General features: G+C 40.6%; 8 protein-coding genes across 13 annotated transcripts; all 8 read left to right on the top strand.

Annotated features, from left to right (window-relative positions):
* Positions 1–2,482: 2,482 nt before the first annotated feature.
* Positions 2,483–6,954, top strand: nfkbil1 (nuclear factor of kappa light polypeptide gene enhancer in B-cells inhibitor-like 1). Its single transcript, XM_079658708.1, has 4 exons — positions 2,483–2,880; positions 4,512–4,624; positions 5,009–5,108; positions 5,203–6,954. The coding sequence occupies exons 1-4, from the start codon at positions 2,607–2,609 to the stop codon at positions 5,793–5,795; spliced, it is 1,080 nt and encodes a 359-aa protein (XP_079514834.1). The 5' UTR covers positions 2,483–2,606; the 3' UTR covers positions 5,796–6,954.
* A 2,461-nt stretch (positions 6,955–9,415) lies between these two features.
* Positions 9,416–21,099, top strand: atp6v0a2a (ATPase H+ transporting V0 subunit a2a). Its single transcript, XM_079658354.1, has 20 exons — positions 9,416–10,074; positions 10,657–10,735; positions 10,922–11,019; positions 11,847–11,984; positions 12,814–12,911; positions 13,022–13,148; positions 14,093–14,175; positions 14,271–14,364; positions 14,448–14,660; positions 15,455–15,605; positions 15,709–15,848; positions 15,925–16,082; positions 16,752–16,842; positions 16,935–17,053; positions 17,661–17,871; positions 17,944–18,063; positions 18,153–18,272; positions 19,148–19,265; positions 19,367–19,538; positions 20,128–21,099. The coding sequence occupies exons 1-20, from the start codon at positions 9,964–9,966 to the stop codon at positions 20,228–20,230; spliced, it is 2,544 nt and encodes an 847-aa protein (XP_079514480.1). The 5' UTR covers positions 9,416–9,963; the 3' UTR covers positions 20,231–21,099.
* Positions 21,100–21,933: 834 nt separating this feature from the next.
* osbp2a (oxysterol binding protein 2a) lies at positions 21,934–36,209 on the top strand. The gene is made up of 14 exons (XM_079657977.1): positions 21,934–22,410; positions 23,546–23,751; positions 27,677–27,927; positions 28,025–28,193; positions 29,077–29,194; positions 29,293–29,359; positions 29,445–29,582; positions 29,669–29,914; positions 30,410–30,530; positions 30,860–30,963; positions 31,191–31,286; positions 31,859–32,043; positions 32,119–32,339; positions 33,943–36,209. Exons 1-14 carry the CDS (start codon positions 22,244–22,246, stop codon positions 34,080–34,082), a joined length of 2,229 nt encoding a protein of 742 aa, XP_079514103.1. The 5' UTR covers positions 21,934–22,243; the 3' UTR covers positions 34,083–36,209.
* A 755-nt stretch (positions 36,210–36,964) lies between these two features.
* On the top strand, positions 36,965–47,483 carry slc35e4 (solute carrier family 35 member E4). Of its 3 annotated transcripts, none has more exons than XM_079657757.1 (3): positions 36,965–37,102; positions 38,540–39,150; positions 44,628–47,483. In XM_079657757.1, exons 2-3 carry the CDS (start codon positions 38,559–38,561, stop codon positions 45,158–45,160), a joined length of 1,125 nt encoding a protein of 374 aa, XP_079513883.1. In that variant the 5' UTR covers positions 36,965–37,102; positions 38,540–38,558; the 3' UTR covers positions 45,161–47,483. The 3 variants fall into 3 exon arrangements, with proteins under 3 accessions (XP_079513883.1, XP_079513884.1, XP_079513882.1); XM_079657758.1 differs by lacking the exon at positions 36,965–37,102 and adding an exon at positions 37,629–37,781; XM_079657756.1 differs by lacking the exon at positions 36,965–37,102 and adding an exon at positions 38,158–38,327.
* A 144-nt stretch (positions 47,484–47,627) lies between these two features.
* Positions 47,628–51,948, top strand: smtna (smoothelin a). 2 transcript variants are annotated; one of them, XM_079657760.1, is made up of 8 exons: positions 47,628–48,535; positions 49,003–49,102; positions 49,308–49,383; positions 49,478–49,606; positions 49,701–49,734; positions 50,909–51,029; positions 51,145–51,296; positions 51,431–51,948. In XM_079657760.1, the coding sequence occupies exons 2-8, from the start codon at positions 49,022–49,024 to the stop codon at positions 51,570–51,572; spliced, it is 735 nt and encodes a 244-aa protein (XP_079513886.1). In that variant the 5' UTR covers positions 47,628–48,535; positions 49,003–49,021; the 3' UTR covers positions 51,573–51,948. The 2 variants fall into 2 exon arrangements, with proteins under 2 accessions (XP_079513886.1, XP_079513885.1); XM_079657759.1 differs by having other exon boundaries at positions 48,983–49,102.
* A 1,604-nt stretch (positions 51,949–53,552) lies between these two features.
* On the top strand, positions 53,553–68,347 carry inpp5ja (inositol polyphosphate-5-phosphatase Ja). The gene is made up of 13 exons (XM_079657294.1): positions 53,553–54,180; positions 55,860–56,435; positions 58,718–58,825; positions 58,986–59,094; positions 59,450–59,566; positions 59,945–60,120; positions 61,785–61,896; positions 62,043–62,152; positions 62,260–62,470; positions 63,340–63,477; positions 63,584–63,649; positions 63,737–63,841; positions 64,839–68,347. Exons 2-13 carry the CDS (start codon positions 55,867–55,869, stop codon positions 65,298–65,300), a joined length of 2,283 nt encoding a protein of 760 aa, XP_079513420.1. The 5' UTR covers positions 53,553–54,180; positions 55,860–55,866; the 3' UTR covers positions 65,301–68,347.
* A 171-nt stretch (positions 68,348–68,518) lies between these two features.
* mat2aa (methionine adenosyltransferase 2Aa) lies at positions 68,519–75,678 on the top strand. Its single transcript, XM_079657295.1, has 9 exons — positions 68,519–68,831; positions 70,397–70,474; positions 70,579–70,701; positions 71,390–71,502; positions 71,638–71,781; positions 72,177–72,395; positions 72,482–72,664; positions 73,019–73,152; positions 73,245–75,678. Exons 1-9 carry the CDS (start codon positions 68,738–68,740, stop codon positions 73,345–73,347), a joined length of 1,191 nt encoding a protein of 396 aa, XP_079513421.1. The 5' UTR covers positions 68,519–68,737; the 3' UTR covers positions 73,348–75,678.
* A 5,807-nt stretch (positions 75,679–81,485) lies between these two features.
* LOC307025644 (hibernation-associated plasma protein HP-25-like) lies at positions 81,486–92,913 on the top strand. 3 transcript variants are annotated; one of them, XR_013804221.1, is made up of 5 exons: positions 81,486–84,811; positions 84,910–84,997; positions 90,037–90,054; positions 90,199–90,340; positions 90,472–92,913. XR_013804221.1 is itself a non-coding variant. In XM_079660472.1 (4 exons), exons 2-4 carry the CDS (start codon positions 90,040–90,042, stop codon positions 90,885–90,887), a joined length of 573 nt encoding a protein of 190 aa, XP_079516598.1. In that variant the 5' UTR covers positions 81,528–84,997; positions 90,037–90,039; the 3' UTR covers positions 90,888–92,913. The 3 variants fall into 3 exon arrangements, 2 of the variants coding, with proteins under 2 accessions (XP_079516598.1, XP_079516599.1); XM_079660472.1 differs by having other exon boundaries at positions 81,528–84,997; XM_079660473.1 differs by lacking the exon at positions 90,037–90,054 and having other exon boundaries at positions 81,530–84,997.
* The last annotated feature ends 16,301 nt before the right edge of the window (positions 92,914–109,214 follow it).

Raw genomic sequence — 109,214 nt, 5'->3', positions numbered from 1 at the left:
AAGGCCGAGTTTCTATAGGAGTGCCCACCTTATCTCATTCATTGTCTGTCAATGGAAAATCAGACAGCCTTTGTCTTGTTTTAAATCGGGCTTGCAGCCATGCCTCCTGTGTGTTAGCAGCACATAATTCAGAACCCAATAAACAGGCAGAAAATAGACACAGGAAGTATGCACACATTTCATCTCCGTTCTAACAATGGAGGCTGCGCAGCACGGCCATCAGACCGGACCTTGAGGCTGGTCAAGCATAGTGTGGTAGGATGAGGTGTTGACCCCCGGAGCGTCTTGAAGGACCCTCAGCTTCCTGCCGCCCGCTCTCGCCGCGCTCCTCCCTGCATCGTCCCAGGAGGACGACAGACCACACGGACAGGATAGGACTCCGCAGGCCAGGCAGGAAAGGAAAAGTATAGGGATATCCTGTCTTTCAGAGGCTTCTCCCTGCATTTAGGGGCCCTCTGCGACATAGATAGAGACGCCTGCTCCTCCTGAGGTCTTGCAGGACATGGAGGCTCACTTCTGTGCGACAAAGGGGAGCAATAAGGAATGTTTGACAAATAACACCAGAGCTTGAAGCAGACATAGTGGCAAACAGGTGACTCAAACACCTGAGGTGACAAGTCAGATGTCTCTTTTTCTCTCCTCACTCTCTCTCTCCTGAGATGGCAAACATTTCAAAGGCGTTCACACAAGACGGCCATCGTTAGTGGAGACACGTCGTTTCCGACAGTAGAAAGGAGCGGAAGTGCCCAAGCTTTTAGGGTGACTCCGGATCTTGGGTTTTGTGAGTCTCGGAGAAGATCATCCTCTTCACAGAGCACAGAGTGTCCCTTTATTCCCTCCTCTATCCTCTCCATTGTGCATCCTTCCCTCCCTCGAGCCTAAATGGATGCCCTGTCAACTGGAGCAGGAGCGAGCCAGTTCAGAAGCTCAGCTGCACTCACTTAAGCATCACAGGTAGAGATAGCTGCACAGAGGAGCACACATGCAAGAGATTACGCAAGAACACGACCATGGGAGGCTGTGTGGCGCATGATGCATTGATTTAGACAATCACTGTAGTGAAGAGCGTTAAAGAGTAGCTTTCATCTTAAAGTGATCATTTAGGGTTGAGCAGACTTTCTAGAAACTGTGAATAATGCAAATGTGGGATGTTTGATGCAGCAATTTCCCTGAATTCAAGACAATAAAGTAAAATGATTTTTGCCAAGTCTCCTCTGTTATTGCAGCCACATCTTAAAGGTCTCTAACAACAACAACAACAACCTGCAGCCACACACAGACTCTCTCTGTGTTTCTGTGTCTTTTAATCACATCATGTTGATGTGTTGATGGTGCTGGATTCTGAAATGTGTAACCTCAATTTCCCCTCTAGACACGTTGTCAGACATTAAGAATTTGTTTTCAAAGACAAACGAATGTCATGTAATCTCTACTTAGTTGAGCTTTAAAATAAAGGCCCTTTATGAATATTTTAACTCTGTTCTATAGTACAGGACATCTTTACATTTTTGATTACAGACAGCTGTCATTCACTACACCCCCACAAAGTGTCACAACAACACATGGAATTGTTAAAAAAAAAAAAATGTAATGACCCAACATTTTTTTGAAATGTACAAGATGACATAACTGTGAGTAACTGGAATGCATTTTTGGAGTTAAAAAAGTGAACAATTTTAACCCCTGATGTATAAACCCACACACAGAAGCACACAGATGACTCTTTTTATGACATCCTCCTGACAGGTGGCATGTTGAAAGGAGGCCCAGAAACCCAGAGACAGGCTTATGAATACTGAGTAAGCTATGTACAACCCTTTGCAAACCTTTGAGCACGATTGCTTTACTGTTTCAATATATTGTTGTGGTTTTATATAGTGCATTTACCTGTGTCAATACTTCTGATTTATTGAACCTTTGTTCAGCTTTTTGTCCTCATGTTTAGCTTAATTTAACTTAATTTATTTGCCTCATTTTTATTTCTGTTTATGTAGTATTAATTGAAATAAACAAACGCTGGGTAAAATACCTTAAATTAGAACAAATAGCCATTAAATCTGATTCTGGCTGATGTCAACAGAGTCCTGAAATAATGAAGAACGTCACTCACAAAATACATACTGTGAATGGTGGCTTTGTTTTGACCAGCTTTAAGAGACAGAAATAGTATTTTAGGGCATAATGTTCAGGTACAGTGGCCTACTAAGTCAATAAACACAGGTTATTTAATTTAAAAATAAAATATACAATATACTCAACATACTACCCTATTTTGAATTGTGTTATTAGCTATAAGAGAAAAGGTTATACAGTTAAGTCTGTTGTGTTTTTAAATGTGTGCTTAATAAGATCGGCTTATGCTTTTAGAAAACGTATGTATACAATTAATTAAGAAAAATAATTCCTGATTTAGAAAGATAGTAAATGCTGACACCTAGTGACAAAAACAGAACCATTCTGTCCCCGGAACCTAAGTGTCCTAGCTGAGGCGATCTTCGGAGTTATTTATGAGACGGACCCCACTAGCCAATGCTAAGCGATGCTAGGCCTTCAGAAGCTAACACGTCTAATTAAACTCCTTTATTTCAGTCTGCTCTGAAGTACTCATGTTATCTCGCAAGCAGAAACGCGTGTGGAGGTACGTGGAGGAGGGCAGCGTGCTGAAGCTGAAGTCGTACCTCCGGAGGCACCGGGACCTGGATGTGAACTTCTCCCACGGCCGGAGGGAGAGGAGCCCGCTGCACCTCGCCTGCTGCCTGGGAGACGACGCTGCGCTGCGGCTGCTGCTCAGACACGGAGCCGATGTCCTCCAGAAGAACCGCAAAGGAGACACGGTGTTACACGTAGCCGTCAACAAGGCTCTGAAAAACAACAATACAGGTGAGGAAGACTCGGTGAAGAAGCTGTGATTGACTTATATGATATTTATAACTGTATCTGTTACCTCTATATTTAGTGCTTATAGGACATATAGCCTACCTTTACTACGTTCTGTTAACATACATCTATGATTTCTTATTGTTGGATGTAACCAAATTCATTTGTTATTTTTATTAATACTGTTACTACATGGTGTTACTTCTTCTTATTGTTTTTTTTCTTTTAATTATCCCTGTGTATGAGGCTGTAGCTTCACCCCAAATTGCTCCTGTGGCAATTTCGCACAATATTGAGTGTAGGCCTATGTCAGTAACTTTGGGTAAAAGTGTCTAACAAGTGACATGTAATGTAATGTGTACTATCTGTGTTTCTCTCTCATTCTTTTACTGCTATAACACCTGCATTTCCATACAGTGATCAATAAAGGTATATCTTATCTTATTTACTTGAGAAAAGAAGATCCAATGTACTTAATTAACATTTAGAGGTGAGCCTATTTTAACTTAACTACATTTATTTCACAGCTTTAGTTACTAGTTTATTTGCAGATGTAGTGTATTCAACGGCTATATTATGACGTGTGTGTATATATAGCTTAAGCTACACTGCAGTCTGTAAAGTAATAATAATACTAATGCATTTTATTTATATAGGCACCTTTCAAGGCTCTCAAGGTCGCCGACTCGCTGTACAAGATACAAAAACACAAAACAAAAACAAAACACTAGCAGAAAATCAAGACAATATAATCAATAAGAACAGAGGTGCCATGAGTAGTGATCAGGGTGATATGCCAGTGTGAAGAGATATATTTTTAAACGTGATTTGAAAATCGAGAGAGTCAATATTCCGGATGTCCAGTGGAGAGGGAGTTCCAGAGGCGGGGTGCAGAGCGGCTGAAGGCTCTGGACCCCATGGTGGTTAAGCAGAAGGGTGGTGCAGTGAGGTGGATGGAAGCAGAAGACCTAAGAGTGCAGGAGGGTGTGTTGATGTGCAGGAGGTCGGAGAGGTACAGAGGAGTGAAGTTGTGGATAGCCTTAAAGGTGAGGAGCGGTCTCTTAAAATCGTTACGGTATTCGCCAGGCAGCCGTTGAAGTTGCTGAAGAACAGGAGTGATGTGGTTATTGGAGGGGATTCTGGTGATGATGTGACGACAGAGTTTTGGACAAGTTGAAGGTTGTAGATGGACTTGAGAGGGAGACCAAAGGGAAGAGAGTTGCTGTAGTCGATGCGTGGAGGACGGGCGGAGGAGGTTAATGTTACGTATATGGAAATAAGCAGACCGAATGACATTACTGATGTGAGTTTTTAAGGAAAGTCTGACAGCCAGACTCTTAACCTGAGGGGAGGGTGAGACTGAGGAGTTGTCGATGGAAATGGAGAAACTGTCAGGTTTGTGAGGGTGGATTTGGTTCCAATGAGGAGAACCTCAGATTTATCACTGTTACGTTTGAGGAAGTTGTAGGAGAACCAGGATTTGACTTCCTGTGTGATTTAAAAAAAAAAAAAAATTTATTAACATAATTATGCATTGTTGGAGCCTAACATTCTGAAACTAATGCTTTCATGTAATTCTTGTGTATATGATGATTAAGAATGTCAACCTAAATATCTTACATGTTTCCCTGCAGCGTATAATGACCTAGTAGAGCCTCTCCAAAACAGTTGTCCAGAAGCTTTGGATACTCCCAACAATGCTGGAGTCACACCTCAAGACCTGCTGGACTGGAGGAAACAAACAAAGGTAAATTAGACATTTGGAAACATTTGATAGTGCTGTGTTTTTATAGTTGCTATGAAAAGTTGTCACAGTGCCAGATTTTTAAATGGCTTGTTTTTCCTGATCAAATCCCCAAAATGCAAAGGTATCTTTATTGATGCTTTCTATAACGCTCATGTGATTAATCTATTTTGGTTAGCAATTTATTCTTACATCATTTTCCCATGAAAATTCAGTTTATTTGACAAAAATATATTCTCTGTTTATTTTCATAATATACACCAATGTATCTAATTGGTAATAAAGACAATTCAATTAAGCTGTATTAAATGTGTTATCCGATGTCTAAAGAGCAAAATGTTTGTTAGTTAAGGATCAGTTTTACATATATGACCTTATATTCTTCAGGCTGCTGAAAACATGAGTCGTCCATCTGAAAAAGACCCCCAGAAGGAGTGGATCGAAAAGCTGTTTGGGGAATGCGTGGATGAGTTCCATGAAACCTTTGGTGTGTATGATGGTACATTCATGTCTTTCTTTAAGGCTGGATTTTATTCTAGCAGTTTTGACTTGATCATAACACAGCTGTTCTTGATTCACAGCTGATGATTATCTTCCTGTCGATGATGATGAGGAAGACTTTGGGGACTGGGCTGACCGTATTAGAAGAGATTATTATGATAAGAAGATCGCTGAAACTCAGAGACTGGCAGCTTCGTCTTCTGGGTGGAAAAAGAAAAAGAAGAGTGATCAAGAGAGAGAGCAGGAGGCGCAGAGCCACAAGGAGCTGCACGAGAAGCTGCAGAGGGAACACGAAGAGTACCTGGCACGAGCCAAACGTAAAGAGGAAGAGACTAAACTGGGTAAAAAGCGCACGTACGATGAAAAGTGCGCGGCTACTTTTGATGGTGGCTCTTCATCTAAAGACACAAAGCTGAGCTACAGCGACATCCCCTGGCCGGCTCCACGAGGCACGGTGCAGGATATGCTGGATGTGATGCTGCACGGCGTGGACAGGAACGACGTGCCGGTGTTCCGTAAAATGCTCCTGAAGCAGCAAGTGCTGTGGCATCCTGACAAGTTTGCCCAGCGCTGTGAAGCTCGTTTAGAGGAGAAGGACAAACAGCGGATCCTGGATACAGTCACAGCGCTGTCGCAGGAGCTCAACAGTCTGGCACAGAGCCTCAAGTCTTAAAATGTTAACTTTATATATAATAAGCGTATTTTCTGGACAATAGAACTGTTGCATTAAAGCAGTGGTTCCCAAAGTGGGGGGCGCAGAGAGGCATGACAGGGGGTGCGAGAGACCAGGAGGAAAAATGGTTATTAAAAAATAAAAATAAATCATAATTGGAAAAATTATTGATTTGAAAAGTGTGTGTGTGTGTGTGTGTGTGTGTGTGTGTGTGTGTGTGTGTGTGTGTGTGTGTGTGTGTGTGTGTGTGTGTGTGTGTGTGTGTGTGTGTGTGTGTGTGTGTGTGTGTGTGTGTGTGTGTGTGTGTGTGTGTGTGTGTGTGTGTGTGTGTGTGTGTGTGTGTGTGTGTGTGTTTCTGGTACTAGCGAGCTACGCTAACGGATATAAAGAGTTTTTTCAACCACAAAGTGGAGGAGAGTCCTCTCCTGTCAGACTGAGAGGCTCAGTGAACTAAAGGGCTCTGAGTGTTTAGTTAACTTCAGTCTAAGTTATCTCAGTGGGTCTCAAACGTTTTGGTCACCATTAATGTAAACAATTATTTCCGAGGCACATGTTTATATGATCATTATAGTTATAAATGAAAAACAGGTAGGAAATACTATATGACAGTAAAAAAAAACAAAGTTTAAAAGGGTGATGTGTAAAATATCCATAAAGAAAAAGTAAATCTGCTTACAGTTCTGTTTAATATGGGTGTTATGAGATGTATCCATAGATCTCTTCATTTTGCTCTCAAAGTGCACCAGATTGATGCTTTTAACTTCAATATTTAAAAATAAATCGCCCCAGGGGAGCACGCACCCGGACCCTCCTATGTGAGGTCCACACACCACCTATACAAATAACACTTTATCCCTGCTTACACCTATATGCCTCGAGCCTTCATTGTAACTGTCACACTGTGTATATGCGTGGGAAGTGTTGCAGTTGGAAATTCCACTGTAGCGACCGGTACATTAATGGGAAACCCTAAATGTTTGAGCACCCTTCATCAAATGTCAAGCTACCCCACAGCACCCCCAAAATAAATATCTGGCGCCGCCACTGAGCCTGACTATTTGTGTTGGGAGGGCCCGATTAATTTTTTTCTCCAAAGGGGGGGCCTGACAGAAAAAGTTTGAGAACCACTGCATTAAAGGGGTTTCATTCCCTTCCCCTAGGTTGTGTTGTGGCATTATTTGTTGTTGGCATGGCACTGCTGTTCCAAAGACCACCAGATCACTTTCCATTTTTCTCACAGACTCAACTTTCCCCGTCGGGTTGATGATAACACTTTTGTAACTGATTTCATATGAAGCCACATTCCGGAACAGACCCAAGTTTCATTATGTGTTTCCTTTGACACAGAAGCCCCCACATGACTTCTTATTTGGCATTGTGGTTGCCTCGTCTGTTCTGATGCGATGGTTCGAGATTAATTTAAATCCCATTGTCATATTTCTCATTACTAATGCAATACAAGTTGGATTTTCTTCTGAACCACTGACCTTTATGCAAATGAATGATTATGTGATGATTCCGAATATGCGTGTCCGACGTTAGCCTCTTTCTTTGAAAAGAGTTGGGGACACTGCACAGGACACACTGCAGTTTTGCTTTCCACTGTTGCAAGTGAAACGGTCTTTTCCCTGCAGGGACGCGGGAAGTCAGTCAGAGTTGGGTGTGCTAGTGGTGCCTCGCAGCGGCGAAACTGTAGCGCGCTACACTGTACAGTAGGGCGCCGCGTTTGCGCTTCAGAGGAGGCTCCCTCCGCATAATGAGGCCGCATCCGCGTGTAGAGACTAGGGAGGGGCGGCCCTGTATAATAACTTCATATTAAATGCAGTCATTTGGTCTTTAGTTTGTGAGAGTAGTGCATTAATCGGTGTTCATTTTAATGCTGCCAATTTGCTGACGGCCTGTGTGTTGATGGGACTCATGCTCCCTAAATGTTTCCCCTGCCTTTCGCCAGTTGTTAACAAAACTCCCATCCCTGATCTTGTCTGCACTGACGAGCTTCTTTTTTCTATAGCACAGCAACAGAAGAAGCACACCGCATTATCACTTTCTCTTATATTTTGAAGCTTTTTATAGACTGCTTACACTAAAATGCTAACTCAAAAATAGTAAGTCAAAATAAAACTTGTATTGATTTGTTTAGTGAACTTTTTGGCGTTGCAGTTACAACTCGCCGCCAACAGATAGAGGTGCAGCAGCACCCCCCCTTCCCGCATCCCTGTTTCCCTGAGACCGGACCCAGCATCATAGGCATAGAGGAAGCAAACTCTAAACTCAGATGGTGTTATTTTTCTATTGATGTTTCATTGTGCTAACATCAATTACTTCATATGGTTTGGCAAAGCACAAGCGTGTGTATTGCTACTTTAATGTAAAAGAACCAAAACATTCCTAAAACAATGTTTTGGTCATCAGACATTGATCTGGTGAACGTCATACAGATATACAGCGCCATTATGTAAATGTCGCCCGGGGGAAAAACCCAAAACAGCGGGAGCTTGTTAGCATTAATGCAAATGAAAGATAATAATTCAGGAGGCTTCAGGTTTTACACACCTGTTCAATACAATCCCAGACTGACAGGGAGCAGTTGAGGGCTATGGGCCTTGCTCAAGGGCAAACTAATGGGGGGAAAAATGCTCTGATTTTGCCAGCCTGGAGATCGAACTGGCAACCTTCTGGTTCCAAGATTTCTCCTTGCACCTTTAGCTGACTAAACACAGCTGTGAACCCCCTGGATTAAATAATCTGAGATGCTCCTCCCATTTGAATACTGAGAAATAACATCCCATTGTTAAATGCCTGATTTAAAAAAATTAACCATATCCAGATTTATCTAATCCCAAGTAACATTTGTGTTGAGTCATGGTGGTTTATAGTAGCTATGTAACGGCATGTAGCCAGAGTCTCATCAATAATAATATAATTTAATAACTTTATGTAATTATTCATTACATCGTAAGATTTGTTGTATTGACACCAAAAGAAACAAATAATAATAAAACACCATAAAGGATTTCACACACAAAGAAGTGCAGATGGTCGGCCCTCTTTCAGTGACGGAACAGAGTAAGAACATGCGGTGGTTGCCAGGTTTGCGAGATAACCCCCCTTTTAAAAAAATTCCATTTCGAGACAAAGGGATTAACTAAATTGTTTAAAAGAAATATGAAAATAGACCTTTATTTATAACTATTGAAAATGGAAGATATAATGGCAAAAGTGCTAGCTATTAAGTTCCAATAAAACTTTTGAGACATTGAACATTTCAATGATACAAAAGTTAGGATAATTACAATTAAATGTTATTGTTCATCATTTGTTGACTACAGTCTCCTCGTCCCAAAAGCCTTTCGTGCAGGCTTTAAATGTATTCTTGAGCTGCATTTTCCTAAGGAAATATATATTTTAGTAAAGCAAATAAACGCTGTTGATACAGCAGGGTGTTAAATAGCCTACCTGCAGTTTTAATGTCAACACAAGGCAAACGTAAGTAAAATAACATTTACAAGCAGAAATTATATTCTTCTTCTACATGGAACCTGTTTCGCCTCTTTTAATCATACAATTTAAGAAACAACGATTATTTCAGAGGATGCGACCCTACCTGGCAACCCGGCGACGCAATCTGTGTCAAATTGCCGGGCGACGTAGTGGGAATAAAGGCCGGAGCCTATTTCTGACTTTGGCTTCTATTATTAACGCGTGATGCTGGCTTCAGCCGCGTTTGTTATCATGGCGGGTTAAACATTTATCTTTTTGTCTGCCTGTTGCTCGTTTCTGTGCAGCCAGCGTTGCGTCGTCTCCGTGTTTTAGCGCCCGAACAATGACAGGTGTCGGAGGTAAAACGCTCGCGGGATGACGCCTTTCTCCGCGAGCCTGTGCATCAGGGAGGTTTCTGTCTTTGTTTTCATATTCTTTATTAAATAGACACCAGGCGATGATAACACTGTCTACAGACTCGGAATGAGAAACAAAGCCTCATCTGGAATGGGACTTTTTTATTTGACGATAATTAATCCTCGAGAGGGTGTTAATTGATTAAATGCACTCGCCGACTCGTTACGTGTTGTGATGTCCTGTGTTGGCGGGTGGTGAAAGGCTCGGTGTGCAGCTTCATTGGGCTACAGACAGATTACTAAACGGCGCAGCAGGTCTGAGGCAGATAAAGATGGTGTTTCGGAGTGAGGAGATGTGTCTGGCGCAACTGTTCCTGCAGTCCGGCTCAGAATATGACTGCATCAGTGAGCTGGGGGAGCTGGGGCTGGTCGAGTTTCGAGATGTAAGTATAGAGAGGATGCAAAAACAGTCGTATAGAAGTAGTCTTTATGCTTATTCATATGCGTTATCCTATGTTTAATGTAGAATAAACTAATACCTTACTTCTGTCTTTCTCTTGGTAAACATGGATACATATGAGGGATGGTGTATGGGGGAACCTCCTGCTATTATCTATCTATCTATCTGTCTGTCTGTCTGTCTGTCTGTCTGTCTGTCTGTCTGTCTGTCTGTCTGTCTGTCTGTCTGAATTATGACTGACTTTTAATGTAAAATGTATTTATTTTGTCAAGGTTTTAGGTCAAATTATTCCACATTGTGCTTTACTTAAATTAACAATATTTAAATCATGGGTTTTTTGTAAAGTACAGCATATGTTGAAGGACTTTTCCCTTGTTATGGTACATACAAAAAACATTAATAAATCATTAAAATTGAAAAGAATAAAGTCTACCATTACAAAGATATAACAAATATGTATTAACAACAATAAATCATTTAAAATATTAGGGACAGTGTAAAGCTGTGATGGTTTTAGCACCTGCACAGAATGATGCAGTAACCTGTGCTTCTCCTCTGGTTTCAGCTCAACCCGAGTGTCAGCTCGTTCCAGCGGCGCTTCGTCAGCGAAATCAAGAGATGTGAGGAGATGGAGAGGATTCTGGGTAAGAGAGAGAGCACCTGGGGTGGTTCATGTGGGTGTAGTCTTTAGTGTACACCTCAATGATATATCATCAGGGTTATGTAAGCAACTCACGGCTGATTTATTAAAGCGGTCCCTCTGGGATTTAGCTCCAACACTCCTGGAATAATTACCTCGAAACAAACGATCAGCATTTTTTCCTGGACAGGTTACCTTCTGAGGGAGATTCAGAAGACTCACATCGCTGTTCCAGAGGAGGATGAGAGCCCGCTCGCTCCTCCGCCCAGACAGGTGCTCGAGATCATGGTAAGATTCACTTCAACAGCCACATTTTACTGCAAAATTAACAATTTTTTACACTTTTATAGTGTTGATCTTTGTCTGTTTACACATAACACTAGTGTCCTGGTTCTGATCACTTCTGGATAAACTATTTATATACAACATAGATATCCTGGCTGTTCATTTATATGAACAATATACTGTAATATTATACAAGTTTTTTTGATTGAGCATGTCCTTCCACCTTCAGGTCTACAAACCTACAGTTTGAATTTCCCCACAGGGATTAATAAAGTTCCATCTTATCTTATCTTTTCCATATGTTCAGTATCGACATGGTTACAAAAAGCATCAAGGTCCACCATGTCTAATGGTATCATGCTTAGTTTCCCTTTATGGAGGGTTGACAAAATAGTGTAAAAATATCATATAATGGTAATTACTCAATGCTGTTTTCAGCCTTTCAAATATTGACATTTCCTGCTTTCCTCATTTTAATATCCTATTAAACCAAATGTTTTGGGTTTTAGACTGACACAACAAGAGAATTAAAGACATTGCTTTGGACTTTGAGAAACATAATTACACATGTTTTACTTTTTTCAGACATTTCATAGACCAAATGATTAAATGTTTATTGAATATTAGTATTTAGCCAGTGATAGTTCATGGAATTAGTTAAATTTGCAGGCTTTTTTTTGTCTACCTGCTATCGGTCAATGTATCTTTTACAGTTTAATGTTTTAAATGTGTGGACTTGTGGCGTTGTTGCTTTATTTTCCCAGTTGCTCCTCTTCGTAAGTTAACTAAATGCAAACTTAAGGTGGTGTTGGATGTGTGTTGGTGTGCAGGAGCAGCTTCAGAGGCTGGAGATGGAGCTGAGCGAGGTGGCTCGGAACAAAGAGAAGCTGCAGAGGAACCTCCTGGAGCTCACCGAGTACACACACATGCTGAAGATCACACGCACCTTCATCCACAGCCGCTCCAGAGTGAGTGTGCTTCCTAATGTTCTGCTTTGTCCTCCTCCCACTCTGTTTACATCTCAGGTGAAACGCTTCCCTTAACCTCGTCCGCTTGTTCTCTTGTCACGTACGTGTTTAGTTTCCCGTGGTGACAGAGGCTCAGATTAAAGACACGGTCTCAGTGCAGTCGCTAAAAAATGACTCATCCAGACTGCTAAAAAGAGACACGGCAAAGAGCAACGATGGTATCAATGTGAGAATCTGTAAACACCACAAAGTATAGGATAGTGGTGAAATATAACTAAGTGCATTTACTCAAGTACTGTACATTCACATGTGTACTAATCTATAATGACTTGTCCCTACATCTAATAGGAAATCAATTGGTTTTTATCCCACGACATAAGTCTGACAGTCATTTCTCAGCCTCTTCCTGTCCAGTTAACTCCATATAACTCCATATTATCTGATTTTGAAATTGAATTTTTTTAATAAACTGCAGCATAAAGTATTTCTTTATGGGCTGGATAACCTGGAAAATGCATTATCCCAAAGAAGAAAAAAGCTGAATATACAATATATAAAATATTTAATATGACCATAAACATCTACAGCAGTCACATACAAAAAAGCACAATGATACAGCGCTCCTATCAATACTTACAACATTGTTATTATACTAAAACACTGTCAGGGGATATTTTAATAGAAAAGGACTTTTACTTTTGAATTCTCAATAAATATTTTTGCAGATAATGCTTACATTATTTTAATTAAATATGGTTTTCAAAGCAGACTTTGACAAGTAGTGGATTTTTGAATGTCAATACTTTTACATGTTTCCTTTTATAATTAGCACGAGGCTCTTGGTCCTCAGTATGAAGAGTTCCCCACCATGGAGACGGACTCGGTGTCAGGGTGCACCGGCATGCAGAGACTCGGAGCCAAGCTGGGGTGAGCGGCGCGGCAATACTTGTCACTAACATCCACACAACACAACATCTTAATGTGTGCTATCATAAAGAAATGAACGTCTAACCTCTGCTGATCTCTCCTGGCTGAAGGTTTGTCTCCGGTCTCATCCAGCGGGTGAAGGTGGAGGCCTTCGAGCGCATGCTGTGGAGAGTGTGTAAGGGCTACACCATCCTCAGCTACGCAGAGGTGGACGAGAACCTCACTGACCTCGACACTGTGAGTTACTGCATGGTGCATGGGAGAGATGTTGTATCATTCATTCTGCCAGGTCAACACAAACGGGGGTTGCTGTTTTTTTTGTTTTAAGGCCCATGAAAAGCTGTTATCTCTATCGGCTCCTTATTATGAGCAACAGGGTCTAACATGAACACAATGTCTAGCTTCCCTTTATTTCACTTTTCTGTGTTTCTTCTTGTGTTTCCTATTTGATTATGGCTTGGCAAAGCTCAGTTGGAGGTGATTTTGTATTTCCAGGGTTAGGAAGGTTGCTTTTGAAATGCAATAGGTTACAGATTACAAGTTACCCTGTTAACATTTTAACCATTGTTGTGCACCAATCAGAGGTTATAAACATTGGATTTCAAATGTGATGTATTATTGGTGTGTTGGCTTATATTGCTTCTGTAAATCTGATTCAACCACATTTAAACAAGGGATATGTTGGAGCCGGTTCCATTTTGGCCTAATGAAGCAAACACATTAAGCGAAGTCTTTAACCGAAGAGCCATGGCAAACATAAAGATATTGACAGATATTTCAAGCCGATTGTCACTACTCACCTGGACAAACATCACAGGTAAATGTAACAGCTAAACTAAAAATGTGTCTGCTATTCCCTGGTTAGTGTGCTCTATGCAGCTGGCTTGAATTTAGCCAAAGATTGTTTGTGAATTAGAGTAGAAGACACATCGCTCTTCTAAGCTTATGAATATTTAGATGTATTTAGAAACAGAGGTCATTTAACATTTTTGGGTTCTTAAATTAAAACTTCATGACTGGGATTTAGGCATGTCAAAAAAAGGACACTATGACACAATGATGACATTTTAAATCCTACTTGTCTACAAACTCAAATAAAAAGTGCTGTACAGTATTAGGTGCAAAAGTTTTTTTTTTTTTAAAGCTGTGATAAAAACTTGCCTTGATCTTTGTTGTTTCAGGGAGAGATCAGCAAAAGTGTTGTGTTTCTCATCTCTTTCTGGGGAGACCAGATCGGACAGAAAGTACAAAAGATCTGCGATTGGTAAGAATACCATCATCACATGATTACATCTTTCAGTGTATCTTTGTATTCTCCTTCATTAATCAGCGTACATGTCCTGTCTCTGTCCTCTCTAGTTACCACTGCCACCTTTACCCGCACCCTGAGAACGATGAGGAGCGAGCGGATGTGCTGGACAGTTTACGGACACGCATCCAAGACCTGAACAACGTAGGATCAATGAAGGAAGACGGAAACATGAAACACGTACACACACTCTCAGTGAGTTTGTAGTAACTGTTGTCTTCCCCCAGGTGCTGCACCGCACTGAGGAGTACCTGAGGCAGGTTCTGCAGAAGGCCTCTGAGTCGGCCTTCGGCTGGGTGGTGCAGGTGAAGAAGATGAAGGCCATCTACCACATCCTGAACCTCTGCAGCTTCGACGTCACCAACAAGTGTCTGATCGCCGAGGTGTGGTGTCCCGTCAGCGACCTGGCCAACCTGCGGGGGGCGCTGGAAGAAGGAGCGGTGAGGGGAAATAATTATTAGGGCTGGGTTTTTGTTTATCGGAACAGAAAACTGCCATCATGCTCAATAAACTTTCAAATGACACGCTTAAAAAATGCCCAAAAGCCTCTCGAACAATACAATACTTTTTAACAAAAGTGGAGAAAAAAAGCTGTGTTTAAAATAATAATAATGTACATACTTACTAACATTTAATAAAACAGCCTCAATAAACACCAAGTATTGATATTCATATTAAGAAGTTATCATTACTTAAGAATCTTTGTGTAAGCCAAAATACAGTTTACACTGAGTATTTAGCTAAGGGTAAAAGCAAAGATTGATTTATTTTATCTTTTGAGCTGGTTTAAAAATAAATGTTGACCTATTAATTCAGGTGTATCACAATGAGTCTTTTAAAAATGCTTTTCATATTAACACTGTCAGCAGAATAACTTCAGTTTCTGAACGGCTGTTTCTAATGTTTTCATTGTTTTCTAGTATTATTGTTGGTTGTTTAATTTCCTGTTTGTTGTCGGTTAGCATTTCCTGTGTTTGCGGTGCAGTAAGTGCCAGTAAGTCCTACTGCTCCAGGCTGCATTTATGTTTCAATGTTTATTTTTTATTTATGTTAAGATTACATTTCCCACCAAGAATGCTTTAGTGGTAAACTTACAGGTCTGAGAATCACTCAAACCTGTAAATATTTAACACAACACTGGGAGCTCCAAACATCATCAATGTGTCTTGTTCTGTGAATATATAACTCCGATTCCAGAATTCTCCTTTACATTTTTGTCTTTGTTTCTTCACAGCGGAAAGGTGATGCCACTGTTCCGTCCTTTGTGAACCGCATCCCGAGTTCCGACACCCCGCCCACGCTGCTGAGAACCAACAAATTCACGTCTGGCTTTCAGAGCATCGTGGAGGCGTACGGGGTGGGGGATTATCGCGAGGTAAGCCCAGGTAAGAACCCACTCTTTGCTCATTAAGAACCAACTTTAAAGTGTCTTATTGTTTGCTTTGGAGAGTACACAAACATAATGAAGGGCGTTTCTCTCACTGGCAGCTCCCTACACCATCATCACATTCCCCTTCCTGTTCGCCGTGATGTTTGGCGACCTCGGGCACGGCATAGTAATGAGTCTCTTCGCCCTGTGGATGGTGCTGACAGAAAAACAGCAGAAGAAGAAGCGATCCAGCAATGAGGTAGGAATGAGTCTCATCCATAATGCAGTGATTGTAAGTGAGTTTCATCTGACAGCTGTGTGTCTGTCGATCTCAGATATGGGAGACGTTCTTCAGCGGACGTTACATCATCCTGATGATGGGGATCTTCTCCATCTACACCGGGCTGATTTACAACGACTGTTTCTCCAAGTCTCTGAATATATTCGGCTCAGCCTGGAGCGTCAAGGCCATGTTCACAAATCAGCAGTGGACGTGAGCTAGCATTAAATACACACCACTTCATCTGTCAGTTTAATTTAGTTAAACTGACACTAAATTGAGTGTCAGTTTTTTATATTTTTATATTTTTCAACATTTTCCACTCAAATACTCACTTAGAAAATACTAAACACATTACTTTGAAATAGGGACAAATCAAATGTATACAGACTAAATGGTTCCTACCTTTTTACAATTTCTATTATCCTCAATTCTCATTAAAAGGATACATTTGAAATGAAATAAAGAAACCAAATAAAATCTATGTTCCTCACATCAAATCATTTATTGTTCACCCCGGTTGTATATTTCTTAATCACCTTATTTTCATGGTTCTTTTCAAATCTATCAAATGTATTACACCTTGTATTTAAACACTATAAATAATATATTTGTTGTTTACAATTCTCCTTACTCTCCTTTGTAGCATCAAAACCATAGTTGTGATTGTAATGAATGTATTTCCCCAAATGTATAAAACTATGAAAGAAAGGTGCAACATATGTAATGAATTTATATTGCGGAAGTCTTTTGTTTTGTGCAATATTGACATTTAATGTGTTTTCCAGCTCAGTTTATGGTCTCTAACCAAAGCTGTCAGTATACAGCGCGTGGTGTTTCATGGGTTTTGTATTTGATGCATTTCTTCTTTTTACATTGCAGAAATAAAACCCTCCAAACAAATTCTCTGCTCACATTAGACCCCAACGTCACCGGCGTTTTCACTGGACCGTACCCATTTGGCATCGATCCTGTGAGTAAATGCACTCAGGCATTACCGTCAGAACATAATTGACTCATATCTCCAAGTCATTTTCACTGAGATGCTTTTTAATATCCTATCAGATATGGAACTTGGCAGTGAACCGGCTGTCCTTCCTCAACTCCTACAAGATGAAGATGTCAGTGGTTATTGGTGTTATCCACATGAGCTTTGGCGTGGTGCTGAGCATCTTCAATCACCTGTGAGTGGCTCCAGTCCCTGACGGGAACCGTACATCCATTTTATTTATGTATCCGTACAGCAATGCAATCCATCAATTCAAAAATACAGCGCCCGTAGCTTTTCTATCATAGGTGTACCAGCAGCTTCTCATAAATGTCACAAATAAAACTGGAATATGAAACAATAACACACCACAGAACTTCATGTTTATTTCACGCATATGTTTACAGCTCACATATTTCTTTCTTTATTTTTAAGTAGCAATATTTCGTTCCACTGTACAGAATCTCATTGTACACCCTTTATATAATCTTAATGTATTTTACACGTTTATAGTTTACCTTCTTCTGAATTTACTTTTATATTCGTTACTTGCACCATTTTTTCCATTTTTTTTCTTGCGCTATTTTTCTTGTTATGTTATGCACATGTATGTTGAATTGTTGGAGGAGCTTGGGACTGAAACTAGCTGTTGGGCAGATGACAGTAAAGCCTTTAAATCCTGAATCTTTCTCTACTATCGCCGACAAAAACAATATGTTGTTTTGAAGAGCATTTAAAGGGTGCAATCATTAAAACCACTCTTATCATTTCCTCTATTCCCATACTCTGTTCTCTCCCCTCAGGCACTTCCGGCAGAAGTTTAACGTCTACCTGCTGTTTCTTCCTGAGCTGCTCTTCCTGCTCTGTCTCTTTGGCTACCTGGTGTTCATGATTGTCTACAAGTGGTTGGCGTTCGGGGCTCGAGACTCCAGCCAGGCTCCCAGCATCCTCATTCACTTCATTAACATGTTCGTCATGCAGGGGAAGGACCTCGCTCCTCTCTACCCAGGACAGGTAACAACCTCAAACACTCTTAGCTCTGGCTGTATTTGATCCTGTGCTAAAGCATTTTCTTTTATTCCACAGACTGGGCTGCAAATCTTCTTAATTGTCATAGCTATGCTGTCAGTTCCCGTGATGCTGTTAGGAAAACCGCTCTACTTGTATTGGCTGTACCGAGGAGGCAAAGGCCTGCGCAGACGCAGAGTATGTCTGATCCAAAACATTTAAAATAAATATTTATACTCTACATGAGTAATCGTTCATTCAACTATAATGGTGTTGTCTCACCTCAGGGTTATGAGAGGGTGAGGCGTGTAAGTGAGGACGACACCTCAGCAGCAGCATCCTATGAAGATGATGATGAAGAGGAGGGACTTGATGAAGCGCCGGGCAGAGAAGCTCTTCCCAAAGAGGTCAGAGATCCACAAGTACCATGCCTTTTTAAATCTTGCATTTAAATGTATTTTATTTCATGCAAATAAGATAATGAAACTGATGTGCTGCACAGAGTTTAAAGCTATTGCACATGTTCTAATCTTATACCTAGTAAGGCTTTTCCATTCACATTGAAGTCAAATATATACAGCTTTCAATATCATAGAAACAAGATGCACCACACATTTTGAAAGAAGCTATAAAACAAGTGCAATATGCCTTTAGTTATACAGTGTGATTTGCAGCTCTTGTTTGATTATAGCCAGCACTTCCCTTTTTTGTAATAGCTAGTATATCCTAGTTTAATTTAATTTTAATTTGTTTGTGGATTGACAGCCCTTAAAAAGAAAAAGCTGATATTCAGATTTCTTTCAGTTGCCATTCATCATGACAATGGTCATGCTCCCAGCTACTTTTCATCTGGAAAGCTGTAATATGTCACTTTTTAAATGACCTGACATTGTACACTGTCTGGCTGCCTCTGTCGGTCATCCTGTGTATGCATGGCTAGATTTAGCATTGTGCCTGAAATTGTCTTTGAGCTGTATTTAGTTACAGCCTTTTGAAAAAGTGTGTAGTTGTCTTGTGTGTTTTAGGGGCGACAGCTTATGAATCTTAAAATCGTCCATTAATAAATTAAATGTTGATTATTTATTGGTCTATGAAATATCAGACATTTATGAAAAATGTTGCTTATGTTTCCCAAAGCATGAGAGGACTTGTATTTCCCAGAACTAAAAGATGTTCTCTCAAAATAAATATGTAATGTATTAAACAGGAGAACCGCAGACATCATTCCCCTCAGTATAACATCATCAGGGCTGTAATATGTATTATTTGAACTGTTTTGCAGTTTGACTTTGGAGATGTGCTCCTGTACCAGTCCATTCACACCATAGAGTTCTGCCTGGGCTGCATCTCCAACACTGCATCATACCTGCGTCTGTGGGCGCTCAGCTTGGCCCATGCCCGTGAGTGCAGTCACAATAACTACTACTTTATTTCCCTCAGATATTAATTCATTTTCTGTGTCTTAGTGCATCCCCATGGACGTATTCTGTTTTGTTTTCAGAGCTGTCAGAGGTGTTGTGGGGCATGGTGATGCGTCTGGGCCTGAGGATGACCACGAGGGTGGGGGTGGTGTTTTTAGTTCCCGTGTTCGGCCTCTTCGCTGTCCTCACCGTGTCCATCCTGCTGGTGATGGAGGGTTTATCAGCTTTCCTCCACGCTCTGAGATTGCACTGGTGAGTCTTCCTGTACCGACTGATCTGAATATTCACAATCATTCTTCAGTTAAGGAATTCAAAATGAATAGTGTGATATGAGACATTGGTTTGGATTTTAGCTGTTGTAATTAGCCAATTGTTTTCTTAGTTTATAAAAATTGTTTTGCACAGAAAATAGTGGAAAAGACTTGTTGTCTTGAAGAAACATCTCAAAATAATTTCAATGTACAGTACTAGCAAATTAGGCTAAAAAACTGTCTGTAAACATAGGATTTTGTGTATTGTATCTTTAAATCATAAATCAAACAATTGATTTTCCAAACAACACAACATCTATTCATCGTACACATTAGCTATATTATTAATATCATGGTATTATTAATGATACTTGATTTGATGATGACTTGTTCAACTTGACCAAAAAGACATTTAATGAGAGCTTGAAAAAGATATCTTTAAAATAAAGTAACAGTATTAAGACGTGATTGATTTTCTTCTCTTTTCACTATTTGTTTTGGTGGTGTGACTTAGCTCTCACAGTTTGCAATTACCTCCCTTATCGTTTATTAAAAGTTCCCTCATTGCTCACTTGGCCATTTGATTTCAGGGTGGAGTTTCAGAATAAGTTCTACCATGGGACCGGTGTAAAGTTTTTGCCCTTCGACTTCTCCCTCCTGCCCTCCGTTTTTGAACAAGATGGCCTGCTTTAGAAACAAATGGACTCTTGACGTTTTGCATATGATTGGAGGCAGACTTCAGAATTGGGAAGGATACTGGAAACAATTTACACTGTGATGACGACAATAAACCTTCAACACAACGGACTGAAACTCACTCTTGTAGCAACGTTTTTCACCATGACGATTTTTTAAATGTTATCGGCTGTGCTGACTGCCTTACTAATGTACCCAGCAAACCCCTGAGCATACAGAGGTTGGAAAATATTCTTCTGATAATTATTTAATTTTGTAGATGAGCTCTACACTACTTGCTACACCAGTTGGGTGAGTTTTCAACTTTAATTTGCATTGTGCTGTGTAAACTGCTTTTGTATTATTTACAACATGGTATTTAAAAACAGTTAAACAGTGCAATGTAAAGTTACAAGACCACATCAAGCATCCTCGTGTAGTGCCATAGAGGTTTATTTCTGATGATAAGGGGATGCTTTGAGGTCTTTTAGAACTGCTTTCTACATGAGGAGAGAAACCCTGTAGGTATTGAAATCTAAAGAAAAAACACACATTGTGAGGCATATTGTCACAAAGCACTTTGCATAAATGATTGTACAATTAAAACGTTTCACTGACGACTGTGATGATGCCAAATGGAAATAATATTCAACTGCTAGCTGTTTGCTTATTTACTTATTAATACATTTATTTAAGCGTATAACTTCCCCTGTAATCGATAGAAAAAGACTCCTGAAGAAGTCTAGAAGCTTTAGGCCTCTCTGACGATACTGCTTGTTGCGTTTGTTAATGATAATTAATCTTGGTATTTATTTAAATTATTGTCTGTACAAGAGTCCAATATTTTACCATTTTGATGTGTTGAATAAAGGTTTCAAGAAATGCAAGCAAGTAAAGCATTCATGTGTCTTTTGCTCCCTTATTCATTGATTTTGGTGGCCAGTTACAACCTACGACTTAAGCAATCATTAATCCATCCTCTTCACTTACAGGCTGGTTTGTCAGAATCTCAATTGGGTGAATGAGCAAGTGTGCAAAGTTTGTCACAGAGTCTAATTTTGATAAGGCATCAAACTAAGCCTCAGTCTATTTTTCGGTATGAAATTAAACCATTGGTAGTTGTGTGTTTTCACTTATATCTCATTTATCAGAGACATTTTGAAAAGGAAGGTCAGACATTAAATAAAAAAAGATGTTACTTTTTGTGAGCAAGTTGTTAGATCAATCTTAAAACCTCCAAGATAAAATCTCGATCTCTAGGCATCCAACGGTCTTAACATTTCAAAACTAGTATTTAATGTATTTTTAATGTGATATCTATTAGCCCTCTATGGAGATGCCCTCTGGTGGCTTTTACCTCAGTAAAACTTGACTTATATAACAAATGATGTGTTAAATCTGAGAACATCATTTTAGAACATTCTGAAATACATTTCTTTAACTGTTTTAATACGGACATTCTTAATAAAATCACATTTCTTTTATATCAGAACGTTTTTTCTCAAATTTAAAGACAAGATTTATCAAATATTTGTATTAATGTATTTTCTTTTCTTATGATTATTTTTGGTCATGACCTCATTGTTAAAATTAAAAGAAAAGCCTTGTATTCGATTCAGCACTTTTTTCAGAATCCTGCAATGATGTGGGAAACTGCAGTGAATGTCATGTGTGATATATAAAGACACACATACACACACACGCGCACAAACAGACCTGCACCCATATGCTACAGTGAGTCCTGTGATGATAGGGACGTCATCATGATCTCCCCTTCTCTCTCACTCTCATCCACAGGCTTTATTAATAACCGTAGTGCAGTTCATGTATTTTATGTAATAATGTGCTTGTTGTGTATTTAGCTGACACGTTTAGCACATCTACGTAGTTATTTTTAAACTATCTCAGGGTAAAGAGCCAACAGCTGCAAGCTAACATTAGCTTTAGCTGAGGTGCAGTGCAGCTAGCTAACGGTACAGCTGTTGACTCCACCGACTCTCCGTCCATCCCGCTGCCGAAGAAGTGGAGCAAATGAACGAGCTGGTGAAGAGTCTGCCGTCCCCGACTCTCCCGGGGCTGCACCTGACCTGTCTGGACAGCGGGACCTACAAAGGCTGGCTCTTTAAATGGACCAACTACCTGAAGGGTTACCAGCGGCGGTGGTTCGTCCTTAGCAACGGCCTGCTGTCCTACTACAGGTAACGGTAACTAACGGTTACTGCAGCGACCGTTCGTTGGTGTACACCTGTCCCAACAGATGGGAGTACTCAGATATTGTACTTAAGTAAAAGTACTATAGTGTAGGAATACTCTGTTATATGTAAAAGTCCTGCATTCAAAATGTTAATCAAGTAAAAGTACCAACGCATTAGCATCAAATTATACTTAAAATGACCAAAAGTAGGCCTGCCCTACTCATTATGCAGATTGGCCCATTTCAGAATGATATTACGTGTTGATTATAATTACTGATACATTCATATGTTTACCATAACTGGTAAAGCCTAAAGGTGTTATTGCTGGAGTTTGTGAATTTAGGCAGGTATAAATAAAGTCTTTGTTGATTATATTTCACGTCGTTAATCTAAATCTTCAAAGTGACAGGTATTATATTAATGTAGTGGAGTAAAAGTACAATATTTGTATTAAGAACTTACTTACTTGGAGTAGTACCTCAAAGTTATACTTAAGTGCAGTACTTGAGTAAATGTACCTTAGTTACTGTCGCTTTAAATAGCCTGTATTGATTCGATAAATGTCAACATTTTGTAATTGTTAAACAGCAGGTTGGCAAATACAACTTTTTAACATTTAAGGTTATGTTGATTATGTAGCCAAATAGCTGTGCCCTGACTGATGCCAGTTTAGCTCCAAAAATCACCTGAGTCATATTCATAAGATGGATATTGAAGATTCAGGAGTTGTCAATATTTAACCAGTTATCAGCTATCCTTAGTTACATACGGTGTTCTTACTACACTGTATTTTCATTTCAGCAGTTTCTTTATTGGATATTCTATTTTCTTTTTCATAGATTCCATTTGTGTTTATGCAGCATTGAAGCACTACGCTGGAAATATAAGAAACAATTCTGATTATTGGATTTTAGTCCACCCTCTAATTGAAACAAATATTATGGGGTGAAACAATTCTATAGTAAAACTTCTGAATCGGCATATATTCATATAAGAAGGTAGACCAAAACAAAATGTGTCCAGTGTATAAATAAAATTCTGTATTGATTTGGGTGTGTTATTTCAACAGTCAACTTCAATTGAAAAAGGAGCTGCATAATTTGCTCACATTTCCTTCTATTGTTCTCTTTCCCTTCAGGACTCAGGCTGAAATGGGACACACCTGCCGGGGCACCATTCCTTTGGCAACAACACACATCGAGGTGGGGGACACCTGCCACTTGGTGTTAACTAGCAGGGGGCGAAGCTACCACATGAAGGCGACCTCTGAGGGGGAGTGTCAGCGCTGGGTCACCGCCCTGCAGCAGGCCAAGGCTAGCTCCTCTCTGCTGATGCATCACTCAGGTGAGATGGATATTTGGTATGGTGTGTGTGTGTGACCTGTTTAAATGTCAATGGTAACTTCCCTCTTTCAAAATGTGTGATGATTCATGTTCACACATAATACTGTTCTGGTGCTGAGAAATAATGTGACTTCTTAAAATTGGCAGTCCTTTCATGTAGGCAAACAAACCTATCTCTTTTTTCATTTTTGGATTAACTGAATGTGTTGTTGCTTTTAAGCTCAATTCAAAGGGCTTTAACAAAAAGCATATAACATTTAAGCACTGACACAATTAAATGTGCAAAAGACATTATAGGACTTTAGCTTCAGATTAAAAAAGTCATTAAAATGCCAAGAAAAACAAGCTAAAACAGAATAAGAAAGGTTTTAAAATACAAGAATAAAAGTTCAAATTGCTGCGTATAATTGAATAACTACATGACTGAATAAAAGGCAAACAGGAAAGTCTGCGGCTTGATTTTAAATGTCTAAAAGTTGCAGCAGACCTGCAGTTAGTTCTGAAAAAACAACTTGGTTTACCTGAGAGAGTCCAAGGTAGGTCAAACTCATTTTAGCTGTATCTTGAATGCAGGCTCATACCAAAATGCACATTTGATCAGTTTGCAGCATTTAATGTAATGCCAACAACAAACCACAAGAGGGCAGTGTTGTACCATAGGATGGGATGGCCATATGGTACAATATTGATGCAAAATCTGCGTTTAATCATTTAATTTAAAATAACCTATTCCTTAACCCTTTCACACTATATGTTGTATTCTATGGGTCTGGGAGACATTTTGCTGTCCATCCTTATTTGTCTATTAAAACACCTGCAAAGATGCACCGTGGATTTTTCTCCCCCTCTATTTCTCCCTCTTCTGCACAAATGTGCACAAACACACATGCAGCAGCTTGGCCTCCCTCCCACTCCGTCTCCTCTCTCCCTCCCTGTCTCCTTCAGTATGACGACAGTGAGAGCTGAATGAGATGACCTTCCTTCAGACTCCTCCCGCTCTGGTAGCAGGAGGGGTACAAAAAGAGAGAGGGTGTGAGGATTTTCATTGAAAATATTTTCCACCATACACTCTGTGGACAATAGAGAGACACGAGTGTAGCCTCATCTATGAGTGTCACCTTGTAAGTAACCTTTAATTATTTTACCGAGAGCAGAACTGAGATAAAAAATAGAAGGGGTGTGCTCGCGTGCCTGCATGCATGTGTGGGTTTGTGAATGTTGCCGATGGGATCTGTTTATGGAGTGTGTGTAAATATGGCAATTGGATTTTTTTATTGGACAGAATTTGATTTCAAGTTAACAAAATGGCTGTGGAACCTTATTTCATTGCAGAACAACAGCGCGGTATTTATTTGTATCCTCATTCTCGGGATTATAACTGTAAATGCAACACCTTGAATTGTCATTAACTCACATGTGTGCACCTTTAGGCAGCATGAACTGCTGAGTAAAAGGTTCGACCTGCAGTAAATCAATGTTTTCTGTTCATCTGGATTCTGGACCATTAACATATGGAGTCCATAAAGTCACGTGTCAAGGTGTTGATGCTCTATCTCTGCATCTACCATTGTAGAACAAAGGACTTTGCCACACTGGGAGTTATAACAGCCAAAATACTAAACCAGATTTTAGAAGGGGTTTTCTTCTACTTTGTTTCTGAATTTTCCCATGTTTCAGGTTTTATTTTGTATTGTTTTCATTCATTTTCATCATATATTTTTTATTATCCTACTTATCTACTGTCTATTTCTTGTACTACTGTCTGTTGTTGCCACTTTGGGTGAGTGCTTTGCCGGTATGTAATATTGCTGTTGCTAGGTCACCACCTCAGGGTAACAACACCGGCGGTCACGTTACGTATTTACATAGCGGACTCTCTGGTGAACAGCTGTGAGAACTTATTTTTAACAGTGTGTTATATGTCGTTATTATTCGTTGGTAAATTGGATTTCAACTAGCTCATTAATTCCCACTCAATTATTGCACCCGGTTTTTTTATTTGTTTTGAATCCTGCATTTATTTGGATATTCCATTTGGGACCTCATTTATTTCACCTCAACGCTTTCCCTTCAATTTCCTAAAGAGGCGTTTATTGTTGTTTGATTGCCATTACGCTGTCTGCTACACACTATTATAAACAGAATAACAAATGTGTTTTCATCTACGTGCAAACACACGCGCACAAGTCCTCATGTGTTCTGCTGTGTGGGATTTGATTACAGGTTATTATATCATGAGCCTTGGGTTATTGGCTCAGTTGCAGTAATATCCGGGCAGATGAAGTGGTGGGAAGTGGATTAGAAACAAAGTAATTGAGTGGACCTTTTGCGGAAGTTATCCATCACCTACACAGTATCTTGTAACAGCTATCATAGAGGCACCACATGCCTATCCTGTGACTTAACATGTAGATCAATACATCCATAGTGATAGTTTGAGTGTTCACAAGGAAGAACAGTGGAGCTCATGTTGTGCCACAGAGAGCTCTCAGACTTCATCTATATTTCAGAAGCTTCCAGTGCATCCCCATGATCTTTAAATGTGATTCTCACGTCCCACACTGTGTCCATACCAGTGCTCTCTCTGTCACCTGTGGGTGTGTTATCGTGATTCAACGATGAGTCACCGATATGTCTCAGACCCTCTGGTGTCCTGCATTTAAAACAAAAAACAAAAAAAAACATTTATACACACCAGCGAGCCTCCCACCTTCATGTATGTTATTACTCCCACTGACGTGTTCTATGGCTATAAAAAGAACACTTTCTATATGAACAGCTGGTAGATCTTATTCAAATGTGTTGACACCTCAAACACAAGTGAGACCCTTTTCTCTCGACTGTATGTAGGTCATGAAACCATTAACAGATGCGCGCAGGATTTCTTGTAGCCTTTCATTTTCAATCTTCTCCTTCTGAGAGTTAGTCTTTCCAGTTTGCCCCGATTATTTGTATTCCTTTTCCCCTCTCATAGTGTTCCTTTGTCTTCCTGTGCTTTACTCACACTGGCCTAGGTTCAGTTAACATGGTCAGTCATAGTTTTTCTTTTAGACTACACACACAATCTGTTTCTTTAAGCAGAGAAGACATGTTTTGACCCAGAAAATGTTTATTTCTGCATAGGAGGCAATCATTTGCATTTAATAGATGGGTTTTTTGTGTCGGCATATCAGTCTAGTGATCGATAAACAAGCCGCCGTTCATCTCTACTAAAAGAAAACCTTTTTAGGTGTCTAGAATAAAGCCTCATCTTTAAACCAGTCTTTTTCACTATGTAACACACACTTTGGCATTGGTCCATTATGACAAATATCTTGTGTGAACAAGCACTAAACAAAGTTGCTGTTTATTTAAAAGTACTTTTAAACCCTAAGGCTTTGTACCAAATATGTCAGGAGGAATTACAAGAAGATGTCCTTATTTCATTTCAAGTTGCTACCAAAACTGTTTTTAATTGCTCGCTATAGGGAATTAGCTTCAATAGAAAAAGGGCGCAGTACATTTGAAAAAAGATTGTAAGCCAAAAGAGAGCCAATATAAAGGCATACCTGTAGGGTTCAATTAGTAAAGGATTTTAAATGTTCCTTTATGATGCTAGAAAATCAGTCCAGTCTAAAATCCATGAGACTGATGGAGCTCATGACGACAAGGGGAAGAGAGAGATAGAAAGGAGGAAACGGGGTAGTGCGTCATCCTTTTTCTCCCTTTTATTCTAAAAATAGCTAAGCCTCCTGATTGCACAGGCCTACGTTTCCAGGGCAACGGTTTTCATTCACAGCTTCCTGATCTTGTAGAGGAAGGGGTTTTGGTGGAACGGGGTGTGAAGTTTAATTACCTACCACCATCCTCAAACACTTTCTCATAATAACCTGCAAATGATGTCGTTCTTGCAATGACCTTATTTGTCTCTGTGTGTGTGTGTGAAGATGACTCGGGAGATGAAGGCCCTGTACCTCAGGAGTATCGAGCCCTAACCCAAGGGGTGCTCAAGACTCTGGCCAGCAAGCTAGACGACCTGAGCACCTGTAATGAGCTGATAGGAAAGCACGGCGCCGCCCTCCAGCGCTCACTCAGCGAGCTCGAAGAACTACGTGGATCCTCTGAGAGCTCGGACAAAGTGAAAGCCGTTAACGAGCGAGCCACGCTTTTCCGCATCACCTCCAATGCTATGATCAATGTGAGTGTAGACAGGACACTTGTCAGATGTCTCTTTTCAATGAGCAGTCTAAAGACTCGGCCTGCATGTTTTCATGTGCGTTGTGTTCACACCTCAGGCTTGTCGTGACTTCCTGGACGTAGCTGAATCTCAGAGCCGGAGATGGCAGAAGACCCTGCAGTATGAGAGAGAGCAGCGTCACCACCTGGAGGAGACCATCGAACAGTTAGCCAAACAGCACAACAGCCTGGAGAGAGCCTGGAAGGAGAACCCCGCCTCATACACAGGTGAGACTCCTCCCTCTCATCCACTCTCTTTCGTTTGGTATGCACACTTCTGTTGAGTCTCACTGAATGAGAATATGGCCCTCTTCTGGCCAGTGGTAGAGATGCATGTGTATAACAGAAATGTGGCTCAGACAGACTGACACCTTACTACAAAGAAGCCCTCCCAAACTACCTATTTACTGACAGATATGTTTTGTTTACATTGTGCTATGTATGAATTAAAGAAGGTCATCGGTATAAGAGTGTGAAGTAAATATTGTATTAAATATCTTCCAATAAGGAATTTTTCTGATAAATGTCCCCCTTTGTCAGCAAAGGTTTTTTGTTTGGTACATATTCTAATAATGTATCATTTATTTAGCTTAACAATATTTTACAAAGTTTGCAAAGGATAGCTATAATCTTTACATCTACTGTACATCAAGCTGAATTGTATATTAGGAGATATTCTCAAATGTTTGTTTTTATGGCAACATGAAGCAGTTTACAGAACTTAAAATGGTCTGGAATATAGTCAAGGCTTTTTTTAAGTTACTGTGTATTATGACTTTCTATTAGATGGGCTAATTATTTGGAATGTTAAATAACAGAGGCTTATTCAAAAACATCTTTATGGGCAAGCCTTTTAATAGATATCCTTCCCTGTCATATGTTTTAGTTCCATCTAGCTTGATCTGTGTCATGTTTTGTGTTTCATGTTGCCATTTATTTTAACTTTAATAATTGTTTGTGTTAGGGTTAGGTGATGCCCTTTGTGACTGTTGGTTTGAAAACACAGTATCATGTAAATGTTATTTGGCCATACTGTACCTTGTAAAGCAGCACAAAACATGCATGATTTTTAGAATGATGAAATAAATAATCCATCCCCTTGCCACTGTAGGTGTAGAGCGGCCTCAGGAGGGGGACGCGAGTGATGAGAATGACGACGCAGAGTTCTTCGATGCCATGGAGGACTCCCGTGCATTCATAACTGTGACTACTGGCAGCATACAGCACAAGTGAGAAATGGCCTCTAATAGCTAATAATAGTCTGGGAATTGTGTTATCCATCAGCCATCACTTTAAACTGTATTATAACGGTGTTGCTTCCTCTCAGGCGCTCAGGGAGTAATCAGAGTATGATGAGTGGAAGAATGTCCAATGACTGGACTCACAATGAGAATGTAAGTCCTGAGCATTGCTCTCTTCTTGCGATACCGACTCTTAAAACTCTGACATTCAAATCAAAAGAATGTGGTTTCTTTTCAGGACACCTCAGGCACAAACCACATCCAGCTACGAAGAACAAGACGCAGTCGTATTCCTGACAAACCAAATTACTCCCTTAACCTGTGGAGCATCATGAAGAACTGCATTGGCAAAGACCTGTCCAAGATACCCATGCCTGTAAATGAAAAACATACAGTACACATTAGCTGTTATATAACGTTTAAGCTTGAGTGACTTAGGAGAAACCTTTCCTGTGATTTCAGGTCAACTTCAACGAGCCGCTGTCGATGCTGCAGCGCCTGACGGAGGATCTGGAGTACAGCGAGCTCCTGGACCGAGCGGCCCGCTGCGACTCGTCTCTGGAGCAGATGTGCCTGGTGGCGGCCTTCTCCGTGTCCTCGTACTCCACCACAGTCCATCGCACAGCCAAGCCCTTCAACCCTCTGCTGGGGGAGACCTACGAGCTGGACCGGCTGGAGGAGTATGGGTATCGCTCCATCTCTGAGCAGGTAAGACCAACACAGACACATGACCCTACAGGTATCATTTACACCAGGGGTGTCAAACTCAAGGCCCGGGGGCCAAATCCGGCCCGCAACTTCATTTTATGTGGCCCGCAAGAGCTTGCAAAGATTATAATACGTTTATTATACGGTTACATGCCACTTTACAAAAGCACATAGCCCATAAACTACATGTCCCGCAAATGCGTCTCATTTTGTGACATGCGCACTGAGGAGACTTGCAATTATTTGCCCTGGACTTCTGCTTTCAGACGTAGTTAATTACGAAGTTATTACCCTTTCCGATAATAATCCAATTCAGAGGCAATAATGTAATATGATACATTATTTGATATATATTATATATTTATATATGTATATTTATATAGTTACAACCGGCCCTTTGAGTGCAACCATAATGCTAATGTGGCCCGCGATGAAATTGAGTTTGACACCCCTGATTTACACACATTGCCTCCAGCTGATACCCTTCCTCCTCAGGTCAGTCATCACCCACCAGCTGCTGCCCACCATGTGACCTCACAGCGGGGGTGGACCCTCTGGCAGCATATCACTATTGATAGCAAGTTCCGCGGGAAATATATCTCTGTCATGCCATTAGGTAAGAGACAAGGACCTTCACTCAGTTCATGATGGCAACTACAATCCCATAAAAACACATTCATATACACAACAATTCACAATTTTGTATTTGTTGCATCATTTTCATTTTCAAAAACTCAAGAACACTCTTAAAGAAGAAAAATAAACTAATGATACAAAAATAATAATAATAATAATAAATCAAGGTGAAAACAATTTAAATGAAAATAAAATAAATAATAATACTAGATAATTTAATAAAACGTATTTTTTACAATAACAATAATGCTATTACTTGTTATTCAACTGTTTTATTAAGTTTGTGTTTCTCCCTTCTCTTCACTATAGGTAACATTCACCTGCATTTCCACTCAAGCGGAAATCACTACGCGTGGAGCAAAGTGACCTCAACGGTTCACAACATTATTGTCGGGAAACTTTGGATAGATCAGGTTTGCCCCTCTCTACTTTAATTATCAGATTAAGAATAAAATTTCATGTGTGAATTTGCGCTTATCTTTAAACCAAGAGTGAAAGTATTAACGTAATGTAACGTAAAGCAACCTTCTAAAAACAGTTAATTCCCAAGAAAAGAACAAATGAGCTAACGTAGACAGATAAATAAACGGATATACACGTCTGTTTTTCTTCCTGTTTTCCTGTCTGTTGGCGTTGGCAGTCTGGGGACATTGACGTTGTAAACAACACCACCAAGGACACCTGCCGTCTCAAATTCTCCCCCTACAGCTACTTCTCCAGAGATGTCCCACGAAAAGTAAGTACCTTTCTATTCTGTCAGAGTTCACTTTAGACTGACAGCAGCTAGAACAGAAAAAGTAGAATGAAACGGTACTGAAATGTTTGTTATCCTGTTTGTAAACTTTGTCAAAATCTATCTACCCTGACTTCACGAAGTAGCAGTGGTCAATATATCGCAATGGCAGCACATTTTTAAATAAATGATCACAGTGATTGTATAGATTATCATATAGACTACTACACCCTGTTCTGGATGTATATTCATGTAAAAAAAAAGTGCTTCAATGTAAGCATTAGTAAAGAATGTGTTGAAAATGGTCATAAGGCTGCAGTGCTGAGAGTTCAACTGTGTTTACACTTGCCAAAGAAACACCAGTTTGTCACTGTCAGCAAATGGTTCCTGTTTACCCTAGGCATGCTGCAGCTGCAAGGCTTTTAGGTCGGAATTGGAAATATTAACTGGGAGAAATCCTACCTCAGCATAAGTGAAGTAGTACCCAGCTGTGAATATGTCAGCAGTATAGCAGTCTGTCGGAGCACACATGTAACTGATCTCTTCCTGTGTGTCTTCTTCTGTGGTGCCTGCAGGTGACAGGAGTGGTGGAGGACAGAGAAGGCACAGCCAATTACATCCTGTCAGGAACCTGGGACGACAAGATGGAGAGCGCCAAAATAGTGGACAGCAGCCAAGGATGTGGAGGCTCTGAAGGCAAACAGAAGACCGTTTATCAGACTCTTCAGCCCAAACTGCTGTGGAAAAAATACCCTCTCCCGTAAGTTTAGCTTTCTTTATTTAATTGAAACAGACTCCCCTTTGACTTCTCTTAATTCTCTCTTTCACGTTCCAGAGATAATGCGGAGAACATGCACTATTTCTCCTCCTTGGCTCTGACCCTCAATGAGCAGGAAGATGGAATAGCGCCCACCGATAGTCGTCTGAGGCCGGACCAGCGGCTGATGGAGGCGGGGGTGTGGGACGAAGCAAACATCCAGAAGCAGCGTCTGGAGGAATGTCAGAGGCTGGAGAGGAAGAAGAGCGAGGCGCAAGCCAACCAGGCTCTGGAGGAAGGTGAGAAACAGGAAACAAGACAACAACTTGCTGTGACTTCACACAGATGTTTGAGTTCGACCATGTTATCTATACGCAGTTCGACGCTAGTGTTCATTTCATATTAGCTGTTCCATTTAATAATGAATAGAATCAAATCAAACTCAAATATATAAATAATGAATGAAAATCTGCAATAAAAGATCATATAAGATATATTAACAAAATAAATAAAAGTGATATAACCATTAAGATAAATTAAGATAAAAAGTTTTTAAAGTGGACCTATCATGCTATATTTGAATAATATAGTGTAGGACCATACCTATATAAGGCATATTTATACTTTTTTATTTTTCAAAATACCAAACAGATCATGCTTTTTAGCCATTCCTCATTTCGCTCAATTTAACACTGTCTTTTCATGGGCTGATTCTGTGAGAACAGCACCATCTACAGGCCTGGCATATGTACTACAGCGTCTCCAGCTCTTTCAAACAGTAATGTCCGTGGCTGTCTCCTCCTGATTGGTGGAGTTGGCCCAATAGCCGTAGCGCCACTTCTGTGACGTCACAGAAGTGTTTAAATCTGGATCGGTCTGTATCGGATCCGTTGCAGCCCCTTTTTAAGAGATTTGGGTATGGAGGAAAATAGAGAGGGTTGTGTTTTCTGACACTTGGTGAGTTCCCTGGAACACCGGGGACACATATTCATGTATAAAAGACGTACAAAAGTGCATTTTGCATGATCGGTCACTTTTAAAGATGTTTTAACCGTTATATTTTACTTTTTTTTCTGTCAGACACAAATCAATAATTGTTTTGTTATCAGGTCTGGAGTTGATCTTCATGATAATATTCTTTCTTTTACCTCTAACATGACATTCAAACTACTGAGACACAGATGTGGGTTAAACCACTTTTTAAACGTGTTTTTGGCTGTGGGCAAAGGCCGAAACTTAATTTGTATTTTAGAAGAATAGATGTTACTAATCTTCAAACATAATTTTACTATAACCTTGAACTGTACTTGTTTTCCATTGACAGTTCAAAGTGAAACTGCTTCTAAACTGCAGAATAGGTAATAATAGACAAAGTCACATTACAGATTCAATGGCTGTCTACAGGGTGTGCGCAGAGATTGTTAAAACTGCAAAGTCTCGTCGCATTAGAAGAAACGCCTTTCTGAAATACCTTTTTGCATTCTGCCCTGAAGGGACATGTTGCTGTCTAACATAAACATTAACTCAGGTGGAATGAGATGTGGATATTGCTGGCAGGGCCTGTATGCCGCTCTTCTTTTACTTCTTTCCTTTTACTTATATGAATGTACGATGTGTTTTAATGGTTTTATGTGAAACTGCGGGTGCTGCCATCTGGACCAGGACTCTGTGGAAGGAGAGATGTTTTATATCTCAATATGCTCAATAAATGATGGATAATAAAAGGGTTGTGCATATAATGTTGCTCTTTCTGAAAAGTAAGGTCCATTCATTTGTATTCAGCTGTCCTCTGAGCACAGTCAACTGAAGCAGAGCAAAATACACAAGAAAAGACATTGTGGTGATCTGAAAAATAGTAAATATTAAAGCTTTGCTTTAAAAATATGTTTTCTGTGTCATTAGGGCAAGACATCGAGGGTTACCAGCCGCTGTGGTTCGAGAAGAAGGCGGAACATTCGGGGGAAAGCACCTACATCTACAGGGGAGGCTACTGGGAGGCCAAAGACAGACAGGACTGGAGCATATGCCCTGATATCTTCTAAGAGGTTCCCCTTAAAGCATGGCATCAGGAAAGCTGAGAGGTTCCTCCGTATAGGTTACTCCATGACTTATGGACAGCTGTGTGTATGTGGATACGTGTGTGTGTGAGTTAGTGAATGAACAAAGTACTGAAAGCAGCCGTCACTCCCAGAATTTCAAGCACAAAACAAGCTCCTACTTCCTTCTCTCTTCTGATATACTCTAACTTATCTTTTCAGAACGCATGGCTTCAGTGTGTGTGAGTTGTATGTGTATGCTTATTCAGCACCTCAAAGAACTGATTTATGGGAGTACATAGAGTTCTCATGTGTGTCTGTGTGTGTTGAGGGGGATCGTGCCAGGGAATTTTTGGTGCGGAATGTCTTGTTCTCCTCAAAGCTGGAACAACATGTTCTTCATGCTGGGCTCTGACAGAGGCACCGGGATTTAAAGGAGAGTAGCAGGACTACGCTTTCTTCATAACTTAAAGACTTTTTCACAGCAGACCATTTATTGATCCCGCTGATTCTTGGGAATTTTTATTTAAATGCCCAAACTGTATTTTGAAGAGTTTACTGCCCAGTCTGACTGACAGCTGACAAGCAGCTACTGGACCTCTAAACCAAAGTAGAAGTCATTCTCTTTGGACGGACAAATGACTGAATACACTGATGTTTTACAGACACTGCTGCTTCCCACATCTTGAAATCAAGCTTCTGTTTGACTACATTAAAGGAGCACCTCCCCTATTAGCTATGAAGATTACTACACATCCTGTGGAAACAGTTGTACAGTTGGATGTTTTCACAGGCTCTGCAGAAAATGTGTCGAGTCAGAGAAAATCACTTAAGTGACGTCACTTGAGTACTCTCTGAGAACACTATTAGGTTGCATTATGGGAAATGAAGGCTGCAGCATTGAGCTCGACCAGTGAGAGTCAGGATATCTATACCTTTGTTGCTTATATTTGGATCACTTTCTTTTAAATGTGTCTTTAAGACTTAATGCAAGCGCAACAGTAATTAGCTGCAGGAACACAATGCGAACGTTAAACCGGTGTAGCCTGGGGGATTTTTTTCAGCAAAGAATTATATTGGTGCTTAATGGTAATTTTAGCCTTATTTATGTAATGAAGTAGTAATTCCCAAGTAGTTACTGCAATCTGAGATTGTGTACAGATTATAGAAATCCGTCAAGCTATTTTTTGTTTGAGGGGATTAACATTCAGGGTGATTTATTTTAAGAAAAATGTACACAAATAACTGGATTTATCATACTTTAAAGTAGCAACAAACTTCTTTCCCAATAGTTTAAAGTGTAGAAGATGCTAGCTTTGAATTGGTGTCAATCCTAAAATGGCTTTATTTGGACATGGCAGCTATAACATAACTGCACGGTAACATAAGAAGAAAATACTCCCAGGTCAGAGGCGTGTTTTAGGCAGCACAAAAGTATGTTTTGGCATTCAATTAGCTGAAGGATCATTATGTTAAGGAATCAGATTCAAACACATCAGTCAGGACCAGAAAACCTTATTAAAGTAGGCTTGGCAATAGTTTTTTGTGTGTACATTAGTAGTAAATATATATACTATAACCAATATTAACCTCTGTATTTATAGTTTTCATCAAATGGTGTACTATAATAGGGCATGATGCACATGTACATTTAGCCGGTTGCTTTTGGCCTTTATATAGCGAGAATATAATAGAAATAGAATAGCCTAATGTAGAATCACTGTAAGGAAATATTGTTTCACATTACTTGAACATTTTCATTTTGGGCACTTCTTAAAATCTATCTGTGTATCTTAAATGGAGTCAGGATTGTATACCAGTTATACTGAGATGTTGGAGGAATTCAATGATAATTATAATATATATAATAAGATGATAGAAATAAGTTGTTGTTTAAATAAAGCACAATGTTATGTTTCCTTGCAGGTAATTATCATGGTAATTACACATATTACATCATCTCAACATATAGCCATGCATGGTTTTAGAGTGCTTAAGCATTTCTGTAGTGGAAGCCTCTTCACCTAGCTAATTGTTTGGACTCTTTACTGAAACATGATGTGAACTCACCTTTTGTGCCCAATGACCTGAAAAATGTTATATTTTTTAGCTCAATAAAAACATAAAGCTGTGCTGTTGTTATACTGTCACACCACTGTTGTTCATGTGCATGTAAATGAAGCTTTCCAGAGAAACTGTGTCTGTCATGATGCATCAAGAACAACAACCCATTTATCTTGGGATAGTGTCACTATTCTGGGATGAGGTCAAATGTCAGACAACAAAAAAAGAAACGAGACACCAGAAATGTATGTTAACGATATGCTAAAATATAAGGATATCTAAACATCCCATAAATGTTAACTCAGGTTAGTTCTCCATTATGTTACAGACATACTTAGGTTTCTGTGAACTTTTGCAATAGCTGTTTCTTTTATAATTAATCATCTGGTGAATTTTAGCAAGAAAAAGTAAACACATTTTGCATTCATCGTGGTTTATGTGATGATTTATACTTTCACTTGACTGAACTGGTATCATAAACGACATGAACATTTGAATTGTGAACATATATTTGCATTAAGCTTTACTCAACGCCCTGAACAGTATGATTAACAAACCTGTTTCCTCAACAAACTATGTCCTAAAAGTCATTACACTGTGTAAAGTTGAGGGAATATTGAATTGGATGGTGTGGTAATGCACTAATATCTCTCATTTGTTTAGGTAATTAACACTATCTGTTATAGGTCATTATTAGCATTATGTAAATTAAACCCAGATGTTGCTAGCTACTGTATGTTTTCATATTCTGTTGTGATTATTTGCATTTTGCGGTTGAGGTTGCATTCAGCTTGCACCATGCCCTGAACTGGCATTGCCCTTTAAAACGAACATCCAATGACACTGAAGCGCGTCCGCTGCCTCGAACAGCCTGACGTGCTGTCAGGCTGTGACCCACAGCCGGAGGTTTATGAGGGATGCTGCTGCTGACAGTGTTGTGGAGGTACTCGTCGAAGAACAAGGTAAAAACCTCATATTTTCTAAGAAAATGTCAGTGAGCGCAGTTGTAGTTTTGCTAATGTTGACTATACAAATGTAAGCCAACACCGTGTCAGGTAGCCAGAGTGAAGGTTGGTGTTGTTTTGAGGTAGCAACCTACTGCTAGCTGTTAGCTTGAGCCGCAGTCATACATCTGCCTTCAGAAGTGCACTGATCGTTGAAGCCGATCTTTGGAATAGTCATTGTGGCACAACGGTGATACTACAACTAACGTGACGTCATGTTAGCCCAAAAAGACTTTCCCATTGTCTAACATTTATTTTTAAGCCAATTAAACTTCATGCATGAACACTTTCATGGCCCTTATTTAAAATATTAGGGTTTAAAATGCGCCAAAAGCTGAATCCATGATTATTTTACCTCTCCATTCATTTGACTCATGGGTATATAAATAAGAACTGAGCCGAGAGCATAGACCGAGAGCGGGAGATCGGAGGAGGGGTTTAAGGAAAACTGAAGTGAGCATGCTCTGTAAACAAAAGTACCCGGATTATCCGGGTACTTTCTGAATCTACAGTCGTTCCGACGTTAGGCTTCATGCGCCACTGAGCGACTCTCATAGGAATTAACAGAGCCTGTCTCCGACTCAGTATCCAGTTGTCTTCATACATGTTTGGAGTTCAGTGACAGTCTGTAGCAGAGGTGAGCTAACCTAATCTACCTTGTTTATCTTATTATGTCTCAAAAAGAAAAGGTTGTGCTCTTGTGTTAACGGTTACCGAGGCGCCAAACAGGAAACCGATAGCTAGCTACATGTTATGCTGTGTCAAAATAAACCCCGAGCTGGTCTGTGTTTATGAACAACAACAGTGAGTTGTCAGGGTTTCCCTCTGCTACAGTCAGTGCTGGGAAATAAATCACACGATCTCCTTGGGCAATGAAGTAAGCTGCTATTTAAAGCCTTAACCATCACCTCTGTCAGCTGCGGCGGCGGGGCACTGTCTGGTATTTATTACATTTCCTACATTTATTACACTAGTTTGCCTATGGTGTTTACTTCAGTGCTGGGTCTTTTGGTGCAACACTGTGAAATCGTCCGCGTCAGTCCATTGCTGAATGTCAGGATAGTAACCAATCCCTCGGTCCTCTTATGGGGAGACGGGACGTACTGTTTTCCAGCCCGCCCTCCTCAGTCCTCCCCCCCTGTCTGTCTTGCTGGTCCGGCATATGTCATTTTGCCTGCGCGGGGTAAGTTACACAACCAGCCCGTCATGCAAAATAGAAACACGTGTCTATAGGCGGTGCTGAAAAATACAGGTTCACTGAATAACAAAGACCGGCTAACACCCGAGAGGATGGACAGATAGCTGTGTCGCATGTTATTTAACCGGTTTTACTGCCACAACAATGCCGGTTTGATCATGAATTTTAATTGGATATGACATGTGTTTTCCTTCCAGGGAGGACAATGATAAGAACATGATCAGCGCCGATGGCTTCTCAAAATGCGAGGCGACTCTGCCAGAGGGAGCAAGGAGGAGGCCACCCGCAGAGACTCTCCATCTGCTGTCAGCTGTTATTGTTTGGCTTGTGACCGGAACCACCATCTCCAGCCTCAACAAATGGATATTTGCCGTGTACAACTTCAGGTACCCTCTACTGCTGTCAGCGCTGCACATGCTGACAGCTATAGTGGTGGACTATGGGCTGATCAAACTGCAAGTGATCCGCCATAAAGAGTCTGCAGTGCAGGTGCTGACCCACAGTGCAAAATGTAAGGTGTTCCTGTTGAGTCTGACTTTCTGTGCGAGTATCGCTTTTGGGAACATGGGTTTGAACTATGTCCAGCTGTCGTTTGCGCAAATGATCTACACCACCACCCCGATCTTTACTTTGGCCATCTCTACGCTGATCCTGGGCAAGCAACACCATTTCCTCAAGTACACAGCCATGATGCCCATCTGCCTGGGGGCCTCGTTCAGCATCATGGGAGAGGTCCAGTACGACCGGACCGGCTGCTTCTTTGTGTTTGCAGCCACCATGTTGAGGGGCGTCAAGACCATTCAGCAGAGTAAGTACAACTGAGCCTCTTCATTCTCCTGCCTCAGACTGTTAACATTTAGTTATCTGTTTTTTTCCTGTCACTATAGAAAGTTTCCTTTTTCAGCTTTTAATACTCTTTTTATACTGGAAAATTCATCTCATGCCACAGACATCAGAGGTTATTTTTAGTGCCTCACCCTCTCCTACATGGTCCTGGAACTTTTTTGATTCTCTTCTCAGTTCAGTAACACGCCCTTACATTAAAGTGGAGAGTCACACTGGCATAATTTCTGGTTACTTAGGGAACGTTATACAAACATCAATAGACAGACTGTACATGCTGATCCGTGGTCTGACCGGCATAGCTGGTTTATGAAAGAAATGGAAGAACCTTTTCAGTCATCATCAGCTCAGTTAAGCTTAGATAGAGTTTCCTTTTATTTGTCCCCTACGCTTCTGGGGCCGTATTCACAAAGGATCTTAGGGCTAAAAGTAGCTCCTAACTGGCGAATTTAGGAGAAACTCCTAAACATAATGGGCGTGTCAGTCTTAAATTTAGGACTCCTAATTTTATTCACTAAGAGCAATTCACAAAGTATGTTAGGCCTAAAAGTAGCACCTAAGTTTAGGAGAGCTTAAAAGTCCTCGAGAGGACTCCTAACTCAGTAAGACCTATTCACAAATAATCTGAAAATGGCTGCGAGACGAAATGTTTTGGAGACAATGGAAGACTGTGAATTGATCAAGAGATATAGGCTAAATCGTGAGGGTATCAAACTTGTTGTGGAATTAGTGCAGGATGCAATAACATCCCCGACTAACAGGAATAACCCAATTAGTCCGGAAATAAAATGTTTGGCAACACTACGATATTTAGCAACAGGGAAAATGCAACTTTGCAATGCCGACGATTTAGGAATATCGCAACCATCAGTCAGCCGTGCCATAAACCAAACCATCAGCGCTCTCTCTAGACCACATATCATCCAACAGTTTATCCGGTTTCCTTTGGACAATCAACTACACAGGATCAAAGCCAACTTCATGGCAATTGCAGGTATGCCCGGTGCGGTCGGTGCTATTGACGGGACGCACATAAAAATAATTGCGCCATCAAAAGATGAGGACGTGTTCGTCAATAGAAAGAAAGTACATTCCATCAACACGCAGATTGTTTTCATTCATCATGATAGGGGGACTTGAACGGGGGTATGGGCTGTTATTGAAAGTGTTTAAGTGCTGGAAATATGCTCATTGGATAATAGTTTGCAGGGTGTTTTTAATTGCCCCCTTGATTTAATGCAATTTACGTATTTGTATTGTTTGCTCTCTCTCTCTTTAACGTGCATATACAACGTCATTATCGTGGTCTGCACAAACTTGTCATCATGCGTGTATTCTGCTAACTGCACTGTCCATAACTATTTGATAGGAATACATTTCTAGCCTAGGCTATTTCCTTGTTTTTCGGTGATTTAGTGGGCTCGTTTGTGGGATGTTGCGGATGAGTTTCACCGAGACCGCCTGCTTTGAACAACCAATCACCGTACTGACCGCTTCTAAACTCATGCACGAGAATCAACGTAATCCATAGCAACGGCGCGTCACTCTTAGTGATTTATCCTTAGTATGAGTAGGTCTCAGCGGCTTTGTGAATAACTTTTAAGAAAAAACTCCTACGTAAAATGTTTTAGCGCGAGTTAGGAGCACTCCTATCGGTAAGATAAAATGCTTTGTGAATACGGCCCCTGGACACTATTTGTTGTTACATACTGCATTTGGTGAAGAGACGCACAGAATCACTGTAAAGTATAGGATCTGGTAACATTTGAACATTTCGCGACAATTTATTCATTGTCAATTAATAATCTTTTTTTTGTTTAATTTGTACTTGCTGGATAATCCTGGTAAAAACAAAGAGGATGTTGATTACTAAACAAACATTTTGACCTTGCATGTATGTCAATAGTTTAGGTGATTTCTTGAAAAAGAAAAGGATTCCTTTCTTGAACGAATGTTATTAAGGCTGAGTATTGCCAATTATCCAATGTACTCATTTATCTAATGTTCTGTGTTCTCAGGAAAGCCTTTGTAGCAGGATTTGCCTTCAAGTTATTTTGTAGAGGATAAGGTTTTCTCATGTAATTACTCTCCATAACATTGTAGTTACCAGAGAAAAAAAAAGCAAGTAATGAGTTTCTCAACATACATCAAGGTGTGTATATATAGAGCTCCTGTATTAAATGGTTATGTAACACTAAAGCAGTTATTCAGTTTTTCCCAGAAGGTTGGAAGGCTACATACTTGGTACCTCGAGGAGCCGGGGGGGGGGAACCTCGCGTCACAATTACTGAGGCAGGCTTGTGACTATCGGGTCATTAGTTCAAATAATCCAGTGTAGCTGCTCAGTGACACACAGCACAAGACTTTAAACATGTGCTTCACTAACAGGCAATGTAACTTCTGCCTTCAAAAAAAGTTAAAAAAGGAGGTCCTGCTTTTGGATTTGGAGGCAGAATGTGTAAACAAGGTCCAGCAGGTTGAAGCTGCTGCACATTACCTTTGATTTGAATTGCCAAACTATCTAGAGCAGCAGTTTTCAAAGTGTGAGGCGCCCCACACTTTGGGGGGGGGGGGGGGGGGGCGGCGCCAGAGAGCTTCAGGGGAGACGCAGCGTGAGAAAAAAATAATGAGAAAAAGATGAGTAAAGTGACGCTTGCACACATTTGGCTGTCTGTGGAGACCGAGTTCCCCCAACTCGCCAAAAAGGCTGTAAAAGTGCTAATTCCCTTCACCTCCATGTGTGTGTTCTAGAGAATCACAGAACGCCCGGCCGACAGCGGTCCGTCAGCGGTCCGTCAGCGGTCCGTCGTCGGCCAGCTCGGTTCGCTGACGGCCGGGACCGCCCTTTATTTTTTATGTTTTTAAACGGCATCATTTGAGTTGCGCTGACAGGCGACAGAGTGTCCCCCCCCGTTGACAGCACACTACCGTGCTCTACCAATTGGTGTGGGCTGGGCTGGGTGAAATTCCAGGGCTGATTTTTACTCCCAGTCCGCCCCTGCCTCCACCTACCTGTGTGAGTGCGGGTTTCCCACTAAAGTAGGGGTGAGTGTAATAAGGAGTCAATGTTGACGTTCAGTGTGTTGCCGGGAGCATTATAAGGATTTATCCACGAGGTTGAAAATGTTTAAAACAGGTTTTAAAAAAGTGATTGTTTAATGTTTTAAGGAGGTAACGCTACTCAGCCAATCAAATGGGTGCAGTCAGTGAGTCAGCACGATAGATTCAAACACACACAGAGACGAGACAAGAAGAGAGAAACTCTCTGAGTCATTTCAAATGGCGTGCTCAAAAAAGAGAAAGGTAGACAGCGAAAACAGAGCATTTAATGACATGTTCTCTTACTGGACCTCTTTGAAATGCAATTGAATACACCTGCATTATAGCAACAACAACAATTATAATAATAATAATAATAATAGCAATAATGTTCTGTTCTTATGTTCTCTGGGGGGAGGCTCACCTTCCCACACTTTGAAAACCCCTGATCTAGAGGTTGTCTCAAGTTTCCAAAATCTATTTCCATCTCCACATGTTGTTGTTGTTGTAACTCTGATTCCCTTATAAGTTTACCTCTGACGCACTTTGGTAGTGCTCATGTTTTTGTTTAACGCAATTCCCCAGGTTTGCCACTAGCTGTGAACACTTCGAAGTGTTAACAGTGACGTGAGTTCTTACTAAAACATAAAGATGTTGTATAGATGTGCTACTTGTCCAGACCCATGATACATGTAAGGTTCCAAACTGGATTTGCATAATTTCCTGCTTATCAGACAACTTCATAGCTTTGGCTTGAGTTCACAGAGAAGAGTCTGTCCTTGTTGTTTTGACTAGAAGCATGCTGGAACCCTCTGTAATTATTCTACTAAAATATAGGTATTTCGGGTATTTTACAGGCTTTTGAGTGGCTTAACAATTTCTTCAAAGTAGGAAATGCAGTTTAAGAAAAAATACTTTTGTCTTTGACATTTTCTGTGTCTTTTGGATCCTTTTTGTAACTGCTGCGTATGTTTTTGTGTTTACCTAAGGTTGTGTAAAAGACGTTTTGTTCTTACATTATATTTTAGTTCTCTTGAGCACACTTTGTAGTGCACGCTTTGTAGTGCACGCTTTGTAGTGCACGCAGGGAATATAAGATAAGATGGGCCTTTATTTATCCCCGTAGGGAAATCACCTGTCATGGCAGAAACAGAAACACAGATATTACACATGGAATATCAATATACACAAGAATACAAAGAATACAAGTAAAATAACATTTATTAACCTATAATATAAGAATATAATCAGCACTTGTACATTTTGACTGTGTCAGGTCACCTTCCACAATGGCTGATATTTTATCCTTAAATTACAAATGTCATTTTTTAAAGAAACATTAAAAACTTAAGTCATAATGTGTATAAAGAACAAAAACCTTCAACATTGATTTTGGAAGCGCCAGATGAAAAACAAGAAATGGCCAGTAGAAATGTTCAGTTCAAAGTCAAGTGAACTTTATTGTGAATCTTTCAATTAGTGTGTGAAGACAGAGAGATCCAAATACTGTTTCCCCCAATCATGAAGATAAAAAGAATACAAATATATATATATATAATTAAATAACAAGATATACATATTTGTGTATATATATATCTATATATCTATACACAAATATATATATATATATATATATATATATATATATATATATATATATATATATATATATATATATATATATATATATATATATATATATATATATATATATATATATATATATATATATATATATATATATATATATATATATATATATACATACACACACACCTGTACACCCGTTACCTCCACAGTGGCAGTGGAGGTAAAACTTAAGTTCAGACCCCGAGTGAATGACGGACACCTTACAGTCAGACTTGATCTACACATGACACTGTCCATGTCAATAAACACGTTCATGTTTTTAACCGCCACAGATATTTCTGTGTTACCTAAGGTTGTGAAAATGGCATATTAGCAATCCTCTTTCACACTTGTTGTTACAGCTTACCTTATTAGTTAACTACTCTTTGTAAAGGAATGACACAAGTGCCTCTCATCTGCCAAATACAGTTTACATTTAACTCTGTCGGGTAAATAGGTCACCTGCAACCACAGCAGATAGGTTTTCTTTATATATCAATTTTATAAGACAATGCCTTGGATAATAAAACGTTCATTAAATACATGTATTACCTATTTCTACTGTATGTTACCACTGACTGTGTCCAATCAAACGCTTTCTACATAGATTTTAGAAGTAACAGGGCCCAGTAGAAATGTAAAGTAACCCTCACAATAGCATATGAGGAACAAATAACAGACCTTGAGTTGTTCAAAGTCTACACATGACACTATCAAAGTCAATCAACACCATCATGTTTTGTAATGGCTGAAAACATGTGTCTGTCTCCTCAGGCATCTTACTCCAGGAGGAGAAGATCAACTCTGTGTTCCTGCTCTACCTGATGTCCATTCCCAGCTTCTGCATCCTGGCGGTGGCCGCTCTGGCCTTAGAGAACTGGGCAGTGCTGGAGTCCCCGTTTCACTACGACTGCCACCTGTGGGTCTTCATCCTGCTCAGCTGCCTGGGCTCAGTCATGTACAACCTGGCCAGCTGCTGCGTCATCACGCTCACCTCCGCCGTCACTCTGCATATCCTGGGCAACCTGAGCGTGGTGGGCAACCTGCTGCTGTCTCAGCTGCTTTTCGGCAGCGAGCTCTCCGCCCTGAGCTGCGCCGGCGCCGTGCTCACGTTATCCGGCATGCTCATCTATCAGAACTCAGAGTACATCGTAAGCTTCATGGACGCACGCAAAGCCAAAGCTGAAAAGTCTGAACATGTGGATTCTCACACTACAAGCGGAGAGGACGTGGACAAAACAAGTGAATCTGAACCGACACACCCTCAGCCGAGAGCAGACGGGAAACGGGAGGATAAGATAGACTGAACAGAGAGGATGAAGGAGAGAATAAAAAAAGTTGAAGGATGAAATGAAAAGCCTCTTCCTGTAGTTGTCTACCGTTTGTGTCGAGCAGCAGCAGAGGGAGTGTGACCTTATAAGGCCATAATCACTTATGATGTTATTCTATTTGACTTAACATCCTCCTTAATTTCTTCTCTGGTCACACTGAAGACGAGTGCTTAGAGAGGAAGAGCTTGCCTTTACTTGTCATGGTGATGGTTGAATTCTCTCCTTCATCTGTAGGCCACCCAACCATAGCCTGTAGCGGTATATGCATGCATGAGCACACCAAACGGTCTGATACCTCATGAGGTATTCACACTGTCACTCATACTCCTCCACTGTGAACATGTTCTCATTGACAGAGGGCTCTGAGCGTGTTTTGGGCGGCGGTCGTGGATCCTGCAGAGAGCCTGGTGTGTATCACTCCGTCAAAATCTGAACGGCACAATTTGTACTAAAAATATATCTGAATGGTACTGTGACCTGACATTCACCTGGCCCTGCCACGTGAGGGACTGGGGTTTTGGCAGCTTTTCTTTTTTCTTTGTATTGTTATGTGAAGCAGGCAGCTTGTTAGATAAGGACACTAAACGTTATATTCAGAGGCAGAAGCTACAACGATGAACAAAGCCAACGTAATTGTGCAATGAGACAACTCTTTCAACTCTTTTCCTCTACTGAAGCACATTTGAACTGAAAGAGGTCTGCATGGTTTGTCCTCACATATCGCCCTCAGTGTGGCTGCAGTTGAGGCCTAGATTTTTTTCTCAGGCAGTCTCTGTAGAATAAATCCAATTATTTCCATCAGTGCGCTCCTCCTCCTCGCTGTAGCTTTCCTCAATAATTAGGTTCACGAGTTCTCTAAGGAGTGTCACTCAACTTTAGCTGCCGTGTCCCAGTGGAAGAGATAAGGGGAAATACAATTAAGATGTCCTTTTTAAGGTTGCTTCTTAAATCCAATCTTCTGTTAGGTTTGATGTTCCCCTCTCTGCCGGGGACATCTTCTTAAAGTTGGGAACACTTCCTGAAAAACTGACCTCTGCTGAACAGTGTTATCTTTTTGTTTTTTTCAGTATTTGAAAATCATTTTACTGACATTATTTTATTTTGTGACAAAACACATTTTATCCCGCTTTTAATATTTCTTTGGTTGGTCCTGATGTGTCTTGCACATGCATACGTTTTAACATTACAGTAAAGTCTGTTACGATCCCTCCGACATGTACGTTGTGCCAAATGTCTCCATAAAATTTCTGGTACCACTGTGCGAAATATTTGTTCTGTCATCAATCAAACACGTTCATTGCTCACTGGCAGTTTGATTTCTCACAAGACGACGACAACAACTAAGCCATACGTCAAGGTTTCTTTAATTTATGACACCCGCCACGTTTTCTCTATAGTTTGCCATAAAAATAACTGCAGGCAGCATTGTTTGCTTACATATTTGACTATTCCATATTTAAAATATCAAGGATGCCATTCATGCAATTACATAACATCATATGTACACTTTTTCCTCAGTCAGTTATTGGGAGAATACTTACGAAAATATTTTATTTTGCAGTTTGATAAATAGTTTTGTGGGTGTAATATTTCAAAACTAGTTAAAAGATTGTGTACAGCAGATCATTTCACTGGTTTTACATGATTGAATACCTCAGATGTTAAATAGGAATTGTTATGCCCTGTGTTCTTTTATTATGAACTACTAGACTGAGATCAAGCAGCTTGACACCCACCACAATAGAACTGCAGCATGTGAATGATTTCACTGTGTCCAGTAGGCCACAGAACATATTTCAAAACACTCTCATGTTGTGTCCAAGGACTCCATCTTTTAGTTTTTACCTCTTTTAACAATCACTAACTTGTGGGAGTGTGGCTGCTTGCCTTCATGTACATCATGTTGAGTAGATTATGAGTGTGGGGCAAAGAAACTGTTGCACTTAAAGAGGTTACGAAGACGCTGCCTTCAAAGCCTACGGTTCCTGTGTAAATACTGGTTTAAACTGTTTGAAAAGCTAGTCTGGTGTACATAGTTATTTTATGATAGTAGTGTATTTTATAGTCATATATGGCTGGTTTAACTGATTCAAGAATGAAGCGTTTGCCTCATGCCTTATTTGGACATTCTGTAGATAAGACAGAAGTTATTTGATTTGTCCTTTTGTCCATTTCTTTGATCCATACTTTGAATGCCATAAGCGGCTGGTGCTTCTGTTGAGGGGTAAAGAAATGGCCGTTTCATAAACACTGCAGATGCTTGAAATAAAAAATACAATAACAATTACCAAACCAACAACCTCTTTGACTCAAATGTTTTACAGTTAAAGTTTAAATTCATATTTCTATCCTAGTTTTTCAAAAATGTCAATGAAATATCTAACTTCTAAATACATGTTTATGGCCTGATGGTGTTAAATGCTATTTTACCTTTTAATGATTTCTTTTTTTTTTTTTGCCATTTACAAGTGAAACTATGAAATTACATACATTTACCACATTGAGTTGATGAAATCTGTACAAATTACGGCTGCAATTTAAGGGTATTTTCATTACAGATTAAACTTTCAATCTTTATAACGTGAACAAATCTCCTGCAGTTCAACCTAACAGTTGTCATAGTACTTTTTCTTTGTTAAATACATTTTGTTGTTAGGCATCCAAATGTTATTTTTAAGCAGCTCTGCATGTTCACCACTAGGTGGAGCAATTTGTCTAATTCCGATTTATTAGATTGTTCTCTAAATCTGCATGAATTTAAATACTAAATACTGACTGGTGTCGTTAAAAAGTGTCACTTGCTAACTGTGTTTCTTTAAGTGTGTGTGTTAGTGTGTGTACGCCCCCTGTCCTCAGATTCCTCTGTTTCTGTAAACAGAGTGGTCACTGCTCAGACTTTTGCCTGAATAAGGCAGTGCTCCTCACTTTTTTTTTTCAACCTTTTTAACCCGTTGTTTCCCAGTCACAGGAGTTTCACGCTGCAGCCTCCAGATGAAGCGTTAAAAAGTGTGAAGAAAAAAAAAAGGTTTTGCCCCACAACATTTCACATGACATCATCGAGGATGCAGGGACTAGAGGAGGAGAGACTGCTGAGGGGGACAGAATCATCTCCCCTCCTCCTCCTCCTCCTCCTCCTCCTCCTCCTCCTCCTCCTCCTCGTTCTCCTTCCCATCTTGGGTGGTTCATGTAAGCAGCCTCCACTCGCTCCCCAAACATGCATCCTTATGAAGCGCTGCGGTGTGAGGTGTGATGTCAGGGCTGAGATCTCACAGCTCTCCAGTAAACTCTGAAGGACCCAGGACAGGCTGGACACTTTCTAAGGAGCCGCAAGAGTTTGCACCCTGGAAACAGGTGGGTGACACTGCACCTCATCACACACATCATCAGGGTCTATTTCTCACACTTGTATTGCTTTATTCTTCCCATGTTGTGCTTTACGCTTCCTGCCACTCCTTTTCCCCCTGTGTCTGAGCACATAGTTGTACGCTGCTATCAGATTCTTCTACGGTCTTTTTCCGCCACATTACTATATTTGTACGTGTTTTTGGCCCTTCTCTGGTGCACTCGGGGCCTGAGATGCACTGAGAGGTTCTCCAGTAAGACAAACATTTCCTTCCAAGGCTACTCACTTTGTGACTCACACAACTGTTTATATTTGAATGATCACAGTGTGATTGTATGCTCCGCTCGTGACATTTGCACGCAACAATACAAAGTATCTCGTCTGTTCAAACCTTGTCAATAGTTATTCAGACCAAGTTTTTGCATTAATGTTTTTTTCCTTCTCAAAACCCTAAGTGTGTTTTTGCACCAACTAGTTGATTTGCTTCTCAAGAAATGGAATCAAAAACTGATGATGGATCAGTGGCCACGGGAGAACTGTCTGCTATTGAAGATGAAGAAGTTCTCAACAAGATGGTGAGCCGATGTGTGACTTTGAATTAAATATGTCTCTAACCACAGTGCTTGAAGAAAAAGGAGAGTTATCTTTGTGTAAAGGGGAACAAAACTCACAGAAAACCTTGCATGTTTAATTCAATGAATCACCCCTTGGTATTTGCTGCGCTGATGATATTTATTCACCCCTCTGACACTCTGAACATTTCTCAAATGGTCTTTTAAGCTGGATAATGCAAAAGATTTTGAAGAGAGAAAGATCTTACGTGCTGCATTAAGGGACCTGCTCAAGAAAAAGAGAGGTAAAATCTGATGCAAATTACCATGATAGAATCTGCAATGAACTGCTGATGTTTTGCTCTATTACTAAATGTCCCACCACTCCTCTCTCCTCAGATAAGCGAGAGCAGGATCGAGGGTCAAGGCAGCAGGACTTGAGGCAGCAGGGGCTGAGTAAAGGAGGGACCACCGGGGGGGCTGATAGCATCGGCAGAGCATCCATGAACCAGCAGCCTCCAACAAACAGTGAGCTTATAAAGATGTCGGACACTCTGTGATACTGCTATGTTTTTTTTTTACAATGAAGATTCTTGACTTTTGATTCTCTGCATCTTGTTAGAGACGTCAGGCCAGGCCTCTCCATCAGCAGGCAGGTGAGTCAAATGTGTTCTTAGTTTGACATGTTTGGTGTCTTTAACTGTAATGTCTGGGAACAGTTATAGCGCTTATTTAATCCCAGATATGCCCACACACACACACACACACACACATACACATACACATACACATACACATACACACACACATACACACACACACGTGAACTATGATACCATCTATGCTTCTGGTCAAGGGTCCTTATTTTCACAAAGGACTGTTTACATGGATCCATATTAGAGCTGCAAAGATTAAATGAAATGCCAACTGTTAGGAAAATCAATTTATTTGGTTTTAGAAGATTTTTAAGGAAACATAATTCCGGTTTATTTATCAGTTGCGGACAGAATAAGACATTTGAAGACGTCATTTTGGGCTTTGGAAAACACTCATTAACGTTTTTCACTGTTTTTGGACATTTAATAGAATAAACAATTATTTGATTTATCAAGAAAATAATCTACAAATTAACAAGCAATAAAAAATAATATCTAGTTGCAGCCCCAAACCGTATTGCAAACTCACGAGGCCACTAAATCCAACCACTGTACCTTTAAGTACCCAGATCCACAAAAAGTTACTTGATGTTTTGGAAATAATCATAAAAGGAACCACATCTTTTCTAGCCTGACCTTAATTATTTATTTAGTTGTTATTTGATGCCTTTTTTTTCAGTCCTTTTTTAAATACTTTAAGTATTGGCTTATTTCATTAACAGATGCACTTTGCTCAGAATATAAACTCATATTTACATGGAGTATAGGTAAATCACAACAAAAAACTCAACTGAAATTGTATTTTAATTAACTAAACAATTTGTATCCCTTGCTTTTATTTATTCTAGTGTCTTTTTTATATCTTACATTGTCTTATTAAATGTTGCAATTTTTAGTCTTGCTTGCTTGATACATTTTTTTGTTGTAATTTTTGCATTCGTTACTTATTTTCTGTGCTGTTTTAATGTTGCATTGTGAAGAGCTACATGCTTGTATGAAAAGTGCTGAATAAATAAAGTTGAGTTGAATGTTAACTGTGAGGTAAATCCTAATGATATTTCTAATAGGAGCCTGATGGTTGCAAAGCAGAGTCTTCATATGTTTAGTCTTTCACCCAAAAAAGGACAAAATTAAATGTATCAAGCAAAGCATTTGTTGTTTTATTTCTCCTTAGCAAGGCCAGTCCCGCTTTAGCCTCAGCCCAGAAATGTCCTTCTCCTGCTGCAGCACCCAACATTAAAAATGTCAAACAGATGCTTCTGGACTGGTGCAGGGCCAAAACAGAGCCATATGAGGTAAACATGCCCTACGTCTTTTTGTCTGTAAATGATTGCCCAGTGGAGCTAAATATAGCTCTGCCCCTTACGTTTCATTCTCTGTCACTATTTCTCCTAAACTGAAACAACTCAGGGAGTGAACATCCGAAACTTCTCCTCAAGTTGGAAGGACGGCATAGCCTTCTGCGCCTTGGTGCACCGCTTCTTCCCCGATGCGTTCGAGTACTACACCCTAAACCCCACCAAGCCCAAGGAAAACTTTGAGTTGGCCTTCAGCACCGCAGAGTGAGCCGTCTTCCCTTATATGAAGAAGCAGGAGCATCTTGTCTGATACACAGTCCAGCCCTGTCTTGCAGTTCAAAACAAAGTTATTTATCTAAGTTTGTCTCAAGTGGTTTTGTCTCTGTGTCTGTCTGCAGGAGGCTGGCTGGCTGCCCCCCCCTGCTGGACCCTGATGACTTAATCCGGATGAAAGAGCCTGACTGGAAGTGTGTGTACACGTACATCCAGGAGTTTTACCGCTGCCTGGTGGAGAAAGGCCTGGTCAAAACCAAAAAGTGACTGTAGACTCAGAAAGGCTTTGATAATCAGCTGTGATTTTATAATTAACACAATCAACACGCACAAGCTGAGATCAAAAAGATAATACCAAGCACCTTTTTACATTTTGTCTGAGTTGATATTACGTATTTAATGTGTCTGGCTTATGTAAATGCACAGTGCCTTATGTGAAGCCTTTGTGTGGTTGTATTAGAAAGGACTCTTGCTCTCAGTGGACAGCTGGCGCTTGGGATAAGTGCATTCCTCTGAGATTACACATCTGCATTAATCCCAGTCACAGCTATGGAGACTCTGGGAACACATTTTATCATGATGCTGTTGAGGGCCTGAGGGTGTGAGTATTAAAAATGCATTTAATAAAAATCCATCAATTATTCACTTTGTTCTTTTTTTTTAAATAACTGATGGCTGAACTTAATTGTACTGTAGATACTAAGGGTTTTATTTGCCGTGAGACGTTATTCAGCGAGTACGCATGTATTATTTAAGACTCTTCTAATTTGTATTAGATAGCTTTGATATATGTTTGGCTTGGGCTTCAGACTTTACATTTATAATGGTAAACCTGTTAGAAATGTCTATTAGTTTAAAAGAGGCGTTCAATAACAAGAAATGTGATTTGTAGGATCCAGTGTTTTATGAGCTTGACAAACACTATCTAGAGACTATCTCACTTCTTCTTCTATCCTCTGCCTTTTGTGAGGCCCCTGATACTAAAATGGCAGGAATACTCCTTTTTAATACAACAATAATTCTTAATCTAACTATTATGTGAGGAATCTGTGTGTTTGTAGGTGCATCACATTCATCCGTTTCACTTCACACTTGGTTGCCGGGGCCCCAAGGGAGTGCATTGCCAGATGTGGTGTTTTTTGGCCAGATGGTAAAATTATAACAAAAAAATTGGCCTGAAACTTTTGGACCGTAAGTTTCAAAAACAAAATCTGTCCATCAAGTTGAATCTATCCGTGAAAGCCTCGCCTGAACCTATTGCCACCTAGATTTTCTTCTTTAAATCTTGAGCAATGGTCACCAGTTTTGATACAGGACATCTTTTGACCAAACCAGGAAAAGTCACCGTTTCGTGTTTTTGATGTTCCTGACTGTTTTGCTAGCTGGCCCTTATAACCATAAACGTCATATATCCTGTTTTTTTGCGCTACTGCAACCATTTTTATGAGACGAGTGTAGATACAGTATGTTGTCTGAGCGACTATGACCAATTTTGTGTCATTTTGTCAACACGTGGCGCTGTAGCAGCATCATATAAATATAAAATAAGGAATCTCTTTCTCCAGATGTGCACTCTATATGTATCACTGTTCCTGGCGTTTTTCAAAAAACGATGATCCAATCAACATGTTTAATGCTGATTACCCAAGGGAGTGCAGTGTTGAGTGCCAACTCGATTGGATAAATGGTTAATGACAACTTGTCAAGTACTTCCGGGGTCCAAACAATAGGCTCAACTCAAAATGGGCACGGTCTCCAAACATACCACCTCCTGAAGAGGCACTGCACTAGTAATCATAATTGCAACGGGTATTTGGACAAATTGCACAGTTCGTGTGCTAAATAATGTTTATTTTACATTGGAACTTCCAAGGGAGATGTTCTGTTTCAAAATTGGAAAAAATTGCTCAAAATTTAAAGATGTAGCGGGGAAAAAGAGACAAAAAAATACATCTGGGTAAATAGGTCCAGTCTTTTACGGACAATTTCGCCTTGATGGTCATATTCTGTTTAAAATGTGATGGTATTTCAGTGTAAATATATATTTTTATAAATCAGGACAATATTAAGAAAAACTCAATGAAATTAAAAAAAAACACCACATCGAATCAAAAAATATGTCTTTACAGAAATGTCCCTTTATAAACACCAAGATCAAAAGTAGTTTTAATTGCAGAATACATTTGATTGCATACCAAAGAGAGCACAGACTGAAATGTAGATATTGGCATGCTGATCAATTCCCCGCTCGAGTGACGCACTGGTGCCAGATTAATGCGTGCGTCAGTGAAAGGACAGATGCTCAATCATTTCTGGCCTGATGCCCTTTTTGGCGTCTGATTTTTGTTTTGCCTTTGATGCTCTGCCCGCCCCCTCAGGTGCCTTCATATTTTACCCAGAGTGCACAGAGCGAGGGAGGGAGGGAGAGAGATGGGTGGCAGAACGGCCGGTGTGCTGGAGGTGGACGACCAAGAAGTGCTCATCTGCTCCGGCCAGCTGTAGACGGTAGAGACAGTGATTAGTAGGATGAGTTATAACCAGCCATCGTGTCGTTGTTTATAGGCTACATAAAGATGAAACACACCGGAAACATCAACCGTGACCGCCTCCCCCTGTCCTGACAGCCGGAGTCCTCTGCACCGACACGGACACGCTCGCTGCCCGCGGTACCGACGGGGAGCCTCGGTCCTGCAGGCGGGCTGCTGCTGGGTCTCCGGACCGAACATCTAAAAATCCCAAACCTTTTTATGTGACAGCTCTGTCGCGTTGATAGACGTGTGAAAAAACAAAGGAGACTGATGCTGATCCCCTCTGTGAAATCACCTTCGCGGTTCACCTTGGAAATAAGAAAGTAAAAAAGGAAAACGCATGAAAGGTAAGACTGAGGTTTTCATGAGGATGTTTTTATTGCAGCTGCGCTGTGTGTTGATTTTGAATGAGACATTTTGCTAGGTGGTGTTTTCCATGAGTCCAGCCTGGTGTTATGAAGCTGTCATTCCCTTGAATTGCAGGATCATGGACTATGATGTGAAACTGGATCACTGAGGGGGCACTTCATCTATCAAAGTTTCTACTTTTAAACTGAATTCATTACAACCCCTTCTGACCACCATTAATCAGAGCTCTGTTTTCCAGGTTACTACTGTGGTCACATGAGATCCTCTGTTATACTCATTTGCATGTCATGAATGATTTACAGAGGTGTATCATTTCTGAGGGCACACACACAAAATGGTGGGAGTCTTCCTCCTCCTTGTGACCTACAGAGAGTGTTGACATTGTCTGATGTGCTCCGGTATCAGCTGCTGTGGCGCGATGTACACTCCCATGGCATCCCATAATGAGCAGTCTATTGCTCTGTAAAAGGGTCAGGAGGCTAATTAATGTTGCCAGGCAACAAGGATATAATCCAGGTCGGAGGTACAAAGTTATTTCCTCAGATCAGGGGTCGGTAATAACTAAGTGCATTTCATTCACTATAATTATCTGACAGCTGTGGCTACCAGTTCCTTACAGATTCAAAATATAACATATAATCAATCATGATTTAATAAAGCATTATATAAAGTGGTTAGAAATAGCCACACCTTAACAGATTATAATTGAAATGCTTGCACATTTTTGTACATTTTCATTTTAATCCAGTGCCATCAATATGATGCTTATACGTGTTGTGTACTTTACCTTGAGAATACATAGAAGTATTCACCTACTCACAGATGATTTATACGCTGATAATTATTCACACTTTCACTTTATTATTATATCCGAGCACTTCTTCTGTCACCGCCTCAGACCGAGTGCTTACTCATGATAACGTCATCGGTGATGTCTGGGCAGCTTGATGTGGAGAGGACAGCTGCTCAATATGATGTGATACATTTACGCCACTTCCGCTCTGCTGTTACACCTGTTTCCCAATAACGACTCACTGATTGATGTTAAGGAGCTTTTTGCTAGCCACACTATCTAATTTGAATGTCAAATGTGTCTTTTCCTTACAACCCTTTGGAGAAGAATGTGTGTAATCAGCAGTGTCAAGTGACATTTAATACTATAGTAGATTTTTGGAGGTACTTGTATTTGACAATTTAAATATAACCTTATGCTCTACGACATCTCAGAGGCAAATATTGTACTTTTTTGTCCTTTACAGTTTCTCATATAATGTGTAACATGTTACTTTAATGATAATAATCAACAAATCAACTCTGATCTATTATTTTAGCTTAAGGTAAGACTTTATTCATCCCCTGTTGACAAAATCAACAAGCTACCCATCTGTATTTAAATAAGACCTTTACCAGCTGCAAAATCAAAAACATTAATGCATCAGTCATTAATAATAATGGGCTATTCAGTATAATGAATGATTTTACCTTTGGAACCTTAAGTAAATCTTGATGCCCTTTTCTTTGTAACATTTTGAATGCAGGACTTTTACTTTTATTTAATTACATTTCTGTTCTGTAGTATTGCTACTTTTAATTAATTGTAAAATCTGAGTACTTCTTCCACCTCTTGTTATAATTATTCTCATACTTCCTGTTGCAGGTTGATCATGCAGCAGCAACCAATCAGCACCGACCATTTTGGGCCCAACATGCAGCCTGGACCCTGTGCGTTGATCGGATTCGGTCCTGGTTTACTTCCACAGCTCACAACCCAGGAACCAATGCTGTTCAGCCAATCAGAGGAGCCCAAGAAACAGTCTTTATTGAGCCCCATGCAGGCTGTCAGAGTGACTAACGAAATGCAGTCAGGGTACCCAAAGTCTGGGTCCAATGCAGCGACACTGATGAGCATAAGCCGCCCGAGACCCACCGCTTTGGGAACAAAACCTGCTTATAAGTCTCCCAGAATCTTAGAGGACCTCTCCAAGAAAATAGATTTGATCCCGGTTTGTATCCCAGGACCTCAGAGTGCCAACCACACGTCACATTCGCAGACTGAGGCCTCCCTCTGCCGCCTCAGTCCCCAGAGCCCCCGCAGCCCTCAGCCTTTCACCAGCCAGCCTTACCTGAGCTCCTCCAACACCCTCAGCCCTCAGCCACAGAGAACCCCCTCACCTGGGGGCTCCTCACCGAGCCAAGAGCAGCCCAAGAAGCCAGGAGAGAACAATGACTTCAGGTAGACATGTCTTCATCCATTGGTTAGAAAGGATTGAGTACTGTGAATGTTCCCTGTTGTGTCTAAATGCAGCTGCAGTCAGCGGCTGGAAGGAAACTGATGTGTCCCAGACCATGTCACATGCATCAAGGCTGCCAAGAGCTTTGTGACAGAGTGACACAGCCACATTTTATTGGCAGGCTTCCCAGAGGCATATTTTAGTTGTGATGCCCGCTCACTCACATGCCCATTTCACACCAACGCGGTTCCCGTTCTAGCTCTGTGCTAGTGCTCTTCTGGTTCGGAATCGGTTTTGTTCACACCGCCCAGAGCCCGACTGGTGCTGCCGCTGCTGCGTCATGACGTCACCGTTTACGTCGCTGATTTTCTCCCCAACGGCGCTCACAACAACAACAACGGGGGACTGCGTCGGGTCGATGATCGAGTTACTTTTAATCATACGAAGCCAGATTAAATTAAATAACGACTTCTCCAACCTTATACTTTTGCAGATTGCCGTGGTTCATTGTTTATTAATGTGTTTCAGCGGCATTTACCGAACGCTGCAGTGCTGCTCTTCCACCAGAGTTTATTCTCCCGTTAACTCACACGGCAAAGGCCACTGTAAAGTATTCACTGTCACTTTGCTCAGCGCTACTGCTTGTTACAACTCTTATTTGCCGTACTCGCCATAAACTGTTAGCTCAGGTTAATCTCGCCCTCCTCCGACGTAAGCGTGATGTATGCGGTTCTTGCTTCTAGACTGACAATTTGTTGGTGCTTAGAGCCGGCTCCGCTGTGGTGTGAACAGGAAAAAACGATGCTTATCAGGCTCTAGCTCCGAACCGGCCCTGGAACCGCGTTGGTGTGAAAGGGGCAACAGTTGCTGCCTGTGTAAACTCAGCTTACCTTTGTCCAAATTGTGTTAATATGAAAGAGAAAATACATATTTAGTATTCAGATTCAGCCAGTCATTCTGTCTTAAAACATGTATCATTATATAGAAATACACAAGTGCATTACATTCAAGTGCATGTTAGCAGTTATTAGGGATGTAAGTAGGGACAGTTTTTACTTGAATAGACAGAATGTCAAGATTTGAGAGTTTTCTGCTGAAAAGCATATCTATGATTTATGTTGTGTGTTTGTTAGCAAACAAGGACAAAACAAAGACATTTTAAAAAAAGTAAAAGCCAAAATTAGGCAATTTTCGACATTAAATGTTGTTCTAGAGCCAACACTCAGATCTAAATATCAACAGGGAGAGTTTTTAAAGCAGCCTGTATTCAGAAATAAAACATGATGATGATAACATTGATGAAAACTAATAACAAAAACAACAACAAATTAAGATAATTACACACCTTTTCATGTGTTTTCAGTTTTTAAACCAAGGCCACACAATATTCCACAAGATATAAATGCATGAAATACAACGCTAAAAACATTTGAGAGTAAGAACGGTACATTTTGCCTCCGATAGTTTCAGTCTAAAACAAATGTCCTTTTACTGTACAATATATTAACTTTCGTGTTATAGACTACTGAAATCAATGGGAAAAATCTTAGATGTTATATGCCTTTGAACATTTTATTTAGGTAAAACATCCCAAAACACCAATGTTGTCCTGTTTAAAAGAACTATATATATCTTTATCTTGCACTGTTTTCATGTCACTGCAGAAATCATAAATCTGGATAGAGAATAGCACAATTTTAAGGCTTGATTTAAGGATAATATAGTTGATTAATTGTTTAGCGAATCAGAAGAAAATAAACTGGCAACTATTTGAATACTAATTAAACGTTTGAGTCATACTTCAAGTGAATATGCCAGATATTAAATGTCACAGTGTGTTGTTTTTCTTCTACAATAATTAACTGAATCTGTGCAGGATTTGAACTTTAGACATTAGTAGACACCACCAGGTATTTTGGGAACCTGTGTTTGACATCTTTCATAATTTTTTGACATTTTTAAATCAATTAATATAAATGTCAGTACAACCATAGTGAGATGTTTGTTTATTTGATAAAAAAGTGTTGCTGGTGATTCTGAAGGACAGTTAGTTCCATCTCTTTCTCTTTTCCAACACACACGCATACACACACACCTTAGTTATCTTCAAGGTACAAGGGGTGCTTAATTGTGCAGATCTTTTTTCTAAATACAGCAACACCGATGGAAGCTATTTCTCTGAGGATTATAGCACGGATGATGTCCTCTTACACCCTACATTATATAATATATATATAGTACTTGGATCTAATGCGGCATTTCCCATGCTTCTATCCTCTGAAAGGGTGTACATCATCACGTGGAATGTGGGGTCAGCTGTCCCGCCAGATGACATCACTTCTCTGTTTGGACCAAATGTTTCAGATGGGAGCGTTGACATGTTTATCATCGGGTAAGCAAGTTTTTCCGACAGGCTCAGCGCTCCCAGAGAGACAGACTGTGCCCACTCAGTCATCTGTGTTCATCTTGATGTGCCCATCACTCTCCTTTTTATTATTGCTGTTGTATTCCACTTGTTAATGACATTTCTCTACTTTTCTGGCACCGCACAGATTCCAGGAAGTCAACTCCATGATAAACAAGCGTCTAAAGGAGGCTCTTTTTTCAGACCAGTGGAGTGAGCGTTGCATGGATACACTCAGTCCTTTTGGATATGTTTTGGTCAGTAAATATGCTCATAATAAGACAAGATAATCCTTTATTAGTCCCACAGTGCAGACATTTGTAATACAACAGCAGCAAAGTGGACAGTGCAACAGGAGGCATCATTCAAAAAAATCAAGATACAATTAATAAAAAACAGTATAGATATAATAAAGTAAACGGTAAATATTCAAAATAAGAAAGTGAACCAACTTGAAGCTTGAATTCACATGACTTCACCTATGAAATACTGATATTACACAGAATATTGTTATTGATATGAGTTAAACTGTATATTTTTTAACTCTTCTCCTCTTTTGGCCATTATAGAATGCAGTTCACCGTATTGATATATTATTTTTCATCCGTTTAGGTGGCGTCCCAGCGTATGCAGGGAGTGCTGCTGCTGGTTTTTTCCAAATGGGGCCATCTTCCCTTCCTCAGAGGTGTTCAGAAAGAGAGTACGCGCACAGGTCTTGGAGGATATTGGGTACGTGCTTCAAATGGCGCTGCTGTGAATTCTGAGATTTATTACATTGAAACGTTGGTGGGGGATTTCTATCAAAGGGGGGGGGGTAGGATGTTAAAAGGTGGTGTGTGTGGTCCCTCCTCTGCGTGGATGCATGTGTGACCTTCCTGTGTGTTGATGTCAGCATCACCCCTGTGTGCTGCAGTCTCCTTCTCTTTGAGGTCAGTGCAGCAGCAGCAGCAGGCTGTCTGGCTGTCTGGTGCTTTGATTCGGGGGCAGAAAAACATCCTGACTTTGTCCCTGAACACAGATACAATCCAGGGAAGAATAAAAATGTAATACATAAGGGATCCATTTCTCATTGTGTCCTCTCTCTGCCCTTTTTTTCCTCCCTCTAAGGGGAATAAAGGGGGCGTCAGTGCGAGGATGACGATGTTCGGCCACCCGGTGTGCTTCCTCAACTGTCACCTGCCTGCTCACATGAGGAACCTGGAGCAGCGCATGGAGGACTTTGAAAGCATCCTGCAGCAGCAGCAGTTTGAAGGAGGCACTGCCACGGGGGTGCTGGACCACGAGTGGGTGACATTTGAGTTTAATTAATGTAGCTCAAGATTGATTATCCATAAAACAAATGTGCACTTTCATTCACAAAATAGATTTATCTGCACCAAATGTGCTCACCAATAATAAATACATATTCGGGGCGGCATATTACATGATAGAGCAGGGGTGGGGAACCTTTTTCCTCTCAAGGGCCATTTATATTTTTACAACATCCTCCGAGGGCCGTACAAATTATTGAACTCAACCTCTGCTTAAAAAAACAAAAATCACAGCCCATTCATTTGGCCTTTCTTTCATGCTGTGCAAAGAAAAAGCAACCTCTTAATCCAGATATCCATGACTCGCGCATGCATGCACGTGCACGGTTGTGGCATGACCACCAAAACAGAAAGATATGGACACAAGATGTGTGCAAATGTATTTAGTATCCTATCCATGTGAACATGATTTAAGTGGAGGATTGGCCTAACCTCCTCTAGGGGGGTGCGGGTGCTACTCCCCCGGGAAGATTTGTTTTTAAATATTGAAGTTAAAAGCATCAATCTGGTGCACTTTGAGAGCAACATTAAGAGATCTATGGATACATCTCTCAACACCCATATGAAACAGAACTGTAAACAGATTTTCTTTTTCTTTATGGATATTTTACAAATCACTCTCCTTTTAAACTGTATTCTTGTTACAGTATTAGTAACAACTTTTTTTTACTGTCATATAGTATGTTACCTGTTTTTCATCTATTCTCTTATTTTTTTTATACCTATAATGATCATATAAAGGTGTGCCTTTACCTCGCTGAGCTGAGGTTATTTGAGCCTCTCAGGAGAGAGCTCTCTTTCACCTGGTTATAGAAAAGCTACTTATATTCGTTAGCATAGCTAGCTAACCAGATGCTAACCATCCCCGGTACCGCTCTCTCTCTCTCTCTCTCTCTCTCTCTCTCTCTCTCTCTCTCTCTCTCTCTCTCTCTCGCTCAAACAAAATGCGCTCGTGCCACACACACACACACACACACACACACACACACACACACACACACAGCCGAGCTTGAATGACACACAAAGACAGAAGTACTTGTACTGTAATATATCCTATTATTTTCTATGGCGTTATTGACTGTATGATCAGTATGTCAGATGAACAGATCGCCACTGGGCTTACAACTAAAGACACAGCCCCGCAAAAACTGCGGCATGTGTACAGCTTTTCAAAGTGCCGGAGCACTTCAAAAGCACTGCTCTCCGTCAGCACTACACCCCTGTCTGACGAGATACATACCACGAGACGACACGTTAGGCTTGTGTTGTGTTCAAGGAACTTGACCTTGGCTAGGAAAAACAGAAACTCGCTTGTTTAATTATTTTGCGGTCTAGATTTCTTTAAAAAAAAGATTGCGTGTGTTTATAAATTACCTCGAGGGCCAAATGGTCTTGCGGACCATATACGGCCCATATACGGCTCCTGATGGAGCTTTAAAGTCTCATTATTTGACCTTGAATGTGTCTTTGGTTTCAAGTTAGACCATTTATTTGACAAACAATAATACAGCTTTCTTGGGATATTATCTAATATAAAATCAATTAGATATTCAATTGAACCTTTACATTTTCCTTTTAGAGTAAAATAAACAACTGCTGAAATGAAAATGTATTTTCTGTGTTTTTTCTGTCCCCAGTGTCGTTTTTTGGTTTGGGGATTTAAATTTCCGTATTGAGGACTATGACATCCATGTGGTGAAATGTGCCATCGAGAGCAGTAAGCTTCCTCTTCTGTTGGAGCGAGATCAGGTGAGGCATTTTATATAATATTTCGCCCCACACATATGAATTATTTTAGAAGGCTTTACACCACCTGTTTGTCTCCAAATAACCAACGACAACCAATAGAGGGCACTGCTCTGCTCTGATTCTCTCCTCATTTGTCTTCTCTAAAGCTGAACATGGCTAAAAACACAGAGTCTGTCCTTGAAGGCTTCCTTGAGGGACCTTTACATTTCCCTCCTACTTATAAGTTTGATGTGGGCACTCACACGTACGACACCAGGTTGGTCCAGTCGCCAAACTTACTCCATACATTTTATTTTCTATAAGCAGTGTCCTGTAAAAACTCCACTCTGACATTCAGCCCCTCTTTGACTCTTGTTTTTTCAGTGCGAAGAAGAGGAAACCGGCCTGGACAGATCGCATCCTCTGGCGCACTCGTCGCACCGGCTCCCCAGCTCCTACCCACAATGCAGCACTGCAGCGGGGTCTGACCTCCTGGCTGGGTGGAGCGACTAAAGTGACACAGCATGTGTACAGAAGTCACATGGGCTACACCATCAGCGACCACAAGCCTGTTTCTGCTGTGTTTTCACTGCATGTAAGACGATATTCCCTCAAATGTTATCTTATCTTAAATACAGCAATACAAATGCATTAATGATATCTTTGAATAGCTTATTTTTTTACTTAGAAGGATCGTTCAGTCAGAATGATGGGTACCAGAGCAAAGCAATGTATTGGTATGGACAGGGGTAGCAGCAAAACACCCTAAAAATAATATCAGTTGAGGTTTAAGCTATACCTACAGTTTTTCACAGCTTGATCTTGCCGTCAGACAGCCCTTTTCCCAATCTTACGGTAACATGACTTAAAATCCATCAATGCTCTTTTCAAAGCCACCATTGTCAAAACCATTCATTTTAACTCGCAGAACGTGTGTGTGTGTGTGTGTGTGTGTGTGTGTGTGTGTGTGTGTGTGTGTGTGTGTGTGTGTGTGTGTGTGTGTGTGTGTGTGTGTGTGTGTGTGTGTGTGTGTGTGTGTGTGTGTGTGTGTGTGTGTGTGTGTGTGTGTGTGTGTGTGTGTGTGTGTGTGTGTGTGTGTGTGTGTGTGTGTGTGTGTGTGTGTGTGTGTGTGTGTGTGTGTGTGTGTGTGTGTGTGTGTGTGTGTGTGTGTGTGTGTGTGTGTGTGAACCTAACCTGTTTCAAACACTAAAGTTAACAATAATATACAAATAATTAAATTATCAACCTAGCCCTTTACCCATGAAGAGGTTAAACAATTCTAAAAATATAGATTCAACTAAAACTGATATGGTTACTTCAATGCTACTGGTTCTGCTGTCTATTTCTTTAAACTTGGGGCGTGCCAACGTTCATTCGCTTCCTGAGGATGAGTAACTAATTCGACCCCACTAGTTCAAAACAACCCAAACTGTCCCTTTCACGTCTATGTTCTCGTTCTCCTAGTTCCCATTCAAGGTGGATATGCCCCTGGTGGAGCTGCAGGTAAACAAGGAGTGGTGCAAAGTCTCAGAAGCTACAGTTCGATTCACAGTTGCATCGACTTATCAGCGCAGCTCGTGGGACTGGGTAGCAATATACAAGGTAACACGCAGTTTGATTTTGGTCAAAAGCTCATGAAAAAAAATCTATTTGATTTAATGCCCAGTTTCAGCATCTGAAATGATGCCCATTTGTTATTCTGCAACAGGTTGGATTCAGACATCACAAAGATTACCAGGCATACATATGGGCCAAGGGAGAGCATACAACACAGGTTTTTGTCAGACACTCAAATGCCATTTACTTTGAGCTGCAGCTGAATTTAAATTGTAACTGTATTTCTGTTCTTTTTATTCCCCAGGTGACATTTTCGGATGAGGATTTGCCGAGAGATGATGGTGAATACATCCTGGGCTACTACAGTAACAACATGAACAGCATTGTTGGACTGTCAATGCCAATTCAGGTAACAAAAGTCAGAGGACAAAAGGTTAGCCACTCACGGCTTGGTATGATGTGTTTATTAATGAATATGCCCATATAGAGTATAAGGCCATAAGTATGTGTACTCCCAGGCACGCAGCCATGTTACTACTACTACTACTACTACTACTGGATGCATCATCCTGTTTAAACAGGACGGGGCCTTCTCAAAACTCAAACAAAGTTAGTCAATCGACACAAAATAATTCAGCAACTAGATTGACAAATGTATTGTTTTCAATCATTTCATTTAATAACAATATATTTATTTTCCTAAAATGCTTATATTACATTTTCCCTTCTCAAAACGAAGTTACAATTGGGGTCCCTTAGCAATCAATGAACATAAACACATAAAAACAAAGCACTAAAAGAATACAATTATGCAAACCACTTCAGAGTTCTTAAAACGGCAAACCAAAACTAACTTGAATCAGTTAAAATACAGTTAAAAGTATGTTATCTAATAATAAGCTTGGATTGAAATGACTCAGCATGATACTTTCCTGTACTTTAGTGTTTCTGCTTATATATGTTTTTATTACACTGTATAAGGAAATAATGTACCTCTTACTGCTTTATCTAACATCCATTGCTACTTGTTGCAAATAAATATTGTTTATTGGTTTTTTTATGTGCTATGTGTACAAAATGTGATGCATTGCTATAGAATAATAGTACATTAAGTAAATTAACTACATCTAAACGATATAAAAAATTAAAATGTGGCTCCAAAATGAAAAACAAATTATTCAATAACACTGAAAGGGCGTGCAATTAGTACTTCGTAAGATCTGTTTTCTATACTCTGAATTCAATAAAGGTTTGAATGAAGTACTTTTACTTATTGTGGAGTATTTTTATAATGTAGGTTTTTTTTCTTTTACTTAGGAAATTATATGTAGATGTGTTCCCACATTCTTCAGGGCTATATCTCATTACTGCAACCTATTGAACGCCCTTTTCCCTTACCTGCACAGATCAGGATCCCCATCCACAGCCCCACCGCGCGACGCTCCAGCAGCTCGGAGGTCAGCTCAGAAGACGACAGCACTCTGGTCCTGCTGGCTCCGTGCTCCCGCAGCCCCAGCCCCAAAAACGGCAAACACCACCACCGCCATCGCCGCAGCCGCAGCCCCGCTCCCCCTGCTCTCACCTCCAACCCCCTCCCCTCCCTGCAGGGCCTCAGCCTCTGTCCTCGCTCCAAAGAAGGACAGACTCTCTCCCCATCATCTGCTGCTAAGAAGGAGCGACTGGTCTCGCCCGACACTGTGTTGTCCCCCACCATCAGCCCGCTCACCCCCCGCAGCCCGGTGTCTCCGGGCAGGGGGGTGACTGCACCCGAGGCTCTGATAGCTGCCATCCTAGGTGAACACAGACCAGCTCAGGTTAGCCCCACAGGGGTCAAGCACATAGGAAAGACAGGGAAAACAGACACATAGAATATGAACATCTATTTTTAAAGGGATACTTCACACAAAAAAAGGCCATTTGTTTATCAATAATTCACCCTATGTTATTTTGAATTATTAAAGACAATGTTTCTCTTCCATGCCTTTACATTAACCTCAAAAACGTTTTTTAGTCATGAAGAAAACTGATTTCAATGTTTAAAACACAGCAAAACGATATCAACATTTACATTGACGAAAACACTTAAAGGTGGGGTAGGTACTTTTGGAGAAACCAGCTCGAGTGTGCTAGAATTTGAAAATACACAGCTGGAAAAAATCTGCCACTTCCTTACAGAGCCCCTCCTCCAACACACACGAACGCGCACACGACCAATGAGGGCACGAGTTAAGTTTGTGCACAGATGGAAAGCTGACAGGCAGGTAGGTCATCCAGTTATTTTAGCCGGGCCGGCTAAAATCATTGGTCGTGCTTTTTACAGTAGTACTGCTTCCACAGATGACATTTTTTTATGGATTTTTTGTCAAAGCACTTAAGATATTCATTGCTATCGGGATGTTAAGAGTATTCCATGGAATATAACAAAAAGTGTATCTCGAGCCGGTTTCTCAAACTTACATACCCCGCCTTTAAACAACTTGTGCAGTATAATCTAATTATTATTTATCCTGTATGATCACTACTTCCCAAGCGCATGCATTTTAACTAAACCTTATTATTTAAAACACTCTAGACACGAACGGATAAAAGCTGTTTATAGAGGAAGCTTTTAAATAGTAAGGTTTGAGCGAAAATGCATGTTTGCATGAATTGAGTCAGTTTGTAAAGATATTATTTTTTCATATAGTTGTGCATACCTCTTATTCACTTCAATTAATTGAGAATGTTCTCAGTTATAAGATTCTTGGTTCCTCGTGGAGGCATGAGAGAAAAACAAAGTTTTATTCAAGAACCCAAAGTAACACATTGTTAGTTATTTATGTACAAATGGTAATTTTTTTGGGAAAGTATTCCTTTTAAAAGGAGGTGATGTACAAAGAAAACAATGGCAATATTCATGCATTCAGGGTCCGATCATATCCCGCAAAGTGGCAGTGCTCATAGAAGCAGCACATTCGGTGACTCCTAATGTAGTTTGCAAACATTCCCGTTGTAGCACTGCAGTACTCTGTCTCTGAATCTACCATCACCTCTTACACTATGTGTATCCTGGAGTGAAAGATGTGCCCTTACTCCTCAAGACAAGTGCTTTTATTTATAGATTCATAAGCTATATCATACGTTAACAAACATATTGAATGTGAAACCAAAGTCAGAGTAAACCTGTGATGAATGTGACCGGGTTTTAATTACAGCAATACGGTTTGGGGCTGCAACTAGATATTATTTTTTATTGCTTGTTAATTTGTAGATTATTTTCTTGATCAATCAAATAGTTGTTTATTCTATTAAATGTCCGAAAACAGTGAAAAACGTAAATGAGTGTTTTCCAAAGCCCAAGATGACGTCTTCAAATGTCTTATTCTGTCCGCAACTGATAAACAAACCGGAATTATGTTTCCTTAGAAATCTTCTAAAAACCAAATAATTGATTTTCCTAATAGTTGGCATTTCATTTAATCTTTGCAGCTCAAATATGGATCCATGTAAACAGTCCTTTGTAAAAATAAGGACCCTTGACCAGAAGCATAGGTGTGTGTGTGTGTGTGTGTGTGTGTGTGTGTGTGTGTGTGTGTGTGTGTGTGTGTGTGTGTGTGTGTGTGTGTGTGTGTGTGTGTGTGTGTGTGTGTGTGTGTGTGTGTGTGTGTGTGTGTGTGTGTGTGTGTGTGTGTGTGTGTGTGTGTGTGTGTGTGTGTGTGTGTGTGTGTGTGTGTGTGTGTGTGTGTGTGTGTGTGTGTGTGTGTGTGTGTGTGTGTGTGTGTGTGTGTGTGTGTGTGTGTGTGTGTAAAACACGCATTTTTTTGGACCAGATGTTTTAAACTTTTAACTCTGTAGTTCTTGGTCTGTATTCTTGACATTTTAAAAGTAAACTAAAAAGGAGCATTTTACGTCCTCAGAGTAATGAAATGTAAACGTGCCCTTGTGACTTGAACAGTAATCTTAGATCAATGCTCTTTTTCCTCGCAGCCTTGTGAATACAGCCCCTGTTCTACGGAGTCAGTGAGTGGGTGTACTCATTTGTTTGTTTTGCTTAATGGAAATGACATTTAATTGTGTGCAAATAAAACCAGAACAAAAAGAGTAAACGGAGCCAACACTGTTTATTGGACAAATACTCCAACAAGATGTGTATTTGTGTTTAAACATGGACTCACTGTATTGATTGACTTTAAGACCTTTAAGTTAATCTCTTCAGCTTAACCTTTAAACCTTTTCAAATTATTTACCTCTTTATTTATGTATAGTAACTTTGCTTTTAATTCGTCTCTTTGTCCCAAATACATTTTTATAAGCTTATACCGATACAATGATTAAAACACTTTAACAGCTAAACTATTTCAACATTTTCGTTGACAAAAATACTCAAACAACAAATCTAATTCTTATTTATCCTGTATGTATGATCATTACTTCCCAAGCACATGCATTTGAACTAAGACCTTATTATTTAATACAATTTAGACGAGCATGGATGAAAAGGTGTTTATAGAGGACGCTTTTAAGGTTTGAGCGAAAATGCATATGTTTGCATTCATTGAGTCAGATATAGATTTGTATTTAAATTCGTCCCTTATTCACTTCAATTAATTGGGACTTTTCTAAGATTATTGGTTCCTCATGGAGGCATGTTAGAAAAACAACGTTTTATTGAACAAGATAACACAGTGTTAGTTATTTATTGTTGTTGGGAAAGTATAAAACGAGGTGATGTACAAAGAAAACAACGGCAATATTCATGCATTCGGGGTCCGATCGTATCCCATAAAGACGATTGGTCGTGCTCTTTATAGCGCCACGGTTTCCACAGATGAATTTTTGTTGTGTATTTATTGTCAAAGCATTTAATGTATTGCTATCGGGATGTTAAGAGCATTGCATGGAATATAACAAGTGTTTCTGAAGTGAATTACCCATCCTACCTTTAAGCAAAAGTACAAATATTAAACACCACTGTCAAGGTAGAAGGCATGGTAGAAGGATGCTTAAACGTCACTTCCCGGATTTTTTTTACTCCGAGGGACTTTCAATTTATTAAATTAGAGCACGCCCATTTGCACCACATGGTGTGTGCTCAACAACAACATTGGCTGCAGAGAAATGACTAGAAGGGCCTGAAGAAGTTGTTTAGGCAACAGTCTGACTCAATCTGCACTACACCCTGCTGAGGATACACGTGAAGCAGCGTGCTCACTGAGTGTTTGACAGCAGCAGATCCAGGTAAAGGCTCTAACAACCCTGCACGGCTTCACTAAAACTGCTAACTGAACGGCTAGCTTGTTAGCTTCCCGCCTGCTTATTGGGTAAAATGAACGGCTATCAGAACGGTTTCCATAACAACTCGCACATTGATGAAGACTGCTTCCTCTTCACGTCTGAATCAGTCGGAGAGGGACACCCCGGTAAGTTTTTAATGTATATTAACTGCATTCCTGGAAGTAGTTTTCCTTTATTCTATAATAATTAGCTTGATAGCACCCTGTTAGCCTCTCAAACAAGGTCACGTTGCTTGTTACTCTTAACGTAGCTCAGCGTGTTATTGTGTGTCAGCTCTCCAATAAGTACCCTGCGCATCATCTCTGTTCCTCTATGTCGTCACCGTTAACAAGTGTATATGAAGTGGCCCAGCTGCATGTAATTGAGGCATGAAGTTACAACATACTTCATAAATACTGGGGCAATGTTGCCAGCTTATGGAATGAAGTTGGAGCGTCGTAGCTGAATGCTAACCAAACGGTGGCTAACTGTTTAAGCTAACACGCTGAAGTTTCGTTCAGATTCCCAGCTTCTGGTTCTCCTGCGTGTGTAAACTTTACTTACTGAATGAGAAGTTACATTGTGTCGCATACTGTTGTGAAAGCATGTTAGAAAGGCAGGTAAAGCCTTTATGCTGTCTGAAACCCACTTACAACTTTGTCAAACCTATATTCTGTTATGAATAATACTAAAAAGGAAAGACTTCAGTACGTGGTTTTTATTTTGCCAAAACATGGACCACATTGAACGAGGTCTCCTGCAAAAATGTCCATACTTTCACTGAACTAGATTATCACAGATAGCAAGAGATACATATTCCACTTGTGAAGTCTTTGTCGTATTTGTGAACATGCAAAAAAAAAAGAGGAGATTTCACTGCTTTTTAAAGGCCTACATTTAGATTAAATTGAACCAGGTCCACATCAAAACCCACAAAACGTACGTGAACAATGTTCTCTATGATGAAGCCTTTTTTTAGAACTCGATTAAGCATTATGGTAATTCGGAAACCTTTAAGTATGTGGTTCTGTGCTGTCAGTGAGGCTGAACTATACACATTTCGGCCTCCAAAGTATCCATTAAACTTCAAAACTGTTCATAAAAACTAAACAAATAACAGTAGGCCTACTGTTCATCTTCAGCATACTGCGTTTCAATTTGAGAACATTTTACAGCAGCTTGTACAATATGCTGCAGTTTCCGTCCTAAGTTGGGCACGCTTCATTGTTAATAGGCTTACCAGTAGTCCTAATTATAGGCAGTGCAGGCGCTTCTGGTCATCTGTGGATGTAACACAGTCACATACACATTGTTTATAGTTGCAGGAACATAGAAGCACCGAAAGATATTTCTACTAAAGTTGTGTTTAAGTGTACATTTACTCTGCTTACTTATTTGGAATAAATTCAAACTGCTTCGATCCTCTTAGAAATGCTGTCACACTAGTCCCGAATTGGGGTTTAGGGGGTTTATTGCAGTACATGTCAGAGAGGGAAGGCCAAAAAGGGTTTAGGAATTAAGAAGCTGTGGAAGGAAAAAGGCAAACATTCCTTATACAGCTGTAGCAATTATTTTATCAGTCTTTTCACTGAAGCATAATTGGCTAACTGGCTTGATAAGGAAATAACAAAGTATCTTTCAGGCAAAAACAAGTTTCCTGCTTTACTGTTTTGTATCATATAAAACTGAATGTCCTTGTGTTTATTTACAGATAAGATTTGTGACCAAATCAGTGATGCTGTGTTGGACGCACACCTCAGACAAGACCCTGATGCCAAAGTAGCATGTGGTACGAAAGTGAAATCTTTGTTGGCTTTGACAACCTTCACCACCTTGTCCTTAATGATCTGTTTTACTTAGACTCTCATCCACTGTATGTCATTGTGTCCTCAGAGACTGTTGCTAAGACGGGGATGATCCTGCTGGCTGGGGAGATCACCTCCAGAGCCAGCGTTGACTACCAGAAGATTGTCAGGGAAACAATCAAACACATTGGGTATGACGACTCCTCCAAAGGTATGGTTTTAAAGTAACAGTTAAAACCTCTTTCCTAAACTATAGCAGTTATTTAAAATATGTGAGTATTTAGATTTACACATAGGATTGTATCAAATTACCCTAAAAATGTCCTCGTTTCGTATTGTAGCAGTATTGTCAGAATATGTAGCGAGAATTAAAGTTATTTTGGACTGCGATCATCCCACAAAATGAATGTTTTTCGGTATTGTACAAAAAATCCAGATCTACTTAAAGTATAAATACTACAGTCTATAAATACTTTCCAACAAGTAAAAGTCCCTGACAAATATCCATACTTAAGTGAAAAGTCAACAATTATAAGCTGCACAATTGTAAAACTACAACAAAATAGTATTTAGGTACAGTACTTGATTTAGTGTACTTAGTTATTGTCCACTACCGGTGATATTATATACTAAACTATAATTTTGCATCGTGAAAACTGAAAAAGGGTACATTGAGCGAATGACTTCTGAATTTGAATATAGCAGCTAAGAAGACACTGATAGTCTTAAACAGGTTTGGTTACCTGACATTACACCTTTTTGAATAAACAAACATACACAATTATATGGTCAACATGATGAGTGATCAGAGTTTTTAAATAAAAGTAAACATTTAAAAGGGTCTTGGTGAGGATTGTCATGTGAAACAGTTTACTGAGGCTCACGGTCTTGTTCTACAGGTTTTGACTATAAGACCTGCAATGTGCTGGTGGCTTTGGAGCAGCAGTCCCCCGACATTGCTCAGGGCGTTCACATGGATCGCAAAGAGGAGGACGTGGGAGCCGGTGACCAGGTCAGAGGGTTTTTAGATTTATGTTTGAGCATGATCCACAACCGGGTAACTGTAGCCATAAATGTGGTGTTACAAAGTTTATGATGTTTTTCTGACCTCTATTAATGCTGTGGTTTGTGACTGCACCTCTCACAGGGTCTGATGTTCGGATATGCCACTGATGAGACTGAGGAGTGTATGCCGCTCACTATCGTCCTGGCTCACAAACTAAATGCCAAGATGGCTGAGCTGCGCCGAGATGGGACGCTGCCGTGGCTCCGGCCTGATTCCAAAACTCAGGTAGGACAAAGAAATAACACATCATTTACAATGGTGTGTTTACATCACTTATGGCAAACTTATGTAAATGTGGTATAGACTTAATATATGCATTTGCAGTGCGTACCCTAGGTTTGCTTTGGTGGGATAAGATGGGCTGCTGGAAGTAAAAGGGCTGCTTTATGGCACTTCATAAATGATCCCAATGGCTCTAATTGGTTTTAAGCACTGCGTCTCCTGAAAAAACACCTTGGTTGAATTTTGCCCTCCATGCAAGTTTTTACAGCCTAACATTTTTGTAACAGCAAACATATTTGATCATTTACTTTGCAGATTGAGATTGACAATAAAATAGTAAACCAATAAATGTATTATTATCTAATCTTATTCTTTATTGTGTTTGTTGTTCCCCTCAGGTGACTGTTCAGTACAGACAGGATCGAGGCGCCATGCAGCCGCTGCGTGTTCACACCGTTGTGGTGTCTGTGCAGCACGATGAGGCTATCGCTTTGGAAGAGATGCGCAGATGTCTGAAGGAGCAGGTGGTGAAAGCGGTCATTCCTAGTGGCTACCTGGACGAGGAAACGGTTTACCACATGCAGCCCAGCGGACGCTTTGTCATCGGAGGACCACAGGTGAGACAAGAGCACTTTAAAAGTGAATAAAACATGAAAGTTGTGTTTGTCATAAATGTTCATAACTCCTGTTTTTCTTCCCACAGGGTGATGCTGGTCTTACTGGCCGTAAAATCATTGTGGATACTTACGGGGGCTGGGGTGCCCATGGAGGAGGAGCCTTTTCTGGGAAGGACTACACCAAAGTAGATCGCTCTGCAGCCTATGCTGCCCGCTGGGTGGCCAAATCTCTGGTGAAATCAGGGCTCTGCAAGCGGGTGTTGGTCCAGGTGAGTGTACAGCAAAGTAAAGTGACATCTTGCCCCAAATCGATTTATTACAGAATCATAAATGTAGGCTTATAGATGCTTCCAAAAATGCAATAAAAGTAATCCCACCCAAAAAACTGTCTTATGGCATGTGGAATAAAATACGTAATGGTTTACTCAGTTTACTCCAATTACCCCATCACAGAGTTCCTGTTAGTACTAGTAATGCTAATGCATAAAGAATGTAATAAAAAGTGAGAAACCTTGTTGTGTAAAAACGTATTGTATATGCATCTAATCTAAAGTATTATCTAGTAGTATCTAAAATGTCTCTCCAGCTTCACAAAAACATCTTAATGGGTTCATCTGTTTTAGGTAGCATATGCCATTGGGATTGCCCATCCACTCTCCGTCTCCATCTTCCACTATGGGACGTCCGAGAAGAGCGAGAAGGAGCTGCTGGAAATTGTGATGAAGAACTTTGATCTTCGTCCAGGAGTTATCGTGAGGTATCCTGTGGTGTCTCATTTCTCGTTTAGTTAAGATCCCATTTCACACATACTTTTGGTCTCTAAAAAAACTGTTTTCATTTCTGCCTTAGGGATCTTGATCTGAAGATGCCGATCTACCAGCGCACAGCAGCTTACGGGCACTTTGGTCGAGACCTCTTTACATGGGAGGTGCCAAAGGCTCTGAAATACTGAACCCCTTCCTCTAATCTTTAAGCGGGCACGAGGTGTACTACAGATAAACCTGTGCCCGTCTACTCCCTCCTTCATCCTCCTTTATCATCCTCCTCCCTCTTTCTCCTCACACACACAGCCACATCAGCGTAGCTTCTACGTCATGAAGACCATTCCCTTTCTCCACCTGTTAGTATTGTACACATCTCTATTAAACATAGAGTATTTGAGTTGCATGTATGAAGTTGAACAACCATGCTGGAAGAATTGCGCGTACAGATTCGAGCAGTGCTGCCAGCTTTTGTTTATCTTTTATTCTGGCAGCTCGCCACATTTTGAATCAATAATGGCCATCTATATCCCTGATAATGCTAGTTAAGAATAGAATAACTTAATCTCTGCGGTATGTATTTAAACTTTATTTCTAGAAGATTTCCATAGTGATCCATATGGGCATTTGCTAGTATTCATGGTAATGCAGGATATTTCTTTTACTACTAGCTTTTATCTGGATCTATTCAAACTGGATCTCACTGTAGTGATCAGTGGCAGTTGGCGTGCTCAGTTTTTTTCTTCATGTAATTTCCCCTTACTGTGTTTGGTAACAAGCAGTCAAGTATTGCAAACAATCTCTGCTCTGTTCCCCTCATAACCTCACCCTTTGTTTGTGTAATTCTGCTGGCACAAACAGGATCAATCACATGACTTGATTTGATATAAAATCAGATCATTTTCTCATTCGTGCTGTCCCTTCAGGCCATTTTCTTTCTGATGTTTTACAGAGAAGTCAGAAGCTGCTTTTGGTTTTGTTGGACTGCACCATAAAATCGCTACATTTTTAAAAATGTATTTTCTTGGTTTGAATCTCATGTGAATGTTACACATTTTTTTTTTAACTGTGTCAATGTTTTCAAGATAAAGGCGTGGTACACTACACACCCTGCCTGAGCCGACTCTGGGTGTAGCTACAGAGAAACCCAGCTCAGTCGCCTCCAGGCAGGAGCTGCCTTTACTCCAGGGCAGCATCTTGTTTTATAAAATGGCTTTGACTACTGTGGGAAAAGTAAGGATGGACAGCAGATTAATGTGTGCCACAATATTTCTTTATCTAAATAGTGGCTCCCTGACACCTTTTAGTCTCACTTGCACACAATGTGAAAGGTAGATTTGTATGGCGGAAGATGAGGCCACAGACACACAGTGCACAGTCTGCTAAGTGAATGTAAGACATTACATTACTGCTCTGGTCTTCCCAGCAGTTGGTGTTGTACTCATGCTGACGGGGGTCAGAATATGCTACTGTTCAGTTTAACTTGAATTACTCAGCACATTGGTTCTTAGAGTTACCAAAAGTGGAAAAGGTCTCTATTTCAATGTTGTGTGTACTGTAGAGTAGTTCCTAAATTAATATTCAGCTTTTCTTTTTCTTTATTTATGTTTTTAAAACGGCATTCTTATACCAACCCGTAATGGATGGCACAAGTCTTTTTTTAAAGTTATTAGTTAGTAGCTAACTAATAAGTCCTGGCTTTATTGAGGGTTTAGGACAGAAATGCAGATAAAGTTGGGTGCTGTGTGCCAGAGACCCTGGCCAGATTGACCCCGAATACGTTGTGTATACACTGTATATGCATTTCAATGCGTCCCTTTGACTTTACTCTCGGGTGAGTATCTTCACAATATATTTGCTAATGCTAAGCCAGCTGCAAGCCCGAGTGAAGTCGGTTTTCAACTTTAGATCATCACGTTTGGTATTTTGTCTGAGCTGCGTGTAGTCTGTAGCCAGGTGGCAATGTTTCCTCATATAATACTGACATTAAGATTTGTTTTCTGCTCTGATGTCACTGATTCAGTTTGGCTCCTCGAGCATCACCTTGTGGATCTTCGAGTGTACTGCAACACAGAAAGGGCTGAGAGCATTTCTAATTAAGCTTGTAACCAAGTGATCATTCACTATAATAACTTTACCTCTCAAATATTTTTTAACAATATGTTTGCATCCTGTTGCTCCTCCACAGACGAGACAAATGCTTGGTTGGTGTTGTACAGAGAAACCAGCCTGTTTACATTCTCTCCTGTGGTTGGGTAACATTATTTACTGTTCAATAATTTGTATAACTTGATGAAGTTTCAGTGTGGTTGCTGAATGTGTAAAAGTGCCTTTTCTCTTTTGCTGCAATGCCCTTATCCCCCAAATATCCTACTCCTTGCCTAATTAAATCTGGCCTGATCCTCTAAACTGATGTGGTAAAATCTCCTGCTTCAACAATTCACACTGATGAGTCTGAGTTGTTGTTGAGTTCCTCTTTCAATGCCATTTAAAAATAAACTGCACTCTTCTTTATGCTCCTATAGCTGTCCTTTTGGCTTTTTATTTTGTATCATGAAACGGATGCTGGTCATTTAATTTTAAGAACATACTCTACACACAGACTTCACCTTTGAGATTATGCGGTGCATAGTGTTGCGCGGCACGGTTGCGAGGCTCCACTAGCGAGAGGGTTTAGATATTTAACTTAGTCTAAGTTATCTCAGTGGGTCTCAAACTGTTTGACCACCATTTATGTAAACACATATTTCCATTTGAGGGGGGAATGATTAGTAAAATATGCATGAATAAAAAGAAAACATTTTAAATAGGTGAAAAAAGGTAAACTTTTAAAACTTTTTGAGAGCTAATACTAGTCTTTGCTGCTGCCTCAAAGAGGAGCAGGGGGGAGAGGGGGTAGACAGGTGAGGCTGGTTCAGGAGCACAGACACACTCACAACTATAAATGAACCAAAAATAAATAAACAACTTTCAAAAAAAATGTATAGATCTGTTTCATCATTGATCTAGTCTCTTTATTTCCCCCTCAAAGTGCACCAGATTGATGCATTTAACTCCAAAATGTAAAAAACAAATCTTGCACATTTTTTAAAATAGTAACCCATGTCCATATGATTATTATTGGGTAGATTTAAACTATAGGGCTTTCACTATGGGCAGCAACGCTGTAAATATTCACAAATAAATCCAGCAAAATGGCACAAAAAAAGCAGGTAGTGGCCGGCTGGGTGTATAATTCCCGGCCTGACTTATTGTACCAGTCCGGCCCTGCTTTACACTCAGTAAAATAATTTGTGTTGTATGAAAAAATTCACTTCACTTTGCAGTACTTACATTTGGTTTCATGTATCAGTTATTGATTTCCACCAAACAGCTGCCCATACAATCACACACTGACAAAAATAATATTTTTAAGCTGTTTATTGGCAGAAGAGGAGAAGAATGAAGTGATTAGTATGTATATAAGTGTGTTATATATAGTGTTGTATAATAAACATTTATTCAGATAATTCTCCTGCGATCATCTGACTGTATGAAGGATTACGAAAATAAACTAAACAGCAGACAAAGCAATGAAACTGTATGTACATAACAAAGATTGGTACAAAAATCTTGTCAAGTAAACAGAATATTTGTGAAGACCTTTCATTTTTATATCCTAATCATTCAACTTTCTCTTCCTAGAGTTGAGCTTTGTATCTGTTTGTTCGTACTTCTAATCCCATTACAATTCAAATCACCTTCTTGTTTATGATATTTGTTCAAGCTAGGTCTGGCAGGCGATGCAAAATCTAAAAATGCACAAGATATCCGCCGCAACCTCCGTTCCCTCTCCCCCTCTACCTTTGCCTCATCGGGGCTCTCAGCCCTCCCTTCCTCTGATTCGTTCCAACTCCTGCCTCCAAACTCTGCTGCAGAAACTCTCCTCTCTACTCTCTCATCCTCTCTGGACTCTCTCTGTCCTCTCACATCTCGGCCAGCTCGTCAGTCCCCTCCTGCTCCCTGGCTAAATGACGCACTGCGTGCTAATAGAACCATCCTTCGGGCAGCAGAGCGGAAATGGTGGAAATCCAAACACCATGACGACCTCCTAACCTATCAGGCTCTCCTCTCCTCTTTCTCTGCTTCCATCGCTCAGGCAAAAAGCACTTTCTTTCAAGATAAGATCCAATCTTCCTATTCCAATCCCCAAAAACTATTTTCTATCTTCTCCACCCTCTTGGACCCCCCCAAAGCCCCTCCCACCTCCTGTCAAGCAACTTTGTTAACCACTTTGAAAAAAAGGTTGATGATATTCGCTCTTCTTTTTCTGACTCACCTTTACTCACCGCTGGGTCAGCAGACCCACCTTTCACCCACACACTGACCCTCTCTCTCCAAGTGAGGTTCTTACCCTCATTACCTCTGCCCGTCCTACCACCTGTCCTCTGGACCCTATCCCCTCAAACCTCCTTCAGACTATCGCTCCTGATATTCTACCGTTTCTCACCCATTTCATCAACACTTCTCTAGCTTCTGGTCACTTTCCAAACAGTCTCAAGGAGACAAGAGTAAACCCTCTCCTAAAGAAACCCACTCTCAACCCGTCTGATGTTAGAAACTACAGGCCTGTCTTTCTCCTCCCGTTCCTGTCTAAAACACTTGAACGCGCTGTCTTTAAACAACTCTCCTGTTTGCTCCATCAGAACAACCTTCTGAATCCGCACCAGTCTGGTTTCAAGGCAGGTCACTCCACAGAAACTGCTCTCCTTGCTGTCTCTGAAGAAATGCACAGTGCTAAAGCAGCCTCCCTCTCCTCTGTCATCATCCTTCTGGACCTGTCTGCTGCATTCGACACGGTGAACCATCAGATCCTCCTTCGCACTCTCCAAGAACTTGGAGTTTCAGGCTCTGCACTTTCCCTCCTCACCTCATACCTCAAAGACCGCACCTACAGGGTAACTTGGAGATGGTCCGAGTCCGACCCTTGTCAATTAACTACAGGGGTCCCTCAGGGCTCTGTTCTCGGTCCCCTCCTCTTCTCCCTGTACACAAACTCGCTCGGATCTGTCATTAGCCCGCATGGTTTTTCATACCATTGCTACGCTGACGACACCCAATTAATTCTGTCCTTTCCCCGCTCAGAGACCCAGGTCGTCGCACGCATCTCTGCTTGCCTAGCAGACATCTCTCGGTGGATGTCTGCTCACCACCTCAAGCTCAACCTTGACAAGACTGAACTGCTTTTCCTTCCGGGAAAAGATTGTCCCACTCTTGACCTAACAATCAACATCGGCACCTCTGTTTTTTCCCCGACTCAGACTGCAAGGAATCTGGGTGTGACCCTAGATAACAAACTCCTTCACTGCAAATATAGCTGCTACAACCCGCTGCTGCAGATACACGCTTTACAACATCAGGAGGATACGTCCCCAGCTGACCCAGAAATCGACGCAGGTTCTGGCCCGGGCTCTCGTCATCTCACGCCTAGACTACTGCAACTCCCTCCTGGCTGGTCTACCTGCATGTGCCATCCGACCTCTGCAGCTCATCCAGAATGCAGCTGCTCGTCTGGTCTTCAACCTTCCTAAATGTTACCACACCACGCCGCTCCTCCGCTCCCTTCGCTGGCTTCCGGTAACTGCTAGAATCCACTTCAAGACACTGGTACTTGCGTACCATGCTGCGAATGGATCTGGCCCTTCCTACATCCAGGACATGGTTAAACCGTACACCCCAGCACGTGCACTTCGCTCTGCATCAGCCAAACAGCTCGCTGCACCCGCACTGCGAGGGGGACCCAAGTTCCCATCAGCAAAAACACGTGGGTTTGCTATCCTCGCTCCAAAATGGTGGAATGAGCTCCCCATTGAAATCAGGACAGCAGATAGCTTGCACATCTTCCGGCGCAGACTGAAAACTCATCTCTTTCGACTCCACTTCGAGCGATATAATTACTAACAAAGCACTTATATACTAATAAAGGACTGAGCCAGTTGAGTAGCACTTGAAATGTTTTAGCTCTATGAAACCTTCTGTTTTCTTCAAGTTTGTATCTTGTTGGTCGAATGCACTTATTGTAAGTCGCTTTGGATAAAAGCGTCAGCTAAATGCAATGTATATGTATATATATATATATATATATATATATCGATCAGTGTCTGGAAAGGTTATTTATCATAGAGAATGGCACAGGGGCCGAGCAATAAGGGAAATATTTGCAGCTTGCTGGTGAAAGATCTTGGTCGTCCATGGGAACATTGAAATCAGTCCAATCCTGAAAAGGGAGAAATGTTTCTGCTGCTTTTTTTCTATTTTTAATAACACAAATGTAAGTGTTGTAATGATTCCAGGCAAATTTCTGACAGAACAAAACAGTTTGTGTGGTGTAGAGAAAGCAGAGGTAATCACTACTTAGCATTCAAAAGTTAACCTTGTTTAGAGAGGAGAGGTTTTTTTTGTTTTACTTACTCCACATTTGAAGGCAGTCTCCATGTCTCTGCACCTGTATGTTGCCAAAGTGCATGGGTCTGAGAGGGACAACAAAAACGGACATGTGAAGGTGATGTTTGAATTATCTGTTGATAGAAAATCTTTTAATTTTGATCATTGATTAGTCATCCTTTATCAAGTTTTTTTTTTTTTCTTTCCCTGCTTTCCCACTGGTAAGATTTAATACTGGGACAACTTAAAGATATAATATGTGCAATCTCTACATAAGTAGACATGTGTTGTATTTGTTCTTGAGTTGTGTGCTTACGTCTACCAAATGTGTCCAAAGATGGTCAAACATGGGAAATCGGAAACTTAAGTCAAGTAATGGTGTGTTTCATTTGGCCACCTGAAACTCCCTTTGCATGTGTTTTGGTTTCCTGCAAGGTGTCATAATTTGACATTTTCACGTTTTATCCACATTTTTATGATACACTTTTAGGATGTTGGTCGTTTTTTACATTACATTGAAAATCAGATAAGGCATTCAGGCCCTACTTTTTGATATTAAGTTTTCCAAAATCAAGCTTGTACTGTATGTGGTTGATTTATAGAACCCTTGTTAAAATAAGTAGTTTGAAGATGAAGCCTTGCACACATCCCTGGGGGGGAAGTGCTGCCTAGAGTTATCTGCATGTCTGTGTGGGTGTGCAGAACAAAGGGATATTGTTTGTGTTTGTTCCTTGACTGCATGAGCGTGACTCACCTCAGTCCTGTCTTTTGGCAGCATTTTGATGAGTAGAATGCAGAAGGGGCATGAGACTGTGGGCTGCACCTGACACAAACAGCAGAGGGAGTAAAGCCCAAAGAGCCTGTCAACACCTATGGTCCACATATGATATTATCTTAATGTGTCCATTCTAGCAGAATTAGGATATTTGCAAAGTAGGTTTACACATTTAAGGTATTATCTTTGTTGTATAATGGTGCAGACATAATACAGTAAAAGGGATTTAGTTGGAGAATTGTTACAAAAACTATTTAAAAATCTAAAACGAGATAAAATATGAAAAAATTGTCAAAAAAATATACAATTTAAATGTAGCAGGGCTGTGCTGTTTTAAAGATTGTGCAGACATGTGCAAGGTTCAGACTATTGTATTTAAGTAATGGCTCACAAGATGTGACAAGATGTGTGTTAATGTAAGGTATAGTGTCTATTAATTAGAGGAGTACTTGCTGTACTTTACTGACATTTTAGTTTGTCAGAGCCAACTGAAGGAGTTCCTTGACCAAAAAGCTGCGCATCTTCTCCTGCTTGTCACCGGAGCCACAGAGACCGATCGCATTGCAGACATCTGCTGGTTTCTACAAAAGATGTGATCAAGATATAAACCTCTCTTTAGCATCAGACACACTAAAGGCAAACTACAGACTATTTGACACACGTTTACTTACCACAAAACCAACAATGAAGTTGAGGGCCACTGGGAGCAGCTTCTCCACCTCGTCTTTGCAGACTTTGGCAGTGCTGGCCCAGGCAGGAGGTCACACACATGTTCAATGCCATCCATCATCTTTTTCTGAAATACAGTTCTGCGTTAGGTGTGTGGTCTTTAAAAGGGGTGGAGAGTAACTAGTATATTTACTCAACCTTACTTCAGTTAAACCTTGATGTAACTTACAGTACTTGAGTATCTCTATTATTTACTACTTCTACTCCACTTCATTTCAGAGGATTTAAATAAACTTTTTACACCACCACATTTTTTCTGTTGTCATTTGCATATCATCTTTAAGGTGGTGCAATACAGGCCCAGTTGCATTATTATGACTTCTAAATACCACCCCTTTGGCAATCTGCCTTTGAACTACAAGCAATCAATGTAATATAAATTAACCAACAAATAGTTGAATAAATGTGATTGATACCTTGATATGTATTTACTTTGGACATTCAACAAAGTTTATTTTTTAATTTATGAATTGTATGAAATGTGTCATGACCATGAAGCTATCACCAGTCGGCGCCCCCTCCTCTGTCAGCCAATCATGTTCCTCCTAGCAGGCTCATTAACGGCTAGATAGCTAGCTATAGCCAGAGCCCTAGAGAGATAAGATTTAGAGAGAGAGAGATTTCTCTCTATGACTCTGGCTATAGCTAGATCCAAAGAAATAGTAATGCGAAACTGTCTTTTCTTGGTTTCACATTGTTGTATCTTTTCAAGAAGAACTTCTTTGGACTCATTACGCTGCAGAGGTAACTGAATTTAAAAGTTAGCCTTTGACGTTATCAACAGCCTTAATTTAATGCCAAATAAAAGTCAAAGCCAGCAATAATTTGCTTATTTAATTAGGCTACTTTGGTATTTACGGTGGCCCTGAAGTGCAAGACACCACAGCATTTCACAAAACACAACAGCATTTCACAAAACACCACAGCATTTCAGAAAACACAACAGCATTTCACAAAACCCCACAGCGTTTCACCTTGGACAGAAAGGGTATTCCTTTAGGGAGAACACTTCTTGTTTGTGATTGGAGAGAGCCAGCCAGAGAAGCACTGCTGTGATGTTTTTGCTGCCAGTCAAGAAATGACGCTTCGTGATTGGTCAGCACCCGATAACTGATCCAGATTTGAACACTGTCCTGACGTCAGGACGGTGGCGCTACGGCTATTGGGCCAACTCACCACCTATCAGGGGAATGTGGGGCTGGGCCACGGCCGGCCATTGCCGCTCGAAAGCGCTGGAGACGCTGTAGTGCATATGCCAGACCTGTAAGTGGCGCTGTAGTCTGCACAAAAGCAGCAAAGAATACTTCCCACGCATGGTTGCCATGGTTGCCCTTCTGTTTATTCTCCGCTGTGGCTCTTTTTCTCCCTCCCCGAGGCAAGCGTTTGCTCCCGCTGCTGTAATTCAATGCAATCCCTCCCCGTCAAGGCAAGCACTGTAATTCTCTCCGGTTAGTCAACCAGCAGATGACAAACACCCAGCTCTCCGCCCTTTCCAAGGAACGGTTCTTATCTTTATAATAGAATTGTTTGAATACTTTTGAAAAATATGTATAAAAATGTATTGTCTAAAAAAAGACAATCCATTTATAAGTAAGAACGGCTCTTGTGGAATAACCACAGAATGCCTGCCTTCAATTAAAACAATCATTAGTAAAGTAAAGTAACTTACGGGAGACGTTTCCGCAGCCATATTTCATCACGTTGGAGAGGGACAAAAAGTACTTTTTGGTTTAAATCCAGACAACGGCCAATCATAAAAGAGGAGGGGTGTAACCAATTAGATTTGGCGTTATTGGGACACGGTACGCCCACTTCCTAAAAAGACAGCCATATGCCATACCATTTTGCATACATTCACAGTAAATATTTATTCAGTATGATAGCTGTCTAACAGAAGTTAAATGAATTTCTCACTTATTCTGACAATGTGCTTAACCCCAAATAACAATAACTCATCTCTCTCCAATATGGCGGACCATCTCGCACATGCGCAGTACAGGTCGGGTAGTGACATGCTGCACATGCTCAAGGCATGTTTCTCCCCTGCAGGCTTCAATATTGCTCTCGCGCGAGTGCCGTTTTAGTGCTTGCGAAAATAATATACGTCTGCGGCTGCTTGACTTGTGCTCGCGTGGATCTCATATGTCCTCGCGATTTATGACAGAGATTTGCCACCATACAGTAGGCCATCCAGTTATTTTAGCCGGGCCGGCAAGGTTAAGCATACATCTAGTAAAAATATCTACGGAGCCCCCTAGGGGACATGGAGTTGAAAACAAAATAAATAAATAAAAGTTTTGCGAGATCTCGCAAAACCTTTGCGAGATATCGCCAAACCTTTGCGAGATCTCGCAATACTTTTGCGAGATCTCGCAAAACTTTTCATTTAGTTCAATGTACTTCCTGGTCAGTTCGGCTGCTACGGCAACACAGAAACCACAACACATACGTATATATAAAGGGTTTCACATAAGTGAAGACACCTCAAGAGAACACTCAGAGCGAGGGGACATGCACGTCCCTCTGAGCTGAGTTATTGACAGATTTCGCGGATCAATAACTCATGAACATAACGTTGTAAAAATACAAACAACATGACTTTACAATCATAGCAAGATAGACAACGAGCTACAGAGTCGTTTTTATCAGAACAGTTCGATACGCGCCGTCATCCGAGCTAAACATCAAGAATTGGTCACAATCTGCAGCTGGAGGAGGGAGAGGAGTGCTTAGGGACCGTCTACAAACTGCAACGGGGTTTTGCGATATTTCGCAAAACTATTTTATTTTTTTCAACATTTATTTTTTTCTTCTCCATGTCCCCTAGGGAGCTCCGTATTAATCAGCGCGGGGGCGAGGCATCGAGGCCTTCGCTGAGTATAACGGCCCGTCTACACTACAGGCATCGAAAAATACTTTCAACGCTTCGCCCATTCACTTGAATGGGGTGACGTAGAAGATTTGTAATCTTCGCCGAACTGCATTGTGGGGAGCATGGCATGGCTTTGCAAGCATCACGAGCATCTATCGGCATCAAAAGTTGAACAATGTTCAACTTTTGAGGCTCGATGCTTGGCATCAGCCAATCAAATCCCGTTTATGCAAATCCCGCCAGTGCAAGCGCTAGCCAATCAAACCGCGTGCAAGCTGGGAGAGCCAGTTCATTTCCTCATATTCCAAACGAGATATTACGGTAGCAAATCACCCGGTTCTTTACGACCAGAACTATTTACCGGGATACAAACCGGAGGAACCAGGCATGGAGGGAGGTGGCAGAGACAGTGGGTGAAACTGGTAGGTGTTTCGCCTGTTTGGAGAGTTTATATCCAGTTTACTTCGTTTTAACATTGCTATTGCTTTGTATGTCGGGGGCGGGAGATTCATGTGATTGGTTGTTGGTCGCGTTGCTCGCAAAACATCGCCAAGCTTCAGACACGCCCAGCTTAGAGATTTTTTTATGCCTGTAGTGTAGACGGGCCGTAAGAAGGAGCCAGTATCACACACTCCACATTTTCAAGAGCAACTCAAATCTTCACAGGAGTCTTCACAGACACAGGTAAGAACATTTGTGTTTTATTGGGAAGTTTTGATATTTTGGGGTAACATTATGCTAAAACATAGCTTTTCACAATCACCTTTAGATTTAGTTTTTGTATTGACTTTTTCTTATTTTTTATTAGAGATGCTTCTCTCTGCTCACTCCAAACCTGCTCACTCCAAACCAGCAGGTAAGCTACATCGTATTCACTGTTTCATTTCTCCATTTGTGTAACATTACTGGTTAATTCCAAATTATTGTGATATTTGACAAATTTGTTCTTCGCAGGGGAACAACTCGGCAGTCCTCTTCTTCAAACCTGTTTTGAGGAGGCAAAGAAAATTGTTGACGATGCTTACAAGTACTCAAGAGAAGAGTGAGTTCATTTTAAAATAGTCATTTATATTTTAATATAATTCTGCGATCATGTACACTAGTGACTAGGGTGCATTCACACCTAATAGTCCGCTTCTCTGGTGCACACCAGACCACAGTTTGTTACATTGTTTCATTTTTCAGAAGGTTCGATTTGCATTCACACGGGAAAAACTCAAACGGACTATAAACTTTAAACACAAGTCATGTGCCAAGAAATGTTGTTCAACCATTGGTCAGACATTAAGTGGGTAAAAACGCAAATCCCGGCAATTTCTACCGGAGCCTCCGCCATGGGGCATCGGCACTTTCGGCAGGTTATTTAAATGCTGCTGTTAATCTGGAGATCAACAGACTCTAGCGCCCCGCGCATATGATTATATAATCAGACAACGTCCGTAAAAAAATATTATAACACATATAGAGAGACGTTCTGCAGTAAGGGGGGGCGTTTCACCAATGACAGGTGTTCTTAATTGTATGTAGTTGACGGAGCATTTTTACTTTACACGACACTGTTCAACACTTAATTCTGCTTCACTCTTTAAAAGGTAGGGTAGTACGTTTGAGAAACCGGCTCGAGATACACTTTTTGTTATATTCCATGGAATGCTCTTAACATCCCGATAGCAATGAATATCTTAAGTGCTTTGACAAAAAATCCATAAAATCATTTTAGCCGGCCCTGCTAAAATAACTGGATGGCCTACCTGCCTGTCAGCCTTCCATCTGTTCAAAAACTTATCTCGTGCCCTCATTGGTCATGTGCGCGTTTGTGTGTGTTGGAGGAGGGGCTCTGTAAGGAAGTGGCAGATTTTCTCCGGTCGTGTATTTTCAAATTCTAGCGATCTCGAGCCGGTTTCTCAAACTTACATACCCTACCTTTAACCAGTTTAATCGAACCCTGGTGCGTTTAGCCGCTTGGTGCAGCTCATTTGGGTCGGTGTGAAGACAATCCGAGACCTCTTAAGTGAACTACACAACCGGACTCTGGTCCGCTAAAATAGGTGGTCTCGGAACGCTTGCTTGCGAACTCTGGAGCGGTTCATTGCTGGTGTGAATGCAGTCTGCACCAAAACATAGGAAGCGTAGTATTTACGTGTCACAAGAACGCAGACGTCTTCAAAATCTCTTTAGCGAAAGATTCTTTCAAGACATCCGCGGTTGTTTAGTTAAGCTGTTTTTTTGCACATTTTCTATTTTAAGTGCATTTCTACCTCTATTGAAACAAGTTTAAGTCTTATAGGGTACATTTAAGTCCCACTTACATTTGAGTAAGTGTTGAAAGTTCATTAAAAGGTTTAACTGCATTTTGCTGTTTATAAAAGTGAGTCACTTTAAAGTAGTGATTACTAATGTCTAAGTCTAGTGAGCCTACAATTCAGGTTAGGGAAAGTGCAGAGTCCCAAGACAAAGCTGTGGATAACACTGAAGCACAGCAGCTAAGAAGAGGTCAAAGAACTAAAACTCCTACAGAAAAGGGTAGAGAAATGCAAGAAGAACAAATTAAAACGCTCCTACAGAAGTTCAACTACAATTATGAGAAATGGAGAACACAAGTGAAAACAGCTAAGCGGCCATTATCTCAAACAAGTCTTTATCTGATGATTTGCTTCATGACATAATTCATGATGTCACAAGTTTGTCAGAAGATGTCCAACATGTTTATGAGGATCTGCGTACAATCTCAACTCCAGACCAGGACACGCGTCGAAGAGTGGATCTGTGTGCAGAGATTTCTAAGTTTGTCATCATCAGAGCCTCAAGTCTCCTGGATGGAAAGGTTCCAGAAGGAGAAAATAAAGATTGGCCTGAAGCAGGTTCTCTCTTTAACTCAAGCCCCTGCACTTCTTCTTCGAAAAGCAACTCCAAGCAATCAAACCAGTCTTCTGTGAAACGACAAGAAGCTGCTGCTGAGGCTGCTGCAAGCCAAGCTTTTCTGAAAGTGTTACAAGAACAAGAAAGAGAGCATTTGGAAATTCAGCGCCTGGAGGTAGAAGCTAAAAGAAAGATAGCTGATCAAGAGACTGCAGCCATGAGGCGTCGTTTAGAAAGAGAAGCAGAAGAGTTAAGACATTGTTTAGAAAGAGAAGCAGAAGAGTTAAGAAGTCGTTTAGAAAGAGAATCAGAAGAGTTAAGACATTGTTTAGAAAGAGAATCAGAAGAGTTAAGACATCGTTCAGAAAGAGAGGAAGAGGAAGCTAAAATTAAAGCTCGTCTAGAAGAAGAGCATGTAGCTCTACAACAGACTCTGGATGACAAACGGAGAAAAATACAGCATTTGGAAGCAGTAAAAGGTTTCAATGCAGCACAAGCAATAATGCAAGTGTATGACCAAGAAGAGTCCATTAAAGAAGAATGGAAAGACGTGCTAGAGAGGGATCTGGTAAGTAACCCAGTGCCTGCTCCCACAAGTCCTCAACGACAGGTTGTCGCTACTTCCTCAAGTGAAAGTACAGCAGAGCTTGTTAAGGTGCTAGCTGGTGCCTACAGAATTCCAGTTCTTGAACCTTAAGTATTCAGTGGGATGCATTGAAATACAATGACTGGAAACTCTCATTTGAAATACTGATTGATCAGAAGAACATCCAAGACAAAGAAAATATATACTACTTAAGGAGATATGTTAGTGGACAAGCTAAGAAAGCACTTGATGGTTATTTCCTGCTCGGAACCAAATCTGCCTATGTTGCAGCATGGGAGATTTTGGAGGAGAGATATGGGAATCAATTTACAATTGCAAAAGCCTATAGAGACAAGCTTCAATCATGGCCCAAGGTAGGATCTAAGGACAGCTTTGAGCTCAGAGATTTTGCAGACTTTCTCCGTAGTTGCGAGGCTGCCATGGTCCACATCAAGGCATTAGAAATCTTGAATGACTGTAATGAAAACAGGCAAATATTTTCAAAGTTACCAGATTGGCTAACTGCAAGCTGAATCGGAAGGTTACTGAAGTTCAAGAAGACAGTAAACAATTTCCCTCCTTCAGCCAATTTGTAAAGTTTTTGACAAGAGAAGCAAAGATTACCTGTAAGTTAACCCTGTCACATCATTGCAATCACTGAAGCAAGGCGAAGCTGAAAACACTAAATCTCAAAGACAACAAAGCTTTGCTGCAAAGACACTGACCACAAGTTCAGACGAAAAAACTGTCTTAACATGTATTCTCTGTAAGAAGAATTGGCATTCCTTGCACAATTGCAGGAATTTCTTGGAGCAAGCTGTTCCAGACAGAATTAAGTACATTCAAGCTCAGAAGCTATGCTTTGGATGTCCCGAGACTGGCCATCAGTCAAGGAGCTGCCACAGTAGGAGTGTATGTGAAGTGTGCAAGAAGCAACATCCTACCTGTCTGCATGAAGTGCGTACAAATCAAGAAAGATACAAAGAAAGACCTCAACCAACACAACAAGAAGAAAGAACCACAGCGGCTATTTCCAACAGAGTAATACTTGGTGAAGGTAATACACAAACAGCTGCTATAATTTCAGTCTGGCTTTCATCCACATTTCAACCAGCAAAATAAATCCTTGTATACGCTCTGTTTGATTCTCAAAGTGACACAACATTTGTGCTAAGTGAAGTAGCTGAGGCTTTGGAAGCAAGTAAACAACAAGTCAAGCTCAAGCTATCTACTATGACCTCAAGAACCACAGTTATAAGTGCTCAAAGAGTGAACAATCTACAAGTCAGAGGCTTTTACTCCGGTAAAAAGATTCCCTTACCACCAGTCTATACACGTGACTTCATTCCAGCCAACAGAACTCACATACCAACAGATGAAACTGCAAAAGCTTGGTCTCATCTAGAGCACCTCCAAGGAGAGATTGCACCTCTGCAAGACTGTGAAGTGGGTCTGCTCATAGGGTACAACTGCTCACAAGCTTTACTTCCAAGAGAAGTTGTGTCTGGCAAAGAAAATCAACCTTATGCACAACGTACAGACCTTGGGTGGAGTATTGTTGGAAACATGAATCCCTGTCTAGATTATGGAGAGCCCATTGGTGTTAGCCATCGCATAGTAGTAAGACAAGTGACACCAGGTGTTGAACCTTCTCAGTCTCAAAACTGAAGTATACCATGTGAGCCGAACCAAAGTCAAAGACAATCCAGCAGATCATGCCTCTCGAGGTTTAACTGCAGAGCGACTGAAGACTTCAAACTGAAAAAAGGCAAAAAGGACCTACCTGTAAGAGAACGCAAGGTGGGAGAAATCAATGAGGATGATCCTGAACTTCGCAAGGCTATTGTGTGCAACACAAAGGCATAAAAAGACAGGTCATTATTGGATCGCTTACAGAAATGCTCTGATTGGTCAAGAGCAGTTGCACACACACTGAAACGACATGCCAAAGAACACCAAGGTGTGAAACAAAGAACAAATTAATGTACAACCATTCAAAGGCGAAATACCAAAGTTACTTGACAACAAGACGTCTGAAAAAGGATTTCACCGCCTAAATTGTCTTGAAAGATAACTTTAAAATCACAAGTCTTTCCAGGGTCAGATAGTAGGGTCAGAAAACTTAAATTACTGGTTAGCCAAACCACATTTGACACACATTAGGACTGTTCCTTGAAAGACCTGTACTCAAGGTTGTTACTCTGCTTGAGGCAGAATAAGGTGTTAATGTGTTGCCTGAGATTCCATGTTAAGTTTTTTATCTACAGGTAATGTTTATTTAAGGGTAAAGCGTGTACTTTGTACAAACAATCCTTTGTGTGAAATCTCACGAGTAATGTGTGATTTGGTGGGAGTGTATGTGTAGCCTTTACATGTTCATAATTTAACTGTAATGTGTATTTTCTAAGTGTACTAATTATTATTGTTGTAATGTTTCATGCGTGCAATATTTCGTCTTTTATTTTGAAGTCCAAGCTCACGTCTCGTTATGCTGTTCTTGCGTGAGTTAGAGAGCGAGAACATGAGAAGCACCCTCAGAGTGCAGAGATGCACGGATACTTACAGCTCCGTTAGTTTTGTATTCTTATCCATATAAGTTGTGAAGGGAACTGAAGAATACTTCCCTCTGTTTACAGAGCATGCAGCCCAACGAGGTATGTTGTTGTGCTTGTATAACTTTTATGTTTATTACCTTTCTAGTCATCTCACATGCTGTGCATGTTATTGTGTGTCTAACACAAAACTATGTTTGTCCTTTATACTGTTTGTTTGTGTCGTTTTCACGGTGGATTCTGAAGAATAAACCCGTAATGAGAAAGCCACTTGTGTCTGCCTGTGCTTCGAGGGAATTACACCCAGGTTTCCCAGGAACCTCAAATACCCGAGTCTGCCCGGACACATCAGGAACCTTAGGATGTGAGGGGACTCCGGGACAACGAGGTAGTCCTATTTTGTTTATTTTTACTTTGTAATACTCATCAACTCATGGTGGATAGTTCAAAACATAGCAGCAGATCATACATGTATTTCATCAAGGAAGCAGAGTAATCTATACTTTTGTTCCTCTGCAGATCCATTAGCATCAAACATAAAAAAAGACCAGCTGCCAACTCTTCCCAGCAATGCTTCACTGTCAAACTCTGCCTTCTCCGTCCGCCTGGGCGAGTACAGCCCTTCCTCAGAGAGAATCATCCATTTCCAAGAGTTCATCTACAACAAACGGGGCCACTACAGCACAGAGACGGGCCAGTTCACCTGCGTCATCCCCGGTGCTTATCAATTCAGCTTTCTCTGCAAATCCTTCCTCAGTTCAGGAAATGTAGACCTGATTCGTAACAATAAGGTGGCGCTGCGCAGCTTCAAGATTTATCTGGGAGGTCTGCACATGTCAGCAGGGGACATGCTGCTCTGGCTCGGGGCGGGGGACAAAGTGTGGCTGGAGACGAGTGGCGGGACGGTCACAGTGGCGGAGCTGGGGGGTGGCTGAAAGTGGCCACGGCCACCCCCAGCTGAATCCTGGCCACCCTATTGGCCACCCCAAACACCCTTTCCACGGGCCCCAAACTATTTTAGAACATTAAGAAAAAAATGTTTAAGTAACCTTTCATCATTCATCAAGAATGAGCATTAATAGGATGTTATATTGATAATGTACTCACTAAACTTACAATTCATTTAACTTATTTTCTTCCAAAAGTAAATTATCCAAAGCCTCTGTACACCCCCTTCTATTTACATGTAATGGTTTGGTCCTGCCTCCAAACGCGGTGCAGCACCGCCAGCACTTTCTAGCAGAGAGTGAGAGCATGTTAGGAGCACGGATGCTAGTACTTACGTGTGAACCATGTCTCAACGACAAACAAAGTCAAGCTTTCAAAAGAGAAAAGAAAGGAGAGAAAGACAAGAGAGAGGGACTAAAGGGCGACAGTATGTCACCCATTTTTTCAAAGAAAAGGTGGGTGTGGTCTATGAGTGGTGGAAATGTGTCTGTTAGCTACGCGTAGTCCATTGTAAATAATAATTATGTTTTTTTTGTACTAAGCTGACATTAATTACTGTTAATATCTATACAGGTTTTTAATTTCACTCCTCTTTCAGCTGACATTTAGTAAATGCAGGTACATTTTTAGCAGCTATTCATACTAAATCAGTTGTCCCTCCCCCATGGTGCCAGGACCAACAGATCCATCTCTAGACTTAGCAGCCCTGTCCCCCCATAGGTATTATATTTTCACAGCTCAGTATCAGTAAATATTATGCAGTTAGTATTTGGTATATTTTATAAATGTTCCTCCATACCCAAATCTCTAAAAACGGGGCTGCAACGGACCTGATACAGAATGATCCAGATTTGAACACTTCTCTGACGTCACAGAAGTGGCGCTACGGCTATCGGGCCAACTCCACCAATCAGGAGGAGACAGCCACGGACATTGCCGTTCGAAAGCGCTGGAGACGCTGTAGTACATATGCCAGGCCTGTAGATGGTGCTGTTCTCACATAATCAGCCCATGCAAAGACAGTGTTAAATTGAGCGAAATGAGGAATGGCTAAAATGCATGATCTGTTTGGTATTTTGAAAAATAAAAAGTATAAATATGCCTTATATAGGTATGGTCCTACACTATATTATTCAAATATAGCATGATAGGTCCACTTTAAGATGTTTATTCTTATCATTTAATTTAAAAACTCTTATTTAAATGATGTGTGTGTGTCTCTGTATTCCTGATGATACACTGAGAGAATGAGCTCATAGGGCTGCTGATCACCAAACAGTCTGTATATTGCACTACATTTGTATAATGTAAGCTTTGTTGATACTTTGCCTGCGGGAATACGAAAAAAATAGTATACTGAATATTATTTGATCTATTCTACCACTTAATCCCTAATAATTTAGGGGTGTGTTGTAGGTGCCTTAAATAGCCCCTTATTTTATAGTGAGATGTATTTTTATGTTCATATAATAGTGATTTCAATGCCACCCCAAAATGATCACTGGTTCCATCCTGGCCACCCCACTGAAAATGTCCTGGCTCCGCCACTGGACGGTCGTCCTGAGCACCGAGACACGAGACACCGGTCACTGGCTTTACGCTGCGTGACTCAAACGCTTCTCCTTAGAGCCGCCCTATTAAACTCATGGTCTGTCTGTCAAGATCTGCATTCCTCTCTGCACTGAGCTTCACTTTCCATGAATCACATCTTAAAACATATCTATGATTTATTATTTACTTTTTTTGTTATCAGTAATATGAACAAATATTGGATAGTTTAAAGCAGCCTTACCAACATGAAATGTTTTGCCTCAAATCTGTTCAGATCTGTTACAGCATGCAGTCTATTGGAACAAAAATAAATCAGTAGCCGACTTTTATGATGTGATTTAAAAGTGTTTTTTATTAATATTTATGACTGATACAATGTAAGACACTGTTGTGCTTTGTCTTTGAGGCTTACTTACTGTAAATGTTCCTGTTTCGTTTCACTTTCTATAAATAAACTAAAGAGACTAGCAAAAATCGTTGTGTCCATGTGGTCTTATTTGTCTTATTTCTGAGACATCAGTAATTATATAATAGACATTATGTGAATTGCAAAAAAAGATAATACTACCTGTGTCTAGCTTTAATATTCAATTTATAAATCTAGACTTACTGCAAGAACAAAGGCCAGAGTGCAGTGATTATTTTTAATGTTCTGTGTGCGTCCTCCAGAGGGAGCCATCGCAAAAATAAATGTCTGATTAATGTGGTGACATAACCACTTCATTCTGACAGCCAGGACTTAAGAGCAGTGCATCTGAAAAATAGTATATCCATCAAAGTCACAGTTGTTTCTATTTCTGTCTCATAGTTCATTCTCAAGCACCTTTCCTACATCCAGTCACAAAGTTGTAAGTCAAGAGACAATTTGGCACAAAGAAATATAGTTTTCCCTCAGTCTCTTTTGTATTGTGAAACCTTCATGTCACATTATTTCCCCTTTTGTTACCTCACTTTACTCGCTAATTATTGTTTTCACTTTTATACCCGTGTTAAAGTAATTAAGGGTCACTTGTGACCGGATCTCACCCACTTTGAACTGCATATGGAGGAAGAAGGACAAACTAACATTTAAAGCTGAGGTTAGTTTATTCCAGCCCGCCTGAGCGGCACTGGAGCATGGTGAGGACACTGGAGGTGAACTTGCACAATTACAATACAGCTCTTACTGAGAGGTGACAGTTTTAACCAGTGAGCTTCTGTATTTGAAGCAAATGTACAATGTGGGGAAGTAGTATGATTTGCTTTCTGCCAGTTAGATAAGACCATTGATCATGCGGGCCAGGCCCTCCCATTTGACATTCCTGCCCTCCCCCAATAAACACGTTTTTTATTATTTATAACATTTAAATAATTATAAATAAACTGTGAAATGTTATGCTACGATGTATGTGATATCAGATAGTAACAAAAAAAAAATCGCAGGCTACGTCAAATAAATTCATGTGTCTGTTGTGATTTGTGATTCGTCCACATTTAGACCAATCACAGCGTCACACTCTGCCGCCTATTCTGGATTTGTTTATTGTGCATTCTCTAGACTCCCATTTCTGTTGGAATTACAAAATGGACATCAGAAATTGGCTTAAAAGGTCTAAGGATTTATTAAAACGAAATTTCGATGAAAGAACAGCAGCCGATGGTGCTGCATGGCGACCCTGCACCTGCCGTTGTAGCAACACGTCTTAATGTATGGAAAGCGCACGCCCCGGTTACGTATATTGTTGTTGTTAGCATCTGGTGCTAGCTAGCTGCGCTAACGGATATAAGGAGCTGTTTCAACAACAAGGTGGAGGGAGAGTCCTCTGCTGTAAATGGTAAATGGACTGTACTTATATAGCGCTTTATCCAGTCTTTAAGACCCCTCAAAGCGCTTTACATACTACATGTCATTCACCCATTCACACCCATTCATACAGAGCAGTGTACCTTACTCTATAGGACCTAACATTGACACACATTCACACACCGTTGGCCATGCCATCGGGAGCAACTCAGGGTTAAGTATCTTGCCCAAGGATACATCGACATGTTGACTGCATGGGCTGGGATCGAACCCACAACCTTCTGGTTGAAAGACGACCACACTCCCTCACAGCCACAGTCGCCCTGCTGTCAGACTGAAAGGCTGATAACTACAGCTCAGGTGAGGTAAATTACTCTGAGTGTTTAGAATAGATAGTTAACTTAGTCTAAGTTCTCTGTGGGTCTCAAACGGTTTGGTTACCATTTATGTAAACACATATTTCCATTTGAAGGGGGAGTGTTTAGTAAAATATGCATGAATAATAATAAAAAAACGTTAACTAGGTGAAAAAAGGTAAGATAAACTTTTAAAACTTGTTGAGAGCCAAAACAAGTCTTTGCTTCTGCCTCAAAGAGGAGCAGGGGGAGAGGAGGGAGACAGGAGAGGCTGATTCAGGAGCCCGGACACATATCTAAATGAACCAAAAACAAATAAATAAACCCGTTTCAAACTTTCAATGGTTTTTCATATTGTATATGGTATGTTATTGGTTATGGCCATGTTATTATGATTTTATGATTATTTAAATGTATACACTTCTGGTGTAGTCTCTCTCTTTATTTTCCCCTCAAAGTGCACCATATTGATGCATTTAAGTCCAACATTTAAAAACAAATCTTACCGGGGGAGCATGCCCACAGTACCCCCCTATAGGATTTGAGGTCCACCCCCACTTAAAATATGTTCACATGAATAGGTTCCTAAATAGATTTCCACATTTGTTTAAATAGTAAACCATCTCCATATGTTTATTTTTGGGTAGTAGATTTAGATGGCCAACACTATGGGCAGCAACGCCGTAAATATTGACAAATAAATCCAGCAAAATGTCACAAACAACTGGTAGTGGCCTGGCTGGGGGTATAATTCCCGGCCTGACTTATTGTCCCAGTCCGGCCCTGCCATAGAGCTCCTGCGGTCACGTGACTTTTGGTTATCAGCCACCATTTTGGCAGTAAACATGACGACCGGCGCCAGCGTTTTCCTACCGTGCGAGTATACATCTCATTTTAATTCAAGTGAAATTCGGCTTTATAGTACAAAATTAGAAAGATTAAATATAAGCGACCCATAGAATGCACCCGGTGTGCTTTTCAAGAGCATAACCTCCTGCTCTGAAGACGATGTACCCGACTTGCGCTACGCGGACATCCACAGCTATCTTGTAAGCTTTCCATCAGTGTACTCAGGAGACTCCCTCAGAGCTTACAAAAGCTTGGAGGCTTACAAATGGTGTCAGTCCGGCTTCGTAAACAACATTCAACTGTGGAGTCTTACATCCAAAAACTTCGGCATCATCACTGCAAGGGTAAGTATTAAATTATTCCAGTTTGATAGGCAGTGTCACGTTAGCATTGTTTGTTTATTAGCTTGTCTAGCTACGGCAGTGTCACGTTAGCATGTTTGTTTATTAGCTTGGATAGCTACTGCAGTGCGTCTGAAACTAGTTTGTATTTTTGCTTTTTGAAAACTTTTTGTAGCATTGTACTGTATTCCTTCACCCACCTGATATGAAGTGATCACTGCATAAGCGAAAGCAAACGGCCGGGGGGTCCCATCTTTCAGTCTTGTTCAGACGGCTCCTGGCTCTTTTAATCGCTGCGATCCACTTTTCCCTCCTCTCCGCGTCTTTTGGAATGCGATAATAAGATACACCTTTCTTCTTCCCACGCCTATTTGTGCAACCTGGTGCACAGCAGTTATCCACCATCCTCGACAGTCTGCCAGTGCCTGCCAATGAATTTACTGACGCGATTACTGCCAAAATGGCTGCCCCCTTCGTTTCTCGTCACGTGACCAGCATATGTGACATCATCCGCAGGAGCTCTATAGGGGCACTGAGCTGCCATCCCCACCATACGTCATCTCACATAATTCAGAGCTGATTGGCTGTAAGTACGTGTGCCGCGAAAAGTGTGGTGTGTGAAGAGGAGACGCGTCCTAAAACCCGGAAGTAAACTGCGCATGGGTTCCTTCCACAAAAAAGCAATGAGATTTCTCCATAGGATTTTAGAAAATAGCTCAAAATAAGATCTGTGGGAAACGTGCCTGTTAGATAAATGCACATTTTGTTCAGCCGGATAATAGCCACATGTCTACCCAGTGCATGACATTAAGGATTTTGGGAGAAATTAATGTTATTTCTCCCAAATTAATTTTAATTAATGGGAGAAATTAGCATAGATGGCCCTTTTACAGATGGCCCTGAGCCCAATAGAGATTGCCCTGAAAAATGCGCGTGGACGAAATGACGCACGAAGGGTTTGGGGGGCCTCCCCCTAGAATATTTAGATTTTTGCAGGTCTTAGATGCTGTCTGGTGCATTCTCTAGACTGAATTATAAGATGAACCACCACAATATTACAATTTCAATTGTATTCTTCATTTCACTTGTTTGTGTTTGCTCGCTTGCATGCCCTGCATAGCTATAATAAATACTTAAGTTGTTTGTCAAGACACTTTCCATCTGATGAAGGCAAATGCCTTCCCAGATGTAAAAAAGTAGAAAACATTACATGCAGCTATAACTGCCAAAACAAACATTATTTACGCTATTATGGCCCCTGTTAAAAATGTTTGTAATGTTATCTACTGTAAGTTGGTCGAAGGAATGCCTCCTCATCCAGAAGCTGACCGAGCAGACCCGAGCAGCCGAGTGCATCCACGAAGTACACACAATGGCGACGTCAGAATTCCCGTTAGCAAGCAAATCTAAATCTCTTCGGTCAAAATGTCCGGTCAAAATAATTTCCCTTTACCGCAATACCGCTTCAGTTGCGCCACTTATGTGACAGACAAGAAGAGTATGTGACAGACAAGAGTAGTCCATTCTAATGTGTAACACTTAATGTGGAGAAAGAGATGTGCTGTGTGGGTTGATTGTGCGTTGATCTGTTGGTAATGCCTCGGGGTTCCGGTAGGCATGTAAACAAATGCATAATGCTGCGCTATACTTTGTGGCCTCACCCGGTTGCATAGCGACACTTATTGTTTAGGTCACGGTGTCTTTTAATAAGCAGGTAGTCATATCTTTAGCTAGAACTAGCTGGATCTGATCGATATGGACATAAACGCGAGTGAAGTCTAATCTGACGGGAGAGAGAGATCAGCTGCTGCTGACGAGTCGACACGCAGCTCTGCATGATCACATGCAGCGGTGAGCGGACAAAACACACACTTCAGGTTAGAATATCACACGTAGCTATTTTAATCACCTCTCAAACTACCTAAACTAGTTATAGATATGTTTAGTTTTACTGTCGGGTCACTCATTACTGGATCCGCAAGCTGCATGATACTGGTATAATAGATTGCCCGATCGGGCAACCAGCAGGTGAGGCTTCATGGCCCGAGCTAAATACTAGATGGCCCCGGGCCATCGGGCAGCCCTTAATGTCGAGCCCTGCTACCCTATTTTTATAATTTTCGAATCATAAATCTATCGATTAGATTTATGATAGACTTTTGAAACTACAAGAAGATAAGGAGGACTTTTTCAAAAAAGTAGAGATTTTTGTCCAGAAGGATAGGCAAATGGACTTCATCTTCAAGTCAAGTAAGACCGCAATTTTATTGAAAATGGGATCTTACTAAGAGAGAACAATTCAATATTTAAATGATAAAACTACATTTTTTGGGTATCCTTTTGTTAAACTGTCTGTTTTAAAATTAATCGAAGCATCAGACAAAAAAAGCTTTTGAAAATAATATTATATTTTGACTTAGGTCAAAATATAATATTATTTATATAATATATAATATAATATATATTTGTAAACCTGAAGAGTCAATGCCAGTGCCTCACCAGCCATGAACGACACTGCAGAAGCTTATAGAATAAAATAATAAAATTCAATAACGTGCTTTAATCACCAGGTGTCCCTTTCTATCAGCTGTGCACCGTTATGGTGCAAATATATGGGATTAGTTTTGTATCATAAAGATAAAGCAACACTTTCTCAGAATAAAGCAAAACTATGAGTTTAAAAGAAAAAAAACTGAGTCAAGCAAAATAAAATAAATTTCAAAAATAAAACTATAAGTTGCAAACAAATCATTTGTGTAATCATGTAAACTATAAGTATTTTTTGTTTGTTTTAACATAGGTTTTTGTTTGCAGTTCTTGTTTCTTATTTCTCAATGATCAGACTTTTGCTCTCGCTGCAGCTTTCTCGTTTGCGCTCCCTCATTTTTTGTTTGAGATTTTGACACAAACATCCCAGGTAGGCGGGACTTTCAGGGGTGTGTCCCCATTGGCTACTCAGTTTTTGAGTGACAGCCCACTACACCACAGATCATACAGTGCAACTCATGCAGCAAACTCCGGAGTCCACTCGGCCACGTTAGTGCTGGTGTCTCCTGGGGAGTTGCATGAACATATCGGACTTATCTTATGGATTGCTGTGCATTAGACTTGTGTTGTGTAGTTTATACTTTATTCCAACTTTAAATATTTTAATACCTGAACACACTGCTGCTGTTAAATAATTTCCCAATTTGGGATTGATAAAGTGCTTGTCTATTTATTTTATAGATTCAAAAAACACATCTATGTATTTCCAAGCTAAAGGTGATACACAATATAAACTGTGTATACTATTATTTTTCAAAGACATGTTACATTTCAAAAGCATATATAGCTATGTTTAGGACAAACAATTAAAGACTGCTTTAATTTAACAAATTCTGCAATATAAAAGTGGCAGATTTGCTTTATTAAACAGACCAGACCTAGGCTGCATACCAACACAATTAGGAACATGCTCACATCTTACTATGTTGGTCTGAAGAGCTGAAGCATTCATACACAATGGATAAAAACTGTGTTGTCTCATTCTATATCCTGTGAGAAAATGATATACATTTAGCATTAAAAATTCGACATACTATTCCTAGCCTGAGGAAGATATGAATAATCAAAAGATTTGAATGGAATCTCTAACATTTTCATGTATAATAAAGACAAAAGAGTGATTATACAAATTACATTTATTGAAATTTGAACCAGAAGATGAAGCCTCAAAGAATGTTTTAAATAAAAGGACATAAAACAAAAAGGTGGATAATAATAAAATCTATTAAATGTATATGTAAAGACATTTGGTCAAATAAAATGACACTGAGCAAGTGATAACAGTAACGCCAGCTTCATGCCCCCCTCCGTGCTGTCCCCTCAGAGGAAGTGGAAAAACGGGATAAGACTCTGGACACCATGCTGTCTCAATGATCCACACTGTTATTATGAGAGGAAAATAAATGTTTTAGGAAATCAAAAATATGAAGTTAACAAATAAAACACAGCTCAGGGGCAGTCATGGACGGTAGGTTTTCCTACAAAGTTAACTCAGCCTCCATTGATTTTCATATCAAATTAGCGTGTTAATAAAATAAGCTATCATGGCTTATACTTGCATATCCAAACAGAATCATGAAAGCCTGTTGGTAGAGTCAGGCACACGAGTCAGTTTGAGTGTGTGCGCCGGTGTCTGAACGCTCACTCACTGCTAGCTATGTAGCTAACGGTACGTCCACACAGCAGCTTTGAAAGAATCTTGGAAATCTTGGAGGTGGGCGTGTCTGAGAGCTTGGGGATTTTTGCGAGCAACGCGACCAACAACCAATCACATGCAGTGGCGGCTGGTGGAAATTATTTTTGGTGGGGCTATGGAAATGGTGACAAAATCATACTAGGGCGGTCCGGGGGATCGTCCCCCGGAATAATCTTTTGAGAAATGACCCCTTAAATTATGACTTCTGGTGATGTTAGAGGGGAGGGGGGGGGGGGACGAATTGAGGCATACAAATATGAGATAATCCATAATCTTCAGTGTGGTTAGCTATGAATCTTCCTGCGCAACAGTCCAGTAGGCCCACACAAACTGCAGAACACTGGTGCTTTGGGAAGACTCAAATGATTTAATTCCCATTTAAAATCAGGAGACTAAATACGAACATTGTGTGTGTGTGTGTGTGTTTTTGTGTGTGTGTGTGTGTGTGTGTGTGTGTGTGTGTGTGTGTGTGATACTTGCCAACCCTCGCGATTTTCGCGGGACACTCCCGCATTTCTCCCGATTTCTGACAAAATCAGATTTACTCAGGACTGTTTCCACTCTGACTTTAATACAGCTACACCATATTTTGGTTTCCATGGTAGCGCGTCTCTTTAGCAGCGCGCACAACTCAAAGTCTGAGAGGGTGAGGAAGATGAAAACTGAACAAGAATCGACAAATCGACCCTCTGATCCAGAGCCGGCCCTACCCATTAAGTGACATAAGCGGCCGCTTAGGGCCCCGCAGCCACTAAGGGGCCCCATAGCAACAAAAAAAAAGTATAATCTTTCGTCGCCGTGATAAGTATGTTTAATTAATTGTGTTAATATGCCTAGATTGCCTACTTTCAAAGGCATGTATTATATTATTGAGTCAATAATATAATACATTAACCACGCTTTAACTCAGGGGTGGGTAACCTCCGACCCCCGGGCCGTATACGGCCCGTGAGACCATTTGCTACGGCCCTTGAGGTAATTTATAAACACACGCAAAAAAGAAAAAAATTAAAGAAATCTAGAGCGCAAAAACATTAAACAAGCGAGTGCCTGTTTTTCCTGGCCAAGGTCAGGGTCCTTGAACACAACACGAGCCTAACGTGTCATCACGTGGTATGTCTCGTCTGACAGGGGTGCATTTCTTCTGACGGAGAGCACCAGAGCGTCGTACCCATAAGGAGCCGGACACATGCCGCAGTATTTTGGTGGCTGTGTCTTTAGTTGTAATCCCAGTGGCGATCTGTTCATCTGTCATACTGATCATACAGTCAATAACTTTGTTGTTATTAGCATCTGGTTAGCTAGCTATGCTAACGAATATAAGAAGCTTTTTCTACAACCAGTGAGGTAAAGGCACATCTTTATATGATCATTATAGTTATAAAAAAACAAGATAATAAAGTAAACAAGTATAAAATACTATATCACAGTAAATATTTTTTTATTATTAATAAACAAGAATACAGTTTGAAAGGGGATTGATTTGTAAAATATCCATAAAGAAAAATAAATCTGCTTACAGTTCTGTTTCATATTGATGTTGAGAGATCTATCCATAGATCTCCTAAAGTTGCTCTCAAAGTGCACCAGATTGATGCTTTTAACTTCAACATTTAAAAATAAATCTCGGGGCAGCATGCCCCCCGGACCCCACTGGAGGAGGTGAGGACCCCCCTAGAGGAGGTTAGTTCCCCCCCACTTAAATCAGTCCACATGGATAGGAAACTAAATACTTTTGCACAAATCTTGTGTCCAATATGCTTTCTGTTTTGGTGGTCATGCCACAACCGTGCACGTGAATGCATGCACGAGTCATGGTAAAATATCTGGATTAAGAGGTTGCTTTTTCTTTGCACGGCATGAAAGAAAGGCGAAATGAATGGGCTGTGATTTTAGTATTTTTAAGCAGAGGTCAATAATTTTTACGGCCCTCGGAGGATGTTGAAAAAATTGAAATGGCCCTTGAGAGGAAAAAGGTTCCCCACCCCTGCTTTAACTGAACCTCATCATGACACAAGAGAGGACGACAGGATTGTAATTTCCCGTGTTCAGTGAATGCAACAGAGGCAAGACACCAGACCAACCAGAGAGTTGAATGGAAATAAACACCTGTCTTATTGGCTGACAGGTACCTATCCTGTGAGCTGTGACAATGTTTAAAATAAACTGTCAGTCAGACTCAGAGTTTTTGAAGATGGACATAAGAAAAGGTTTTCTTAAAAAATACGACAATTCTCAAGTGGTGGCTCACACAACAACCCCAGAGCCACCACTTGAGCCAGGTAAACAAGTAGGGATGCACCGAATATTGGGCCACCGAAAATTATCGGCCGAAAATGGTTAAAAAGGCCCTTTCGGCTTTCGGCGCCGTGCTTGTCGCCGCGTTTTGATTACGTCATCCCAACAACACGTTAGGTTACCAAACTTATAGTTGCATTTGTTGTTGTTGAAGGCCTGGCTGTTACAGTCTTTATTTACACAATTTTGTTGTAGGCCTACTGGCCTAGATGTTTATGCAGTTTTAAAGCACCTTGGCTTTGTTCTGAATGCACTTTGTTGTAGTTATCCTACAGAGAAAAGAAAATGCACTTGATTTGGAATTAATGCAGTGTATGCATTCAAAAGTGCTGAATAAATGTTTTATGGACCCATAATAGTGATTATTATTTAAGTTACGTTTTGCCATAATCATGTCTTTTTCCATAATCAGGTAGCTGAACAACATTGGTAAAAAATGTATACATTATATATATATATCTATATATATATATATATATATCTATATATTAATCATTTTCGGCCTTTCGGCATTCGGTTTTCGGCCAACTGTTTCCTATTTTCGGTATCGGTTTAGGCCAAGAATTTCCCATTCGGTGAACCCTTATAAACAAGGTATGTAAATGTCAGTGAACTTCCAAGTTATGCGAACATGTAAGCAAAGCATAAATTACAGCTACGTTGACGTTACTTTGAATCACAGGGGTAAGCTAAACCGTTAGCAAGTAGCTATAGCTAGCCAGATATATTAAATAAACACTTTGTCATACAATCTAAATGTAATGTTTTTTAGCGTTACCTGGTAATTTCAAAGAAAGCTCTCTGGGAAATGTGGACTTACTGTTCGACATGAAGCTATAAGCTACCTTACAGTACACAGTTGATCCGGAGTCCTGTCAGTTAAAGTGTTTCATAGTTAGCTTAGCTAAGCATCAACCTAGCACTTAAATATGTTATGTGACAGTATTTCTGAGAAAAAGTCAGATGAAATGGTGGCATAGTTGCCACTGCTTTACGTGTCAACAGCATGTTTGAACGTATTTGCAGCAGTAAATGTGGCTGTTTGGCCACTGACGTTGCCATAACAACACCTGAATTTTCATTTCATTTCATTTCAAACCTTTATTTAGACAGATTGGTCCCTTGAGATCATCGATCTCATTTACAAGGGAGACCTGCATCATTTAGTTCCACATGAAACATAAAAACAACATACAAACAACAGAGGATATCATATTTACATATTCAACATTTACAAATACCCAGAGTGTCAGAAAGCATTTCATTTAGACATGCCTTAAATACATTCAGAGAAATAAAAATGCTCAATTTCAATTTTGCCTGTAGACTGTTCCAAGCAAGTGGAGCTGCGCACATAAAAGCTGTCTTACCTAAGACAGTCCTTACTCTTGGCACATCTAACAAGACTATATCCTGTGATCGCAGACAATAGCTGCTTGCAACTTTCTGCTTTATCAATGAACAGATATAATACGGGAGTTTGCCCAACATAGCTTTATAGATAAAAGTGTACCAGTGACTGAGCCTCCGTACAGTGAGTGATGGTAAACCTGCCTTGGTATACAATGTACAGTGATGAGTAAGTGCTTTACAGTTTGTGACAAATCTCAGAGCACTATGATACGCAGCATCTAGTTTGCTCAGGTAGTTGGCAGGTGCATTCATATACAGCAGATCACCATAGTCCAGCACAGGTAAAAAGGTCACAGTGACTAGCCTTTTCCTGGCCTCAAGTGAGAAACAGGACTTATTCCTGAAAAAGAAACCTAGCCTAACCCTCAGTTTTTTAAGCAGGTTATTGACATGAAGTTTAAAAGAGAGACAGTCATCAAGCAAGATACCAAGGTATTTGTAACAGGCAACAACTTCAAGTTTTGTTCCTTGCGTTGATACAATATCTAAAACAGGCTCTGGTGTCTTTTTAGCTTTTGAAAAGAGCATTATCTTGGTTTTATCCACATTTAAAAGAAGCTTTAGTTCAGAGAGCTGAGTCTGAATAATGTTAAAAACAGCCTGTAATTTAACAACCGCCTCCTGAATGGAGGGACCTGCACAATACATCACGGTATCGTCCGCATAAAAATGTAAAGTAGCTTCATCCACATTTTCACCTAAACTGTTGATATATATGGAGAATAAAAGTGGACCTAAAACAGAACCTTGAGGAACACCATTAGCAATGTTTAACCACTCAGAAGACAGCCCATCAAAGTGAACACATTGGGACCTTTCAGAGAGGTAGTTCACAAACCACCCCACTGCATGGCTGGATATGCCAGTACTGAGTAGCCTCTGTTTTAAGACGCGATGATCAACGGTGCCAAACGCTTTGGAAAGGTCAATAAACAGAGCTGCACAACTCTGTTTATTATCTAGCATACTAGTAATATCATTTACCACTTTCATTGTTGCAGTGATGGTGCTATGTTTCTTCCTGAAGCCTGACTGATGTTTAGACAGGATATCATTTATACATAAAAACTCCTTTACTTGTTCACTCACAAGTCGTTCGAGCACCTTAGCCAAAACTGACAATTTAGAGATTGGCCTATAGTTATTTAAAATAGTTGCCTCCCCTCCTTTCAGTAGAGGCAGGACATAAGCAGACTTCCATACTTTAGGAATTGTATTTGTGCTGAGGGAGAGGTTAAAAAGAGAAGTAAGAGGTGGAGCAATAAAATCTGCAGCTATCTTTAAAAAGAAAGGTTCTACGTTGTCCGGGCCAGCCGGTTTCCTAGGATCTAACTTGGATAAAGCTTCATGGACAATACCAACAGTTAAAGGAGTAAAACTGAAAGGGTTTTCCAGACCACATTGTTCAAAGTCAAGGACTGGAGCGTTCACAGAAGCAGAAGCACAGTCAGTGACAGAATCAAACAGAGAGCCACAAGAGACAAAATGCTTATTAAAGCAATTTAGCATGGTGGCCCTGTCTGATATAATGCCAGATGCTGTGGTGAGGTACGGAGGTAGCTCATTTGGGATATCACCAGTGGAAATCGATTTTATGGCTTTCCAAAATTTCCTAGGATTATTCAGGTTTTCTGTGGTAACTGACAAACAGTACTTTGACTTAGCACTTTTGACATGTGAAGTAAAGCTATTCCTTAGCTGCCTAAAGCGTAGCCATTCTACCTCTGAGCCTGATTTCCTAGCCTTTGCCCAGGCATTGTTTCTCTCATGAAGGAGACTGGACAGTTCAGCAGAATTTTTTTTTTAAATGTGCCACCTCTTTTTGTGACAGATTTTTGCAAGAAATTATATTCTTCTGAATGATATTCCTATTGACAGCTAGTTTCTATGTGAACATTATGAGATGGACAGCCAGAGAGAATAAATGAAAAACCGTTATGAAATACTATATGACAAAACAAGAATACAGTTTAAGTGATTTGTAAAATATCCATACAGAAAAATCTGTTTACAGTTCTGTTTCATATGGGTGTTGAGAGATGTATCCCATAGATCTCTTAATTTTGCTCTCAAAGTGCACCAGATTGATGCTTTTAACTTCAATATTTAAAAAAAAAATCTTCCCGGGGGAGCATGCCCCCGGACCCCCCTAGAGGAGATGAGGACCCCCCTAGAGTAGGTTAGGTCCACGGTGTTTACATGCTTATTTATACAATATGTGTGCTTATGCTAACATCATAAGACAAAAGTTGGTTCCGTGTTGTGTGTAGTGAGAACGCGCTAGAGTGAGGGGGGCCCCCAAGCCAAAGCTCGCTTAGGGCCCCCAAAAGTCTAGGGCCGGCCCTGCTCTGATCACTCCTTTCCTGTAAAATACAGGTCCAGCCAACACATATGCTCCATGGTGCTACAGGCATTGCCCTTACAACTACAATAAGCATGCAAATGTTAATCTACAGCTCCGGCGGTCCACTAGCACCGGAGTCTACACCTGCAGACAACTACTGTTGTAGCGTCACCTAGGATACGAGTCCAAACAACTCACAGACACACAGGCCAGGGCGCTGACAGGGCGCCCTTTGAGCATCAGATCTGACGACGCTGATTGGCTGAAATTATGTTTCGGCGGCATAGTTTACAGATAGCAACAGTCAGCTTGTTGGCTGCTGCTGCTCTGGCTGACGGCTCCTTTCTACCGCCCGGACGAGAGAGGGTAATGATACACGCTGCGGCCAGCCAGGAAACATGTGACTTATCAGTAACTTTAGACATCGTAAAACAATTTTAAACGAGATTTTATTGTAGATTATACACTTTACTGATACAAACTATATAATATTTACCTTGTTCTTTAAAAAAAAAAAATTATCTTTTTTTTTTTTTGTATTTATATTTTTGTATTTTTTTTTTTTTTTTAATGACAATCAAACATGTGGGAAGAGGGGGGGCGGCGCCCCTATGGGCCGGCCGCCACTGATCACATGAATATCCCGCCCCCGACATACAAAGCAAAAACCCCCGGTTCTTCTCCACTCAGAATATGTGCAGAAAGGAGTATGACATTGTGTGCATTAATGTGATGAATATAGTCTATGATGTGGCAGAGGTAAAGTTTCAGCGGGAAGGGCTATGATGAACATGTATGAGATTAATGTCTATGGTGCTATTTTATGCTACATTCCATGCTGGCTAAAGATACTGTCTATGCTTGCTAGCAATGTTTAAACTAAGTAAACTGGATATAAAATCCCCAAACAGGCGAAAACCTACCAGTTTCACCCACTGTCTCTGCCACCTCCCTCCATGCCTGGTTCCTCCGGTTTGTATCCCGGTAAATAGTTCTGGTCGTAAAGCACCGGGTGATTTGCTACCGTAATTTCTCGTTTGGAATATGAGGAAATGAACTGTGGTCTGGCTCTCCCAGCTTGCACGCGGTTTGATTGGCTAGCGCTTGTACTGTCAGATTGGCATAAACGGGATTTGATTGGCTGACGCTTCCAGCTCAGCTTCAAAATTTGAACATTGCTCAACTTTTGAATCCTGAAAATCCTGGAAATCTTCGCTTTGCTTCCCCACAATGCAGTTCGACGAAAAGCGAGGCAAAGTGACGTCATCCCCATTCAAAATCAATGGGCAGAGAAGCGTTGGAAGCGTTGGAAGATTTTTTTAAAGCTGCTGTGTGGACGCACCGTAACAGCCCGTCAACACTACAGCTTCAAAAAAAGCTTGGAGCTGGGCGTGTCTGAAGTTTGGAGATTTTATTCGAGCACCGCGACCAACAACCAATCACATGAATGTCCCGCCCCCGGCATACAAAGCAAAAAAAACGGGGATTTTATGCGAGCAATATATATATATATATATATATATATATATATATATATATATTAGGGCCGGGACTCGATTTAAAAAATTAATCTAATTAATTAGAGGCTTTGTAATTAATTAATCGAAATTAATCGCATTTTTAATCACATAAATATTTGACCTGAGAACAGTGAGAAGCAATTTTTTTCACATGGATTTTAGTATACCATTGAATAATGACTGAATACATAAGCTTAAGCAACAAAACATTGTTTATTTTTTTCAAGGTGGTACTTAACCAAGACCAACAGAAAAGTGCAATTTTTGCCATAAAGTGTAGCAATAGCATATTTAGGAATATAGTACATTTCAGAGATTCAGGTAGCCTATAGGTAGGTAGATCTTCTGTAAACTATAAAACTTTGTTTTTTAAGTAAAACACAATACTTTCAAGTACATTCAGAACATTGGAAACCCTGACTATTAGAAAACATCTCTCTGTTGCTTCAGAGGCCATAACAGACTTTGTTGATTTACCAACAGTTCATTTAAAAAATCTAATACATTTCAGTCCAACTCTCTCAATAACCTTGGCCAAAACAATAAACAGTTCAACATAAAGTGCCAGTTGCACCAACAACGTAATAAATAGTTCAACATAAAGTGTACCATTTAAAATAAAATAAAAAAGTGCCAGTGATTGACCTCAATCCCTCCTATTCTTCCAATATCCTGATGAAAAATAAAATCTCTCTGTTGCATAGGCCACTGTTTGATCAACGCGAATTGGGTGTGGGTTCTTGTACTCCGAGTCGGGCTAGCTTCCACGCTAGCTGCTATATGTTTTGCATTGAGGTGATACTTGAGGCTTGATGTGCTGCGGTGATATGCGAATTTGTTTTTGCATAATTTGCAAACAACCGTGCTCTTATTGACGCTTCCATCCGTCAGTTTTTTAAAACAAAATGTCCCATCCACGGGGCCAACCAAAGCGGTCTCATCAGCTTCTTCGTTCATGTTTGACTATTGTTCACTGTGGTTTGTTGTTGTCTGAAGTCATGAACGTTAGTTGGTGCTCCAGTATAATCGGTACCCCTGAAACTCATCCAGTGAGAAACGTTCCGCGGTGCAAAAATAAGTGCGATTAAAATGCGTTAATTTTTGTGTAATTAATTAATCTTAATTAACGCGTTAAAGTCCCGGCCCTAACATATATATAAACTCCCCAGACAGGCGAAAACCTACCAGTTTCACCCACTGTCTCTGCCACCTCCCTCCATGCCTGGTTCCTCCGGTTTGTATCCCGGTAAATAGTTCTGGTCGTAAAGCACCGGGTGATTTGCTACCGTAATTTCTCGTTTGGAATATGAGGAAATGAACTGCGGTCTGGCTCTCCCAGCTTGCACGCGGTTTGATTGGCTAGCGCTTGAACTGTCAGATTTGCATAAACGGGATTTGATTGGCTGACGCTGGCTACTCCGGCATCTCCGGCTGCAGAAGTTGAACATTGTTCAACTTCTGCAGCCGGAGACGGCGGAGACGGACCGCTATGCTACCCACAATTCAGTTCGGCGAAAAGCGAGGCAACGTGACGTCACCCCATTCAAAGTGAATGGGCAGACGTGTTGGAAACCGTTTTTGAAGCTGTCGAAGCTGTAGTGTGGACGGGCCGTAAC

This window comes from Notothenia rossii (genome assembly GCF_949606895.1).
Source record: "Notothenia rossii genome assembly, chromosome: 11".
Classification (NCBI taxonomy): Eukaryota; Metazoa; Chordata; class Actinopteri; order Perciformes; family Nototheniidae; genus Notothenia; species Notothenia rossii.
This window is presented reverse-complemented; position numbering and strand designations above follow the sequence as displayed.

Coding starts and splice junctions, on each gene's coding strand:
- nfkbil1 (XM_079658708.1), top strand. CDS start 2,607: ATGTTATCTCGCAAGCAGAAACGCGTGTGGAGGTACGTGGAGGAGGGC. Junction 2,881..4,511: donor TCTGAAAAACAACAATACAG/GTGAGGAAGACT, acceptor GTTTCCCTGCAG/CGTATAATGACCTAGTAGAG. Junction 4,625..5,008: donor ACTGGAGGAAACAAACAAAG/GTAAATTAGACA, acceptor TATATTCTTCAG/GCTGCTGAAAACATGAGTCG.
- atp6v0a2a (XM_079658354.1), top strand. CDS start 9,964: ATGGTGTTTCGGAGTGAGGAGATGTGTCTGGCGCAACTGTTCCTGCAG. Junction 15,606..15,708: donor TTATCGCGAGGTAAGCCCAG/GTAAGAACCCAC, acceptor TCTCACTGGCAG/CTCCCTACACCATCATCACA. Junction 18,273..19,147: donor GAGAAGCTCTTCCCAAAGAG/GTCAGAGATCCA, acceptor ACTGTTTTGCAG/TTTGACTTTGGAGATGTGCT.
- osbp2a (XM_079657977.1), top strand. CDS start 22,244: ATGAACGAGCTGGTGAAGAGTCTGCCGTCCCCGACTCTCCCGGGGCTG. Junction 22,411..23,545: donor GGCCTGCTGTCCTACTACAG/GTAACGGTAACT, acceptor CTTTCCCTTCAG/GACTCAGGCTGAAATGGGAC. Junction 32,340..33,942: donor CAACCAGGCTCTGGAGGAAG/GTGAGAAACAGG, acceptor CTGTGTCATTAG/GGCAAGACATCGAGGGTTAC.
- slc35e4 (XM_079657756.1), top strand. CDS start 38,230: ATGGGGAGACGGGACGTACTGTTTTCCAGCCCGCCCTCCTCAGTCCTC. Junction 38,328..38,539: donor TGTCATTTTGCCTGCGCGGG/GTAAGTTACACA, acceptor TTTTCCTTCCAG/GGAGGACAATGATAAGAACA. Junction 39,151..44,627: donor CGTCAAGACCATTCAGCAGA/GTAAGTACAACT, acceptor CTGTCTCCTCAG/GCATCTTACTCCAGGAGGAG.
- smtna (XM_079657760.1), top strand. CDS start 49,022: ATGGAATCAAAAACTGATGATGGATCAGTGGCCACGGGAGAACTGTCT. Junction 49,384..49,477: donor CCTGCTCAAGAAAAAGAGAG/GTAAAATCTGAT, acceptor CTCTCTCCTCAG/ATAAGCGAGAGCAGGATCGA. Junction 51,030..51,144: donor CCAAAACAGAGCCATATGAG/GTAAACATGCCC, acceptor GAAACAACTCAG/GGAGTGAACATCCGAAACTT.
- inpp5ja (XM_079657294.1), top strand. CDS start 55,867: ATGCAGCAGCAACCAATCAGCACCGACCATTTTGGGCCCAACATGCAG. Junction 59,567..59,944: donor CAGGTCTTGGAGGATATTGG/GTACGTGCTTCA, acceptor CCTCCCTCTAAG/GGGAATAAAGGGGGCGTCAG. Junction 61,897..62,042: donor TTCTGTTGGAGCGAGATCAG/GTGAGGCATTTT, acceptor TCTTCTCTAAAG/CTGAACATGGCTAAAAACAC.
- mat2aa (XM_079657295.1), top strand. CDS start 68,738: ATGAACGGCTATCAGAACGGTTTCCATAACAACTCGCACATTGATGAA. Junction 70,475..70,578: donor TGATGCCAAAGTAGCATGTG/GTACGAAAGTGA, acceptor TTGTGTCCTCAG/AGACTGTTGCTAAGACGGGG. Junction 73,153..73,244: donor CGTCCAGGAGTTATCGTGAG/GTATCCTGTGGT, acceptor TTTCTGCCTTAG/GGATCTTGATCTGAAGATGC.
- LOC307025644 (XM_079660472.1), top strand. Junction 90,341..90,471: donor GGGGACTCCGGGACAACGAG/GTAGTCCTATTT, acceptor GTTCCTCTGCAG/ATCCATTAGCATCAAACATA.